The 144,179-nt window shown below is 40.0% G+C and overlaps 3 protein-coding genes and 1 long non-coding RNA gene across 6 annotated transcripts; 3 read left to right on the plus strand and 1 right to left on the minus strand.

The window, feature by feature from the left end:
• The first annotated feature begins 27,383 nt into the window (after positions 1 to 27,383).
• LOC145791543 (uncharacterized) lies at positions 27,384 to 48,673 on the plus strand. Its single transcript, XM_082871901.1, has 5 exons — positions 27,384 to 27,686; positions 27,858 to 27,990; positions 47,600 to 47,933; positions 48,022 to 48,121; positions 48,197 to 48,673. The coding sequence occupies exons 1-5, from the start codon at positions 27,384 to 27,386 to the stop codon at positions 48,671 to 48,673; spliced, it is 1,347 nt and encodes a 448-aa protein (XP_082728027.1).
• A 486-nt stretch (positions 48,674 to 49,159) lies between these two features.
• On the plus strand, positions 49,160 to 49,592 carry LOC145790155 (uncharacterized). The gene is made up of 3 exons (XR_014328801.1): positions 49,160 to 49,301; positions 49,399 to 49,428; positions 49,518 to 49,592. It is a non-coding gene; the product is annotated as an uncharacterized LOC145790155 (long non-coding RNA).
• A 263-nt stretch (positions 49,593 to 49,855) lies between these two features.
• Positions 49,856 to 51,031, plus strand: LOC145791544 (uncharacterized). Its single transcript, XM_082871902.1, has 5 exons — positions 49,856 to 50,051; positions 50,131 to 50,220; positions 50,318 to 50,404; positions 50,500 to 50,841; positions 50,942 to 51,031. The coding sequence occupies exons 1-5, from the start codon at positions 49,887 to 49,889 to the stop codon at positions 51,029 to 51,031; spliced, it is 774 nt and encodes a 257-aa protein (XP_082728028.1). The 5' UTR covers positions 49,856 to 49,886.
• A 7,569-nt stretch (positions 51,032 to 58,600) lies between these two features.
• Positions 58,601 to 72,857, minus strand: LOC114266298 (ASI1-immunoprecipitated protein 1). 3 transcript variants are annotated; one of them, XM_082869325.1, is made up of 4 exons: positions 72,640 to 72,731; positions 61,093 to 61,272; positions 59,198 to 59,667; positions 58,601 to 58,880 (listed from the first exon to the last, which is right to left on the minus strand). In XM_082869325.1, the coding sequence occupies exons 3-4, from the start codon at positions 59,639 to 59,641 to the stop codon at positions 58,728 to 58,730; spliced, it is 597 nt and encodes a 198-aa protein (XP_082725451.1). In that variant the 5' UTR covers positions 59,642 to 59,667; positions 61,093 to 61,272; positions 72,640 to 72,731; the 3' UTR covers positions 58,601 to 58,727. The 3 variants fall into 3 exon arrangements, with proteins under 3 accessions (XP_082725451.1, XP_028062996.1, XP_082725450.1); XM_028207195.2 differs by lacking the exon at positions 61,093 to 61,272 and having other exon boundaries at positions 72,640 to 72,857; XM_082869324.1 differs by lacking the exon at positions 61,093 to 61,272 and having other exon boundaries at positions 59,198 to 59,702; positions 72,640 to 72,778.
• Between the last annotated feature and the right edge of the window lie 71,322 nt (positions 72,858 to 144,179).

A 144,179-nucleotide genomic window follows, 5' to 3' on the forward strand; every position in this document is an offset into this window, starting at 1 on the left:
CTTGCTATAAGGTTCTAAAAATTCCAATTAGTCTAATCACGTACTCAATTTTGGTTTTCGGAGTGGAAATCACAACAAATTTTCCCACGATCAATAGATAGTTTCCAAATTAAATAGATATACTCAAATAAATCACATGGCACATATCACAATTAATAAATAACACATAATTAAATAATTATAATCATGATATACATGTTGGGGTCATTACAGAGACATACTAAAATCATATTTATAACTCCAAGAAACTCCCTCCCTCAAACTTAGAAAAGATGAGACAAGCCTAAAAAATCAACGGTGTCGAAATTTGATCTCCACTGCACACGTTGTACCCCTTGATGAGCTCTCCAAATTTGATAAAGACACAAAAGCCAAATCTCTAATGGATTTGAAGAGATCAAGAATTTAAAAGAGCGGGTAGGTGTATTCTAGAGAGAGATGAAAGAAAAGAGTATGGAGTGAAGTGTAGAGAGCGAGAAGAATGAAAAGTGAAAGGAAAAAGTTATTGCCTCAGATTTTTTAAGTGAGTGAAAAACTGACTTTAGACAGACCACTCCAGCAATGGATCATGTGTCCGAGCGGTGAATTCAAACTCCGAAAATCTCTCTCCTCTATAGACATACCGCTTCCGCGATAAAACCTTTGCTCGAGCAGTGAAATCACATTTCAGACTTCAAAACAAAGAACTAGATGGACAGATTTACTGCTCGAGTGACAAAATGACCATTCGAGCAGACTCAACTTTCAAGTGAGGCTAAAATCAGCCTTATAGAATTCCTAACGTTCCCGGACTCAATCCAACACCCAAAGACCCAAGTCAACATCTCATAATACACTTTTGGAAAATAATGAATAATAATAATAAGAAAAGTAGGTGACAACACATGACTCGTAGAGTTCAATAGCAATAAGGACTCCAAAAGGAATAGAAATTTTGAATTAATATACTCAAATTGTTTCTAAAAGGCACACGACATCACAAATGAATCTGAGGAAGGTAGTGACGATAGGGACAGATCTGCAGAAGATAGTGTTTGAGGAGATTTCTAGGACGTACCACCAGTGGTTCGAAACCCTAACCCGCCGCCCTGAGCTTCGCGGTGGTGCAAAACCCTAAACCTAAGGCGTTGATGGGAGACGACGAAAGAAAGAGAGCGACACAACATCTCCGCCGATTTCAAAACCGTAACCTGTCACTGCTGATAAGCTTTTGCGGTGGTACGAAACCCTAATCATAGGGCTTTAATGGGAATGATAGAGGATAGAGACGAAGAACGACATAGCCTCTCTGTCAATTCCAATCGTTCAATATATATATCTAGTCTCCCTTTTTTCCCTAAATACACGCCACCACAAAAGCATGAAAGAGGGGGTATACAATAGGTATATATGGGTAGTTTGGTCATTTGGCAAAAGCATGTCCTTATTGACATAATAGTTTAGCACGTGAGATTTTGGGCAAAAGAAATTCATCGTTGGACTTATGCACCGAGCGCCCTATAAAAGATAATTTAATTTTGAATTTACTAGAAAGAAATCACATCCATTGAAAATAAATTATTTTTCAATTCTCTTTTATTTATACATATTAGACACAATATTGTAGACACCCCATTTTTGGCCGTCCTCGAGACTTGGACGTCGTCGTTTTGAACACTCAATGATTTTGTATGCTCGAGTGCCCAAAGATCTTGGCCAAGCGCCTCGTTTTTTAGCCTTTGAACCTTATCTGTTTTGTGCTAGCCGAACGCCTCGTTTTTTAGCCTTCGAACCTTATCTGTTTTGTGCTAACCGAACGCCTCGTTTTTTAGCCTTCGAACCTTATCTGTTTTGTGCTGGCCGAGCGCCTCATTTTTGAGCCTTCGAACCTTGTTTGTTTTATGCTTGGTTGTGGACTAAGAGCTTGTTATTTCAAGTCTGGAGGAGAGGGTGGCATGTCGGCCAGCCCTACAGCCTATCGGCCATGGCTTGTGCCTACCGGCCATAAATCAGTGGTGGCCGGTCAGCCACATGTAGTGGTCGACGGCCATTTTTCTTCTTTTTCAGATATTTGTTTGCCACCTGTGCCAGCTGTTGTTCACTAAAGTGCATCTCCATACACGTGTATGGTAGGATGATTTCAAGCCTTAATCTTGTTTTTCTATATATAGGGGTTGCTCTCCCCCATTTGGAGGGGTTAGAAAATTTGGATCAAATTTTTCTCTCTCTCTCTCTCTCTCTTTCTTCTTGTTTTGTGCCTTAAACTCTAGTTTCTCTACACCTTTGCACATAGAGCCATAACCAAACTTGACCACCTCGGAGCTGAGGTCCCTTGGAGCCTAGTTTGAGCTTTGGAAGGAGGTTTGAGCCTGAAATTGTGGCTGTTTTGTGCTGTGCTTCAAAGGTAGAGAACTAACCTCATTTAAGCTTATTGTGCGCACTTGTTTTGCCATCCTTTTATACTATTTTTAAGCTGGTTTTCAACTAAAAAAAACCCTAGTTTTTTAGGCTTAACATGATGGTTTGAGACTATTTTGTGTTAAGGAGTGAGCCACCCTTCTTGTTGCTTGATTATGTGAGCTTTTGTGCCATCTTTCAAGGCTTTCAAGTCAAACTTTTTGGGCCTTTAAACCACTAAAATTCAGAGTTATTACAGTGGTAAAAACCTCATTTTGAAGTACAAAATTGGAGGGGGTAGCCTTCTCTCCTTGTGTCTTGTTTGCATGCCTAGATAGCTTAACACGTGAGCATGTTTTTCTAGCATTTTGTACCTTAATCTCAGTATGTTTTTGCTACTATTTTGACTTATTTCAGCTCTGTTTTGAGACGGTTTGGTCCCTTGAGGCTTGTATTATGTGGTTGTAATGTAAAGAGGCTTCACTAACTTAATGTTTTAGGCTTTTTAGCATGAATTGCATGAGTTGCTTGCATGTTTTAGTGTCATTTTGCACTCCACTTCAACACTGAAATCTTTGCAATCTCCTTCTATTCTTCACTCTTTCATTTATTTTGAAAGGGACTTTGAACCCCTTGTTGGCTTGAGTGTGAAATTAAGACACTCGTGCTTAATGGTTTCAATCCTCTTTTGAGGGTTTCTATTAACCAACGGCATGAGGTCTCTTTCATGCTCAAGGCACTTGTGGTTTAAGCCCTCTTTCCATTAGAGGACACTCACTTTTTGGACTAATCAATTAAAGAATGGATTGGTAAACTAAAATGAGTAAATAAAAATGAACAAAGTAAAAGAGGCAAGATTAAGCATCTTCGTGTTGCATTGCATGTGTTCGGATCAGACGCTAATTTGAACACGAGAAAAATGGGACGTTTCATACTCAAAGTGATGAAACGTGCCACTTTTCTTGGTCACCATCACCCTTGATCATGCATGATAGGGTAGTGGTTTTGTTGAGTCTTGTTTTGCACTCATTAAGCTTGTACAAGCTTGGTTCTTTGGCCATTATGCATGAAAATTGCTTGGTTGATAGGTTGAGAGCCAAGAGCTACACTTCTTTGAGCTTGTGTGATGATAAGGAAGGTAGCAGTACATACACTCCTTGAGAATATACTATTTTACCGTCTGTTTGCTCTCTGTTGCAGCAAAAAAAGAAGCTCAGGAAAGGGGTGGCCAAAAGTAGCTGACCGACCACCAATGGTAGCCGACAGCCACCATTGGTAGCCGAATGGCCATCCATGAAGGAAGTTGTTCAGAGTGCTCCTAAAGGGGATCAGAAGTGTTCTGGAAGTTGGTGCAATTTTCAGTGTTCAAACAAGTACAAACAGAGGTGTCCGATGGCAAGGCGGTGGATTTTCGGGAGGAAGCCAACCGAGCATGCATGCGTCCCTTGCCCTTGAGGCCATTTAATTGCTTTAATTAGTTAGCATAGCTAATTATTCAATTCAAGTGTTGTACTTAATTAGTTAGTGTAACTAGTTATTCAATTCCGATTTGTTGTAACTAATTAGCTTAGAATAAGTTAGTTAATTAGTTTCAATTGTGTTGTAATAGTTAGCTTAATTAGCATACCTAGTTAGCTTTGGCTTATTCATTCGGACCCTCCTTTGCGAGAGCATAAAGTTGTAATAAGTGTGCATGCTTGTGTGTATGTCTTCCAACCCCACCTCTTTCTCCCTTTTATTTAACTGCTTTTGATGGTTAGATTAGGGACATATTTCGATTAGCATACTTTATGCTTGCATATTTGCATCCATTCATTTGTTGTGCATGCACTGAGGCTCGGTGCATAATTTCTATACTTCCTTGAATACGTGTTTCAAAGCATGCTATCAAAGTGTTGCAAATACCATGATTAGGTAGCCAAGGCTATTTAGTTGCATTATTACGTGTGTTGCATTAAGCATCTTGTATAGTTAGGATCATGCATTTTTCTAACTAGTTTTTGTTTTGGCTTAGAGTACTCGGTAAGTTTTTATGCTTTAGCATACTTGCATGAGAGTGATTGCCATATTGCCATGTTTCACATGCTTGCCATGAGGCTACGTGCTTACTTGCTAAATTACATGAATGCCTGTGGATGAAGGCTTGTTGCTTGAATTGGAGCGATTCAACAATGTGCGTTTTAAGCCCACTTTATTGTGGCAAAATCATGTTTTAAGTCTACTTGAGGTGGCAAATCCGTATCTTTAAGCCCACTTGAGGGTGACAAATTTAAACCATTTTCGAAAGCAAACATGAGTTGAGTTATTCCAATTCTTGCGATTTAGTCTATATTTGCTAGTGCGCATCACATAGTAAGGTTAGATTAATATCCGGAATAAGGACACATAAGGTTTATAAAATGACATATTATGATTAGTAGAGACCAATCTTTGATCGGGCAAGCGGGGGTGCTCATTTCAGGACCTTCCCCTCTCATACCTAAGTTCCCGAGCCGAGGCAACTTTGGTGGTGACGGACACGTGGCCTTTGGCACGAGTCAAGGTTTTCTAAATTTCCCCAAAAAAAAAATATTTAGGTGGCGACTCTGTACCTAGCAAAACAGTCCAATTTTAGTATTATTTGATTTAAAATATGATTTTCCAAAAAGATTTGTCAGATTTGGACTCTTTGGTGTTTATCAGTTTCACATTGCACTTGTGATACTAGATTCAGAACCGTGAGAGTCCGAACTATGAGGCCTTTTTTTCAAACCCTTTCTAAAAGGCCGAGGCGCGAAAAAAGGCAAGCCCACAGTTTCTGGCGACTCTGTTAGGGATTTATAAAACTTGACTCGAACTCATGATATGTTGTTTTATCTACATTTATGTGTTTCTTTGCGTTGCATTTGCATCAGTGCGCCTAAGTCACAGTGTTTGCCATCTACTATTCCTGAGCGGTTTGCCAGAGGCTTTCTTGGAAAAGCGTGCCATAAGGCTGAGCAATTACGAGCTCTGCTACGATGGGAACACAAGCCTTAGATCTGGACTACCGCTTTACCATTTGATCCTCCTTTCACTTCTCGGTGTTAGGAGTGAAAAGTATATTAGGTGGTCTTGCTGAGGTACCCTTTTTGACCAATCGGCCTAGTTGCATATCGAAAGCCATAGAGACTGTTCCAAACTATGATAGGTTGTTCACCCGAATGTAGGAATTGTTTGAAACTGCTTGTTTGCGTAGTGAACCCCTAGCTCTTGACGAGATTAGGACAGGGTAACCCTACCCCATCATAGAGGTGTTTTGGCTCTTGCTTGCTTGATACGTGCTTTTAGAGTGAAACTCTGCAGGAATGTATGTATCAGTTGCAAGTCTGGGTATCAGTTTGAGGGTATCAATTCTGAGGCCGAAATTTGGGATAGAAATCAGTGTTTAAGTACAGTCGTCCGGCTTATGATTTCAACTGTGTGTTGTTTCTATCTTAGCCGAGGTTCTATACGTTTTCTGATTTTTGTTTCTTTTGCTTTATTTTTCTTTTTGCAGGGTAGTGTTTCACAATTGCTTCAGACGAGGCTGTTACCCCCCGAGCACTCTGGACCCGAGTTAGGAGGATTTACCGATCTAAGGATCTTATCGGAGGACAACCAGTGTTTGCTTCAGTACCCCCGGCTATAAGACGAAGGAGAGTCAGACATAGCTCACCGGTTCAGCAGTCGCCAATTCAACAGTTATTGACTACTTCACCTGTGCTTAGTCAAACCTAATTATCTGCTTCTACCTCAGAAAGGGAGTACACACCAGTTCTGATAGATCAGCATCTTGTGGTCAACATGGAGGATATGTTGCGTCAACTCCAACAAACTATTGAGGCAATGCAGCTAGACGCTGCTCGCCAAGTAGTGGTCACCGCCCGCCAAAGGGAAATTGCAACCCAGCAAGCCGAATTGATCGCTAGGCTTCAACAGCAACAACAACCACAATAAGCAGCAGCTTCTGCTTCGCATCCACCCCTAGTCAAGGTTCTAATACCCGGGGTTACAACTAATGTCCAGGAAAATGCGGACATTCTAGCAGAGCTAGTTCCACCCCAGACTTCCAAAACACCAGTTCACCCAACGGAGGCACCATTTAAGTTTGAGGTCGACTTTATAGCACTGAAAGTGAGCAAGCTTGAGAAGCTCTTTAAAAGAGCTCAAGGTGTCAATTCGATCCTGGATATAGAGGATGGCTATACCGATGCAATGGTGACCTTGCCGGATAGGTTTAAAATGCCGTTTATAGATTGCTTTAATGGCTCGGGTGATCCTATGGTCCACTTGCGACTATTTTTAGATATTCTGCGACCGATGGGCCTATATAGACTGTAAAAGTTATCCTTCTTCGGCCGGACCTTGTCTGGTATCACGGCCATTTGGTATGCTAAACTTGAAGATTCTGTAAAGAGGAGTTGTGAAAAGATGGATGAGGCCTTTATTGCTCAATACTCCTATAACACTCAAATCAAGGTCACAACTCGTGATCTCGAAGCAACTTGCCAAGAGCCGAATGAGGGCTTCTCCAATTTCGTCACTCGGTAGAGGGCCAAGGCCTCCATAATGACCACCCAGCCAGGTGAAAAAGACCAGATCAGGATGGTCGTCCATAATTTGCAACCGAGGCTGCTACAAAAGATGATAGTCTTACCTCTGCCTACATTTGCTAACCTCCATGAAATAGGGGTGCAGATAGAGGATGCAATGAAATAGGGTCTGATAGACCGTGAGAAAGAGCAGCCTAAGAGGACTTTTACATGCAGTTCCAATTTAGCTACGAGTAATAATGCAGCTGTAAGGACCTCTGATGTTGGTATGGTCACCACTACACTAAAAACTACCACCCCCTTTGCCAATACATCCGAAACCACCCCATAACCTACAAAGCACCAACCCCGAGGCCAGAGGATCTTCACCCTACTCTACATGTCTTTATCTGCGGTCTTGAGGGTCCTGATTAAGAAAGGGCATCTGAAGCCCCTAGAGTCGCGCCCATTGCCTAATTCCCTCCCTCCTACACACAACTCAGCCAAGTATTGCGCATTCCACCAACAACATAGTCATGACACCGACCTATGCTTCAGATTGCGTCATGAGATTCAGGATCTCATTGACAACAAAGTGATAGCGCCTCCTCAAAAGCCTAACGTCACTATAAATCCCCTCCCACCACAAAACCAAGCCCCTCCACCCCGACAAATAAACCTTATCCAAACAATGGCCGTCTCTTACGACCTCAGTATATACATCACCCCCTCACACCTACGTAAGCCGACGTTGTTCATCCCGAAAAGCACAGACTTGTGCATGATGATTACATCTATATCCCAACCTGAACCTGTGGTGGTAGCTGTGGTAGAAGAAGGTATGCTTGAGGGCTTCGTGAGCTTGACTGAAGAGGAATACAACCCGTGCCGCTACATTGTACCAACCAGTCAAGCCAGACCAGGGGTGGAATTGTCGACGAGAATGGAGGTTAATGTAGTCCGGGAGGACAGACCAAGCCAGGGACTGGATGACTTAGCCGATCTCGAGGAGGACATCAGTAACCTGCAGTTCTTCGATGAACAAGATTTGGGAAGTGTATAGATTGACTGGTTTGATATGAATAGATCAACGAATAATGCAGGGTGGCTCAGTGATGAACCAGATGTTGATGACGGGTCTCAACCAAAACAGGAACTGCTACAAGGATCGAAATGGTCGATGACAATGGAAAGTTGCCAGAGAGCACCGGTACCAAGAATTGTGCTCAGGAATTGAGTAGCACTAGTACAACTGATACAGTGCAGGAGGCTGTACTGAAGTGGTTTGAACACGAAAGTGATGAGAATGATCAGAAGGCAAGAAAGGCCAAAGGCCTTGTGAGGACTGACTGTGATGTGGATGCAAGAATGCTTACAATGGAATCGGACAGTTGCTTGTTAGTTGCTGGGGGAATGTAATGGAAAGATAATGATTTGAATCTTGCCCATATGGATAAAGATTGGGGACAGAATCTGCCAGATGATACATGGTATTCTGAGTAAGTCGATCACATGACTTGGAGCGGGCAGTATTTTAAGCCTCCACACTTAGACCAGGTAGAAGTATTTGGAAAAGATAAGGAGGCCGAAAAATAGAATAAGAAATTGTTAGAAGAAGAAGCTATACTGAAGCAGTTGAAAAAGATTCAAGTGGACATATCCATCTGGGGGTTACTCATGACTTCACAGGTACACATGCAAGCCGTCCTATCAGTAATGGATAAGGCTAAGCTCTCTATCGAGACAACTCCCGAGCAATTAGTGGGACTGGTTTTCCCAGGAGATGCTTCACTGACTTTGACCTTCACAGATAAGGAATTGCCGCCTGAGGGCTCTGAGCATAACAAACCACTATACATCTCTGTTGAGTGTAAAGAGAAGTGGGTACCGATTGTCTTGGTTCATATTGGGTCTGCAATTAATGTGTGCTAGTCACGCACAGCCTATGCTATTGGCTTGAAGCCAGCAGACTTTGTACCAACGGCCAGGTGATTCAAGCTTATGACAATACAAGTCAGGAAGTAATGGGGACAATTCGGATCAGAATGTAGGTTGGCCTAGCACAACAGGATGTTGAGTTTCACGTCCTGGATGTTCCAGCTACCTTTAACTTGTTACTTAGGCTACTGTGGCTGCACCAAGTAAAATTTGTTTCTTCTACCTTGCATCAGATGCTGAAGTATTCTTTTGGAAAAGGGGTGGCCACTATTTTTGGGAATTCTTCTATACATCCCCCGCCAGAGGTCACTACACCAGTACTGGAGATTGTACACAGGGACGAGGATGTTTTCCTTTCTGGATTTACTTTGGTTGAGGCCCGGATGATGCAAGATATTTTAGCTATTGATGAGGGGTTGTACGTTAGTGCTCAATCAATCTACCTTGTGAATAAGCTACAACATGTACTCGAAATGGGATTGGGAAGGAGTGGCCAGAAGAGCTTTGCAACATTGGCCGAAGTGCCACATAACCCTCATACCTTTGGTCTAGGTTACACGCCTACCAAAGAAGACTGGATAAGAAAAGGGAAGGAAATGGCAGGAAGAGTCAAAGCTAAGCAAAGTGGGAAGCACTATGAGCTGGTGCATAGATTCATTCAAGGAACCCTGAATGGCCGCTTTGTCTAGGAGGCGGAAGATTTCCCATTTTGTGGCTTTCTTGGGCCATGGTTGAACTCTGAGAAGCGGCGTTTTCCCGGCTTTGAGATTTTCTTTGATCTATAGCTGCAAGAGGATGAATCCATAGAGGAACAGACTGACCTACCAGCTGAGGCTGAACAAAGTACAGAGGATGAGTCCAATGGCAGTGAACTTGAGATAGGAGCAATGTTGGCTTGTCTCTTTTCGGATCCTCAGTTCAAACCGGAGAGCTTGGAGGATTACTTCACCATTTCCATGATCGAAGATCAATCAGGTGTGGACCCTCCTAGTGGTATTCTAGATGCATCTATTGCACCCTCCCTCATTCGGCAGGTCGAGGATGACTTTTTGTCCAGCAGTTCTAAATCAGGTAGTGATCCGGAATCTGATTCCATAGAGTCTGTGGAGTCAGAATCAGATTCTAATTCTTCTGAGTCGAAGTCCGGTATTCTTACGGTTGATAACCCAAATGTCGTTGTTTTGTCCAGGTAGTCTTTTTCCTTTTCTTTTGAGTCGGTTGTAACCAAGGAATTGGACGAGCTGAAAGCTTTGAATAAGAATGGTACCACTGTTGCTTCTGAGTACTTTTCTGTGCCACTTGTATATTGCATTGATCATAACTTTCAAAATTTTGATAAAAACAACGAGCAAGGAATTCCTCTGGTTTTGAAACATTTGATTGATGGATCGAGAGAAGGAAAGGTTTGTAAAACCCCTTGTTGATGAGATCATTGCAATTAATGTGGGTACTGAGAAGGATCCGTGTCTGGTCCAGATCGAGTCCATATTGTCCTCAGAGGAACGCGAGCGCTTAGTAGCTTTATTAAAAGATTTCAAAGATGTTTTCGCGTGGTCCTACGAAGACATGCCCTGAATCGATCCTGAGATTGTACAGCACTGGATCCCTCTTGACCTTGAGGCCTGACCCGTCAAGCAGAAGTTTTGGAGAATACGCCCAAATTGGGCTTTGAAAATCAAGGAAGAGGTCACCAAGCAGATAGATGCAGGGTTTTTGCTAGTATCTGAGTATTCTACTTGGTTGGCCAATATTGTTCTGGTGCCGAAGAAAGATGGCAGAATTTGGGTGTGTGTGGATTTCAGAGATTTGATCAAAGCTAGTCCGAAGGACGACTTTTCTCTACCGCACATCGACGAATCGGTGGACTTCACTGCAGGCCACGCGTTGCTATCCTTCATGGATAGGTTTTCTGGGTATAATCAGATCTTGATGGCACTCGAGGATAGGGAAAAGACTGCCTTCACCACGCCATGGGAAACCTACTGTTATAGGGTGATGCCGTTCGGTCTGAAAAATGCTGGGGCTACTTATCAACGGGCTACAACCACGATCTTGCATGATATGATCCCCAAAAAAGTTGAGATGTACGTGGACGACATGATTGTCAAGTCCAAGGAAAGAGAGGGCCATTACACCGCCTTGAAGAAATTCTTCCAACGAATCAGAGAATATCGGTTGAGGCTAAATCCACAGAAATGCACTTTTGGTGTCACAGTGGGGAAAATACTGGGTTTCTTGATCACACAGAGGGGCATTGAGGTTAATCCTTCTAAAATCAAGGCTATCCTAGAAATGCCACCACTAAGGACTGAAAAAGAGATTCAAGGCTTTCTATGTAAAGTGCAATTCATAAGACGGTTTATTGCAAAATTAATCTTGACTTGTGAACCACTATTTGGTCTCTTGTAGAAAGGAAAGAAATTCCAATGGGATGACCGATGCCAGGTTACTTTTGAGCAGATCAAACAGTACCTTCAGAACCCACCCGTTTTATCACCGCCAGACCTGGGAAAGCCGTTGATTTTGTACCCGTCAGTAACTGACATGATAATGGGCTGCATGCTTGCACAAGAATCTGAGGATAGAGTGGAGAAAGCCATCTATTACCTAAGCAAGAAGATACTGGAATATGAGACTTGTTACACTCCGCTGGAGAAGGCTTGCTTGGCCTTGGTATGTTCTACTAGGAAGTTGAGGCACTACCTGTTAGCTCACTCTGTAATTCTAGTTTCGAGATTAGATCCCATCAAATATCTCTTCGAGAAACCAGCGCTTATGAGTAGGCTAGCCCGTTGGTTGTTTTTTCTCTCCGAATTTGATTTGAAGTATATGACTCGCAAGTCTATCAAGAGAAGAGCGGTAGCTGAGTTCCTAGTTGATCACCTAGTATAGAGAGATGACGCAGTAGAGTATTTGTTCCTAGATGAGGCTATTCTGCAGGTCAAGGAAGAGATTTGGACCATGTAATTTGACAGAGCGTCTAACCAGTACGGTTATGGGATATAGGTGTTGTTGATAGCACTTGACAATTCCCACATACCTTTAGCTTTCAAACTCTGGTTTAAAGTATCTAACTACGAAGCAGAATACGAGGCATGTATTGCTGGATTGGAAGCCGCCCTGGAACTAAAATGGTTGGACGTCATTGGGGACTCGAACCTAGTTGTGTCTCAAGCAAAAGGAGACTGGAAGATTAAGGAAGAAATGATGAAAATCTATCACCAAACCCTGGATGTTTTGATTCCTAGGTTTCAGAAGCTAACCTTCATGCATCTATTCAGAGAGAACAACAGGTTTGCTGACGCTTTATCAACTCTATCTTCCATGATAGACATCCTTTTAGGAGTCCGGATGCATTCGATCATTATTGAACCAAGGTATTTGCCGGCCTACGAGTTAATCACCACAATAGAAGAAGTACAAGATCAAAACCCCTGATATCATGATATCTAGAACTTCTTGGAAAAGGAGGCTTATCCACTAGGGGCAAATGCCAAAGATAAAAGGGCGATACAGTGAATGGCTACTCAGTTTATCATTTGCAGGGTAAATTGTATAAAAGGGGCCATCTGGGAGTGCACAAGCTGTGTGTTGATACAGAAGAGTCGAAACGTCTAATAGAGGCCATCCATGGCGGAGAGTGTAGAGTATACATGAGCGGAGTAATGCTAGCTCGGAAGATTCTCAAGCACAGTTATTACTGGTCAACTATGAAGGAGGATTGTATTGGTTTTATTCGGCGATGCCATAAATGCCAAATTCGTGCAAATCGCATGAACATCCCGCCATCAATGCTGTATAACATGACTTCACCATGGGCATTTTCAGTCTAGGGAATTGATGCTATTGGGATAGTTAGGCCGAAGGGCTCGAACGGGCATGAGTATATCCTGGTGGCAATAGACTACTTTACAAAATGGGTTGAGGCCCAATCCTATGCAGTGCTAAAAACGTCGCACGTAGCCAAGTTCATCAGGAATAACATCATTTGTCGTTATGGGGTCCCGAATGAGATCATTTCAGACAATGGTTTCCATTTCAAGGGAGAAGTGATTGACTTGTAGGGAAACTACTACGTGGCTTTTCATAAGTCATCCACATACCGGCCGCAAACCAACGGAGCTGTTGAGGCCGCCACCAAGAACATCAAGCACATTCTACAGAAGATGGTGGAAAATTACAGGGACTGGCTAGACAAATTGTCATTTGCTCTTTGGGGCTACAGAACTTCAATTCGGACATCTACTGGGGCAACTTCGTATTCTCTAGTTTATGGGATGGAAGCTGTTCTGCCGATCGAAGTAGAGGTTCTGTTGCTGCGAGTTATGGCTGAGTGCCAGATAGCAGAAGTGGATTGGCAACAGATTAGGTTTGAGGAACTAATGTTGTTCGACGAGAGGAGGCTGAAAGCACTGCACCATGTCCAAGGATATCAACGCAAGATTGCCAGGGCTTTCAACAAGAAAGTTAAGTCCATGAATCTGAAAGAAGGGGATTTGGTGCTCAAAGATAACCGAGCTCCCATCCATGACCCTAGGGGCAAGTTCAGACCTAATTAGATTGGTCCTTACATTATCAAGTCAATTTGGTCTGGTGGAGCTATCATTCTTATGGACCTAGATGGCCTTGAATTCTCCCAACCAATCAACATGGACAAGTTGGAGAAATACTATCCTCGAGTGGCTCGCTAGGCCGAAAACCCAAAAGGGCGACCTAGGCAAAAGCTAGAGCACAAAAATTAGAAAAAAGAAAAACTGAGCTCGCAAGGTTGAAAACCCAGAAAGGGCGGCCTTGGCAAAAGTTAGAGCACAAAAGGAGAGTGTTAAGAGCATCTCCAAGGGGATAGTTAAACAAGGCTTGTTAGGCATTTTAACCAATGTAAGTCTAATTTTGAGCTCCAATGTGCTAGCTATTAGGCTAGCTACTTTACCATCCTATTTTTTTGGTGGCTAAAATTGAAGAGCCCCAGAGGCTCTCCAAACAATTATGTATGTATATATTTTAGATTTTTGTATATTTATGTCTTGGATTTGGGATTTTATATATTTTATATATGTGTGTGTGTGTGTGTGTGTATAGCAATTTTATATGTTCTTTCAATTCTATTTGATGAATTATGGAATAACTTATTTTGTATTTTGAATTTTTTTTTCTCCTCATTCTATAGGTTTTGTATGTTTGTATGGGAAAATTTATTATTATTGCAAATTTATATTAGTAAAATATCAACAATTATTATTTTTTTATTTTAAAAATTAATTAAGTTAGTTTAAATGATTAGCTAAAATAAAGAGCGTGGTTGGAGAACACAATAGTTAAAGTAATTAGGTAAAATAAAGAGTGTACTTTTTTTTGTACTGTAGCTAGTGAAAAGTAGAGAGTGTGGTTGAAGTTGCTCTAATACCTGAGTGAACCCAAATCGAACTACGTAAAGGCTTGATTCTCATCTTCGGGATGCGTAGGCAACTTCATTCTAAAGTCCAGCCATAAACACTTCCAAATCAACTGTGTCCATTAGATTGTTCTGTTCATCTTTGTCTTCTCTATATCCAAGAGTTCGGTTGTGATCTTCACTATGAGAGCTGGTTACAGTATAGTGCAGTGCTATATAGACAAGGGGCAACTTTTCATTTGTGGGATTCGGGGTTGTACATGTCGAGGATAGACTCCGGGTGTGTCCATTTGTGATCCTTATCGAAAATGCTTTTGGAAAGTTTTAATAAAAGTTGATTTTGTTCAAATTAATCTTTTTACAACTTAGACCATTTTTTGACCAAAAGGAAAAATTTTCAGTGCCCACAACTTCAAGTTCATTGATTTCAATACAAAATTCTCTAACCCTTGATTCAGATCAAAGTTGCTTTTATTACATTCAAAAAGAAAACTTGAAAGTATAGATCAAAGTAATAAACTTAGGGCATCGATGAGTCGGGTGTTCTAGCGTCCCCTCCTAGAGCTCGTGGAAGCTTCAGACGCCAAGGTAGGCTCGGTTTGCGCCTCATCTTCAAGACAAGCTATGCATTCTCCAGAAAGGGGCGCAACTAAAATTGGGAGTTTGAGCCAAAAGTTCTCTTGTCCTCCATAAAGTGGGATATCGAGCTAATTGTGAACCTCAGATTGGAAATGGAGCCGGGTACTCTACCCCCTCTCCTGGGCAAGTTTGGTCATGTCCGAACTGACGCTTAAATCGAAATGGAAAATAGAAGACATGGTGTGTCAAGCCAATCAACTGAATGCCAGGTTGTCGAGACATGTTGTAGCTCATCTCGGGCAGATCAAACCAAGGGCAATGCCAAGCAATGTCGACAGCAGACCTGTTGCACATCCAGTGGCACCACCACCCTTCGTTCAGGAAATCAACTAGCCGTTGGCGAAAGGAATAGCCTCATGCTGAATATCCAGGGCAAGAGTCCACTACTTTCAACTTGTCCATGAACCATATCTGGGGAGGGATGAAAAATAAGAGAGATTAAAGAATAGAGAGGTGTATGCAGAGAGAAAAAGTGAGAAAGGGTTTTGAGAGAAAAACAGAGCATGAGTGCCAAGTGATGTGAGAAACGCATTTGAGATAGGGTGGGAAACATTACCTACAAGAGTAGTGGACTCCCCGCCAATTTGGTTGTCTCTCACCGATGGAAAGCATCAAAGCATGTCAAAGTCTCGGCCAATGTCAAGCCAATGTAACTTTTGCCCTCGTTCAAGCCTTGGGCCACTTCGATTAGTCAAACGCTAGACCCTCCGAAACCAGGGGCAATTAGAAAATGAGCCAACATACCCAAGCAAAGGGCATGTTGCTGAAAACCTTGCCAATGATGGTTGCCACTGTCACCGGTGTCAGAAAATCGATGAATCAACCTGGGGATATCCAGCTCCCTGTTGTGAACCAAGGAGCAACCCTCATGTAAATTGAGCCCACACATCCTTCCTAAAGCTTGGATGTGAACAAAACGAGACTGAGGCAAGATTTCCTCGTCATGCCGGGATTCCATCAGAACTTGAAATTCTTCAATTGTAGGACATATCTCTTGCCCCCCGAAGCAGAAACCATGTGTAACCAGGTTCCAACATCTAGCCGCGGCATGGAGGAACGGAAAACACAGTGGGGTACGACTTAGCATGAATAGTGTATTTATCCCAAAACCCCAGAAATTCACTTTTTCTGATCCATCTAAAGTTGCAATCTAATTTGAGAGTTTTTTGGCGAAGAATGGCTCCATTTGTGGCAAAAACAGAGCTGGAATGAAGAAACTACGAAGTCCCAACTTTTGTAGAAGATAAGGTGTTTAGTGGAAGACAGGTGGCCGCAATCTGGAGGTCCCCTACATTGATGGCCGACCGGCCATCTTTTGTAGCCGACCGACCACTACTTGTGGCCGACAGCCACTTTTGGTGGCCGACAACCTCTGCCTGTAGGCGACATAATTCCTCTGGTCTTCCTGTGTGTTGAGAGTGCTAAGACTGTGTTTTGTTCTGCTCTTGGTACATTTTGCCCCCTTGTTTTAAGAGTTTTGTTGAGTCGCTTTTTATGTTGTTTCAGTTTGTTTATCGAGTTGTTTTGTTATTGCTTATCGAATTGTATTGATGTTGTTTTGCTTGTCGAGTTATTGTTTTGTTTATCGAGTTGTTATGATTAGTTGTTTATTGAGTTGTTTTACTCTGTTTGTTATGTGTTGGTCGGTTCATTACCTGATTAAGAAATTGCCAATACAAAGTACAATATTCAATTTCCATCAATCCCTTTTTTGTGTAAAATGATGTTATGCGATGCTCAGAATGCAAAATACAACACTTTTCATCAAAAAGTTGATTTTCATTCCAATCATGGTTTCTTTTTACAAAAGGGTACAAGTTTTTAAGAAATAAAACTTTCTAAAACTGTACAATGTGCTAACACTACTAGCTAAAAAAAGAAAAAAGCAAAAAGAAACTAAGCAAGAACATGTGAACCGGCGCCCAACTACCTCAGGATTGAGAGGCCCTCTTCGTCCTCTTCTTAGGCATGGACTTAGAACTATCTCCATCGGTGCCACTGTCAGTGCCCTCATGTCTGAGCTAGCTGTTGAACCTGCCTGAGCATCATCTATGCCCTCAGAATTTGAGTCATCATCGTCCTCTCCATCCTCAGATGACTCTAACTATGGACTCGCTACCTCTTCGTCCTCACTCGTCTCATCATCATCATCATCCGGAGAAGGGCCACTCTCGTCACGGGTGCCCCTAGCTCTGCCTTGCCTGCGAGCTGGAGCCTCCCGTCTCTCTCTCCCTACTGTCGGAGGAGGTACTGATGGTCCTGCTGCAGCTCCCGCTGGAGCATCCGATGTGGCTGGGATCTGAAAAGGACAGTTTGTCAAATACATCAGTCGCGGTGTATACCAGATGTAAAAAAAAAGAAGAATGAAAGCGATGTGCAGCATGCAGTGTTTGAATGTAGTGTTAGAATACAATGATTGAATGCAGTGTTGGAATGCAGTGAACGAATGCAATGTTTGAGTGCAGCGTATCAAATCAGTGCAGTGTGGAATGGATTGCAGTTGAGATGCTAATGTATCAGTAAAAAGTTTGATGGCATGAAGTGGGAACTAAAAGAAATTACCGAAATCTTGTAGAGGCTGAGCAGGTGCATGCTCCTCTGCACCATCTCCGTCAGGGAAGCCACTAGCTCGAGGGCCTGCCCGGTGTACTCTTTAGGTGCCTACAAGTGCGTTAAAAGAATCAGTGTTCTATAACGCATAACTGAAATGAATTGAACATGCAAAGTGTAAAGTGTGGTACATACTGGAGTCTGGCCTCAAACCCCGACAAGCTTATGCCCAGCTGGTGCAGGCTCGATGAGGATCTGGTAAGCCTCCCCGGTGTGTCGCCAGTAGGTGAGTATGGTAGGCAGCTCTGGCCACCCAGTCCTTTATCTCGTCCCAGAACTTCTCCTGCCATGGGTCCTGGTCGCCCTGACCCCTCTGTCTCTCTCTCTCGCAGCTGGAGCCCTCGCTCTCTCACCTCCACGGGTGCCAGTTAGAGGTGACATAAGGTATGTCTGGATAAAGGCTGTGTAATCACCCTCGACTCAGAAGAAGTTGGCATCCCAGCCTCTAGTGAAATCAATCATCTCCTGAAAAGTGTATTTTTCTGTGGCTTTGATATATATCGGAGGTGGCATAGGAACTACCGGCTCGAGCAAGCCGATGAGCTGGCGTAATAATAGCTCCCCTAAGAACCATACCTGACAAACTAGGCCCTCGAGTAGGAGCCAGAAGCGGGAAGCCTCTCGCGCCCCAACAAGCTGACCCCTGACTCCCTCAGGCATTGTCGCCCAAGGCTGCCAAGTGATCTGTAAATAAAGAATGTGCAGATTGTTAGTTGTCATCAGATATTGTAATATGAATTGAAATCAAAGGAAAATGGAAATAACAGAGAAGATTGAGTTACCTCAGCCGCGGTCACAGTGTCAAAGTATCGACAGAAAAATGGGAAGGACTCCTAGGACCTCCACTGGCATCTCCTGTCGTACCGGTGAGAGTATGGCACGACAGGCAGCATCTCCACCTTCGACTCTAGGGCAAGTCTCGAAAAGTAGACGTACACCCATAGCTGCAAAAAGTGAAAGGGCAACGGTGAGTATACAATAGATAAATACAGAGTATGTAAAGCAGAAGGCAGACTGTGTGTGTGCGAATATAGAGTAAGCAGAAGGCAAACTATGTGTGTACGGGATATAGAGTATATAAAGCAGAAAGCAGATCGTGTGTGCACAGTATACAGTGTGTGCAGTGTACAGAGAATGCTAAGTAGAAAGTACGATAGGAAATGAAAAACAGAAAAGTAAAGCAAACCTCCCAGGCCCTCCAGTAGCCTCCTATCAGATGCCTCCTCTTGCGGGAGGTTGAGCTCATGTAGCCGTATAATGTAGCCAAGCCAGCGCTGCCCCAATCGTAGAGTCAGACACGGGACAAGTCCACCAAGGCGCTCATGAGGTATAGCCCGACGGTGTTCGCCCGGTTGGCGAACAATGTAGTGCCAAACAAGAACATCAGGAAACCTCGGGCATACTACTCGGTTTCCTCTTGGGTCGTTGGTGCTGTCCCTCTAAAATGGTCAGCAAACCAAGTGTATCGGACCATCCCTAATCGGGAGATAAGCGGGTGTGCCCCCAGCAGATAAATCTGGGCAGCCTCCCACTCGCGCATATCCATGTCGTAAGGAATCGGATGACTCCCCACCTCTATACTGGTAAGCATAGAGAAATTGAAGGGCGTTATCATCATCTCCCCTACGGTAGAGAAGTGAAAGGAGTCGGTGGTATCCCACCACCTCTCTACCAGGGCACCCAGTAAAGGTTTACTCACTATGAGACGTGAGAGTCCCATGCAGAATGAGCCGAGGCCGGCCTCGTCAATGATATAGCGAACATCGTCAGGGAGCTCCATGTACCACTCTCTCGCCAATGTGGTCCCGTATCCTCTGATAGCGCATGAATCCCCCTGTGATCAAGATAAACAAATATAATGTAATGTAAGTAATACAGTACAAGAGTGTGGTTTATGTAAGCAATACAAGATACATTGGAAAAATGCAAGAATACAGTGTATACCTCGGAGGCGCCATGAGATAAATGAGACTCTAGCTCACATAGCAAGAGGTCCTTCGGTGCGCCTTGTGCAAACCCTCTGAACTGAAGAATGCCATCGAGCGATAGCATATGTATCTCAGGATGGTACGTCGCCGAGTCAAAAGGTCGAACGCTAAGTGGCAGTGGCTTAAGCTCTGGATCCACCCCCATCCCCGAAGATGCTCCATCATGTGGGATGTCATCCGCCATCTCAAGGGAAGATGAGAAAATGGTCAAAAATGGGAAAAATGGGTGAAGAATGCCAAGAGTCAACGAAAGTCAACGACAAGAGGGAAAAAATGGGAGAAAAGGATGAAGTCTGGGAAAAACACAGAATCCAAGAGAAACTTGGGGGAAACAAACCCCATGTGGTGAAAACCAAGAAGGAAATCCCGAAATCAACTTTCAATTGGTTCAAAACGGAGTAGACCAAGAGGGCAAAGAATGTGTTTATGGGGTGTTGGAAAACGTATTTGAGGCTTGGATCTAAAAAGGAGGAGGAGAGTGATTTTCGGACTTGTGGTTATGAAGAAATGAGGTTTGAGGGTGTAAATATAAAGACCTAGGGTGAAAAACCCATTCTGTCCCGAATCTGCCATCTGTGGCCGACAACCACCATTGGTGGCCGACCGGTCACCACTGGTGGCCAACAAGGCCAATTTGTGGCCGACAGTGCCTAAGGATGGCCGATGGGTGGCTGGCATCCCTCCCTAGTGGTCTATCAGTTCCCAATGCTCCTATTTTGGTGTTTTTCTTATTGTGTTGGTCCCTGTTCCTCAAGAGGTGCAAGGAAGAATTGCTGTCAAGCTCGAATCCTCTTTGCGGAGGCTTGAAACTATGTTCTCGGTGATCATTGTTTCCCTTTCATTGGACGAGGTGTATCCTTTTTGTGTATTACAACTCTTCTGAGAGCTAGATCGAAGAGTTTCTTTCGAACTTGTCGCATTGGAAGGCTTTTTCATCCTTGTGTAGCTACGTCTTCCTTTATTACATATGTGAGGTGTGTGTCATGCATTTGGTACTTTAACATAGAGCGTGTTTTTTTTTAATTATCATACATTCTGTACTCTAGTGTGGAACATGCTTTTGCATAAGTTATGTTGTCGTCACATTTGCATAAAAAATGTTCACATGGTGCATTGCATTGCGTTGTGCATGCTGTCGTCACATTTGCATAGAAAATGTTCACATAGTGCGTTCCATTGCATTGTGCATGCTGTCGTCACATTTGCATAGAAAATGTTCACATATTACATTGTATTGCATTGTGCATGCCTTCACGTGCTCTCGCGTTTACATTAAAAAATGTTTGTGTCTGTTGCATAGAACATGCGTTTGCCAGTATGGCATAAAATATGCATTTTGGTGTTACATGGAGCATGCCTCAATTTTTGTTGCATAAAATATGCTTCAGTTTTGTTCCTTGCATGTTGTGCATGAAACATCTCCCTAACATTGTGTTATGGTTATTCATCTCGCATAGAGTATGCGCCTTTATCATATTGTATCTGTTAAGTCTCTTTTTTATGTAGGCATGAGATTGTATGTGCGGTTCATTCAAAGCTAGTGCAACTAGACGATATTGTATGTATGGTTCATTCATAGGAGTTCCAGGTGAGACCGCTCCTATCCTTTGATCCCATTCCTTGTTGGTTAGAAACATTCGGGTACGCTCAGTGTTTACACCACTCCTTGTTGATTAGATGCATTCGGGTACGCCTGATGCTTACACCACCCCTTGCTGGTTAGAAACATTCGGGTACGCCCAGTGTTTACACCACTCCTTGTTGGTTAGAAGCATTCGGGTACACCCAATGTTTACACCACTCCTTGTTGGTTAGAAGCAATCAGGTACGCCTAGTGTTTACACCACTCCTTGCTTTGGTTAGAAGCATTTGGACGTGTTCCTGATGCTTGCACCACTCCTTGCTTTGGTTAGAAGCATTTGGACGTGTTCCCGATGCTTATACCATACCTTGCTTTGGTTAGAAGTATTTGGACGTGTTCCCGATGCTTATACCACACCTTGCTTTGGCTAGAAGCATTTGGATGTGTTCTCGATGCTTATACCACACTTTGCTTTGGTTAGAAGGATTTGGACGTGTTCCTGATGCTTATTCCCCCCCGCTTTAGTTAGAGGCATTTGGGTGCGTCTCGGTGTTCTCACTGATTCTTCTCCTCTCGCGTGTGATGTGTTGGGATGTTTAAGTTTAAAACTTTCAGGTGTGTCCCTGATTCACACCATCTTTCTCCTCATGTGCGCAACGTGTTGGAATCTTGTTTGATATCTCAGGTGTGCCTAATGGTTGTGTTATTCTTTGCCTTTCCTGCGTGATGCGCGGTTAAGATTGCATAATTTTCTTACATCCTTTCTACATGAAATGTGGTTTGGTTCTTGTTTGCTTATTTCTTTTCACATGCGAGATTGTTGTAGCATTTCTTTGCATAATATTGGCATCTAGATGTTTCATTACAGCCTCATTGCATGATCATAAGTTATGTTGTTGCATCGTGCATATCATTTTGCATCTTGTCCCAGAACTACGCTAGTTTGATTCCTTGTAAAGGGATACGTAGGCATCCCGTGAGCGCAACCATTTTTTGTTTTGCTTGTCTGTTTGACCAAGTCTTTACCTTGTCAAAAATGGGTCGTCTCTAGGCTTTGACATTCACTCCCGTCGTTTCATGACTTCCGAGTTCTGTCAAAAAGGGGCAACTGTAGACACCCTATTTTTTATCGTCCTTAAGACTTGGACATCGTCGTTTGAACACTCGATGATTTTGTATGCTCGAGTGCCCGAAGATCTTGGCTGAGCACCTCATTTTTTAGCCTTCGAACCTTATCTATTTTGTGCTGGCCGAGCGCCTCATTTTTTAGCCTTCGAACCTTATATGTTTTGTGCTGATCGAGCGCCTCATTTTTTAGCCTTCGAACCTTATTTGTTTTGTGCTAACCGAGGGCCTCATGTTTTAGCCTTCGAACCTTCTCTGTTTTGTGCTAGCCGAGCGCCTCATTTTTGAACCTTCGAACTTTGTTTGTTTTGTTCTTGGTTGTGAACCAAGAGCTTGTTGTTTCAAGTCTAGAGGAAAGGGTGGCCTGTCGGCCAGCCCCATAGCCTATAAGCCATGGCTTGTGCCTGCTAGCCATCAGTGGTGGACTGTCGGCCACATTGATGGCCGGTCGCCCACATGTGGTGGCCGATGACCATTTTTCTTATTTTTCAGATATTTGTTTGCCAGCTGTTGTTCACTAAAATGCATCTTCATACACGTGTATGGTAGGATGATTTCAAGCCTTAATCTTGTTTTTCTATGTAAAGGGGGTGCTCTCCCTCACTTGGAGGGGTTAGAAAATTTGGATCAAATTTCTCTCTCTCTCTCTAGCATTCTCTCTCTCTCTCTCTCTCTCTCTCTCTCTCTCTCTCTCTCTCTCTCTTTTTGTTTTGTGCCTTAAACTCTAGTTTCTCTACACCTTTGCACATAGAGCCTTAACCAAACTTGACCACCTTGGAGCTGAGGTCCCTTGGAGCCTAGTTTGAGCTTTGGAATGAGTTTTGATCCTGAAATTGTGGTTGTTTTGTGCTGTGCTTCAAAGGTAGAGAACTTACCTCATTTAAGCTTATTGTGCGCACTTATTTTGCCATCCTTTTATACTATTTTTAAGCTGGTTTTCAACTACAAAAAACCCTAGTTTTTTAGGCTTAACATGATGGTTTGAGACTATTTTGTGTTAAGGGGTGAGCCACCCTTCTTGTTTCTTGATTATGTGAGCTTTTGTGCCATCTTTCAAGGCTTTCAAGTAAAACTTTTTGGGCCTTTAAACCATTAGAATTCAGAGTTATTTCAGTGGTAAAAATCTCATTTTGAAGTCCAAAATTGGAAGGGGTAGCCTCTCCTTCTTGTGTCTTGTTTGTATGCCTAGATAGCTTAACATGTGAACATGTTTTTCTAGCATTTTGTACCTTAATCTCAGTATGTTTTGCTACTATTTTGACTTGTTTCAGCTCTGTTTTGAGCCGGTTTGGTCCCTTGAGGCTTGTATTATGTGGTTGTAGTGTAAAGAGGCTTCACTAACTTAATGTTTTAGGCTTTTTAGCATGAATTGCATGAGTTGCTTGCAAGTTTTAGTGTCATTTTACACTCCACTTCAACACTGAAATCTTTGCAATCTCCCTCTATTTTTCACTCTTTCATTTATTTTGAAAGGGGCTTTGAACCCCTTGTTGGCTTAAGTATGAAATTGAGACACTTGTGCTTAATGGTTTCAATCCTCTTTTGAGGGTTTCTGCTAATCAACGACATGAGGTCTCTTTCATGCTCAAGGCACTTGTGGTTTAAGCCCTCTTTCCATTAGAGGACACTTACCTTTTGGACTAATCAATTTAAGAATGGATTGGTAAGCTAAAATGAGTAAATAAAAATGAACAAAGTAAAAGAGTCAAGATTAAGCATCTTCGTGTTGCATTGCATGTGTTCGGATCAAACGTTAATTCAAACATGAGAAAAATGGGACGTTTCATACTCAAAGTGATGAAACGTGCCACTTTTATTGGTCACCATCACCCTTGATCATGCATGATAAGGTGGTGGTTTTGTTGAGTCTTGTTTTGCACTCATTAAGCTTGTACAAGCTTGGTTCTTTGGCCATCATGCATGAAAATTGCTTGGTTGATGGCTTGAGAGCCAAGAACTACACTCCTTTAAGCTTGCGTGATGATAAGGAGGGTAACAATACATACACTCCTTGAGAATATATTGTTTTGCCTCTGTTCGCTCTTTGTTACAGCAAAAAAAAAAAGGTTCAGGAAAGGGGTGGCCGACCGGCCACCAGAAGTAGCCGACCGACCACTATTGGTAGCCGACCGGCCCTCCATGAAGGAAGTTGTTCAGTGTGCTCCTAAAGGGGATCAGAAGTGTTCTGGAAGTTGTTGCAATTTTCAGTGTTCAAACAAGTAAAAACAGAGGTGTCCGGTAGCAAGGCGGTGAATTTTCGAGAGGAAGCCAACCGAGCATGAATGTTTCCCTTGCCCTCGAGGCCATTTAATTGCTTTAGTTAGCGTAGCTACTTATTCAATTCAAGTGTTGTACTTAATTAGTTAGTGTAACTAGTTATCCAATTTCGATTTGTTGTAATTAATTAGCTTAGAATAAGTTAGTTAATTAGTTTCAATTGTGTTGTAATAGTTAGCTTAATTAGCATACCTAGTTAGCTTTAGCTTATTCATTCGGACCCTCATTCGCGAGGGCATAATGTTGTAATAAGTGTGCGTGCGTATGTGTATGTCTTCCAACCCCACGTCTTTCTCCCTTTTATTTATCTACTTTTGATGGTTAGATTAGGGACATATTTCGATTAGCATACCTTATGCTTGCATGTTTGCACCCATTCATTTGTCTTGCATGCACCGAGGCTCGGCGCATAATTTCAATACTTCCTTGAATATGTGTTTCAAAGCATGCTATCAAAGTGTTACAAATACCATGATTGGGTAGCCGAGCTTATTTAGTTGCATTATTACGTGTGTTGCATTAGGCATCTTGTATAGTTAGGATCATGCATTTTTCTAACTAGTTTTTGTTTTGACTTGGAATACTCGGTAAGTTTTTATGCTTTAGCATACTTACATGAGTGTGATTGCCACATGCTTACCATGAGGCTATGTACTTACTTGCTAAACTGCATGAATGCTTGTGAATAAAGGTTGTTGCTTGAATTGGAGTGATTCAACAAATGTGCGTTTTAAGCCTACTTTGTTGTAGCAAAATCATGTTTTAAGCCCACTTGAGGGTGGCAAATTCAAACTATTTTCGAAAGCAAACATGAGTTGAGTTGTTCCAATTCTTGCGATTTAGTCTATATTTGCTAGTGCGCATCACATAGTAAGGTTAGATTAGTAACCGGAATAAGAACACACAAGGTTCATAAAATGACATATCATGATTAGTAGGGGCCGATCTTTGATCAGGCGAGCAGGGAAGCTCATTTCAAGACCTTCCCCTCTCGTACCTAAGTTCCCAAGCCAAGGCAACTTTGGTGATGACGGACATGTGGCCTTTGGCACGAGTCAAGGTTTCCTAGATTTTCCCAAAAACAAAATATTTAGATGGCGACTCTATATCTGGCAAAGCAATCTAATTTTGGCATTATTTGATTTAAAATATGATTTTCCAAAGAGATTTGTCGGATTTGGATTCTTTGGTGTTTATCAGTTTCGCATTGCACTTGTGAGACTAGATTCAGTACTGCGGGACTCCAAACTGTGAGGCCTTATTTTCAAACCCTTTCCGAAAGGCCGGGGCGCGGAAAAAGGCGAGCCCACAAATATGTTTCACTTTTTAAAAAAAAGTGTATTAGTACATAACAAGTAAACTTCACTCTACCCCCCTATGGTTTGGGCCGGGTGCGGATTACCCCCCTGATATTTGGAGATTACCACATAACCCCTATGTGGTTATTGGATTGAAGTGCACAGTTAATACCATTAACGGCAAACGTAAAAAGATTAATTTGCCCTTGTATAGATATAACCTTGCTTACCATTTCATTTCAAACAATCTTGAATTTGAGAAGAGGAAAGGTTGTGTGGAGAGAACTTCGAGTTTCAATTGAACAAATTAGGGTTTGGGTTGAACAAATTAGTGCTTAGATTTGACTAAGTAGGGCTTCAATTGTTCAATTCAACAAATTAGGGGTGCGAAGTTATTGATTTGGAGATTTATGAAGCAAACGAAGCCCAAAAGTTCACAAAGAACAAGTTAGAAGGTATTTTTTCGATCTTTTCTTTTTATTCTATATTCGATTCGCTTCAATTTGCACATATATATAATGTTAGTTGATGTAGTTTTTTTGCTGTATAGTGTGGTCCCCTATATTTTGTATATTAGGGTTTCTGTGACTCGACATAAATATAAAAAGTTACTTAATTTTTGTCGATGTTACCCCTTGTTTGTGCTATTTGTAGCTCACTTTTTGTGATGGACACTGTGTTCGATGATGTTGTTCATATGTTGTTGCTATTTGCTTTGTTGGTTGTTTGTTTATTTGTAGTGGATAACGACATTGATTTGTTTTGTTCTGTTTGTTTGTTGTCATTGTGTTTTATCTTGAAATGGGTATGCATTGAAAAGGTAAAAATTCCTTCTTTTATTATTCATTTGCTAATATTTAATCAATTATATAATCTTTGATATGTGTTGTAGCCCCAGTAGATACGTGAATTGGTTTTCTCATGATATATTGATAGGTATTCTATTACTTTATGCTTGTCATGTAATGTAGGCATAGCTATATGTTTGCTTATGATTTTATTTATTTATTTATTTGTTTGTTTGTTTGTTTATTTGTTTATTTTATATTCTCTTTTTGCTTTGTGTGATCTGTTTCAGGATTAGGGATTTTTCATTTATTATTTTACTTTATGTTGGTTACATGCATGAGTATTTGTTTGCTTAGGGTTTTGGGTGGTGGTCCCAAAATGTAATTATGGATGTATTTATAGAAGTCTTCCAAACTGTATTTATGGAAGTCTTTTTTTTTTTCTTTAGGAGTGAATGCTGAAATTCATTAATTCTTTGACTTTAAGTTGGTTGCATGCATAAGTATTTGTTTGTTTAGGGTTTTGGTCCCAATATGTATTTATGGAAGTATTTTTTTTTCTTTATGAGTGAATGTTGAAATTGTCAGACATTTTCATTCTTGTTGAAATGCACCATGAGGGCCATTTTGTGTTTCATCCACATGTTGTTTATAAGGGTGATAGGGTGAATGAAATAATTAATTGTGGCCCTAACAAAATGTCCATGTTTGAGTTAAGAGACCTTTATTATGATTTGGTTGATGGAAAAGGAGCAAACATAAATATATATTATAAATGGCCCGGTTATAGTTAGACGTTGGGTTGAAAACAATTTATAATGATGCTAATGTGATAAAAATGCTTCAAGCTTATAAGGGTTTGGCTTATGCAGTAGTTTATGTAGAGAATGGTGCATATCCTATTATGGTTTTGTCATCCAATGGTGAGTTATTGTCATATCCCAATGGTGCACAAGGACAGACTCAGGGTGTAGAAGAGAAAGGTCATAGTACACATGATAAGGCGTTGCAAATTGAGGGTGTAGAACAGGGTGGTACTGCCATAGGTGGTGCTGACACAAACAATATTGATATAAACTTGTCTGATATTGAGATCATAATTGATGATGACATTGGGAATGAGTCAGATAAGGGTGAGCATGTAGGTAAGGAATTTGAGGGTATGGAGAATTCAAGTTAGAATCAGGCTAAGGAGAGTCAAATAGCAAGTCAGCATGAGGGTAATGATACACAACATAAGGAGGGGTTGCGGCATATTACTTACACTTAGTCTGTAGAAGTTAATGAGGCTGATGAGGGTGACATTGCACAGAGTGAGAATGATTTTTTGGTTAATAAGAAGAGAACTTACAGTGGTGATTTTGAGGGCTTGGACTATATAGTTAGTGAAGAATATAATAGTACTAAAACTTCTGAAGATAGTGCAGAGGAAAGTGATGACCAAAGTTGGTTGTATGAGACCTAAAGGTGCCCAATGATGACATATTTGATGAAACCTCACACAGAAGAACAGAAGGACCACCACCAATTGTTAATCAAGCAAATGATGCTGGTTAGTATTCAGATCTTGATAATGATGATGAACTAATTAGTCTGAAAGGGTCATTAAATGAGGAAGATGACGGATACCTTGTGTGTGGGTGAAAATCTGACCACACTGCCCGTTTAGTGATCAGCTGGAGAGCACAGGCAGAATAGATGGCTTTAGTAACCTGTAACAGAAAGAAAAAGCTCCGACGGTGGTTCTTCCACCCGGGGGCACTCCGACGATCAAGTCAGTATATCTCTCAAAGATAATCAAGTGCAAAACTTAATACTCAAAACATAAATTGCATACCTTAGACCCATGGGGGTGCCTCTCTTTTATAATATACTCAATCCAAGTCCCAATAGAAGTATGACTTCTATGAACTTCATATCAATGTTTACTTTGGATTCTTTAAGAGATAAAGATAAACTCCCTAAGAGCTTTATCCTTATCTTGGTTAAGTCCCCTCTCCGTCTTAGGACTCTTGTCCCTTATCTCGGATTCCAATATCTTCGGAGATAACCTCGGCTTTTCCGAGATTATCTCGGCTTAACTACCAGGACACGTGGCACCTCGGCTGACACGTCGGCGTCACCATGCCACGTGTTGGTATTCAGAAAATACATCCCCACAACTGCCCCCTAGGTTCTATTACCTCGGCATTCTGAGGTGATGGAACCTATTCCGATATTTTGTCACTTCTTTTCTGAGTAATGGCTCAAAAACTGATTAGCCAAGATTATCCACTTTCAGCCGATATGTTCTCTTCGGAGAACAAGGATTCGATCGTACTCTCCCACGCGCATGAGCTGTCATGCATATCTAACCGTTCCTTTCACGTGTTTTGTCTTCATTGGAGCGTGTCGGTGACGTGCCTGGAAGCTGTTTGTTCGTTCGTCTGCGCCGTCTGACGCGTGCGTTGCTCTAGGCGTAATAATTGCCCTATTTTTGCCGCCGTTTCACGTTTTTGACAAAACTTTTCCTTTGCCTCTATTTCTCCTTCACTTTTTCATTCTGTCTTCTTGCTCTTTCTCTCTCTGAAAGCTCTTTCTTCTTCGTATCTGCCATTGCTTCGATCTCTCTTCTGGAACTGCTCTTAATCCCTCATTTTTGCGAAGCCTTCTTCGTTGTTGCAACCGGTTTCTGAGCTCGGCGAACATTGCCCCGGCTTCATTTGTTCCGGTAAGATTCATTCCCTTCAATGTTAATTTCTCTTTATGTGCTTTTGTCTGCCTGTTGCCATTATTGATCTTGTTCGAAGCCTTGGATTTATTTGTACCTTGAATTGTGGCTACACCTTGAACTTCTATACTTTTTCACCATTCTTCTTGCCACTGTTCTTGATTTTGTTTTTTTTTTACTTCTGTATCTCTATTGTTTCTGAGAGCTATACCTCTGTTCTTGAATCTGAAACTTCGTCTTTGTTTTCTGTTTTTCGGATCTGTCCCAGATCTGTGCCTTCGATCTTTATCTTCATAGCTCATAGATTTGGAATTTGTCTGTAGAACCTTTAATCTTTAGGGAAAACTAAAAAACGCCCATCTTCTGAAACACATTTCTCTTAGCTTAAGCCGACATAATGGGTATGTGGAGGCATAGGGTAAATACCCCAACAAAACTAGAATACTTTAGGCAGGAATTCTCTATCCCAGCCGATGTTCATCTTAAACTAGCTGGGGACAGTGATACCATCATGCCCACAGACCATACGATGCCCTTCCCTATAGTAGCTTTTACCGAATGTGGACTTCGGCTTCCACTTGATCCCCTTTTTCGTGAAGTTCTTCATTTCTACAGGCTGAACCCCATGCAACTTACTATCAACTCTTATAGGGTGATTAATGGTATTATAGCTTTAGCTAGGCAAGAGAACCTTAGAATTACCCTGGCCGACCTTCAATACTGCTATACCATGTGCCCTCTTGACCTGAAGGATAGGGGTTTCGTTTATTACCTTAAGCCGAGATCTACTCAGTACAAAATTGTAGCCGACCTCCCAGACTCCAACAAGGGGGCTGGAGATGATTTTGTCATTGCTTCTGGAAATTGGGAATTTGGCCCAGATGAAGATGTCCACCTCTACCCTCTTCCTCGAACAATTACAGAGGGCAAGAGTAAGAGCCCTGAGTCAACACTTAGTTGTTTTTATTTAAGTCTTTAATACTTTTTGTTTCTGACGTCTATTTCTTTGTTCTGCAGATCTTCATCAACCACCGAAAAACTTTCGTCAATCCTTCTTCCCAGGAACAGATCTGAAAAAACTCCTTGGCCTTCCAATCCATAAACGAAAAGCCCCACTATTACTAAACTTCATCCCTACATATAAATCCACTTTACCCGACATCCCAAAGAAAAGAAAGAAAAGCCTTTCCCCGCCTACTGCCACAACTCACACCGCTTCAACATCACGAACAGACCAAGAGTCTACATCTGACCCTGTCGATCTTCCATCGACTTCGGCCCCCTACTTAATACCAATCCCAGAACGCAAACGTCGACGAAGACTTGTAAAAACTGCCGAGATGGTTCGTTCAAGGCCCGTTGTTCAAGATCTTCTCGCCGACCTTCCAACTGACGCCGATGCTGTTCCTTCCCAATCAATGCTCCCACCAAAGCCAAAGAGAGTTAAAAAGGCTCAGCCTAAGGCCAAGGCTACAGATGCCGAGGCTGAGGATGTTTTGCCGATTTCTAAACTGGCAGAAAGCAAAAAATCAGCCTCTATTTCCACCAAGAGGTCTGCTGAGGGCCAACCCTCAGGGTCTACACAATCGAAGAAGGCGAGGTCATCGTCCGCGACGACCTCGGCTTCAAAGAAGCCCGACGTCCCCTGGGCCCCTGATCTATCCCTGGAGGATAGGCCCATTATGGCTAGTGAAAGTGCCGACGATATTAACGTTGGTGTCGCCCTCAGCACTGCTCTTCTCCTTCCGAATGACTTGGAGCGAAATGCTAAGCTTAGTGAGTATGAGAATTACGCTCTCATGCTCCAACACTCCGTTCAAGTAAGTATTTCTGTTTGTACTTGTGATTTTTTCTTCCGTTTTTTACTGAGAGTATTGTCTAACACTTCTGTTTTTCTGCAGGCCATTCAGCATGCCCATTCATTTTCAATGCAATCTTTTGAAAATCGTCAAAGGTTGGTTGATATGAAAAGGAAAGCATCTTCCATGAAGAGAGAGATAAAGTCCCTTGAAGCAAAAATGAAAAAACTGGAGGATCAAGCCGAGGCTGCAACTAAAGCTCAAACTTTAGCTCTTGAGAAGGCCGAATCTGCAGAGGCCGAGAAAAGAGAGGCCGAGGTTCAGAAGGCCCAAGCGGAGAAAGAACTCCAGCAAGCTCTGGCCACCAAAGAGGCCGAAGTCAAAGAGGCCGATGAAAAGGCCTACGCCCAAGGTATGGCCGACGTCGCAGAAGATTATAAGCTTCAAGTCAGGCAGGCATGCAACAGGGGATTTTCCCTAGGTTGGATGTCCCTGATAAAGAAGCTTGATCTCCCTGTTGACTCGCCCCTTCGGAATGCTGATGCCATCCCCTTGCCATTTCCTCCACCTCCACCTGAAGGCAAACCAGAATCTGATGCTGATGCCGAGGATGAAGATAAGGAGGTCAATGAAGAAGCCTTGGTGAGAAAACCCAAGGATGCCGTCGAAGCCAAGTCCCCTCCTCCTGCAGAGCAGGTTATGGACTTAACCTTGGATGAGGAGGGTGATGAGGCCGAGGAGGCAACCAAGGAAACTGCCACTGGGCAGCTATCGTCTAATCTTCTCTTGATAGAAAGAAGTGTTGAGGAATCATTAGCAGAGATTGATGCCGAGATACAAGCGGAAAAAGTGGCCGACGAGGTTCCACCAGAATCGTCCGAGGTCCCAGTCCCTGCAGTGGCTAACAGTGAAGAATCTTGAGAAAATTGTCTTTTGTACTTTTTCCTTCTTTTCCTGTACTTTGCACTTTTGTACTCTTTTAATTTTTGGACAATGCAAAACTTCTTCTTATGGCCGACGTGGTTTTTTCAATATGTAATTGCAACTGTTCTTTTCTATGGATGTTTTAATCTTGTGATGTTCCGTTGACTGCTTTCTGCATAGTCTTGTATTTAGAAGTTTTTTGCATGCTTCTTCATGTTGCTTCCTTTGTGCAATCTTCTCGGGGTTACATACCTCGGGTACAACAATAAAACTTTTACTTCGGCAAGATACTAACCTGCAAACTTTTCATAAATTTCAACAAGTATAGAACATATATTTCGGAATGTAAACTTTGCAAGCTTCTTCTCAAGTTTCAACAAGTATTAAATGATAATCTTAGTCTAACCTACTTGTAAATTGCTACAAATTTCAACAAGTAGTGAACAATATACTTAGCCTTTACTTTAACCTGTAACTTTCTGTATACCTCAGCGGGTGATCATATGTCGGCTTAACATAAACTTGTAAATTGCTAAAAATTTCAACAAGTGTTAAGCATCTTCCCTAGGGTTTAAGCAACCCACATATTGCTATGAGAACTTAAGCAATAACCTCGGCTTATCTTCAACTTGTAAATTGCTACAAATTTCAACAAGTGAAGATAAGGAATCAGCTTAATTCCAACTTGTAAATCGCTACAAATTTCAACAAGTGAATTAAGGAATAATCTCGGCTTAACTTCAACTTGTAAATTGCTACAAATTTCAACAAGTGAAGATAAGGAATCAGCTTAATTCCAACTTGTAAATTGCTACAAATTTCAACAAGTGAATTAAGGAATAATCTCGGCTTAACTTCAACTTGTAAATTGTTACAAATTTCAACAAGTGAAGATAAGGAATCAGCTTAATTCCAACTTGTAAATTGCTACAAATTTCAACAAGTGAATTAAGGAATAATCTCGGCTTAGATTTGCCTGAGTTTGACTTGGGTTCACATTAATTATGTCTTCAATAAGCATCAATACATAACTTTATCAATCATACATGTTTGAAAGGATTCTGAAAAGACTTTATTGATGATATCGGCCAAACAATGATGTATATCTAATGATAGAAAAATTTCAAATTACAAGTATTCCAAGGTCTGGGCAATGCTTTGCCCTTATTGTCCTCAAGCCGATAAGCTCCATTGCCTAATACTGAAGTAATTCTGTAGGGTCCTTCCCAGTTTGGGCCAAGCTTGCCTTCCCTGGGATCCTTCTTGTTCCCGACGACTTTTCTTAGGACTAGGTCGCCAACTTGAAAATCTCTTGGATTAACCTTCTTGTTGTAAGCTCTGGCAAGCTGTTGCTGGTATACTGCGAGCTGAATTGCAGCTTTCTCTCTTCATTCTTCCAATAAATCCAGGTCTCGGGCTAAGAGTATGTCATTGGTGCCATTCTCTACTCCCTGGGTTCTGATCCCTGGGATGCCGATCTCCAATGGGATGACTGCTTCTGTGCCATAGGCCATGGCAAAGGGGGATTCTCCTGTTGATCTTCTCGGCGTAGTCCGATATGCCCAAAGTACGTTGGGCAACTCGTCCACCCACTTTCCTTTTGCTGTCTGCAGCCTCTTCTTTATTCCATCCAGGATTACTTTGTTGGATGCCTCTGCTTGCCCATTGCTTTGAGGAAAGCTTGGTGTTGAGAAATAATTCTTGATCTTGAATTTTGCACAAAAGTTTTTGATAAGTTTGCTGTCAAACTGTGTTCCGTTGTCGGCAACTATTGCTCTTGGAATCCCAAATCTGGTGATAATGTTTCTCCATATAAAATTCTTGACGTTCACATCTCGGATTTTGGCAAGAGGTTCTGCCTCTATCCATTTTGTAAAGTAGTCTGTTGCTACCAGCAAGTATTTTCTCTGCCCAGTTGCCTGGGGAAGTTGTCCAACCAGATCCATGCCCCATTGGGCAAACGGCCAAGGGCTGGATACTGGGTTTAGGTCGGCAGCTGGCTGATGTATCAAAGGTGCAAACCTTTGACATTGTTCACACTTCTTTACATAGGCTTCGGCATCCTTTTGCATGTAGGGCCACCAATACCCCTGGGTAATGGCCCTGTGGGCTAACGACCTGCCCCCAGCATGGCTTCCACAAATTCCTTCATGAATCTCGTAAAGAAAATCTTCAACCTGCAAGGGGTGTACGCACCTTAAAAGTGGTCCAGTGAAGGACCTCCTGTAGAGATGGCCTTCTGCTGTTAGACTGAATCTGGCCGATTTCACTCTAATTTTATGTGCTTCTTTATGGTCTTCTGGCAGCTTCCCTTCTTTTAGGAATGCAATGATTGCATCCATCCAGCTTGGTCCCAAGCCCACGCACATTGCTTCCTGTTCGGTGCTCTGTTTATCTATGCTCGGGGCCGACATGTAGTCAATCATAATTGTCCTTATTTTTCCAATTTGAATTGAACTGGCCAGGTTGGCTAACGCGTCGGCGTGGGTGTTGTCATCTCGGCTAACTTGGAGTAATCTGCAGTTCTGGAATAGGGCTGCCAATCTGATGACTTCCTTTGCATATGCCGACATTCTTTCGTCCCTGGCTGTAAATTCTCCTGTTGACTGGTTAACAATGAGTTGTGAATCACAAAAAACAATTACCTCATCTGCTTCTGCTGCTGCTGCCAGTTTTAGCCCTGCAATTAATGCTTCGTATTCTGCTTCATTGTTTGAGGCTTTGAACCCCAAACGGATGGACTGTTCTACTATTTCTCCATCTGGAGATATCAGCAGTACTCCTGCCCCTGCTCTCTGGTGGTTTGAACTGCCATCGACGAATAGTCTGAATGAATCCCCGATGTAGATGTTACAGGGTCTGAGCTTCTCCTTCTCTTGCTTTTTTGGCTGGGATTCCTTTTGCTTATTGGGACAATGTTTATCTTGGCTCGGCGGAGCCTGATGTGCGATGGCTTCAGGTGTGAGTTCTGCGACGAAGTCGGCCAACACTTGGCCCTTTATGGCTGTTCTCGGCCTAAACTCTAGGTCAAATTGGCCCAGAGTTACTGCCCATTTTGCTATCCTTCCTGTTAAGTCTCCTTGTTGTAACAAGGACTTTAGTGGGTGCTCTGTTAGAACCACAATCTTGTGTGCCTGAAAGTAATGGCTCAACTTTTTTGAAGCCATTACTAAGGGCAGCATTAATTTTTCCAGTGGTAGGTATCTTGTTTCTGCGTTAGCCAAAGTCTTACTTACATAATAGACAGCCTTCTGCTCCCCTTTTTCCTCTCGGATTAGCACTGCACTGACTGCGTGTTCAGAGACTGCTAAGTACAAAAACAATTCCTCCCCTGGAACTGGGTTAGAAAGGACCGGGGTTGTGGTCAAGTACTTTTTTAGGTCGGCTAAGGCAGCTTCACATTCTTCTGTCCATAGGAAGTCTGTGGCTTTTTTCACCAGGTTAAAGTAGGGTCTGCACTTGTCTGAGCTTCTGCTGATGAATCTGTTTAGGGCTGCGGCCCTTCCAGTAAGCACTTGAACTTGCTTTGCCGATGTCGGACTCTGTAGTTCCAGGATGGCCTTGATTTGGTCTGGGCTGGCCTCAATGCCCTTTCTTGTTACCAGATAGCCTAGAAATTTACCTGACCCAACTCCGAAGGCACACTTCGAGGCGTTGAGTCGGAGCCGATATCTTTTGAGTATGTCAAAGACCATTTTTACGTCGGCAAGATGACCTTTTGATTCCTTGGTCTTTACGACCATGTCATCGATGTAAACTTCTACTGTTTTGCCAATTAGGTGTTTAAACATTTTTGTCACTAACCTCTGATAGGTTGCTCCTGCGTTTTTCAGCCCAAAAGGCATTACCTTGTAACAGTACAGGCCTTTTGGGGTAATGAACGCGGTCTTCTCCTCATCTGGAGGGTACATAGCAATCTGGTGGTACCCTCTGTATGCATCTAAAAAACTCATCCTTTCATGTCCCGAAGTGGCGTCTACCAGTTGGTCGATTTTGGGCAGAGGAAAGCTGTCTTTGGGGCAAGCTTTGTTGAGGCTGGTAAAGTCTACACAAACCCTCCACTTGCCATTCTTCTTTTTTACTACTACTGTGTTGGACAGCCATGTTGGGTACTGAACTTCTCGGATGGCCCTGGCTTCAAGGAGTCTGTCTACCTCTTCTTCTACTGCTTCGACGTGCATCAACGTTGGCCTTCTGGCTCGTTGAATCACAGGTTTTGCCGATCTGTCGACATTTAGACTGTGGCAAGTGACCTCGGGGTCAATGCCAGGCATTTCATAAGGTGTCCAGGCGAACGCCTCTATGTTTGCCCTTAAAAAATCTTCCAGTTCTTTCTCCTCTTCTCTAGCTAAGCCTGAGCCGAGAAGAAAAAATCGTTCTTCGTCGCCCTCCTGGACGAGGATTTTCTTTAGCGCCTCTTCGCTTTTCTCGGCTGGTTCTTTGCCGACATCTTCCAAGACTTCTATGGCTTCATCTTCGATTTCGACTTTCCCTGGTTCTCGTATGCTGCAGGTGGACTTCATTGCCGCCATGGAGCAATTTTTTGCCTGCAGTTGATCTCCTCTGATCTCTTCAATCCCATGCTCTGTTGGGAACCGAAGTAGTTGATGCAACGTTGAGGGAACTGCCCCCATTGCATGCAACCACGGCCTTCCCAAGTTGATGTTGTATGGTGAGGGTGTGTCAATTACCAGAAATTCCGTCTTGACCTTCTTAGTGCCGGCTTGTACTTCCAAGCTTGTTGCGCCTAGTGGCCACGTCGGCGTTCCATTAAAGCCGACCATCGGGCCGCTGGATTGTTCTAAGTCATCAGGGTGAAGGCCCAGCTCCTTGTAACATCTGACGTACATGATGTCACAAGAGCTGCCTTGATCTATTAAGATGTGTTTCACTTGGTATTCCCCAACCTGGAGGGATACTACCAAGGCATCATTATGCGGATGTTGGACCAATTCCAAGTCGGCTTCAGTAAAGGCTATGATCGGCCCTTGGCATTCTTCTGGCCGATGTCTTTTTTCCCCGACTTGGTAGACATGCCGTAAATGTCTTACCCTCTGGGTCTCCCCTCTGACTTCGTTTTCGTTGACCCTTGAGTGGATCACATTAACCACCCTCGGTCCTCCTACTTGTGGTAGTTGTGCTGGGGGTGGGGGTCTGCTGGTGCTTGTGGCAACCTTGCCTGTTCTTCCATTGTCCTGGCTTCATCGACCAGGTCCCTCAGAAGGCCTTGTCTTACCAGGTCCTCCAAGTGTGCTTTCAGGGCTCTGCATCCTTGAGTTGGGTGCCCTTCTTCATTGTGGTAGGCACAACGCCTACCAACGTTCCTTCCCATGAATTCCCCTGGTGCTCTTGCCGGAGCCCTGAAATATGGTTGGTTTCGAATCTGATCTAAGACTTTATGGATTGGGATTCGGAATACCGTTGTTACCGCCTGTTTACTCCTCAACTCTGTTTCTTGTTTGGTCGGTCCATTGTTGCCTCGGCCTCGCTTCGGCAAGCCTTTTCCCTTTTCTTGCTTTACCTCTTTGTTTCCCGATGTATCTTCTTCGGCCCTGGCGTATTTCTCAATTCTTGCCATGAGTTTTTCCATGCTTTTTGGCAATGTTTTTGCCAGAGACTTCCGTAATGGGCAGTCATCTTTCAGGCCGTTCTTAAAAGACGCGACTGCTACCTCCTGGTTGCATTCGGGTATTCGGTTGAACACCTCGTAGTACCTCTTCGCATAGGCCCTAAGGCCTTCTTCCTTGGTGATTCTTAGAGCCATCAAAGCATCAACCCTCAGGGGTTGCAGCTTGTTGGTCATGAACCTGGCTACAAACATCTCGGCCAGGCCCTCCCATGTCTTTATGCTTCCTTTTGGTAATTTATGGAACCAATCGGATGCAATTTCCCTAAAGGATGAGGGGAATACTTTGCAGAGCAACGGCTCGTTTCCGCTATATAATGCCATTGAATTTAGGTATAGCCCAACATGAAAGTTTGGATCTGACTTACCATCATAGGTTTGAAACCTCAGCATACTGAATCTCTTGGGTGGTTCGAATTTGTCCAGTTCCACCGAGAAGGCTGTCTTCGGTTTTACTGGGGAGTTTACCTCGGCTTCTGTATTCTGCTGCCTCCTCTTGAGGTAGTCCCTTAGGTCTTCTTTGCTCCTCCCTGGAGCTCGGCTGTCTTTAGATTTTAGTCTTTTTGGTACACTGCTTTCGGCCTCGTGGTGGGTCCGTTTGGATCTTTCTTCATGGGTTGTGTCAAAGTGGAGTACTTGCCCCTGAACATGTCGATGTTCTTTGGGGTCTGGATTCTTCATGTGGTGCGTCCTTCGGGACTCTTCTTGCCCCGGCTTTTCCCGTCCGACTTCCCTGGAAGGTCGGTGAGAATGCCTTCCGCTCCTGGTATGCTGAATGACATCGGGGATTGTTTTTCTTCCACCCTTCTGGGTGTTGGTCGCTGGCATCGGCGTATCTTGCAGCGAGTATGGTGGCTGCATAACATTATTCTGCATCATGAAGTTGACGACTGACTGAAGGTCCGCCAACTTGTTCGCCAGTTCTTTCACTTCCTCATCCCTCCGTAGGCACCTGTCCCTCCATACCTGGAGGTTATCTTCATTGTAGTACTTTCCTTGGTTTGTCTTTTTTGACGTGTCGCCTTCTGGGATGACGTCGTTCTCTCTGTGACCCTGGTCACGGGCTTCTGTATTGTGGTTGTCTCCTTCAATGTCAAGATCAATTGGTCTGCCACTCCCAGTGGGAGCGTCATCCCCAGTTTTTTCCTGTTGTCCATTACTGGCCATCTATTCTTCCTTCGTTCCCACAGACGGCGCCAAATTGTGTGGGTGAAAATCTGACCACACTGCCCGTTTAGTGATCAGCTGGAGAGCACAGGCAGAATAGATGGCTTTAGTAACCTGTAACAGAAAGAAAAAGCTCCGGCGGTGGTTCTTCCACCTGGGGGCACTCCGACGATCAAGTCAGTATATCTCTCAAAGATAATCAAGTGCAAAACTTAATACTCAAAACATAAATTGCATACCTTAGACCCATGGGGGTGCCTCTCTTTTATAATATACTCAATCCAAGTCCCAATAGAAGTATGACTTCTATGAACTTCATATCAATGTTTACTTTGGATTCTTTAAGAGATAAAGATAAACTCCCTAAGAGCTTTATCCTTATCTTGGTTAAGTCCCCTCTCCGTCTTAGGACTCTTGTCCCTTATCTCGGATTCCGATATCTTCGGAGATAACCTCGGCTTCTCCGAGATTATCTCGGCTTAACTACCAGGACACGTGGCACCTCGGCTGACACGTCGGCGTCACCATGCCATGTGTTGGTATTCAGAAAATACATCCCCACACCTTGAATACAAAGAAGTGATGATGAAAGATCCCAACCTTGTAGTTGGAATGAAGTTTCCTAGTCCCCAAGTTTTCAGTGAGTATTTAAGGGAGTTCAATGTGATCAATGGTTATGATATAAGGTACATCAAAAATGAAAGTTCTAGGATCACTACTGTTTGTAGGCATAACTATAGTTGGAGGGTACATGCCTTTCCATTTTGGGGAACCACAACCTTTTAGATCAAAACTCTAAAGGGGAAACATACATGTGGGAGGCATTATAACAACAAACAAGCCAACTTTAAGTATTTGGGAAAGAAATTTGTAGATAAGGTAAGAGATGATCTTGACATTAACATAGCTTCTTTCAAGAAAAAAAGTGAGGAAATAGATAATGGTGGATGCAAGTAGGTTTCAAATCTATAGGGCAAAGAGAAAGGCAAGGGTGGTCATTATAGGGGATTTGGCAGAGCAATATCACAGGATTAGAGATTATACAGCTACAGTTTTGAGGCAAAATCCAACAAGTCACATTTCAATAACAATTGATCTTGAAAAGACAGAGCCTACATTTCAAAGAATGTATTTCAGACTTGGTGCATAGAAAGATGGATTTTTAGCAAGGTGTAGACCAATAATAGAACTGGATTGTCATTTAAAAGGGATTTTTTGAGGGCAGCTACTCAGTGCTATTGGGATAGATGGAAATGACAACATGTACCCTATTGTTGTGGCTTTGGTCGAAATTGAATGTAAAGCCTCTTAGACTTGGTTTCTTGAGGAACTAATGAGTGACATTAGGAGCGTTGAAGAGATAGGGTGGACATTTATATTAAATAGACAAGAGGGGTTAGTTGAAACATTTTCAGAGTTATACCCCACTACAGATCACAAATACTGCCTAAGACATATGTAGAATAACTTCAAAGCAAAGTATAGTGGTTGTGTGTTGAAAGACTTGTTTTGGAAAGCTGCATCAACAAGAAATGTCAATGAATTCAATTACTAGATGAAGAAGATTGAAGAATCTGATCCTAAGATTGAAAACGGGAGAACAACTGTGGAGTGGTTGAGGGAGATTGACCCTGCCTTGTGGGCAAGGTCACATTTTTCCCTAAGGAGCAAGTGTGACATCCTTGTTAATAATTTAAGTGAGTCATTTGATTCTTACATTCTCGAGACTAGAGAGCTACCAATTACCTCCATGTTTGAATGGATCAAAAGGAAATTGATGCAAAGGATCCAAATTCAAAAAACTGGAATGGAGCAATACACTGGGCAAATCTGTCCCAATATTCATGACGAACTGGAGAAGTTGAAGGTGGAATCAAGGAACTGCTTTCTAATCTGGTGTAGACAACTAGAATTTGAGGTTGATCATTTTATGAGGAGGTACATAGTGAACCTAAGTACTAGGACATGTAGTTGCAAAAGATGAGATTTGTCTGGTTTGCCTTGTAGCCATGCCATCAATGCCATTCAAATCAATCATGAGCAGCTAGAAGACTATGTGCATGAGTATTACACCAAGTCTAGGTACCTAGATACTTATGCATTCATGATACACCCTATTCCAGACATGCTATTCTAGGCATGCATGAGTATGAGGAAGGTGGCCAAAAATTGAACCCATAAGAAACAAAAAAATTAGCAAGAAAACCAAAGAAGTTAAGAACAGGCAAGTTGATGAGCCAAGAAATCCACACAACACATCAAGGAAGAACATCAATGTGACATGTGTTAAGTGTTTGTAAAAGGGGCACAATTAGAGGTCATGCAAGAACAGGTTGCATCCTAAGGCCAAAATGGTGAAGGTCAGTGTATCCTTATGCATTCATTTATTGTACACATGTTGTTATGTTTATTTGTGCTTCTAACTTAATTTGTCTGTTGCAGCAAAGATATACTAGGGGCAATCATAGGGTTTAGCTTTTATATTTGACTTGTAACTTCAATATAGGGTTTACTTCAATTGAAGCCTAATTTGAAGTTGAATTAATTTGTATTAATTTGTAACAGAGGTCTACTAGGGTGTCCACCAGGGGCCAATCATATTGTTCCCAACCACCTATGACAACCAATCAAGTAACTTTTTTTAGTTTATTGTTAAATAGCATTGTTATTGCAAAATTGTTCTTCATTATTTGTGTTCCATTGGTTGGAATGCATTGATTTGGAATTAATTGTTTGTTTTGCAATTAAACTCTGCAGGGTTACCTATGTTGGAATAATTTTGATTGCATTTTCATGTTGCTTATATTTTTTTGCATTGGAATGCAGTAAAAAAAAAAATAGAATTAATTGTTTGTTTTGGAATTAAACTCGGCAAGGTTGCATGTGTTGGGGATAATTTTGAATGTTATTTCATGTTGCTTGTATTTTTTTGCATTGGAATGCAGTAAAAAAATAAAAAATAAAAAAAATTCAAAAACCACTAATTTCATAAACATAATTTCATTGATTTCAAACATATATCAAGTGCATAATGCACCTTACAAATGTATTTCTTATTGAACGTTAACATGGTGCTAATGAAACACACAACCAAAACCACCATAGATGCCTTCATCATCATGTTAAATGCCTCCATCTTCATTTCCAGTTTCGTGAGTCTTCCATTAAAGTGCACACTTTCCTCAACTCTTGGTTTCTCATCAATCTTATATCTTTCATAGGTGGGAGCAAATCCAATTGGATTGCACCAAGCCCAGAAATCACTAACTCCTAAAATCCGCATGTTCACACATATAGTACGACTTATCTTTTGAAGGTTTCTCTGACTCTACCACTCTAATGGCTGTTTACTTCCCATAACGACATTTCTTGCTAATGAACCTTAACATTTGTTCTTCCCCACTGCCCATATTACTTGAAGAGAACATCTTTGTTGGGTGGAGTTGCCTGCAACTGGGCAGAGAGGAAAGAGTAAAAAAGCAATCTTCTTGGGTAAGCTTTTTTTTCTAACTCTAGGGGCATTTGGGTTATTTAATTGGGAAGGAAAATCATTAGTTCTTGCCCAATTGCACATTACTCGTGCCCATTTGCACATTACTCGCATGTACTGCACGAGCTGTTAGATTAGATGGAAATGCTAACTATACACTTCAATCCAATAACCACATGAGGGTTATGTAGTGATTTCCAAATGTCAGAAGGGTAATCTGCACCCGGTCCAAACCACGAAGGAGGGGTAAAGTGAAGTTTGTCCTATTATTTTTTTTTTTTGTCCCAAACAAATCTCGAGGTTTTTTTTTTTTTTTTTTTAGAACAAGTCAAACATGATTTATATTTAAAAAGAAAAAAAGAAACAGAGGAAGAGCAGAGAGTTACATCAATCCACAACTTACAGACATAAAAAAACCCCTCAAAATCTAAAACAGTAGGAAAAATAAGACTAAAGGCCAAGATCACAACTAGCAATCATAGCTTACCCAAGAATCGCACGCAAAATCAACAAACCCTGCAAGGACAGCAAACACAAAACTAGAGTAGAAAAGGTTAGATCAATTTGAGATGTTTGATCAAAAAGCCTGACGCCAAGGTGGTCCAAAAAGGCTTGGGTTGTTGATGCTATCTTCAATCCACAACCCTCGCTTGCGTTTGCCATGAACCAGGGCATGGGGCAGGCATTCAACAGTATTAGACAATTCATTTTGCATCTGAAAAGCATTGTCTAGAAGCTTGAGCTCGCTTATGTCTAGGAGCTGGAAGTCACGTAGAGCCTTCTGCACAAAAATGTATGATTTGATTAAAGTTAAATACTTGCAATTGCTCCTCCAGGAAATTCTATGATGGCAATTGCTCTTTAGGAGCATGAGACACTGGGAATGACGACGGTGGATGTGTATCTTCACAAGAAATGGGTGTGCTAGGCTGAACTTCAATATTTGGAACATCCAATATATCAACTTGCATATCTGTCTCAAAGGGCCTTTTTGTTGAACCTTAACAATTGACAAGCTATGTGGGTGTATGAACTAAAACGCACCAACAACTTTATGATTGGTATTAGCACAAGTGTACAACTTTTAATACCCTCAAAAAAGACTCCCAAAATCTTAAATTTTTGCATTCCCTTTTACTTTAACTATTGTTTCACTTCACCTTTTGCAATCAATAAACCATCTAATTGTCTCAAATTTCTAAAACCATTATCATCAGGTCTGTGTTGATTGGAGTCACTACAAGAAAACATAGCAAAAAAAACGGAGTTTTAGCGACGCCGCGCCCCCCGTCGCAAAAAACGGTTTTTTGCGACGGTAACTGCACCTGTCGCAAATAATACCCTTTAGCGACGGTACTGACCCGTCGGTAATGAAACCAAGCGGAGGGGTCGGAAATGCGGAAGTATTAGCGACGGTAAATAAAACCGTCGCAAAAAATCTTTTTTTGGAGACGGCATATATCATTTGCGACGGAAATTTGCCGTCGCAAAAAAGGATTAATTCAAACGGCGCCGTTTTGCCTTCTATTTGCGACGGTTTTTCGCTCGATCCTCCTCCCCAAATCCCTAACTTCACCCCGAAATTCCCCAAACGGCCTACGAGGAAGACATCGGTGGTGCGGCGGCGACGGCTCCAGCGACAAGAGTGGTGCTCCGGCGACGACTCTCTCTCCCTCTGCGTATGCTCTCTCTCTCTCTCTCTCTCTCTCTCGGTCTGTGTATATATATATAAATCTGTGTATATATATATATGCAATGTATATAAATCTATATATATATATAAATCTGTTTATCCGAAATCTATATATATAAATCTGTCTATATATATATATATATAAATCTGTTTATTAATAACATACTTTAATTAAGAACATACTTTAATTAATAAATCTGTCTATATATATGTATATAAATCTGAAATCTGTCTATATATAACAGATTTGTCTCATGGTTATTAATAAATCTGTCTATATATATGTATATATATATATATATATATATAAATCTGTTTATTTTTTAATTATTATCAACATTTATCAATTATTATCAATTAGTGTTTTTAATTTTTTTAATTATTTTTATGGTTGTTTTCATTTATATCTCTTCAACTATTATCATTTTTTTTTTTCTATTTCATCCATAAATTATCAATTTTACCATTCAATCCTTCAAGTTTTTTATTTTTTTATTTTTTCCAAATCATATGCTCTAATTAGAAATAGTTTGTCAAAATCAGTAACAGTAGCAACCTAACATAATGTGAAAAATTTTAATCTTATAATTTAGACAACCACATCATCCGGCCAAACAACTATTTTCTTATTCATATTATATTAGAGCATCTCTATCAAAATAGTTATTTTTATTTTTTTAATTAAAACAGTGATTAAATCACTAAATTTCAACTCCATTGAACTAATAACTATCAAGTTAGCTATTTTAGTTTTCGTAGTTTTGGCTCAGTAAATGCAGTTAGTAGTTTCAGCTAGTCAAACATTAAAAATATATTATTTTTGGTATTTTTTAGTTACTTGTGTTGAGTTTACGAACTTAAGAACGAAATAAATTAAACTAATACTTTAATTGTTTAAATCGTCTCAAATTATATTGGTGTTTAAGAAGATTCAATTACAAATAACCATGAGACAAACTCAATTATAAAGTTTTAATAATAATATAAACTCAATTATAAAGTCATGAAGTTTTATCTTTAACTAATGGGGGTGTTTTTAACCACGGAAAGTCAGTGGAGGTCTGAAAAAACTTTACTAACGAAATAAAATTTTGACAATGGGGGTTTGATATCATACACATGTAATGGTTCGATTACAAATTTAAATTGCAAATGTTTAAATAAGTCATAAAAATATTTAAGAGAAAATAAAAAAAATACAAAAAAAAAAACAGGATTTTAACCCTTATAATAAAATAAATCTTAAATTTTTAATTTAATTAATTTAAACCTTAAATAGGAATTTTAGACATTTCGTTAATTTGCCAAATAGGATGTCGAGTGAATATTTATGTGTAGGTATTATATTTAGAGTTACTTTGGTGAGATATTCTTGTGGATGTGTACAGATGATGGATAAGAGTTGGATTGATTTGCCAAATAGGATGTCGAGTGAATACATTAATGGGATTGATGAATTCCTTGTGTTTGCCTACACCAATAGGATTGAAGGTTCGATGATCAGTTGTCCGTGTAGGAAGTGTAAGAATCGATACTATTTTGTACGAGATGGTGTACGGGAGCATCTGATTTTGAATGGTTTTTTTAAAAAATACAAACATTGGATTAATCATGGGGAATCTTACATATCTCTGCATAGTAATCGAGAGAATGAAACATTAGCTAATTTAGACATTGGAGATGATATGATTGGAATGATACAAGGGGCTATGGGAAATCCACATGCCGGTACAAGTGTTGAGGGTGATGAACCACAGGGGCCTAATCCCCGTGCATCTGAACCCCAGCTCGGTCCAAATGCAGAGACTGCAAAGTATTTCAAACTTCTTCAAGATGCACAAAGTGAATTGTATCCGGGTTGTCAGAAGTTCACATCTTTGTCATTCATTGTTCGACTTCTACATTTGAAGGTGCTTAATCAGTGGACGGACAAGTCTGTTGACATGTTGCTTGAGTTATTGAATGAGGCGTTTTCGTTGGGTGTGAAACTCCCGGACTCATATTATAAAGCTCAAAAGGTCACAACAGATTTGGGCTTCACGTATGAGACGTGGGATGCATGTCCCAACAGTTGCATGTTGTTTCGAAACGAGGACGCCAATCTTGATAAATGTGTCATATGCAACAGTTCTAGATGGAAATCAAATGGTGATGGTGGTTCAAATGGTCCTAACACAGGTGGCAAACAAGTAGCTGCAAAACAGATGAGGTATTTTCCTTTAAAGTCAAGGTTGCAGAGGTTGTTTATGTCATCCAAGACGGCCAAGTTAATGAGATGGCATGCAGAGGAACGAACTGATGATGGTGTCTTCAGGCATCCTGCTGACTCCCTTGCATGGAAAGATTTTGACCGTCGGAATATTGACTTTAGTAATGATTGCCGAAGTGTAAGGCTTGGCTTACCATCTGATGGTTTTAACCCATTCAGGACGATGAACATAGTTCATAGCACTTGGCCTGTTGTGCTCATTCCATACAACTTGCCGCCATGGATGTGCATGAAGCAACCATTTCTAATTTTATCTGTGCTTATTGACGGCCCGAAAGGACCTGGTGACAAGATTGATGTTTATATGCAACCGTTGATTGAGGAGTTGAAAGAACTATGGAATGAGGGTGTGTCAACATTTGATGCATCAACAAATCAAATGTTTCAAATGCATGCAGCTTTACTGTGGACAATTAGTGATTTTCCTGCATACGCAAACTTGTCAGGATGGAGCACTAAAGGAGAATATGCATGTCCTTGTTGCAATAAGGAAACTACATCGTGTTGGTTGAAGCATAGTAGGAAACAATCATACTTGGGTCATCGCAGATTTTTACCTACTGGCCATAAATTCCGGAAGGATAAAGTATCATTTGATGGTAGTCGGGAAGTCAGACTCAAACCAAAATTGTTGTCTGGAACTGAGATGTTGCTACAATTAGAATCTGAGGGTATTTTAACCCAATACAATAGGGATGACCTTAAGGAGAGGCATAGGAGACAGGTAGAGAAGGAGAAAGCTGGACATCGCACCCATAGTTGGAAGAAAAAGAGTATCTTTTATGAATTGCCATATTGGGAGCACAATCTAATAAGACACAACCTCGATGTAATGCATATAGAGAAGAATGTTTGTGACAATGTGTTGTGGACAATATTAGGGGTTGCAGGAAAATCGAAGGATGGTGTTAATGCTCGGCGTGATTTACAAGATATGAATATTAGAAAACCCCTACATTTGCAGTTAAGAGGGTCGAATAAAGCCTATTTACCACCAGCACAATTCACGATGACCAAGAATGAGAAAGATTTGTTCTTGAAAGTGTTGAAGGAAGTAAGAGTTCCCGACGGGTATTCATCCAATATATCACGTCGTGTGCGCTTACATGATAGAAGCATTGGGGGTCTTAAGAGCCACGATAGTCATATTCTGATGCAACAACTTATTCCATTGGCTATTCGCAGATCGTTACCGAAGAATGTAATTGAACCCTTGATTGAATTGAGCAATTTCTTTAGACAATTGTGTTCGAAAGTGAATCGTGCGACGGATTTGCAATATATTAAAGATCGTATCGCTGTAACACTTTGTCATCTAGAGAAAATATTTCCTCCGAGTTTTTTTGATATAATGGAGCACTTGCCTATACATCTAGCTGATGAAGCGTTATTGGGTGGAGCGATTCAATTTCGATGGATGTATCCAATTGAGAGGTATCTTCTTACTTTGAAGCAATACGTGCGTAATAGAGCTCGTCCTGAAGGATCAATTGCTAAAGGATATCTTATGGAAGAATGCATGAATTTTTGTGCACAATATCTCAGTGATGTGGAAACCAAATCTAGTCGACCCGTGAGGAACTATAGTGGTGCTGATAATTTGGGTCATGCTACTGGTGAAAACACAAGCTTTTATCTTGATAATACTTCTTGGGTACAAGCTCATCGGTACATCTTATGCAATACAAGCGCGGTTCAACCATTCATAAAGTAGGTTAAGTCACTCACTCAATATTTTATTATGTTTATTGAATTTTCAACTAAAATTTTTGTATGGCTAAAATTTCAATCTACACAGCAAACACCTTGAAGTACTTAAGCTCAAAATGCCTCGTGTCGACGATCATCAACTTCGGCGTGAACATTTTGAAACTTTTCACATTTGGTTCAAGGAACATGTATGTATTTAACTCTATAGATTCTAGTTACTTAAGTCGATCTACATTTTAAATTTTACATTTCGTGTTAAATAGGTCCAAACTTTGCGAAGGACTACTGATGTCATACTTTCTGAAGAGCTTATTCTATTGGCAAATGGTCCTCATAACCTGGCAAGGAGGTTCAACGGGTATATACTGAATGGGTTTCGGTATCGAGTAAAGGCCATGGATGATCGTCGAGCCACACAAAATTGTGGTGTAGCTTTGAAGGCAGATACCATAAGTTATGCTAGTCGAAAAGACAAGAATCCTCGTCTGGGGTCTGTGTACTATTATGGACAATTGACAGATATTGTTGAGATTCGATATTCCAATGAGAAGAAACATGTGTTGTTTAAGTGTGATTGGATTGACAACATTCACGGAAAGAAAGAAGATGTCTTCAATTTCACGTTGGTGAACTTCAATCATTTGTTGTACCGAGATGATCGAATTACCAATGAACCTTTCATCTTGGCGTCCCAAGCAGAGCAAGTTTGGTATGTTGCAGACCCGTTACAACCAGACTAGCAAGTCGTGGTGAAGATGTCTCAAAGAGGTTTATTTGATATGAGTTCAACTGATCCACAAATCGAGCCATACATGAGCCAACAACTGGAAGAAAATATAATGCTTCGTGATGAAGAAGTTGGTTGGGTGAGGGAAGCCGCAGAAGGGGAAACAGTTGATGTTCAAATAGGCTGATATGTAATCAACATTAGTAATTCAATTAAGGTCAAGGTTGTAGTTAATCATCAATTTCTTAATTTACTTTGTCTTTGTAATTGTATTAGTTCAAACCATGTCATATTATAGTTGATGACAAACCATTGTCTATGTTTCTAATGTCAATTAATGTTATATTGCTTGAAGATTATTATGGGAAGGAAGAGGAAGCCTGATCATTCCCGGCGCATGATGTCTGATGTGCTACATAACAAGACATCAGTAGCACCACCATTAGAGGAGGCATCACATCGGCCAGCATCGGAGGGGCCATTAGTGCCACTAGCATCTGAGGGGCCATTACCACCGTATCGACCACCATCAGTGGCACCACAGCAGCTACCATGTACTCGGCCTCCACGCCTACCATCGGTGCGTCCACCATCAATGGCACCACAGCAGCTATCATCATCAGCTTATGAGCCATCCGCAGGTATTTAAATTTGCTTTGAGTTGCATGAAAATTATTTACACATACATTTATTTATGCTCATTATATATAACTTGTTTATTCTCATTGTATTTTGCAGACCCTTCGACTTCTTCACAGCCCACATCAGGTTTATTTGATATGATTTGTATTCACATTATTTAAATTTGCATTTGGTTGTTACCATTGCATATTGTTTATTATTATTGTATATCGCAGGTCATGTTAGTTCTTCATCGACCTCGACTAGGCGTGGTAGAGGATGTGCCAAGGGCATTAAAGAGTGGGGTACTGATAAAAAGCTGCACATACAATTTGATGGAAATTACTGCCCAATAGGGGATAACGTGGCCAAGTTAACTACTCAACTTGGCATTATTGTCCAGAATGGTAACATTGTTCCTCTTACTTTTGTTGACTGGAACAGTGTGCCTGATGATATTGTTGATGCTATTTGGAAGGATGTGAAGGTAAAAGTATATTTTTGTCCACAAATTCGAATTCCAAATTTGTGTTATACTTAGCCTTAAACTTTGTGTTTTATAGGACAATTTGAATATATGTCCAGAGGAGTACAAGCCAATCTGCATGAAAAACTGCAACAGCATATGGAAGGATCACAAGAACAAGCTTAAGGCTAAGTATTTCAAGCCTAGAAGCTCTGATCCTAATCTGAAGGATGATGTTCCTATGAACGTTGTGCCAAGCCAGTGGGAACAACTTGTAGAGTATTGGCGTACTTCCGATGCTGAGGTATACAATTACGTTATATTTATGATATGTAAACATACAAATCATATTTACATACTTACATTTGTTGAACTTGTTATAGAAAATTGCAAGTAGGAACGCTAAAAATCGGCGAGCTCACGGCATAGCTCATACCACAGGGCGTACTACTTTCTCTCAGATACGGCATGAGGTTTACATTTTATTGTTTTATTTTTCTATATAAATAAACATTGTATATTTGCAAATTATTTGGATTCTAATTTTCATATTTCTAAAAAAAAACTTAGATGACCAGTAAGGGGGAGTCTACTGATAAGATGAATGTTTGGCTTATGACACGTAGAGTAGATGACCCAGAGGTTATCCAGACCTTGGTAGTTTCCAAACACCTTTGATTGTATTTAAAGTTTATTTTTTGTGTGTCAACCATCTTAATTTCGCGTATACTTGTGTGTCTTATTCAATACAGGATGAGTTTAATCGTCAACTCTCTATGCTACCTGAGGATGGTCGGACTTTGGAGGCTAGGAATGCCATTTTCCATGAGTTGATAGGTCATGACAGACATGGATATTGTCGCACATACGGGAGAATCGTGCCTCGGAGAGTGGTGTATAAGGATGGTGCTGGGCCATCACAGTCAACACCCCATCCATCGACTATTGATCAGATCACGCAGCAGGTTCGTGCTGAGCTAAGGGATGAGTTGAGGGAGGAGCTGCGAGCAGAGTTCTCTACACATTTGCAGCAGATGAGAGCTGAGATGATGGCCCTTGTGTCACAGGGGGCGAGTGTGGATCCCAACAGACAGGTTCCATATAAACATCACAATTGTTTGATAGTTCAATTTTCACTCAACATTATGTATGAAATTCGAATATGATTAACACATTATGCACTGACTAACATAGGTTCCTGATGCATCGAGTGGCCACCGGGCATTTAGGGAATCTGCAGAAGACGAGAATCCATATACACCACCACCAGAAGATCAGGTATAAAATTTATCTTTGCATTCTAAGCTAAAATACATCTTTGCGTTCTTTACTTGAATTCGAGGCGTTAACGCCCCAAAATCAGCAAACGGCGTCGGTTTAGGACAAAACTTGCCACACACGACCGCCTAGGCACGAGAGACTTGTGGGAGAAGACGGGGCTCGAATCGAGTTCCCGGTTTGGGAGTTAGAGTCGGATTTCACTTTAGGCAAACAACTTCCTTAAGAAACTTGAATTTGAGGAGTTAACGCCCCAAAATCACCAAACGGCGTCGGTTTAGCACGAAACTTGGCACACACGACCGCCTAGGCACGAGAGACTTGTGGGAGAAGACGGGGCTCGAATCGGGTTCCCGGTTTGGGAGTTACAGCCGGATTTCACTTTAGGCAAACTACTTCTTTAAGAAACTTGAATTCGAGGCGTTAACGCCCCAAAATCAGCAAACGGCGTCGGTTTAGCACGAAACTTGGCACACACGACCGCCTAGGCACGAGAGACTTGTGGGAGAAGACGGGGCTCGAATCGGGTTCTCGGTTTGGGAGTTAGAGTCGGATTTCACTTTAGGCAAACAACTTCCTTAAGAAACTTGAATTTGAGGAGTTAACGCCCCAAAATCACCAAACGGCGTCGGTTTAGCACGAAACTTGGCACACACGACCGCCTAGGCACGAGAGACTTGTGGGAGAAGACGGGGCTCGAATCGGGTTCCCGGTTTGGGAGTTACAGTCGGATTTCACTTTAGGCAAACTACTTCTTTAAGAAACTTGAATTCGAGGCGTTAACGCCCCAAAATCAGCAAACGGCGTCGGTTTAGCACGAAACTTGGCACACACGACCGCCTAGGCACGAGAGACTTGTGGGAGAAGACGGGGCTCGAATCGGGTTCTCGGTTTGGGAGTTAGAGTCGGATTTCACTTTAGGCAAACAACTTCCTTAAGAAACTTGAATTTGAGGAGTTAACGCCCCAAAATCACCAAACGGCGTCGGTTTAGCACGAAACTTGGCACACACGACCGCCTAGGCACGAGAGACTTGTGGGAGAAGACGGGGCTCGAATCGGGTTCCCGGTTTGGGAGTTACAGCCGGATTTCACTTTAGGCAAACTACTTCTTTAAGAAACTTGAATTCGAGGCGTTAACGCCCCAAAATCAGCAAACGGCGTCGGTTTAGCACGAAACTTGGCACACACGACCGCCTAGGCACGAGAGACTTGTGGGAGAAGACGGGGCTCGAATCGGGTTCTCGGTTTGGGAGTTAGAGTCGGATTTCACTTTAGGCAAACAACTTCCTTAAGAAACTTGAATTTGAGGAGTTAACGCCCCAAAATCACCAAACGGCGTCGGTTTAGCACGAAACTTGGCACACACGACCGCCTAGGCACGAGAGACTTGTGGGAGAAGACGGGGCTCGAATCGGGTTCCCGGTTTGGGAGTTAGAGTCGGATTTCACTTTAGGCAAACTACTTCTTTAAGAAATTTGAATTCGAGGCGTTAACGCCCCAAAATCACCAAACGGCGTCGGTTTAGCACGAAACTTGGCACACACGACCGCCTAGGCACGAGAGACTTGTGCGAGAAGACGGGGCTCGAATCGGGTTCCCGGTTTGGGAGTTAGAGTCGGATTTCACTTTAGGCAAACTACTTCTTTAAGAAACTTGAATTCGAGGCGTTAACGCCCCAAAATCACCAAACGGGGTCGGTTTAGCACGAAACTTGGCACACACGACTGCCTAGGCACGAGAGACTTGTGGGAGAAGACGGGGCTCGAATCGGGTTCCCGGTTTGAGAGTTAGAGTCGGATTTCACTTTAGGCAAACAACTTCTTTAAGAAACTTCTTTTCGAGGCGTTAACGCCCCTAAATCAGCAAACGGCGTCGGTTTAGGACAAAACTTGGCACACACGACCGCCTAGGCACGAGAGACTTGTGGGAGAAGACGGGGCTCGAATCGAGTTCCCGGTTTGGGAGTTAGAGTCGGATTTCACTTTAGGCAAACAACTTCCTTAAGAAACTTGAATTTGAGGAGTTAACGTCCCAAAATCACCAAACGGCGTTGGTTTAGCACGAAACTTGGCACACACGACCGCCTAGGCACGAGAGACTTGTGGGAGAAGACGGGGCTCGAATCGGGTTCCCGGTTTGGGAGTTAGAGTCGGATTTCACTTTAGGCAAACAACTTCTTTAAGAAACTTGAATTCGAGGCGTTAATGCCCCAAAATCACCAAACGGCGTCGGTTTAGCACGAAACTTGGCACACACGACCGCCTAGGCACGAGAGACTTGTGGGAGAAGACGGGGCTCGAATCGGGTTCCCGGTTTGGGAGTTAGAGTCGGATTTCACTTTAGGCAAACTACTTCTTTAAGAAACTTGAATTCGAGGCGTTAACGCCCTAAAATCACCAAACGGCGTCAGTTTAGCACGAAACTTGGCACACACGACCGCCTAGGCACGAGAGACTTGTGGGAGAAGACGGGGCTCGAATCGGGTTCCCGGTTTGGGAGTTAGAGTCGGATTTCACTTTAGGCAAACTACTTCTTTAAGAAACTTGAATTCGAGGCGTTAACGCCCCAAAATCACCAAACGGCGTCAGTTTAGCACGAAACTTGGCACACACGACCGCCTAGACACGAGAGACTTGTGGGAGAAGACGGGGCTCGAATCGGGTTCCCGGTTTGGGAGTTAGAGCCGGATTTCACTTTAGGCAAATTACTTCCTTAAGAAACTTGAATTTGAGGAGTTAACGCCCCAAAATCAGCAAACGGCGTCGGTTTAGCACGAAACTTGGCACACACGACCGCCTAGGCACGAGAGACTTGTGGGAGAAGACGGGGCTCGAATCGGGTTCCCGGTTTGGGAGTTAGAGTCAGATTTCACTTTAGGCAAACTACTTCTTTAAGAAACTTGAATTCGAGGCGTTAACGCCCCAAAATCACCAAACGGCGTCGGTTTAGCACGAAACTTGGCACACACGACCGCTTAGGCACGAGAGACTTGTGGGAGAAGACGGGGCTCGAATCGGGTTCCCGGTTTGGGAGTTAGAGCCGGATTTCACTTTAGGCAAATTACTTCCTTAAGAAACTTGAATTTGAGGAGTTAATGCCCCAAAATCACCAAACGGCATCGGTTTAGCACGAAACTTGGCACACACGACCGCCTAGGCACGAGAGACTTGTGGGAGAAGACGGGGCTCGAATCGGGTTCCCGGTTTGGGAGTTAGAGTCGGATTTCACTTTAGGCAAACTACTTCTTTAAGAAACTTGAATTCGAGGCGTTAACGCCCCAAAATCACCAAACGGCGTCAGTTTAGCACGAAACTTGGCACACACGACCGCCTAGGCACGAGAGACTTGTGGGAGAAGACGGGGCTCGAATCGGGTTCCCGGTTTGGGAGTTAGAGTCGGATTTCACTTTAGGCAAACTACTTCTTTAAGAAACTTGAATTCGAGGCGTTAACGCCCCAAAATCACCAAACGGCGTCGGTTTAGCACGAAACTTGGCACACACGACCGCCTAGACACGAGAGACTTGTGGGAGAAGACGGTGCTCGAATCGGGTTCCCGGTTTGGGAGTTAGAGCCGGATTTCACTTTAGGCAAATTACTTCCTTAAGAAACTTGAATTTGAGGAGTTAACGCCCCAAAATCACCAAACGGCGTCGGTTTAGCACGAAACTTGGCACACACGACCGCCTAGGCACGAGAGACTTGTGGGAGAAGACGGGGCTTGAATCGGGTTCCCGGTTTGGGAGTTAGAGTCGGATTTCACTTTAGGCAAACTACTTCTTTAAGAAACTTGAATTCGAGGCGTTAACGCCCCAAAATCACCAAACAGCGTCGGTTTAGCACGAAACTTGGCACACACGACCGCCTAGGCACGAGAGACTTGTAGGAGAAGACGGGGCTCGAATCGGGTTCCCGGTTTGGGAGTTAGAGCCGGATTTCACTTTAGGCAAATTACTTCCTTAAGAAACTTGAATTTGAGGAGTTAATGCCCCAAAATCACCAAACGGCGTCGGTTTAGCACGAAACTTGGCACACACGACCGCCTAGGCACGAGAGACTTGTGGGAGAAGACGGGGCTTGAATCGGGTTCCCGGTTTGGGAGTTAGAGCCGGATTTCACTTTAGGCAAATTACTTCCTTAAGAAACTTGAATTTGAGGAGTTAACGCCCCAAAATCAGCAAACGGCGTCGGTTTAGCACGAAACTTGGCACACACGACCGCCTAGGCACGAGAGACTTGTGGGAGAAGACGGGGCTCGAATCGGGTTCCCGGTTTGGGAGTTAGAGTCGGATTTCACTTTAGGCAAACTACTTCTTTAAGAAACTTGAATTCGAGGCGTTAACGCCCCAAAATCACCAAACGGCGTCGGTTTAGCACGAAACTTGGCACACACGACCGCCTAGGCACGAGAGACTTGTGGGAGAAGACGGGGCTCGAATCGGGTTCCCGGTTTGGGAGTTAGAGCCGGATTTCACTTTAGGCAAATTACTTCCTTAAGAAACTTGAATTTGAGGAGTTAATGCCCCAAAATCACCAAACGGCATCGGTTTAGCACGAAACTTGGCACACACGACCGCCTAGGCACGAGAGACTTGTGGGAGAAGACGGGGCTCGAATCGGGTTCCCGGTTTGGGAGTTAGAGTCGGATTTCACTTTAGGCAAACTACTTCTTTAAGAAACTTGAATTCGAGGCGTTAACGCCCCAAAATCACCAAACGGCGTCAGTTTAGCACGAAACTTGGCACACACGACCGCCTAGGCACGAGAGACTTGTGGGAGAAGACGGGGCTCGAATCGGGTTCCCGGTTTGGGAGTTAGAGTCGGATTTCACTTTAGGCAAACTACTTCTTTAAGAAACTTGAATTCGAGGCGTTAACGCCCCAAAATCACCAAACGGCGTCGGTTTAGCACGAAACTTGGCACACACGTCCGCCTAGGCACGAGAGACTTGTGGGAGAAGACGGGGCTCGAATCGGGTTCCCGGTTTGGGAGTTAGAGCCGGATTTCGGTCCAGTCAAAATTATTTACTAAACTATCTTTCTAATTATATAGTAGTCAATTTTTTTTTTATATTTTTCTATAATTAAAATGTTAACACATTATATGGTTTTTAATTATTTTTATCTTGTTTTTTTCAGATATTTCCTGAGTAGCAGTTGGCTTTTTCTGGAATGCGGGCGTATCAAGATCATAGTTGTCAAATCGGGATTCGTATCGTGAATCGAAATGGTCTCGTACCGAATCGCGAATCGAATCGAATCGTGAATCGTAAAGATTCGATCACTTCTTCTAAATTATTTAAAAACATATATTTACACATTTAGATGTTAAATATATCTTATGAATATAAAATATTTAGACTTAAATTAATGATAATGTTATTTTGAATGATAAACACGTAGTTTAATAAGTAAGAAGTTAACAAACGTTCCTATGTAAGATCACCATTTTACCTTTTTTCTTTTTAGATATTTCTTATCAACTATTCTTAATAAAAATAATAACCAAATAGACAAACTATCAATTTCTAAAATAACAATAATTAATAACGATATTGATATTTGGACAATAAGCATACATACTTTTCTAAGTAACAGTGAACAAATAATAAAAAAGAATCATTTAGAATCTTTTTTTTTAAAGCCTAAAATATTTTAAAAAGTATAACTAATCTCATACATGTAATATTTAATTTAATAAAATAGTAATAGATAATTCATAGTGCAATTTTAATCTTAAACATCTTTAGAAGATATATTACAATTTTTTGAAGGAAAAAAAAAAGGAAAAGAAATGTTAAAAATATGTTGGGTCTGACTAAATCTAATTGGATCCTATTAAAAACTTCATGATCACTAAAATAACAACAAATCATGTATATATGTTGGTTATTTTGGTATTAAACGCTATTAGAAGTTGTATTATGTCATTTTTACTAAAAAGTTGGAGGAAAAATAGAGTCGAAAATATGTCGGACACAATAATTTTAAAAATTGCATGAATCGTAAAAAGTGAATCGAATCGTGAATCGATTGTGAATCGTGCGATTCACTAGAGATTCACTTTCAAAATAGATTCACCCTTAGATTCGTATCGATTTTGTAAAAATTGCGAATCGAATCGGGAATCGAATCGTGAATCGTAAGATTCTGATAACAGAGATCAAGATTATGACTAATTTTTGTTTTTGTAAGCCACGAACGAATGAAGACGAAAACTTTTGATTTTGATTTTGATTTTGATTTATGTTATTTAAATTTGGGAGCAACATTATGTATGTATTATGCGACGTTATGTAGTGGCATAATTTTTATTGTTTTGAATTTTTATTTATGTATTGCTATGAATTGAACAATATTATTAATTTTCATTATTTGTCAATTTTTGTTTATGTACGTATTTATATTATTCTGTAATTTTTCAATTTTTTATACTTATTTTTTATCTAATACAGGTTATTTTAATTTTTTTAATAATTTATCAGCAGGGTTTTTTTTTATTTTTTATTTTTTGAGACGGGAGAAGAACCCGTCGCAAAAACCATTAATAGGCTTTTGTGACGGTACCAACACAGTCGCAAAAGCTGTCTTATTGAATGTACAGGACACCTTTAGCGACGGTAAACCGTGCCGTCGCCAATACTTATAAGATGCCAGAGCCTTTAACGATGGTAATGTTCCCGTCTCAAAAACTCACTTTTAGCGACGAGAATTACGTGCCGTCGCGAAAAGTGATTTTTCCCCCATTATTTGCGACGGGAAAAATGCCGTCGCAAAAAACTTGGCTTACCGTCGCAGAAACTAATGGCGACGGTACTTACCGTCGCGAAAGGTCTTTTGCAACCCCGTCTGTCGCGACCCCCCCTTACCGTCGCAAAAAGCCACATTACCGTCGCAAAAGACATTAGCGACGGCTTTCGGGAGCATTTGCGACGGCCGTTTACCGTCGCAAAAAACAAATTTTTTTGTAGTGAGTATTTGATAAAAGAAATAAAAAAAAAAAGAAAAAAAAGAAATACAATCTCACTTAAATGGAAAACACGAGAGAAAAGAAATGAGGAGTAAATTCAATCCAACATTTTGTCATTTCGGTTCATTTAAGCTTTTTTCTTTCTCCATTTTTTGACTCAACCAAATATAGCTTAGAATTCAAATTCTATCAATTCTTTCTCATTTTCTTTCTATATTCCCTTTCCTTTCCATTTTTCTCATCAAATCCTCCAACCAAACACAGTGTAAATGAAATGCTTAACATTTTGGATCACCAGTCCTGCTTTGAGAGTTCTTAATTAACACCCAAAAAACAAAACAAAACAAAACAAAACAAAACAAATGGCAAAAACTGCATAATTAGCCTGCTGTCTGAATTTTGTTTTCCTGTTTGCCGAGTGATAATTATGGCTACTCGAATAGAAAAATCTAAGCAAAATTTGAGAAGCTTGCATATGATGCATAGATTCAATTCAATTTAGCCTGAAACATTATATTTAGTAAGCCCTAAACCTTGACAAGTGAAATGGTTCTTTTGCCTTCCAAAAACTTCAATCTGCTCTTATGCAATATCTACGAATCTAGTAATACCAAATGTACATATATTAATATCTATGAATAATGTTATCTGGGAATAAGTTATCTATGAGAAACTACATTAATGATAAAAACTAGTAATAACCAAACGATAAAAAATTGATCATGACACCTATCAAGAATTCAGTGCTTTCATGTTATAACGGCGTGCCAAGCGATCAGCAGATCCATCATTTAGGACACCCTCTATCAGCTCAAACTTCTTATGACATGCCTTCAGGGTCACTGATTGTTGTTCTGCAAGCTTCTCTTCGTCTGCCAATTGTTGCTGAGAGAAAAACATAAACAAAACAAAAAAAAAAAAATTAAATTAAATTAAATTACAATTTACTTGAACTCCGGAGAAGGGTTCACAGAAAATACTCCCTCTTTCTCAAATTGTTTGTTCATTTTCACTATTCCAAACGTCTCAAAAAAACGAAAAAAAAAAAAAAAAAAGAAAAAAAAAAGTTTATATATTTTTTAATTTATTAATGATTTTGAGGACTTTATCCAATTAAAGGGCATGAATGCAGAAAATGAAGCAACAAATTTGGGACGTAGGAAATAAGTTGCAGTGGATATTGAAGGTCCTCTAGAATTTACCTCGAGAGCGAATAAAGCTTCTGCTTCATGTTGCCTCGTGACCTCCTTCAGTTCCTTTGCTACCTTAAAATCAGGGTGCTGTGGGTCCAACCAACGGAAGTTTATACTTCTACCAGGCTTTCTTGGGCGGTCATCAAACATCTCCATCTCAGCAGCACGGGCCCGCACGGGCCTTGGCATCCCTGACATCATGAATGGGAAATTACCCATCTCCGACACAATCTGTTTTGCCTGCTTTGAGTTTTCCATCTCCACCAAAGCAACGTGAGGTAAGCTATTCAGCTGTGTGTAATTTGGAATGAACTGGACTTTATCAACGTTCCCGAATTGATTGAGTGCTGTTTTCAATACAGCTTCGGTGACCTGAGGTGAGAGGTTGTCGATGTAAACAGTTCGCCTCACTTTCTCCTCAAAGGCAGCATACTCTGCTTCTGCTGAATCCATGATGAAGTAACAAGTTGAAATATCTCCTATACAAGTTAGAAACAAGCCTCAGTACATCCAACTGCACAGGTTAACCAATTTACATTATTATCCATATCCAACAAGACATAAAATATATTATCCATTCAGTGAAACCCAACATAAACCGTCATGCTCACTACTGAAAACTTCTCATTTTGCAAATTTATCATTGCTATTATGAATCCTAATAGACAAATATAAGCATGAGAAATGCATATTGTCAAAAGGTAATAGAATCTCCACCATGTCATCAACCAAAAATTAAAAGAATTTATGAACATGGAGGCAGAGAGTAAAGCTGAACTATGCCTGGTTGGGGTTTATAGTTTAAACATAAACCAGAATCAACTTGTTTCTATGATAGGCTCCTGGCAAAAAATCAGAAATCTTTCATCCATATAGAGGTCTATGCAATGCACAAGCTACCTACACTTCAGAATCGTAGCACTCTGAAGTTTTATATACCAACTTAACTATCGATGTGTGACCAAAAGTTTACTTGCATTTGATGCTGCAGTTAATTATGCAAAAGGAAGAATAGGGCGACCCACCCATCATACCTGAACATCTCCTACACGATTTTGAAAAGTTTATAGATGGCACTCTGCCTCCTAAATGATAGTGGAAATAATAAATTTTTGTTTAAGCTAAAATGTGCTTCATATATTAGAAGTTGAAGTTGAAGTTGAAGTTGAAGTCATACTATTGAATGAATTCACAAGCAGAAAATAGTGTGTGAACTACAGATATATAACTAAATTTACTTTAATCATGGTAGTTAAGAGCAATGACATTCTTACTTCACCTTTGACCTCTCACACTACCCTTGTGAGAGGCTAAAAGAAAAAAAAGGGAGTGCAAGAGGCATTGGGGTGTGAACATCATCCTCATATGTGAAGCATATATGCTTTAGTCTTTAGGGACATCATCAATATGGTTCTTAACCAACTAAATGCAAGCACAAAGAAAGGAGCTAGAAAGCCACAAAGGGACAGATTGCGTAATTTCCCCTCCATAGCTCAAGAAGAAACAAGAAGCTCATCAACTCAACAAAGGTTTTCTCTCTTTAACACAATTCTTCATCTAGTCTGCATCACCTGCATACTAAATGACAAACATTTGCCTAGTCTGGACCTCCTACTCTGGATTGCAATGGAATATCCTTTCAGCATACTCCGCACGCATAATCAAAGTCTATGCACAAAACCTACTGAAATCTAAGACTAGTACACAACCAGATAAAGATGACTAAAAATTTCTATTCAAATTTTTTTTTTTTTTGTTTTGATAAATAAAAATTTCTACTCAACTTTGTGAGCAAAACAATATCTCTTTTTCATTGTGCATCTACCTCACGTAAAATCAATCACCAAATTTCATATAAAACCATTTTGTTTTACAAGTGAGAGGTCAACTCAAATGGATTTCACCTTAACGAGTTCAATTTTTTAACTCCTAATGGACATTGTCAAATGCTGATTACTATCAATCATCGGATAGAGACGTAACTTTTGCATGGTTTGAATAAAGTGGCTGCACTCATGCTCAATCAGTGTTCTATCCCAAGCATTTACCTTTCCACCAAACCATATCCCCAACCTTTAAATCCCCTGCAAAAACATGCAGCCCCACAATGTCGAATAACTTGTAAAGATAATGCAGCTACTGGAGATGTAGGGTGCTTGAGATACCAAGGGCCACATTTAATGAATTTCATATCAATTTATACAATTATCATCCGTATGAGAAAAATCATAACCTATGTTGCTTGGAATGTGAATCATTCTAGTATATGTTACAACAACATGAATATGGTATGCTGCATGCTTTAAAATGTGATATGATAGGGGTAGACTTGAATAGATTATACTAAGAGAATTTAAGGTATTTCTAGAGTAATTTTCTTTTAACAATTAGATATTCAGTAGAATGTAGGTTACTGTTTTCAAATTAATCATAACAACATTTTTGTATGAGCATTATAACCAATTTGTTACATTTGATTTTCCAAATTTCCATTATTCTTCGATTTTAGTTCATTATATTTGATTTTCTTCCCTCCCAAGGAAATATATATATATTTAAAAATTTAAGATCGCCTTTGGATCACTAAATTCACTATTTTGGAACCCAAGTGTAACACGTTACATGGCAGGTAACGTGCTGCAAAACATAACCTCTAGGGTATAAGTGTTTTTTGTAACACTAATCGTAACATGAGACTATTACAACTAGTGGCTTTATGGTGTTCCTGCATGCCTCAACTAGATGGAGCCCATATAGTTAATGCCCACAAACCTTAGTCTTGCCCTGGTGATTATTACCTCTACTCGCTTGTCATTCAGAAGTAATCAATTGGACCTTAACCACCTTTGAAACATAGATTAATATTCAAAAAAATACCAATCTAAGTTCATATGGCAAACATACAACCTTCATGTTTATCACCTAAAGATAAAACATCGTAATCAAATGTTCGAAAAAAAACTGACATTGGCACTAAACAAACCTTGAATGCTAGCCTACAATAGGTATCAAAATGAAAGATTTTCTCGGTTATCTTATGATTTTTATAACTAAAAGTTACTGAATTATTCCTCAAGCATAATCCTATTGCCACATAAAAATATGGAAATTCCAAATTTTTTTTTTTTTTTAGATTGACACCAAGATGTCTGAATCATAGCCTGACTAATCCCTAGGGGTGCACAGGCCCTCGGCAAGGAGTTTTTCGCAAGTGTAACATAGTTAATTCAAGGGTTTTCCCCTAATTCGATGGCCTCAAGTAATTGTTAACACCTAAGAGGTTTCGATCCCCGAACCTTGGAAGGAACACACCCCAAGACCCAAGACCTTACCACCAGGCCAATCCCTTGGGGTTATACGGAAGTTCCAATTTTACCTCATAATATAATGCATTGATTCAAAAATTAGTTCAAATTCCTCGAGCAATATTCACCCCTTTGTTAAATGTCAACCAACCTTATCTTACCCAGGAATTTAGTCATACCATTAATCAATCCCACAAAGCTATCATGTTCAAATATCCATTGAAGTTGTTTTTTTGGGTACAAGAAAAATAAGTCCTGATCAATATATACTATTACAAAAAGCACATAGCTATTTGAAGCTTTGTCACTGTTTTTTGTATACCTAAAATACCCCTGATCAAATATCTATTATGTACTGTTGTAAGTGGGATAGTGGCAGAAAAATAGGGTATAAATAATTTCTTAGATTCTAACTGCTTGAAACTTAAGTAACTGCGACACACGTATTGTGCCCATACCTTTAGTATACTAAAACTGGGAGACAAATACAACTATAGAAGCAATCCTTTGCTAGGAGTTCAACCCAAAAATGACTGGTAATCTAGGATCAAATGAACTCCACTTAATCCTTGCAATCTAAATTAGGTGTGTGCACGGGTCAGATAGAGTTGGGTTTACCCCTAGACCGTCAGCCTAACCGAACACATCAAGCTAGAAATTTGTTAATCCATTGTCCACCAACTAGCTAATCGAAATTGATCATATCAAGTGGTTCGGTTTGACAGTCAGTTGGAAAAAAAAAAGAAAAGAAAAGAAAGAAGATAAATTTCAAATTTGAGATATATACAACCAATAAACAGAAGTTTGGGAAGATCCAAAAAAGCCAAAAAGTCAAAAAGTTACTCAAAAAGTTAAAAAGTTAACACTATTCACCAAAAGTCAACAATTACGGCTGCACAACTCTCAATTCAAATTTTTCCCTACAAATCAATTTTTACAATTTTTTATTACACATTTTTCAATAAAAAGTCAAAAAGTTAACCCAAACATTCATATTTTCAACCTCAATTTTTTAGTCCAAAAAGACAAAAAGTGCACTTTTTTAGTCTTCCCAAACTTGGCCTTACACAGCTCATATGACAAATAGCATAGAAAAGAGAAAAATGGCAGAGAGAGGAGTTCAATGAGGGGAGATTTTCAATCCTCCAGTACCATAGCTCTTCACCACCATCAAAGACAAAAAAAGGTTTCAATGGGATGCAAATCGCTGGTACCCCATCACCACCATCGAAGAACGAGAGAGAAATAGAAGAGAGAGAACACCGAATTCGAGAAAAATAGAAGAGAGAGAGAGAGAGAGAGAGAGTTGGGAGGACAAACATTGAATAAAGAGAAAAATAAAAGAGAGAGCCCTGATGATATATCATTACTGTTAGGGAGAGAGAGAGAGTGTGTGATGGGTGGATAAACATTGAATGAAGAGAGAGTGTTGAAATTAGAATATGCCAGCCAGTGATCTGCCAGAAAAGGAATTCCTAGGAAATAAATTACAACCTTTATTCTTCTAATAATAAAAGGATAAGGTGTAATCATTAAGTATCCAATTAAAAAATGGCACATATGCAGTCAGTTAGGGTTAACTAATTTATTTTTAAGAGAATTGACAACCAACCATATATTCAAAAAAATCTCACCTTTCAACCCATGGCTGACCGCTTGTTTTGACAAAGCCGACTATTTGTGGTCGGTTCAAATCAAAGTGGGGCGAGGTGGATTCGACGGGTAAGGCAATTTCATGAACAACCCTAATCTAAATATACACTCTCCAAAAAAAAAAAAAAATCCCGCGAGTCCAAAGCACGAACACTTTTGGGAAAGTAGTGTCTTTGTTTGACGTGTGTAGGTGTTCAACACATTTCAAACACTAGCACTCGTTAGACACTTCTCATACATTTCTTAAGTGTCACACACATCCAAATATGTCCAATTATTATTTTTTTTAAATATTTTTTAGACTCAGACAAGCTTCAAACATTTGGAGGCAATACAAGTCCAATGCTTAGGACACACATGAAAACACATTACAAGTTCGAAAAAAATAACTTAGGATTTAATGATAAAAGATAAACAAAGTAGATTTATATATATAATAAACACATGAATATATCCTCCTTCAAATTTTAAAAATTCGTATTATATTATATTTCTTTAACTTTGAATGAAATAGTCATATATATGACACATAAATAATAATAAATATATATAGCCAAATATTTTGCATGTGTTTCCCATGTATCTTGATTCTTGTCCAACATCTTTGAAAATTGTTGGCATGTCTGTATCATGTCATGTGTCCAAGTGTGTATCTATTCTTCTTAGATTTTGAAGCTTCTTTTCTTTATCTTTCCCCATCCCCAACAAAAAAGGAAAAAAAGAAAAAGAAAACACAAAAAGAAAGTCATTTTCTTTTTGTTAAGACCATTTGATCTTGAAATATAGTTCATTAATCATGATTGAAGATCTGGGGGGAAAAAAAAAGTTTGTCTTCTCCCCTCTAGTCCTTGTGTTACAAAGTTGTTCATCTAAGATCAAAAGCTTTGATTCGAAGTGATCTAGTTATCTTAGGTCTACTTGTTTTCATGAAAAGCATTTTTGATAGGATATTAACTTTCCAACTTGGAAGAAATCAAAATCCCATCAGTAAATTTCTAAATTGTGTAATATTGTTGGTAAATTTTTAGATTGTGTAATATCCTTCCTATTAGTGGACTAATTCTCTTGAACAAATGAGGCAAAAATCCATTTCCACCATTTTGGCAGAAAAAACATAATGAGGTACACCAACAGAGCTTAATTCAAATAGTTGTTTATCCCATGAACTCAACACATGGGGTAAAGGAACCCAATCTATAAAATGATACCAAATAATTATGTATCCTAACAATTGCATTTATGGTGCAACAGAAAACACAAGGTACAATAATGTGTCCCAAGAATCAATTACTAAATTATGAATCTTTTGTTATCACTAGCCATGGTAACAAATTGATCCACATGTTTTAGGAATAGTTTGCTATGTTACAATGGTTATGGAAATTTTATTGATGGTATGCTACATAATAGTTTTAAAATCGATGTTGGAAGAAATGATTTTGGAAATGGTTTTCCAATCAAGTTTTTTTTGTTTCAATTTCTGTCTCTTCTGTACTATTTTTAAGAACAGAAAATATATTTTAAAAACCGTACCAAGTATGCTCTTAGTTTCTTAATAAAAAAATAAGTGATGCAAGCGAGACAGATATAAAGTCCAAAAAGCATCGACAACAATCCTGAAAATAAGGCTTTAATGAAAGAGTAATCAATGAGCTTCCTAGAATGCTAGTACTTTAAGTTAGCTTTGCTTCTTGGCTCTTGTTGTCCAATAACACCACATTCTCCTTTCATTTTTATTTCAAGTCTTCATTGCTCTTGCTTGAATTTCTTTCAATCATACAAATATTTCTTTTTCATCTTTCCTTCTTTTTATTTTCTTCATATTTCATAATGGATGAATCTGAAAGACACATTTGAGTTGAGGGTAAAATGGTGTTAAAATTTATCACACCTACTTCACCCACTTAAACCTACTCCACTAAACCTAACCCACTACACCCACTTAAACCTACTCCACTAAACCTAACCCACTACACCACTACCACCTCACCTACTCCACTAAACCTAACCCACTACACTACTACCACCTCCACTTCACCTACTTCTTACCTACTACACACACACCCTCTTCTATATATAAGAATCATGAATCATTGTAATTATAACATCAATATATCAATCAATAATAATACATACAATTTATTCTCTCTCTTTCTCTATACATTATTTCTTACATGGTATCAGAGCTGGTTTAAAACCTAGTATTTTCGCTTCCCCGGCGGGCGGCAACCTCACCTTAGCCGCCCGCCGGACCTCAACCTATTCCGCTGATAAAATCAACAAAGATTTGTGCAACTGTAGTCATGTGTGAGGCTGATGGAGACGAATTCTTCACCTCATATGACGAGACAGTCTGGAACTGGAAACACTACAACATTCTGCTCTGGAATTCTGCAGCAGCTAGATTATAGCTTGGTTGAGTGCCAAGCTTTGGTTCTTCCACCCACTCTTGAACTTGCCCAGCAAAGTGTGAAGGTTCATGCTTGTGTTGGAGGGACTAGTGTGCGCGAAGATCAGCGCATTCTCTCCAGTGGGGTTCATGTTGTTGTTGGTACTCCTGGTCGTGTGTTTGACATGTTGCGGAGACAATCACTTCGCCCTGTTTGCATCAAAATGTTTGTCTTGGATGAAGCTGATGAAATGCTGTCACGAGGTTTTTAAAAATCAGATCTATGATATTTTCCAGTTGCTGCCACCCAAAATCCAGGTTGGGGTGTTCTCAGTTGCTGCCACCCAAAATCCAGGTTGGGGTGTTCTCTGCCACAATGCCACCAGAGGCTCTTGAAATCACCAGGAAATTCATGAATAAGCCTGGAAAGAGAAAAAGCTCATGCTAGGATTTGCGAAGTGATTCGCTGCAGGAATTTTGGCTTTGGATGAAACCCTTACCATACTCCACTCATTCTCTCCAACTGTTCTAACTTTTTATTTTTATTATTATTATTATTATATCAAATAATCAATGCACTCATGTTCCCCACTAACAGTGTCCACTTTTGACCCAAACCATTTTCAATCCATCATTTCTCCTTCACCTTTTGCACCCCACTCACCGACTCTCTCTCCACTTTATCACATGGGTTTGTCCCTCTCTCTCCTCCATTTGATTTCAAAAATCACTTATTTTTATTTATTTTTTCCAAATCACTTTTCCTCTTTTTTAAATACCCCACTTTATTTTGAAACAATCGCACTGATGTTTTTCATATAATCCATCTATAAATATTTTTTATCTATTTTCTTTCTCCCTTGTTTTCTTTCATTTTATTTTTATTTTTTCAACAAAACACTCCCAAAACAAAAACAAAAAAAAAAAAAACAAAAAAAAAAAAACAACATTTTACAAACTTGTCATTTCTTCATGCCGGGGATCAACCCCGATCAGCATTTTACACCATAAAAAATAAAAAAAAATAAAAAATAAAAAAAAAACACAAAACAAAAAAAAACACAACCAACACAAATCGGAACAGTGGGATTTTTCTTCTCGCCTATTCTGCCGGTCTTTTCTTCTTGCCACCGTCTTGGGCGGCCCTTGCCGGTGTTGCCTCCGTGTTTCCTTGTCCACCGAGCACGTTCACTCCCCCATACTCCTCCACTGCAGCATATGGAGGACCTCCAAATCGGAACATCACGGTGGCCTTCCGCTTCAGCTCCTTGTTTTCTGCCTTTAGCACACTAATCTCTGCTCGCGCATCCTTATACATGCGTTGGAGCAGAGCCAGCTGGGAGTTTAACTGTTGCACCTCATTTGTCCTACTCTGCAGCCGGTGCGACAAGTTTGTGACCGCCGTCATGGTCTCCACACATGACTTCAAAGTATACTGATTGGCCTCAATATCTGTTTGCACTGCCATTTTTTGCTCCACCGACCGCATAGGGAAGTTCAACGGCGCAAAACCAGAGGCGCTTGGTTGAGGTTCACTGGCCACCGCACCAGTTATCTCTCTTGTTGACTCGTTGAGGTCGGGCAAGAGAGTGAGCAGACCACGGGACGAAGAGGCCATATTCTGGGTAGCTGAACGGGAAGACGAGGCCATGTTATGGGTTGCTGAGTGTTTCAGAGAAGGGTTGGTTATAGAATGGCAACAGAGTGTTCCAGAATCTCTTTCTCAGAAACGGAAGAGTTTTTTCAAAGGATTTTCGGCGGTTTCAGACTGGTTTGCACAGCCTCCGCCTCAACCTTGGTTAAATAGCCGGGCAGACACGCGCATCATGCGCCTCTCTGCGCTCGCCGACAACATGGGCGCTCCTTTTGATAGACACGCCTTTTGATGGCACGCCTTTTTATGGATTGGGCACGCCTTTTGATGGCACGCCTTTTTTGACAGATTGGGCACACCTTTTGAGGGTGCGACTTTTTAGGGGTCCGACAAGACTCTGTAAACTGTCCCGACATTGATTCCGGTTAGCTCCTTCATGGGTCCGACAAGACTCAGTAAACTGTCCCGACATTGATTCCGGTTAGCTCCTTCATGGGTCCGACAAGACTCTGTAAACTGTCCCGACATTGATTCCGGTTAGCTCCTTTATGGGTCCGACAAGACTCTGTAAACTGTCCCGACATAGATTCCGGTTAGTTTCTACAAGGGTCCGACAAGACTCTGTAAACTGTCCCGACATTGATTCCGGTTAGTTTCTACAACGGTCCGACATGACCCCATAAACTGTCTTCTACAACGGTCCGACATGACCCCATAAACTGTCTTCTACAAACGGTCCGACATGACCCCATAAACTGTCTTCTACAACGGTCCGACATGACCCCGTAAACTGTCTTCTACAACGGTCCGACATGACCCCATAAACTGTCTTCTACAGCGGTCTGACACCGCCATCCAGTGTCCTCTACATCATTATGACACCACCATACAGTGTCCTCTACAACGTTATGACACCACCATCCAGTGTCTTCACCAATGGTCTGACACGACCATACAGTGTCACCTATCCTCTTTTATTTTTATGTATTTTTCTTGTTTTGTTACTCTCTCCAAACTCAAGTTGGCTAGTTCCTATCCCCCTTGAGTTTGCGGGGGGCTGTTAAAATTTATCACACCTACTTCACCCACTTAAACCTACTCCACTAAACCTAACCCACTACACCCACTTAAACCTACTCCACTAAACCTAACCCACTACACCACTACCACCTCACCTACTCCACTAAACCTAACCCACTACACCACTACCACCTCCACTTCACCTACTTCTTACCTACTACACACACACCCTCTTCTATATATAGGAATCATGAATCATTGTAATTATAACATCAATATATCAATCAATAATAATACATACAATTTATTCTCTCTCTTTCTCTATACATTATTTCTTACAAATGGCTTAGGTTCTATATGTTTCTTCAGCAACACCACTACCATACATGGATTGCTGTTCTAGTCTCAGTCTTAGTCTGTGCTGGTTTTGTAGGTTGTGGATTCTTACCTATCCTCTCACAACTTCAGTTTTTATTTATCTTCTATTGTATGAGAACTACAGCTTAAAAGTGAGATTATCACACAATAGATCAACGGAGCCCAAGAAGCTGAAGTGGATCCGGTTCATGGCTACATGGTGAGATCATTGGATTCATCTTCACAGAGCAAATGATTGATCACTCATCTACAACTGATCAAGATTCCGAACTGTGTATAGTGCAATGAATTGCGAAGTTTTTGCTCTTTCATTGAGCTTGCCCTTGTACAACACTGAATAATCTTTAAAGTACAGTTGTCCATCAAACTGCCTTTCCCAACAAATCCGACCGACCCGATTAGAACCGACCACAAACAGTCAGCAGTCGACCAGAGGCAGAAAGGTAAGATTTTTTTTGAATATCCGGTCGATTGTCAATTCTCTTACAAAATAATTTGGTTAAACCCGAACCGACCGCATTTGTGTCAGATAAGGTGCAAGCTTCAAGTATCCAATCTTAAAGATTACACCTTATCTTTTTATTATTGAAAGACTAAAGGTTATAGGTTATTTCCTAGGAATTCTTTTTTTGGCAGATCACATGATGGCGTGTTATAATTTTCAAGACTTTCTTTTCATTCAATGTTTATCCACCCAACATGCACTCTCTTTCTCTCTCTAACAATAACAATATATCATCAGCTCTCTCTCTCTTCTATTTCATTTTCAAGGCTCTCTCTTTATTCAATGCTCTCTCTCTCTCTCTCTGTGTAGTAATATCTCATCAGTTCTTTCACGCTTCTATTTCTCTCGCATTTGGTGTTCTCTCTTCTATTTCTCTCTTGTTCTTTGATGGTGGCAATGGGGTACCGACAATCTGCATCCAATGGAAACCCACCCTTCTTGTCTTTGATGGTGGTGAAAAGTGACTATATCGGAGGATTGAAAATCTCTCCCCTCATCGAACTCCTCTCTCTTTCACTTTTATCTTTTCTATGCTATTTCTCAAATGAGTTGTGTAAGTATCTGTTTGTTGGTTGCATATATCTCATAATTGAGATTTGCCTTCTTCCTTTTTTTTTTTTTTTTTTCAATTGTTACACAGGTTTTATTTTATTTATTTTTATTTTTTCCGGTCATGACTGAACCGACCGTCAAATCGAACCACTTGATACAATCAAGTTTGATTAGCTAGATAGTCAACAATGGATTAACAAATTTCTAACCCGATGTGTTTGGTTCGGCTAACGGGCTAGAGGGAAACCCAACTCGATCTGACCCATATGGACCTATGGACCTTTATTTTCTCTTAATGCATATTAAAGTACTAAAAGTCTAAAGATCATGGCCAAATACATGGAATTCTACTTGCATTTCCTTACCACTTATCCTTTTGTTGTCCATGCGGCATCATTTACTATTTCAGACTTGATATTAATTCGCCACAGAATTCAACAACAAACTGAAAGGAAGATAATGAAAGTGGAGCATTCTATGAAATTGAAACAAAATGTGCATGTAAATGTTGGTAGTTTTATAATATCTATCAGCATAGTAAGCAATATAAAATACAGAGAATTACATTGACCTTGCCTGAGGTTTGGAAAAAGTGCAACAAGTCTCACAATTTCGGCATTATTACACTGACCTCCCTTTTGGTAAGGCTAAAGGGATGGGAACTAATGCAGATGGTGTGAAGTCAAAAAGATAAACAAAATAAAATATACATTTTAGTACAAAACAAATGACAGCATCATTTTTCCATCCATATAACTAACAAATTATTGATGAAATAGGGCTAAATGTTATGTGAATTAAAACCGTAAGAGAGTCCAATGCAATCATGCCAAACTTATGGGGCTTACTCTATTTTTTTCAAATCTCAAGGGAAGTCAATTTAATTTACCCTAAAAGGTGGAAAAGGATTGAGACCTCTTAAAAAGACCCCCCTAATTTTATCCATGGTAGGCTACATGTCAATTTTTTATTTGTCATCAACTCAGTCATGTAGAGCCTAACTCCCCCATGCCATTCATTGTGAGTCTCTAACATTCCTCCCAAAATATAATTGCATAAACCCATTTCAGCTAAAAACACTATGAAAGTTACAATGTACTTGTTCATAATAATTCAAACACAAAATGAAAAAAAAAAAAAAAAAAAAAAAAAACTTGTAGTACTAACTTCAATGCAGGAATGCACATTCCAATATGAAACCAAATCAACTACCAAATAATTCACATACAAAATGAAATAAATAAACAAATATACTTGATCTCTCAACACTAAGTTAGCATTTGGTTTAATTTTCAAAACTCAATTCTATTTCAAATCATGATTTGAATCAAAATTTATAACCAAACAATTTTCAAAACTACAATTCAAAATTACTTTCAAAACTCCCTTCTTCTTATTTATTTATTTATTTATTATTATTAATCAATCAATCAATTACTTTTTCTCTCTCATATCTCCTCTCCCCTCTCACATTCTATACATCAATCAATAAATAAATAAAAAGTACAAATCATCTCAAAACTATTTTTAAAATTCATTATCAGACAAATTTTCTCTTTTTAAATCATGATTCAAAAACTCAAAACTCAAAACACAATTCCATACTCAAATCATAATTCTAAAACTAAACCAAACAGACCCTAAAATTTCCCTAAAAATTATATATCAAAAACCATAAAATTCTAATATTGTACAAACAGAATTAGCCCATTACTTCAATTAGAGAATTATACACACAGGATGAAAACCCAGAAAGAAATCAACAAAATACATAATCAAAAAGACTCAATCAAATGTTCAATTGCACCCAAACCACAGAGATCATGTTAACAATATCAAAAAAATTTTGATTTATTAACCACTATTTTTCTTTATCTACAGGGTTTCCACTTGTGTATTAAAGCTAGACCAAATTCACAAAATTGAAGCTCCGAAAAACAAAAACACAAAAATTCCCTCAATACAAAATCAACAAGAAAAAATTACAAAAAAAAAAGTGTGTGAAACAGTGTATCTAAGCGAGAGAGAGAGAGAGAGAGAGAGAGAGAGGCTGACCTTTTGGTAATGGTGGTGTAGACAAGCGGAAGCTATCGACGGTGGGTGGAGCCGGACCACTGGATGGAAAGAATGCGAGGGAGAGGGACCATAATTGGGCTGGAGGAGGAGAGAGGGATGTATATAAGGTAATCCAAGCTACAAACGACATCGTTTGTTATAACTTATCTAAGAAAATGGTAAAAGGATCTAAGAAGTAGGAGTTTACACACGTCTTTCCTGTTAATTGGGTTGTCTTACCATAATCTATATTTACTTTTTCTGTTCCAAAAAAAAAAAAAAGGAATGTTCGTGGCCCACATTGGTCTGATTTTAGAGTAAATCAGTAAGTAAACTGGTTCTTATGGATCCTTAATTGGAATAATAATCAAACTGTTAAATTTGTATAATTGGATCATACCGAACCATAAAAACCGGTTTAATTCAATTCAATTTTACTGTTTTAAAATTTTTCATATAACAATAATTGGGATATATATTTTATGTTAGTTAGCATACTTACAATAATTAGTTTAGCTAAGTTGGTTATAATTAATCAATTTCATAATAAAAATTAGTGTTTGAATCTTATAAGAAATTTTATATTTTTATTTTTACATATAAAAATATAAATAAATATGTGACTGTCCGATTTGGTTCGGAATGATAAACAAAGTCTTGGAACAAATAATAAGAACGATTTAAATTGTTTCACCATTTTCAAAATTAAAATCATAATTGAAACTAATAAAAATCAAATCCCTAGACCGGATTGAATCAATTTACTTAGTTTCACTATTTTTTTTTTTTTTTTTTGGACAACCCTAATAAAAAACTAATTATTTTAGTTCGCGCTACTTCTTCGTCTACACATCTACACAAATTTGAGTTTCGATTTTTTTTCCCCCCTCAATTCACGCCATCTAATACTTGTGACAATTTACACAAGTATACATGATTGTATGGTTTAGATTAGTCAAAGGACGAATTATAAACGTATCTGTAATTCAAAATTTGTCACTTTAATTCTAGACTTTTTAGTTGTAATATATTTGATCCTAAATTTTAAATTTTATTTCAAATAAAGACAATCAAAGATATTTTTTTTAAAAACCGGTTCATTTCAAGGATTAATTCCCCATACAACTTATTTTGTGTTGGTTAATCTATATGTTGTTTGAAATGTAATGGCCTTTTTTTAAATAAATAATGCTAGAACTTTTTTATTATAAAATCCTATTTGATTTGGTTTTCAAAGTTTATTTTCAATTTTTTTTAAGAAATTAAAATTAAATTGGTAAAAAAAATAAATTAAAAACACATCATTCTTATATAATTTTATCTTTTGGGAGGGTAAAAATTATTTTTTAAAATAATTTTTTTATATTTATTTTCATTAAATAGTTTCTAGTTTTTCAAAAGTCAAACATTGCAACAACTTTGATGTCATTATTAAACTAATTTATTAAATCAAAAATTCCAAAACTAAAAATATTTCATATATTAAATATATCGATTACACATCAAAATCGTAATAACAATCCATTACATAATAACCATATAAAAATATCTATTAACAATAAATAACTATATGAATAATAAAAAATAAATAAATAAATAACAACTCATTACATAATTATCATCCAAACAAATACTAAAAATTAATTTAGTAAAAAAATATTTAAAAAATTTAAAAGATTTATTATTTTTATATAATTTTATATTTGATAAGTAGAAATAATTTTTAAAAATTCAAAAATAATCTTTTCACATTTATTTTTCTCAATCTAGCATATATTTTATTAAATTAAAAAATTTGTTATTAAAATAGAGCAATAGTGCTTTTAATTTTTCTTATTTAAAAGTTGATGTGAAATATATCATAATTAAACCGTCAAGAATTACACTATTACAAATTTTAAACTATAAAAACTAATTCGTCCTTAGTCAAAAAGAATAAGACATGACTATTCATGATGAAAAGGTGCATTAAACAGCACAAAACTAATCGCAGCAAAATTATTTATTTTCAAAAAAATAATAACAATAATTAATATTATATAATTTTCCATAAGTAAACCAATCCATACAAGTATCCACACATACGGAACCCAATTCGACGATGCAACTAGAGACGGCCCAAGTACGAGACCATTAAAGCCATTCCTTTAGGCATCAACTGATTGAGATCCCCAATTTATTATTTAGAACCTAGCGGCTCGTTTAGAATTATAATATGAAATTCACACTAAATTTTTTAATACTGCATATATAAATTACATGTATAACTATATGTAATGTAACATTTGATATTAAGATATTTGATAAATAAAATATATATAGGTTAACATTTGTTCAATTTTTTTTTAAAGAAAATATAATATTTACTAATCTTAACTAAAGAAAACTCTACAACAAAAATTCATATAAAATCTCAATTTGGTAAGATAAGACGGAACATCTTACAAATCTTGCAAAAAATATATAAGATACATGTAAAAATTAATTTACAAACAATATACATTGATTAAATTAGAATTTTACGTTGTTAAAGTGAGCCACAATTGTACACATGCATACTTTGACTAATAGAGTACAATAATAATTTTGGTTTTCTAATTGGCTTATTATATATAAAGGCACAAAATGTAAATATTATTAAAGTTTTTTATAAATGAAACTAAAAAATTTAAAAAATACATTTTGACATAGATTAACATAGTCCAAATCAAATGGAAAAAAAATCCTAAACTTTTTAAGTCCAAGCCTAAATAATTACACACAGCTTTAAACTTTTTAAATATATTTTTTTATCCTTTTAAATTTAAAAACCGCACACAGCTTTAAACTTTTCTATTTTCTGAAAAATTGGGAATTTTTTTATTTTTTATTTTATTTATTTTTCATATTGGACAAAATCAAATCCTTGAAGTTCCAGACACGTTCGTCCACGCTCTTAACATTCGTATATTATTACAAACGGTTAAAACGCTGATTATATTAACAAACAAATCAAAACAATAATTTTTTTTCTATAATTTTTTTTTGTAGAAAGTATGATTACACAAAAAAAATACAAAAAAAAAAAATATAAAAATCCAAAACACTCATTTTATATATATTTTTTTAAGAGCACTGAATTTTATTTTAAATAACAAACACACAAAATTAAGTAAACAAACAAATCAAATTTTAAAATATTGAATTTATACACCCAAAAAAAAAAAAAAAAGCTTAAAAAAGTGAAATGGGAAAATATCCCAAACTGTCTAAGGACATTGAATTATTTAAGAACATTGAATTTTTTAAACACACACCAAAAATTTAAAAAAACTTTTTTTTTTAAACACAGAAAATGATGACATCAAAAAAATAAACACTGATTTTTTAAGCAGACACAGAAAATTTAAGAACATTGGTTTTAATTTTTAAACACACAGAAAATGAAGACAACAAACAAATAAATCAAATCAATAAATTTTAAAACATTTAGAGGTAAAGATATTTGATATACACTTTAAATTTATAAACGCTGATTATATTAACAAATAAATCAAACCAATATTTAAAAAAAAATATTATGAACATTGATTGTATTAACAAATAAATCAAACTAATAAAAAAAAATTCTATAATTTTTTTTTATAGAAAGTATGATTGCAAAAAAAAAATAAATTCCAAGACACTCATTATATATATATATATTTTTAAGAGTACTGAATTTATTTTAAATAACAAATACACAAAATTAAGTAAACAAACAAATCAAATTTTAAAATACTGAATTTATACACAAAAAAACAAACAAAAGCTTAACAATAGTACACTTACAATGTTAGATGATTAGTCCATAAGATTGAATGTAGTTGATTAGTCTTTCTCCACCAAATAAAAACAAAAGGAAAAAGTTGTTTGAATAGTTTAATAGTGTTTTCCAAAAGAGACGAAAAAGTTGGTGAATAGAGAGGGAACTGAGAAAATGGCTAGCAGCAGCAGTTGTTTCATAAACGTGGAACTGCAGCATTTTGTAAAACGTGAGTAGTGGAGGTTATTCAGTTTGTGAATTAGTAATTTATCATGTTACCCTTAATTAGAAACTGATATAAGTGTAAAAATAGTATAATTATTTACAAAATTAAAATCATTCTAGGAAAAATGAAAAAAAAATTTCTAAGACAATGGCCTCAAGACTCTAAGAAAGCTGTTCTCTTTTATAATAGAATAGATAAGGGAGTTATTCATTCAATTAAAATTAAGAGACTAGTTCAAAGGCCTCTCCAATCCCATTATTCTTTTAGGAGCATTAATTGTTCTTTTAAAAAATAAAAAATTCATTACTATTCCAATTTTTTATTTTTTTATTTTTTTATAATTGGTGCAAACATTGTGAGAATCAAAGCATCAAAACTTCTTTCCATATATGAAACCATTTTGAGAACAGGTTTGAGCAATATTAAAAATATGAAGTCATTTAATTTTGTATTTAATTTTGAAAAGTTAAAATTACTAGACAATAGTGAAAATCTTAAAAACCCCAAAATAGTAATTTACAATTAGGATCTAATTTTAACAATAAATAACAATCCCCAATAAAATACAAGTAGATCTAATTCAATTAAATAAGAATCGAATTATATTTCCCAAACAAATAACAACAAATCAACACAATGATATAACGTGAAAAAAAACATAATTGGAGCACATCCAATTGTGATTAAAAAAATCACGTGACAAAACCACAAAACAATTTACTAAGAAGATAAATGAATTAGACATGAGAATCCTCAATTACCTAACGAATCCACGCCCAAATTGAATTGAACCCGATGTGCCTATTCTACCACTATCTTCACCTCGGAATTGCTTTGCCCAATGTTGAATCTACAATGCTGATGTCGAATCCACGACAACGAGTCACTTTAGAATCCACTAAAGATTCAATCTCGAATTCTCTAAAATCCACCGATGAACATCACTCAATGAATTTGAATTAAACGAAAGAAAACCCTTGATGATTGTCAATATGAAATCTGTTGATCCATGAATCACCCTCAATTCATCAAGGAAACAAATATATAAATATCTTCCAATATAGAATACTGTAGCTCTCATTCTCTCTTAGAATTCTGGATGAGTTAAATCCTAAAATGCACAACCGTGACACTTTATAGTGAATATGGACGCGAAGACCGCTCGAGCGGTGAGACTAGTATAGGCGGTGCAAACCAATTTCTACCTATCAATTCGCTCAAGTGCAAGACTTACCACTCGAGCGGTAAAAAAAAAAACTCTCAGTATCTCTTAAAACAGACTGAAATACTGGACAATCCAAATTAGCGCTCAAGAGCATACTTGACCGCTCGAGCGTTCCAAGAAGTTTGACAAGCTCAATGACTCCCCTACTCAAGCACACATTTTCTTCAGCACAAACTCTTCTACTTAGGCACAAATTGGGTTAGATTCGCATCTAAACTATCACAAACTCATCGATACAAAAGAGCGAATGCAATTACATTTGAATAGAGTTTTGTCAAACGAGATTGTTAATTACAAAAAACCCAACAACATTGCTCTTTGGCAATTCCGTGAGAAAACACACCTAACAATAAAGTCCTAATCACCCCAACTCAAAACAAACAACAAAAAGCAAAAATCTTAAGCTCACAATCTGCAAAACAACTATTAGTGCCACAAGAGTATATGATAGCATAAAGCATATGACACTATGAAAATTTTAAAAGAACATCATGCCATCATGCAACAGCTTTAAAAGAGCATCATGCTATCATGCAACACCACCTCAATAATCTCTTCCTTTTTGTCATGAATTGACAAAGGGAACTCAAACAACAAAAGAACGTATACTAACCATAAAGGCGAGGACAGAGACAACAAAAGCAAGAGATAAGAGACTATAAAAGCGAATAATATGCAATAAACAAGCAGTATAGAGCAATATGCAAAATCAACACGCACCAAACTCCCTCACAACACCAATCAAAATAAGTCCATACTCAACATACTCTTCCAAAATGAATACACCAAACCCACCAAAGCAACAACAAGCATCAAAAAACAAGAATAAAATTGAAATAAAAATGCAATATGGTGGAGCAAGCAATGAATTTCATATTAGCACCTCAATACACAAAAGAACATCCAAGAAACACAATTACTTGAAAACACAATGTGCACAATCTCTAGAAGATTTCTCAGGAATAAAAGTGATGCAACATGTGAAAAACATAAATCTCAAGAGAAAATTGTGTGTCTCTTGGAGTTTAACTTGGTAGTGATCTGATGGCTGGACCTCTGGCAAGAGAATCTGCGAATAACTAAGAAAAGTAAAACCTCTAGTGAGTATTTGTTGAGTAAATGTGAATGTTCCCTCTCAAACAATGAATACAATTTTCTTCCGCACTCACCGGTGTCTTTCACGCTCAAGAGTATAGAAGCTGAGCGAGAAAAGGATAGAAATAATAGATAGATGTTTGGTTGGTGACTTTGAGGTAGCCTTTTCCTCATATCATAAAAAGACAAAAACAAAGGGAAAGCAATAGAGATGCAAAAAATTGGTAGGGTAAGAGACTCAACACCACTCAAGATATGCTAACATTGGTCAATTGCTCAAGAAATCTACAAGAAACACTGCTAGATGTCCTATAACACTTCATACTCCTTGGACTAGTTGGATTGCTTTTGACCCTCTTATTATTGTAATAAGAACCTCTTTAGTAAATTTTAGAATGTTGTTTGGTGTGGCATTGTAGCAGTAAAGTAAGATTGGACCAAAAACTTTGATTTAGATAGTCGTTCCATGAGCAGTCTTCATTATTTTACCTTTTTTTCTCTCCACACTTTGAATCTGGATGTAAGGCTAGAACCATTGGCAAGTTTGTTTCCAGGGCTTCAATTTAGACATGACCCAAAACAGAGTTCGAACGAGAGGGTTATGCTTGTTCGAAGTTTGCATACCTGAGTTGTGGGCATAATTTGCTCGAACGCAAGACTTACCGTGTAACGCGCTGAAAGAATTAACATTGAACCTAACTCATAACAGTTATACAATTGATCAATAATCTTATATCTTCTATTCATTTTATCTGTGATCATTACAAAAGGTGACATATGCAATATCTATTCACAAATCCTAGATTCTGAATCTATAGCATATGACATGGATATAAGAGTAGAAAGGAAATTAAATCAAATAAGGAAATGCCCTATGGTTAAGCTCGAGACTTGAACAAAATATTTACATCAAAAAAAAAAAAAAAAAAAAGAAAGAAGCCTTAAGCTCTGAGTCCTTCCAAGCTATGTTCCTAGTAGAAATACTCTAACACAGTATATAAATCTTAGCAAAATTGTATGGTGAATGCACATGCATGTCACTTCCAAACATTCTTCATTTTCCATCTTAAAAACCATGCAATGGTATATCATATGTCAATTCATGAAAACAATCCTTTTATACAGAAAATAGGACAGTGGATACAAAATACCAGGAATCTTTAGGTATGTGTCTACCAGTAGGCTATACAAGCACTACCCACGCCATTTTACCAATACTAACTAGAAGGATTGGCACCTAATTGTGCGGGTTTCTAAACTTTCACCAAAGACACATAGGCCAATATAACAAAACCATAACCTCACCCGCTAACCAAATTCACCAAGGTATTTACCCATTTTTCTCAAAATCAAGACATTTAAAATGTTCAATATGAAATGATGCTCAATGCACAATGTATGAAAAATTAGTTTCAATTCGACCTAATCCTCATACAATATCTACAACAATCAAGACTATCCTCTACTGATAGCCCAAAATAGATATTTTCATTCCATAGATAAACTCAATTCAAAATATACAATTTCATCAATTACAATGGGAGTGATAATACATATCCAACTCCACCATCATCATCAACATTAACCTTGTTCCAATTTCATAATATCCAACAATATTTTCCATTTTCTTTCACATTCTCCAAATATCCAAAATTAGGGTAAAACTCCATTTTCTAACAAAATCAATTTTAAGAAATGATTTCTATCATCTCAACCCAAATCACCAATAACCATTTTCCCCCAACCATTTTCAAGAATCAATTTGGAAAACTCCTCTTTTGATTTCAAACCAAAACCTAGGTTTTAACAAAAGTCCCCAAATAACTAACCCATTTTCAAAGAGCAGATAACTAAGTTAAAAATCATATAAAGAGTCAAATGAATCCCTACCTCAAAGAAGAAGATATGAAGGAAAGATGGGTAGAACATAATGGTGTCAAAAACACTAGATGCTCTAATCAAAATAAAGCTCTCAACGTGCTCCATGTTTTTCTCCAAGGACTAGGGTGAGGAAGCTCATGGATTGAAAGTATTTGGAGCTGAAGATCAAAAACTAGAGAGAGGGTAGTTCTAGGGTTTTGGAATGTTTAGAGAGAGAGAGAGATGAAAAAGTGATCCAAAAAGGTACTCCTTTCGGACTGATATACGCAAACACCACTCGAGTGCAGGAATGGTCACTCAAGCGACAGATACAATAAGTGACACCGCTTGAGCGACCAAAATCACTGCTCGAGCATGCAATGACCCCCTCCCAATAGTTCATACCTGTAAAAGTTCGCTCGAGCAAAGATTTCAAACTCCTAGTAGTTTTACAGACTGTAAAAGACCTCTCGAGCGCAAGAAAGATCGCTCGAGCAAACAAGAAAAATTCTGGACAACAACACTTTGAAAAAAAAAATAACATCCCAACCTGTTTCAAACACAACCGAAGCTCCCAATAACCAAACTCAACAAACAATAAGATGGAAACGAGCTGAACAACAACCAAACACATAGGGTTCTTGGATCCAAAAGCAATAAATGGGTAGGGTCTAAACCAGAATCATTATAATCTCCTCCGTTAAGGAATTTCGTCTCTGAAATTTAAAATCAACTAACTTTTAAAGAAAAAGAAACAATTCTCATATGTAGACACCCCATTTTTTACTGTCCTCAAGACTTGGATGTTCTTACAGGTACATCCGATGATGAGTTTGATTGCTCGTCGAGCGCTCGAAGTCCGCGGCAGAACGCAACAGGTTTGAGTTTTCTAAACCCTGCATCCATTCTGTCTCACCTTTGGACCATGTTTAGGTCCTTTCAACATGATGTTGTTGATGGCCTGTTGGCCATCCTTGGGCACTGCAAACCATGGCTCTTGGCCTGCTGGCCATCAATGAAGGCCTGCCAGCCATCACTGATGGTCGACCGGCCACCACTGTATCAATAGATATTTTTTGATATTTTGGGCCAGCTGTTTGCACAGATTGAAGCATCTTTCAACACGTGTGTGGCTGGATCTTTATGAGGGGATTTTGCATTGTCTATATATAGAAGCCCTCTTTTGCATGTGGAGGGGTTAGAAAATTTTAAAGACAAAAAAATTCTCTCTCTCTTGATATTTTGTGCCTTATAGCCTATATTCTCCACACTCTTGCATATGAACCCTTGATCAAACTTGATCACCATTGTGTTGAGGTTACTTGAGGCCCTCTTTGAGCTTTAGAAGAGGATTTTGGCTTGGTTTAGCTTGGTTTTGGTGCCTAAATTGCATCTCGTCTTCAAGAGGTAGAACACTTGTATTTTGAGCTTTATTTAAATACTTGTTTTGTCATATTTACATACTATTTTAAGGCTGGTTTTGACCTTTTAAAATCTCTATTTTTACGGTTTAAAAATGGTGGTTTGAGGTTCCTTTTGAGTTAGGGGTGGTTCACCCTTTTGTTTCTTGCTTTGTTAAAGCTTTTGTGCTATCTTCCAACACTTTCAACTCAACTTTTTTGGCCCTTTTTAACCACTGAATTTTAGAGGATTTTCAGTGGCAAAAATCATGTTTTGAAGTCCAAAATAGGAGGGGTTAGCCTCCCCTCCTTATGTCTTGTTTGCATACCCAGATAGCTTTGTGTGTTAGCATATTTTTCTAGCCTAACTTAGCTTTTGTTCAGCATGTTTTTGCCACTATTTTGACCTATTTTGGCTCTGTTTTGGGCTGGTTAATTCATTTGAGGCTTGTATTGCATAGTTGTAGGGTTAATTCCTTCACTAGCTTGGTGTTTTAAAGCTTTGAGCATCATTATTTTGAGTTGAAAGCATGTTGTAGTGTCATTTTGCATGTAATTTCAGCATATATAGCTCTGTCATGTTCCCATTTGTTTCACTCTTTAATTGCTTTTGAGAGTCGTTTCAAGTTTGGGATCTTTTAAGCTTGAGATAGAGTTTGTGCTTAATGGTTTTAATCCTCTTTTAAGGGTTTCTACTAACCAACGACATGAACTCTCTCTTGCCTTACATCATCCCTTGGTTGAAACTTCTTTCTCTCTAGAGGACTCTCACCAATGGACTAAATCAATTAAAGAATGAGTTGGTAACTTAAAACGAGTAAACAAAAGTGATAAGTAAAACTTGAGCAAGATAAGCATGCTGTGTTACATTGCATGTGTTCAATCGGACGTTATGTAGAACACAAGGAAGATTGGAGCATTTCATACTCAAAGTGATGAAATGAGCCAATCTCCTTGGTCTCCATTGCCTTTGATCACACATGATATGGTGGTGGTCGTGAGTCTTGTTTTTTTTTTTTTTTTTTTTTTTTTTTTGCACACAATGAAATTGTACTCCTTGGTTCTTTGAACATCATGCATCGAAGATGCTTGGTTGGTGGTTTTGGATCCAAGTGAGCCACTCCTTTGAGAATTTGAGATGATAAGGAGAGGCACAGTACAAATAAATCCCTGGAAAAACCCTAATTTTTCTCTATTTGTGCTCTGTTGCAGTGTGGTGACTCAGAGCACCAGTGGCCGGCAGTGCCTCGTTCTTGGCTGGCAAGGCACACTTTTGGCCGGCAGATGGCCAGCAGCAACCTCCCATGGCCAGCAGGCCACTGGTGCAATCCTCAGCAAGTTCTTCGTAAGGTGGAGCAGAAAGATTCTGAAGTGTGTTCAACCCTGCAAACAGAGCCTTTTGAGAGCAAAACAAAGGTCTTTTTGGGACAAAAACTGAGTGCATGCATCCTCCACCTCCCGAGGCGAAGCAGTGGCAGCATAGTTTAATATCTCGCATGTTCAGTTAGTGCGCATTTGTCTTAACTAACTAGTTTGCTAATTAGTTAAAGTGTTGTAATAATTAGTAATTAGTTTGCTAGTTATTCGATTGATTTGTAATAATTAGTCTAATTAGTTTAATTAGATTAATTTGATTAGCTTAGCTCAGAGTAGCTTAGCTCTTATTCATTCGGACCCCCATTCGCGACGGCACAATATTGTAATAAGTGTGCCTGCGTGTGTGCATGTCCTTCAACCCCGCGTCTTGCTCCCTTTTATTTATCCGCTTTTGATGGTTAGATTAGGGACATGTTTCAATTAGCATACCTTATGCTTAAATGTTTGCATCATTCATTCGTATTGCATGCACCGAGGCTCGGCGCATTATTCAAACTGCATTGTTATTTCAATACTTCTTTGAATACGTGTTTGAAAGCATGCTATCAAAGTGTTTCAAATACCATGATTAGGTAGCCAAGCCTATTTTATTGCATGTGTTGCATTAGGCATCTTGTATAGTTAGGATCATGCATTATTTCTAACTAGCTTTTGTTTTGGCTTGGAGTACTCGCTAAGCTTTTATGCTTTAGCATACTTGCATGAGTGTGATTGCCATAATGCCACGTTTCGCATGCTCGCCATGAGGCTATGTGCTTATTTTCTTAACTGCATGAATGTCTGTGAATGAAGGCTTGATTGTTTGAATTGGGACAATTCAACGAATGTGAGTTTTAAGCCCACTTTGCGAAGTGACAAATCATGTTTTAAGCCCACTTGAGGTGGCAAATCTGCACTTTTAAGCCCACTTGAGAGTGGCAAATTCAAACTATTTTTGAAAACAAACATGAGTTGAGTTGTTCCAATTCTTGCGATTTTAGTCTATACTTGCTTGTGTACGTCACATGGTAAAGTTAGCTAATAACCAGAATAAGAACATATGAGGTTTATAAAACAACATATCATGATTAGTAGAGGTCGATCTTTTGATTGGGCAAATGGGGGTGCTCATTTAATGACCTTCCCCCCCTCGTGCCCAAGTTCTCAAGCCGAGGCAACTTTGGTAATGACGAACGCGTGGCCTTTGACAGGAGTCAGGGTTTCCTAAATTTCTTAAAAACAAAATATTTTGGTGGCGACTCTATAATCTGGCAAAGCAGTCCAGTTTTGGCATTATTTGATTCAAAATCGATTTTTCAAAATGATTTGCCGGATTGGACTCTTTGGTGATTATCAGTTTCACATTGCACTTGTGAGACTAGATTCAGAACCGCAGGTAGGGTCCAAACTGTGAGGGCCTTTCTTTTCAAACCCTTTTCCAAAAGGTGCGGGGGTGTGGAAAAAGGCGAGCCTACAGTTTTTGGCGACTCTGCTAGGGATTTAGAGAACTTGACTCGAACTCATGATATGTTGTTTTATCTACATTTATGTGTCTCTTTGCATTGCATTTGCATCGGTGTGCCTAAGTCACAGTGTTTGCCATCTACTATTGCTGAACGGTTTGTCAGAGGCTCGCTTAGAAAAGTGTGCCATAAGGTTGACCGGTTGCGGGCTCGGCCACGATGGGAACACAAGCCTTCGATTTGGACTACCGTTGTACCGTTTGATCCTCCTCTCACTTCTCAGTGTTAGGTGTGAGATGTATATTAGGTAGTCTTGCTGAGGTACCCTTTTTGACCAATCGGCCTAGTTGCATATCGAAAGCCATAGAGACTGTTCCAAACTAGGACAGGTTGCTCACTCACATGCAGGATTGTATGAAACCGCTTGTTTGCGGAGTGAACCCCTAGCTCCTGACGAGATTAGGACAGGGAAACCCTACCCCATCATAGGGGTGTTTTGGCTCTCACTTGCTTGATACGTGCTTTTAGAGTGTAACTTTGCAAGAATGTATGTATCAGTTACAAGTTTGGGTATCAGTTTGAGGGTATCAGTTTTGAGGCAGAAAATTTAGGGCAGAAATCAGTATCTGAGTACAATCGTCCAGCTTATGATTTCAACTATGTGTTGTTTCCGTCTGAGCCGAGGTGCTGTGCATTTTTTGATTTTTGGTTTCTTTTGCTTTATTTTTCTTTTTGCAAGGTAGTGTTTCACAATTGCGTCAGACGAGGCAGTTAACCCCCCAAGCACTCTGGACTCGAGTAAGGCGACTTTACCGATCTGGGGATCTTGTAAAAGGACAACCAGTGTTTGCTTCGCTACCCTCGGTTACAAGACAGAGGAGAGTCAGGCATAACTCACCGGTTCGACAGTTACCTTCCTTCAACGAGGTCCAATTTTCTGCTTCCACTTCGGAAAGAAAGTACACACCAGTTCTGATAGATCAGCACCCCCTAGACAACATGGAGGATATGATGTGCCAGCTTCAATAGACTATCGAGAATATGAAGTTGGATGCTACCTACCAAGCGAAAATTGTAGCCCAGCAGGCTGAGTTGATTGCTAGGCTACAGCAACAACAGCCGCAACAGGGAACAGCTTCTGCATCCCATCCACCTCCTGCAAACATTCCATTACCCAGAGCTCCTGCTCCCATAGCCAATGTCCAGGAAAATGCGGACATCCTAGTAGATCTGATTCCATCCCAGACTTCCAAAGCACCGGTTTACCCAACGGAGGCACCATTTGAGTTTGAGGTTGACTCTACTGCACTGAAAGTGAGCAAGCTTGAGAAGCTTTTCAAACGAGCTCAGGGTGTCAATTCGATCCCAGACATAGAGGATGGCTATACCGATGCAGCGGTGACCTTGCCAGATAGGTTTAAAATGCCGTATATAGACCGCTTTGACGGTTCGGGTGATCTCATTGTCCACTTGCGGCTATTTTCAGACATTTTGTGGCCAATGGGCCTAACTAGACTGCATAAGTTATCCCTCTTCGACTAGACCTTGTCGGGTATCGCGACCATTTGGTATGCTAAACTTGAGGATTCTATAAAGAGGAATTGGGAAGAGATGGCCGAGGCCATTATTGCTCAATACTCCTATAACACTTAAATCGAGGTCACAACTCATGATCTCGAAACAACTCGCCAAGAGCCGAAGAAGGGCTTCTCCGATTTTGTCATTCGATGGAGGGCTAAGGCCTCTATGATGACCACCCGTCCAGTTAAAAAGGATTAGATCAGAATGGTCGTTCGTAATCTGCAACCGAGGCTACTACAGAAGATGATAGTCTTACCTTTGCCTACATTTGCTGACCTCCATGAAATAGGGGTGTAGATAGAGGATGCAATGAAATAGAGTCTGATAGACCACGGGAAAGAACAGCCCAATGGAGCTTTTACACGCAGTTCTAATGCGGCTACGAGTAATAATGCATCTGCAAGGACTTTTGAAGTTGGTATGGTCACCACCACACCGAAAACAACCACCCTTTTTGCTGGTACATTTGCTGAAACCACCTCATAAAATGCAAAACACCAATCCCGTGGTCAGAGGGTTTTCACCCCACTCTACATGTCTCTATCTGCGGCCTTGAGGGTCCTGATAAAAAAAAGGCATCTAAAGCCTCTAGAGCCGCGCTCATTGCCTAATCCCCTCCCTCCTACACACAACTTGGCCAAATACTGCGCCTTTCACCAACAACATGGTCACAACACGAACCTATGCTTTAAATTACGTCATGAGATTCGGGATCTCATTGACAACAAAGTGATAGCGCCTCCTCAAAAGCCTAACGTCACAACAAATCCTCTCCCACCATATAACCAAACCCCTCTACCTCGGCAAATAAACCTCATCCACACACTGGTCGTCCTGTATGACCCCAGTATATACATCACCCCCTTTCACCTACCTAAGTCGGCGTTGTTCATCCCAAAAAGAACAGACTTGCGCATGATGAGCGTGTCCATATCCCAACCCGAACCTATGATGGTGGCTATGGTAAAAGAAGGCATGCTTGAGGGCTCCATGAGCTTAACTAAAGAGGAATACAACTCGTGTCGCTACATTGTGCCAACTAGTCAGGCCAGACCAAGGGTGGAATTGCCGATGGGAATAGAGGTTAATATAGTCCAGGAGGACAGACCAAGCCAGGGACTGGATGACTTAGCCGAGCTCGAGGAGGACATTAGTAATCTGCAGTTCTTCGATGAACAAAATCTGGGGAGTGTACAGATTGAATGGTTTGATATGAACGGATCAACGGATAATACGGGGTGGCTTAGTGATGAACCGGATGTTGATGAGGGGTCTCAATCAAAGCAGGAATATTTGGAAACAAGAATTACTGTAACGGCCAGAACGGTCGACGACAAGGGAAAGTTGTCGAAGAGCACCGGTACTAAGAATTTTGCTCAAGAATTGAGTAGCGTTAGTACAGCCGATACAGAACAGGAGGCCGCGCTGAAGTGGTTTGAGCATGAAAGAATTGAGAATGATCAAAAGGCTAGAAAAGCCAAAGGCCCTACGAGGATTGACTGTGATGCGGATGTGGGAATATTTACAACGGAACTGGACAGTTGCTTGTCAGTTGCCGGAGGAATGTGGTGGGAAGATGATGATTTGCATCCTGCCCACATGGATGAAGATTGGGGACAGAATCTGCCAGACGATATTTGGTATTTCGAAGAAGTGGATCACATGACCAGGAGCGGGCGGTACTTTAAGCCCCCACACCTGGACCAACTAGAAGCATCAGGGAAAGATAAGGAGGCAGAAAAGAAGAAGGAGAAACTACTAGAAAAAGAAGCTGTACTAAAGCAGCTAAAGAAGATTCAAGCAGACATATCCATTTGGGGATTGCTCATGGCTTCACGGGTGCACAAACAAGCCGTCCTATTAGCAATGGATAAGGCTAAGATCTCTATCGACACAACCCCCGAGTAGTTAGTGGGATTGGTCTTCCCGGGAGGGGCTTCGCTGACTTTGACCTTCACAGATAAGGAATTGCCGCCTGAGGGCTCTGTGCATAACAAACCACTATACATCTCTGTCGAATGTAAAGAGAAATGGATACCAGTCGTCGTGGTTGATACCAGGTCTGCAATTAATGTGTGTCCGTCGCGTACGGCCTATGCTATTGGCTTGAAGCCAGCAGACTTTGTACCAACGGCCCAGGTGATTCGGGCTTATGACAATACAAGTCGGGACGTAATGGGGATAGTTTGAATCAGAATGCAGGTTGGCCCGGCACAACAGGATATTGAGTTTCACGTCTTGGATGTTCCGGCCACTTTTAACTTACTCCTTGGATAGCCGTGGCTGCACTAAGTGGAAGCTGTCTCTTCCACTCTGCATCAGATGTTGAAGTACCCCCACGGGAAGGGGGTAGCCATTATTTTTGGGAATTCTTCTATACATCCTCCACCGGAAGTCACTACACCGGTACTAGAAATTATACACGGCGATGAGGATGTTTTCATGTCTGGGTTCACCTTGGCTGAGGCTCGGGTGGTGCAAGATATCCTGGCTATTGATAAGGGGTTGTACATCAGTGCCCAACCAGTGTACCTCATGAATAAGCTACAGCATGTACCCGGAATGGGATTGGGAAGGAGCGGCCGGAAGGGCGTTGCTGCATTGGCTGAAGTGCCACAAAACCCTCATACCTTTGGTCTAGGTTATACGCCTACCAGAGAGGACTGGGTGAGAAAAGGGAAGGAAATGGCAGGAAAAGCCAAAGCTAAGCAAGGTAGGACGCACTATGAGTTAGTGCATAGACCCATTCAAGGAACCTGAACGGTCGCTTTGTCCGGGAGTGGGAAGATGTCCCATTTTGCGGCTTTCCTGAGCCATGGTTGAACTCTGAGAAGCGGGGTTTTCCCGGCTTTGAGATTTTCTTCGACCTACAGTTGCAAGGGGATAAAGTTGTAGAAGAATAGACTGACCTAGCAACTGAGGCTGAACAGGGTACAGACGATGAGTCCAATGGCAGTGAATTTGAGATAGGAGCAGTGCTGGCTTGTCTCCGTTCGGATCCTCAGATCAAACTGGAGAGCTTGGGTGATGACTTCACCATTTCCATGATCGGAGATCAATCAGCTGTGGACCCTTCTGGTGGTATTCTAAATGCATCTATCGCACCCTCTCTCATTTGGCAGTTCGAGGAGGGCTTTTTGTCTAGCAGTTTTGAATCAGGTAGTGAACCGGAATCTGATTCCACAGAGTTTGGGGACTCAGAATCAGATTCCAGTTCTTCTGAGTTGGAGTCCGGTATTCTTGGGATTGATAACCCGGATGCCGTTGTTTTGTCCAGGTCATCTTTTTCCTTTTGTTTTGAGTTGGTTGTAACCGAGGAATTGGATGAGTTGGAAGCTTTGAATGAGAATGGTACCATTGCTGTTTCTAAGTACTTTTCTGTGCCACTTGTATATTGCATTGATCATGACTTTCAAAATTTTGATAAAAACGACGATGAAGGAATTCCTTTGGTTTTGAAACATTTGATTGATCGAGAGAATGTGAGGTTTGTAAAACCCCTGGTCGATGAAATCATTTCAATTAATGTGGGTACTGAGAAGGATCCGTGTCTGGTCTAGATTGGGTCCACGTTATCTTCAGAGGAACGCGAGCGCCTAGTCATTTTACTAAAAGATTTCAAAGATGTTTTCGCGTGGTCCTATGAAATACATGCCTGGAATCGATCCTGAAATTATACAGCACCGAATCCCTCTTGACCTTGAGACCCGACCCGTCAAGCAGAAGCTTCGGAGAATACACTCGGATTGGGCTTTGAAAATCAAGGAACAGGTCACCAAGCAGATAGATGCAGGGTTTTAGCTAGTATCTGAGTTTGGTTGGCCAACATTGTTCTGGTGCCAAAGAAAGATGGCAGAATTTGGGTGTGTGCGGATTTCAGAGATCTGAACAAAGCTAGTCTGAAAGACGACATTCTTCTACCGCACATTGATGAATTGGTGGACTTGACCGCAGGCCATGCGTTGCTCTCCTTTATGGATGGATTTTCCGGGCACAACCAGATCTTGATGGCACCCAAAGATAGAGAAAAGACTGCATTCACCACGCCGTAGGAAACCTACTGCTACAGGGTGATGTCGTTCGGTCTGAAAAATGTTGGGGCTACTTATCAACGGGCTGCAACCACGATCTTGCATGATATGATCCACAAAGAGGTTGAGGTGTATGTGGAAGACATGATTGTTAAGTCCAAGGAAAGAGAAGGCCACTACACCGCCTTGAAGAAAATTTTTCAACAGATCAGAGAATATCGGTTGCGATCATCCATAGAAGTGCACTTTTGGTGTCAAAGCAGGGAAGATGCTGGGGTTCTTGATTACACAAAGGGGCATTGAGGTTGATCCTTCCAAAATCAAAGCCATCCTGGAAATGCCACCACCAAAGACTGAAAATGAGGTGTGAGGCTTTCTAGGTAAAGTGCAATTCATAAGACGATTTATTGCAAAATTAACCTTGACTTATGAACCACTATTTGGTCTCCTGAAGAAAGGAAAGAAATTCCAATGGGATGACTGATGCCAGGTTGCTATTTAGAAGATCAAGCAGTATCTACAGAACCCACCCGTGTTGTTACCGCCGGAGCCGGGAAAGCCGTTGATTTTGTATCTGTCAATAACTGACACGACTATGGGCTGCATGCTTACGCAGGAATCTGAGAATAGAGTGGAGAAAGCCATCTATTACCTGAGCAAGAAGATGACTGGAATATGAGACCCGTTACACCCCACTGGAGAAGGCTTGCTTGGCCTTGGTATGGGCTACCAGGAAGTTGAGGCACTACCTGTTAGCTCACTCCGTAATTCTAGTTTCGAGATTAGATCCCATCAAATATCTCTTCGAGAAACCAGTGCTTATGAGTAGGCTAGCCTGTTGGCTTCTTCTTCTTTCCAAATTTGATTTGAAGTATATGACTCGCAAGTCTGACAAGGGGAGAGCCGTAGCGGAGTTCCTAGCTGATCACCCAGTGGAGGGGGATGAAACAGTAGAGTATTTGTTCCCAGATGAGGCCATTCTGTAGGTCGAGGAAGAGATTTGGACCATGTACTTTGACGGAGCATCTAATCAGTATGGTTATGGGATAGGGGTGTTACTGATAGCACCCGACAATTCCCACATACCTTTAGCTTTCAAACTCTGGTTTAAGGTATCGAACAACGAAGCAGAATATGAGGCATGTATCGTTGGCTTGGAAGCCGCCCTAGAACTAGGGGCAAAACGGTTGGACGTCATTGGGGACTCGAACCTAGTTGTGTCTCAAGCAAAAGGAAACTGGAAGGTTAAGGAAGAAAGGATTAAAATCTATCACCAAACCCTGGACGTTTTGATTCCCAAGTTTAAGAAGCTAACCTTCAAGCATCTGTTAAGAGAGAACAACAGGTTCGCTAATGCTTTATCAACTCTATCTTCCATTATAGACATCCCTTTGGGAGTCTCGATAAGTCCGATCATTATTGAACAGAGGTATGTGTCGGCCTATGAGCTGATCGCCACAATAGAAGAAGTATAAGATCAGAACCCCTGGTATCATGACATATGGAACTTCTTGGAAAAGGAGGCTTATCCACTAGGGGCAAATGCCAAAGATAAAAGGGCAATACAGCGAATGGTTGCTCAATTTATCATCTGCGGGGGTAAATTTTACAAATGAGGCCATCTGGGAATGCATAAACCGTGCGTCGATGCAGAAGAATCAAAGCGCTTAATGGAGGCCATCTATGGAGGAGAGTGTGGATCACACATGAGCGGAGTAATGCTAGCTCGGAAGATTCTCGGGCAGGGTTATTACTGGTCAACCATGGAGGAGGATTGCATTAGTTTTGTTCGACGATGCCACAAATGCCAAATTCGTGCAAATCGCATGAATATCTCGCCGTCGAAGCTGTACAACATGACTTCACCATGGCCATTTTCAGTTTGGGGAATTGATGTTATTGGGGCAATTACTCCGAAGGGGTCAAATGGGCATGAGTATATCCTGGTGGCAATAGACTATTTTACAAAGTGGGTCGAAGCCTAATCCTATCCAGTGCTAAAAGCATCGCACGTAGCCAAGTTCATCAGGAATAATATCATCTGTCATTATAGAGTCCCGAATGAGATCATTTCAGACAATGGTTCCCACTTCAAGAAAGAAATGATCGACTTGTTAGAGAAATACAATGTGGCTTTTCATAAGTCATTCACATATCGGCCGCAAACCAACGGAGCTGTTGAGGCCGCCAACAAGAACATCAAGCACATTCTACAGAAGATGGTGGAAACCTATAGGGACTGGCTAGACAAGTTTCCATTTGCTCCTTGGGGCTACAGGACTTCAATTCGAACATCTACTGGGGCAACTCTGTATTCTCTGGTTTATGGATGAAAGTTGTTCTGCCGATTGAAGTTGAGGTTCCATCGCTGCGGGTTATGGCTGTGTGCCAGATAGCAGAAGCGGACTGGCAACAGAACAGGTTCGAGGAACTTATGCTGTTCGACGAGAGGAGGCTGAAAGCATTGTACTATGTCCAAGGTTATCAACGCAGGATTGCCAGGGCTTTCAACAAGAATGTTAAGTCCAGGAATCTGAAAGAAGGGGATTTGGTGCTCAAAGACAACCGAGCTCCCATCCATGACCTTAGGGGGAAGTTCAGGCCTAACTGCACTGGTCCTTACATCATCAAATCTATCTGGTCGGGTGGAGCTGTCATTCTTATGGACCTAGATGGCCTCGAATTCTCCTAACCAATCAATATGGACAAGTTGAAGAAATACAACCCTTGAGAGGCTCGCTAGGCCGAAAACCGGAAAGGGCGACCTAGGCAAAAGTTAGAGTACAAAAAAATTTGAAATAAGAAAAACTGAGCTCGGTTGAAAAACCAGAAAGGGCTGCCTTGGTAAAAGTTAGACCGCAAAAGGAGAGTGTTAATACCCAAGTGAACCTGAACCGAACTACGTAAGGCTTGATTCCCATCTTCGGGATACGTAGGCAACTTCATTCTGAAGTCCAGCCTAAACACTTCCAAATCAACTGTGTCCATGAGATTGTTTTGGTCATCTTTGACTTTTCTGCATCCAAGAGTTCGGTTATGGTCTTCACTAGAAGAGCTAGTTACAGTACAGTGCAGTGCTATTCAGACAAAGGGCAACCTTCCCTTCCTTGGATCCGGGGTTGTACATCTCAAGGATAGATTCCGGGTGTGTCCAGTTGTGATCCTCATCGAAAATGGTTTTGAAAAGTTTTAATAAAAGTTGATTTTGTTTAAATTAATCTTTTTACAATTTAAACCATTTTTGGACCAAAAGGAAAGTTTTTAGTGCCCACAACCTTCAATTTCATTGATTTCAATACAAAGTTCTCTACCTCTTGATACAAATTAAAATTTTTTTTTGTTACATTTAAAAGGAAAACCTGAAAGTATAGATCAAAGCCATAAACTTGGGGCACAGATGAGTCACGTGTTCCTGCGTCCCCTCCCAGGGCTTGTGGAAGCTTCCAATGCGAAAGTAGGCCCGGTTTGTGCCTCATCCTTAAGGCAAGTTATGCATTCGCCAGAAAGAGCACAACTGAAATTGGGAGCGGGAGCCAGAAGTTCTCTTGTCCTCCATGCAGTGGGATATCAAGCTAGTTGTGACCTCGAATCGAAAATGAAGCCGGGTATTCTACCCCCTCTTCTGGGTAAGTCTAGTCGTGTCCGAACTGACGCCTGAACTGGAATGAAAAATAGAAGACATAGTGTGTTAAGCCAATCAACTGAATGCCAGGTTGTCAAGATATGCTGTAGCTCATCTCGGGCATATCAAACCAGGGGCAATGCCAAGCAATGTCAATGGAAGACTTGTTGCACATCCAATGGCACCACCACCCCTCGTTTGGGAAATCAACTAGCCGTTGGCGAAAAAAATAGCCACGCACTGAATATGCGAGGCAAGAGTCCACTACTTTCAACCTGTCTATGAGCTATATCTTGGGAGGGATGAAAAATAAGAGAGATTAAAGAATAAAGAGGTATATGTGGAGAGAAAAAGTGAGAAAGGGTTTTGGAGAAAAAACAGAGCCTGAGGGCCAAGTGATGTGAGAAACACATGTGAGATAGGGTGGGAAACATTACCTGCAAGAGTAGTGGACTTCTTGCGAATTTGGTTGTTTCTCGCCGGTGGAAGGCATCTAAGCCTATCAAAGTCTCGGCAAATGCAGCTCTTGCCCTCTTTCAAGCCTTGGGCTATTTCGATCAAGCGAATGCTAGACCCTCCGAAACCCGGGGCAAGCAGAAAATGAGCCAACATACACAAACAGAGGGCATGCTGGAGAAAACTTTGCCAAAGACGGTCGCTGCGGTCGCCAGCGTCAGAAAAACGATGAATCAAACTGGGAATATCCAGCTCTCCATTGCGAACCAAAGTTCAGGCATTGTGTAAAGTGAGACCACACATCCTTCCTAAAGCCTTGATGTGACTAAAACAGATTGGGGCAAGATTTCCTCGTCACGCCTGAATTCCATCAAAACTTGGAACTCTTTAATTGTCGGACATATCTCTTGTCCTCCACAGCTGAAAACATGTGTAATCGGATTCCAACATCTAGTCACGGCATGGAGGAACGGAAAACACAGCGGAGTATGACTCAGCGGGAATAGTGCATTTATCTTGAAACATCGAAAATTCAGCTTTTCCAAGCCATCTAAAGTTGGAATCCAATTTAAGAGTTTTTCGACAAAGAATGGCTCAATTTGTGGCAAAAACAGAGCTAGAATAAGGAAACCACGAAGCTGGAGCTTTTGTAGAAAATAAGGCAGTAAGTGGAGGCCAAGTGTCAACATTTTGGAGGTTCTGTACATCGATGGCCGACGAGGCTCATTGATGGCCGACAGGGGCACATTGATGGCCGGCAGAGGGAATAGATTGCCGGCAGGCCATCCTTCATGGCCGGCAGCCTCCCTTTTATGCCCACTGTCCTCCTTTGTGAAGATTCAGTTGCATGCAACAGTTATATTCTGTTATTCACGTCTTTTGAGGTCTTGTTTTCAATCCCTTTGGGCTTTAGCATGTTTATTTGAGTTATATTTGTCTTGTTTTTCTTATTGAGTTGTATTTGTGTTGGTTATCAAGTTTTGTTTTGCTTATCGAGTTGTATTTACTTTAATTAGCCTGTCGAGTTGTTGTGTTGTTTTGCTCTGTTTGTCATTTCAATTGTTGGTCGGTTCATTACCTGATTAAGAAAATTCCAATACAATGTGCAATTTTCAATCAAGATCAATTTCATTTTTAACGCTGTGCGATGTTATGCGATGCTCAGAATGCAAAATATAACATTTTTTCATCAGAAGCTGTTCTCATTCCGATCATGGTCACTTTTTGCAAAAGAGTACAAGTTTTTAAAGAAATAAAACTCGTCTGAGCTGTACAAAGTGCCAACACTACTAGCAAAAAGAAACTAAGTCAAAATATAGATAGATCAGTGCCAGCTATCTCAGGCTCGAGAGGCCCTCTTCGTTCTATTCCTCGACGGAGCGGGCTTTGTAACACTGTCTCCATCGATGCCACTGTCCGAATCTGAATCAGAGTTGGAATCGGAGCCTTCCTCAGCCTTCACAGCCTCACCACTAGCAGAATCTAAGCCAGCGTCGTCGTCTTCGTCCTTCGATGACTCTAACTATAGACTCACTGACTCCTCATCCTCGCTCGTCTCATCATCACCATTATCATCTAGGATGGGCTCTGAAGGGCCACTCTCGTCACGGATGCCCCTAGCTCTGCCTTGGCCGTGTGATGGAGTTTGTCTCCCTCTCCTCCCTGCTGCTAGAGGAGGTACTGAAGGTCCTACTACGGTTGTCTCCCTCTCCTCCTTGTATCAGATGCAAGCGTGGTGTGCAAAACAGTGTAGGGTGAAGAAGTGTTCAGTTGAAATGCCAGTTTCAGTATATTAGCATAGAATTGATGACCGAAATGCAAGAAAACTGAAAAATTTTACCTCAATGCCGTGGAAACCGAATATTGCCTCCCTCCTCAAGATCATGCCCCCGAATGAGGCTAGCATCTCAAGTAACCCCTCAACGTACTCTGTGGAGGCCTACAAATGCAATTTGGAACGATCAGTGTCTGAAATGAATAAATGTCTGAGTATCTAAGCAAGAATGAAAAATGAAATGAAAACTGAAGTGCATACTGGAGGTGCATCAGGCGCCCTGACGTATCTGTGATCAGCCAACGGAGGCTCGATCAAAATCTGATAAGCCTCTCCAGAGTACCGCCAACCTGTCAGCTCAGTCGGAAGCTCTGGCCAACCAGCCCTCTACTCTGCCTGGGGAGTCCCTCTGTCACGAGCTGTGCTCGTCCGACTTGCTCTACGTATCACCCTCACGGCAGGAGCTCTCACTCCCTCGCCCCCACGAGCGCCGGTCAGAGGTGGCATCAGGTGTGTCTGGATGAAGGTCGCGTAATCGCCCTCTATACCGAAATACTCTGCCTCCAGCCCTACCATGAACTGGATCACCTCATCGGCAGATAGACAATGTGTTGCTTTCATAGACGCTGGAGGTACCATCTGTATGAATGGGGCAGACAGGCCCAAAGTGTGGTGCGCGAAGCGCTCGCCCAAGAATTAGGCGCGGAAAATCGGGCCCTCGAGAAGAATGTGATGGCGGGTGATGACCCGAGCTATATCATATTGGGCTCGGAGCCCTGACGGTATCATGGCTTAAGGCCGCCAAGGGATCTGAAATAGAAAGTAAACAGAGTATTAGTCGCTGTCAGTTGTTTTTATGTGGATTAAAGTAGATGAAAAGTAAGATGACTTTGTCTTGGGTTACCTCATGCGCCGCAACCATTTCAAAATACTGGCAGAAAAACATGAAGTTTTCTTGGGTCCTACGGCGGAGCTGGCTGTCGCATACCCGAGAAAAGGGGACTGTCACTGGACCTCCTCCACAGGCTCTGGAGCGAGAGCCGGGAAGTACGCATACATCCATAGCTGCAGGGAAAGTGCAACGATATGTGATCAATACATTGCATGAATAGATACAGAAAATGCGAAGCAGAAAGCATACAGTGCATAAACAGATACAGAAAATAAGAAGCAAAAAGCATACGGTGCATGAGTAGATACAGAAAATGCTTAGCAGAAAGTACATGTATTGAACAAGTGTAAAGCAAGAAATGCCAAGCAGAAAATGTAAAGTGAAAAAGGGAGGGACGAAGCTATGTACCTCCCAAGCCCGCCAGTAGCCTCCAATCAAGCTCCTACTCCTGCGAGAAGTCGAGCTCATATATCCATACAATGTGGTGAGGGCCGTCTCCACCCCAATCATAGAATTGAACTCGATGGAGCACTACTAAGGCGCTCAGCAAAAATAGGCCCACGGTATTCCACCTGTTCAAAAACAAGGTGGTACCAAAAATGAACATGAGGAAGCCTCTAGCATACTGCTCTGTCTCCTCGACCGTCTCGGTATTTGGTTGTCTCTCGCCGATGAAAGGTGTCTAAATCCATCAAAGTCTCAGCTAGTACCAAGCCCATGCAGCTCTTGTCCTCTTTCAAACCTTGGGCTACTTCTATCAATCGAATGCTAGACCCGCCAAAACTAGGGGCAAGGAGAAAATGCGCCAACATGCACAAACAAAGGGCGTGTTGCCGAAAACCCCGCCAGAAAAGATTACCTCGATCACCGGCATCAGAAAATCGATGAATCAAGCTAGGGATGTCCAGCTCCCCATTGCGAACCAAGGATAGAGCCTCATGCAAAGTGAGCCCACACATTCTTCCCAAAGCTTGAATGTGACGAAAATGAAGATGAGACAGAATTTCCTCGTCGCGTCGAAATTCCATTGGCGCTTGAAATTCTTCGACTGTCAGGCAAATCTCTTGTCCCCCGAAGTTAAAGACGTGCGTGATCGGGTTCCAACATCTAGTTGTGGCATGAAGGAACAGAAAATAAAGTGGAGAACGACTCAGCGAGAATAATGCGTTTATGCTGAAACCCTAGAAATTCACCTTTTTCAAGCCATCCAAAGTTGCAATCTAATCGGAGAGTTTTTCGGCAAAGAATGGCTCCATTTGTGAAGAATTTGTAGCTGAAATAAAGAAATCACGAAGCTCAGCCTTTTATAGAAAATAAGGCAGTGAGTGGAAGCCAGGTGTCAACAACATGGAGGTCTTACTCACTGATAGCCGGCAAGGCATCATTGATGGGCGGCAAGGGGTATAGATGGCTGGCAGGCCATCCCTCATGGCCGGTATATGGCCGGTATTCACCACTTATGGCTGGCAGCCTTCCTCTCATGCCTGTTGTCCTCCTTTGTGAAGAATAATGCTGGATGCATGTGTTTTGCTTTGCTATTTGTGTGTGTTGAGGTCTTGTGTTGAGTCCTTTTTATTTCTTTGTTTTAACAAGTTTATCAAGTTATATTTTTTATTTATTGAGTTGTTTTGCTTATCGAGTTGTATAATGCTTTGTTTGTATGTCAATTGTTGGTCGGTTCATTACCTGATTCAGACTGTTGTGACAATACAAGTATTCGGTTTTCGTTATCAAATTCAATCTTACTTTTCATGCAATGCGATGTTCATTATGAAAAATACAACACTCTTTCAAAAAAAAAAAACTTGGTTTTCATTCCGATCATGGTTGTTTTTACAAAAGGTGCAGTACAAGTTTTTAAAGAAAATAAAACCTGTTTGAAGCTGTACAATGTGCTAACACTACTAACCAAAAAAAACTAAGCAAAAATACAAAAATCAGCGCCATCCATTTCCGGATCTAGAGGCCCTTTTCGTCCTCTTTCTCGAAGGAGAGGACTCTGTAGAACTATCTCCATCAACGCCACTGTCTGAATCTGGATCGGAGTCTGAACCGGAGCTATCTCCACCCTCCGCCTCGGAGCCCTCCTCAGCATCAGCATCAGCATTACCACTCTCAGAACATGAGCCAGCGTCATCTCTCGAATGACTCAGCATGCTGACTCACTGCCTCCTCAGCCTCGCTAGTCTCAGTGTTGTCATTCTCTAGAATAGGCTCTGAAGGGCCACTCTCAACTTGGGTGCCCCTAGCTCGACCTCGGTCGCGTGTTGGAGGCTGCCTCTTTCTCCCTACCATCGGAGGAGGCACTGCTGGTCCTAGTGCTGCTCCTGCTGGCACACCCGATATGGGTGGGACCTGAAAGACAATTGTCATATATCAACCACAATATGTGTATCAACTGCAAGTATGGGGCAGAATGAGTATATGTTGAAGTCAGGAACAAAGTATGAATACAGTATGGAAGTGCAATATTTCAGATGTAGTGTATCAGTGTAGTGTGGGGAAGTTCTCATGTCAGTTTCAGTGTATCAGTGAAAATTTGATGACTGGAATTTAGGAAAACTTAATAAATTACCTGAATGCCATGGAAGCCAAGCAGTGCCTCCCTCCTCAATATCATGCCCTCAAATGAGGCTAGTAGCACAAGCATATCCTTGGTATATCCTAGAGGTGCCTGTAAATGGATTGGGAATGATTAATTTCCAGAACAAACAAATATCAGAAAGATATGGGAAAACTAAAAATGTGGTACATACCGGGGGTGCATCTTGGGCTCTAGTGTATTTATGGCCAGCTGCTGCGGGTTCAATCGGGATCTGATAGGCCTCCTCAGTATATCGCCAACATGTGAGTGCAGTAGGCAGCTCTGGCCACCCAGTCCCCTGCCTCGCCTGGGAAGCCCTATAGTGATCCCGGTTTCGATCCTTCTTTCATGTTTTGCCACTTCCACTGGGTAGGTCGGGGATCGCGCTTCCCGGTCAGCTCGCTGAGGTCCAGGGGGTAGTGCCCCTTGGTGGGTCCGAGGGCAATGCCCTGGCAGGGTTGAGGGGCAGTGCCCCCGAAGCAAAAATACAAAATGCATTCGAAGTTGCTTGAGCCGCACATGCGGAAAACAGGGAAGGGCTTGTTTGGCTACTGCAATAAATGCAGGTGCAGGAGTGCAAGTGCGGGAGAAGCGCAGCATGTGCGGTGGTAATTGAGTCCGAAATTTTAGTCTTTTTTTCTCTTTAGGCTGAGTGTATCTCACTCTTGTTAGGTTTCTCTCTCTCTAAAAACCCTTTCCTCTCACTTCTCTCTACATTTCCCTACGCCAAATTGGATCAAAACGTTGATTTCTCAAGATCCATTAGAGTTCTACCATAGTTTCCTCATCAAAGTTGGTTAACTTCTCGAGGGCTTCGTTGTGTGCGGTGAAGATTGAGTTTCAACACCGTTGATTTTGGGGGTTTCATCTCATTTCTTCTTCAAAACTTGAGGTAGGGATTTTCTTAGAGTTATATATATGTTTTTGCAAGACCTATATGATTTTTGAAATCATCTTTCAATAGCTTTGAAAATTGGTTGTTGATTCAAGAAGTTGAGCGATTTTGAAAGTGGGTTTGTCTCTTGTTCTTTTAAAATGATCTTATGGGTTTTCATCTTCGTTGATTGAAGAAAAGATCATTTTGAAAAGTTTTCTTTCAAAAGATTTGAATTGTATAGTTTTGGTGAGAAAACCTAGAATTTGGAAAAAAAAATTAAGAGACTGAAAATCCATGAATGATATTGTTATATTTATTTTGTTTTTCAAAAGAAATGGATGTTTGGAAAATTTCTTATTTATATTTATATAAATGATGAATTTCAGGGAATATGAGAATTATTGTTCATTTTCGAAATTATTATTCAAAACGTTGAAATAGTCTTAAAATAACTAATTGTTGAGGATACTTGAGAAGAGGGAATTGTGTTATTCCTTGGATGATGAATTGAAATAAAAGTATTTATATTCATCTTGTGTTATTGGCATATCAATTCATTCGATTACATTAGACTTTGAAAGTTGATTTGAAAACTTGCATTGAGAAAAGAATGTTGAGAAACAAGTTTTCATGGAATGGTTTTGGGGTAAATACGTTGGTAAGTCTTGATAGGTGGTGAAAGACCGAAAACCCGTGCGGATAGGTGTCGAGCCTTTTGGTTAATACCGGTAAAAATGACAAATTGGTAGTACTTGTATAGTCTACTTGTAGACACCGACCTAGGGATTACCAGAGTCGTATTTACCGCTCTTGAAATGAATTGTTAAGTGTTGAAGAATTGAAATTGCATGACATCATTGAGCATAAGGGTTTTCAAAGATGAAGATGTGATTTTTTTTCAAAAGAGCATAGCATGGCATGTGCATTTCATCTCTTGAGACTTGTATAAGATGTATATACTTTGTTAAAGATTTCTTACTGGGCTTTATGCTCACCTTACAGGATTTTTGTGCAGGAAAAGATGTGGTGATGCCGCCTAACTAAAGGAAAGGAAATGTGTGTTGAGAGTACGTGTCACGCCCCAAACTCGCCCCTAAAAGTTTGGGCATGACCAATTCGGAAACGGGCATAAAGTTCGGTTGGCATAATACATGGGGCCTGAACGGAAGCAATTAACAACATAAACAGTATCCATTGAGCTATCACTAATATGCCAGGATCATAGACATTGCATCAGATAAGCGACCATACAGTGAACGTGCATGTGAGACAGTTATGCGCATACATATATACATATATATACAGACCCGGCCCCAAAGTTGGGCGTGTAGCAAAAGCATAGGTAGAAGAAGGTTATACACATTTTATGACATTAGACAGGAGACTTAGTGCACAAAGCTAAAAGCTTAGCAAAAACTCCACAAAAATGAAGGAGCTTCATCTAAGTGCTTGGACGCATCAAAGTTGACAAAAGAGAAGCGGACTTGTTGGACTAGGACTGACCTCCAGGGTGTTCACCTACAGAGACAGACAAAACACAGAGTGAGCAAGGCTCAGTGAATAATAGTACTTAAACAATTCAATGATTAAACTTGAATTATAGTGTATATAGGCGCAGAGGCTATGTGATTAAGCTTATTCTGTAAATATGTTCAGAATAGCCTCGAGACCAAACTTTATTCAGAGCGGCTACAAGCCCAGTAATATACAGAACGGCCTTAGGCCTAACAGATTTTACAGATTATCCTCTGGCCCGACAGATTTTACAGATTGGCCTCTGGCCCAGATACTTTCGGAGCAGAATACTTTCAGAGTTGTACAGACGTACACAGATTTCCATTCGTTCAAATAGGTTGGCATAATTAATTTGCGGATAACAGAATATTAATAATGATTATTACTGATAAGCAAAGGTACAACTACAGTACTATTACTCACTGTGCTGTAGTGGAGCGATATTTCCTCCTGGATTGTGACCTACACACATGCACAATTCACAAATTAGTTCCTTTTCCTTTTTAAATCATTTTTTGATTCGTTTCGCTTCAAATGAATTTACAAACATTTTAAAGGCATCAAATACAGATTTCAATAATATTAGAGGATCAAACACATAAAATGGAGCAGACAGGATTTTCCAGCATGGGCCGCACGTGCGGCTGTGAGCCTCGCACGTGCGGCGAAGGATCCCGCACGTGCGGCTGTGAGACCCCGCACATGCTTTTATTCCATTAGCTTCAGTCCCAAATCCCCTGTTTTCCACACGTGCGCTTGTGAGCCCCGCACGTGCGGCGATTCTGCCATGTTTTGTAGTCCGAACCAAGGCACAATTGCAACAAAGCCAATCTCTTCTAGAGGGGAAATATAGAGAAATTAATGAAATTTTAGGATCTAAAATCACCGAAAACATGGTTCATAAACTCAATTAGATCTTTAAAAACTTTAACTCATAAACACAATTTAAGCACTTTAAATTCCTACTATATAGTTCCCTAATATATATGTAATCGTCCAAACACATAATTGAGTTCTAACACATCTTCTCAATTCCAGTAGCTTCAGTCCCAAATCCCCTGTTTTCCACACGTGCGCCTATGAGCCCCGTACGTGCGACTGTGAGCCCCGCACGTGCGGCGATTCTGCCATGTTTTGCAGTCCGAACCAAGGCACAATTACAACAAAGCCAATCTCTTCTAGAGGGGAAATATAGAGAAATTAATGAAATTTTAGGATCTAAAATCACCGTAAACATGGTTCATAAACTCAATTAGATCTTTAAAAACTTTAACTCATAAACACAATTTAAGCACTTTAAATTCCTACTAGATAGTTCCCTAATATATTTGTAATCATCCAAACACATAATTGAGTTCAAACATGTAAGGATAAAAAAATGGAATGAAATTCTTCTCCATACAACTCAACTTAATTCCAAGATAACCCAATGATAAAAACATCTTCTCAATCCAACCATCAACACAAACACAACTCCAATACACACCCTAATTTGCATGAATATCAAAGAAAATCTTACTCATATTCAAGGAGGAATTAATTCAAGTAAGATACACATACCTTGAGCTTTAAACCCTACAATCCTTCTCAATTTCCCAATCTTCTTCCCTTTCTCTCTTCTCCTGCTCCTAGTTCTTTCTCTCAACGTCTCTACATTCTTTCATAAGATATTTTTGACTCATAAGATAGACTTGCCAAGTTAAAGTTTGAAGGAGTTCAAATAAGGGTTAACACAAAAGGACGAAATTTAATCATTTTAATCATTCCGAATCAGATTTTCACAAAAATGCATATTATAAACTAAAAATCATGCTGATCACATGTATAAAGTCAATTTCAGCTAATCAAGCTTCTAAGGCCTTCAATTTCTGATCTAAACATGTCAATTGTAACAGATTTTTCCCCTAGGTAACAGATATAGTTCCATAACCATATTTTTCACACAATTAAGTTTAAGCTCACACGGGATTCCACATTAGCTAGATAAATACACAATATAAGAGACAGAAAGTATACCAGAAAGCATATAGAGGATTGGTTATTACACTCTCCCCCCCTAAATAAGTTTGGTCCCTCAAACTTGTTTTACCTTAGGGTAGGAACAGATGCGGGTACTGGTATTGCATTTCCTTTTCTTTTTCCCAAGTAGCTTCGGTTCCGTAATGTTCCTGCCATTCGATATTCACCATCGAAATCTCTCGGTTCCGTAGTTGTTTCACTTGCCGATCCAGAATTCCAATTGGCTTTTCTTCATAGGTGAATTTGTCATCAAGTGTAATGATATGATAATCTATGATATGAGACGGATCCGGAAGCTAGCTACGGAGCATAGATATGTGGAGCACATTATGCACTTGACTCATACTTAGAGGAAGAGCAACTCGGTAAGCCACAGAACCTATTTTCTCCAAAATCTGGAATGGACCAATGTATCGAGGTGTCAACTTACCCCTCTTTCTGAATCTTAGGTGCCCCTTCATTGGAGTGACTTTCACAAAAACATGATTGCCTACCTCAAATTCCAAATCCCTCCATCGGTTATCCGCCTAACTTTTCTGTCTGCTTTGAGCAATTTTTAATCTTTCTCGTATAGTTTTAATCTTTTCAGTTGTCAACTGAACAATTTCGGGCCCTAACAATGACCTATCTCCAACTTCGGCCCAACACAAGGGGGAACGACATGGTCTTCCATACAGAGCCTTATAGGGCGCCATCCCAATACTCGAATGGTAGCTGTTATTATATGCGAACTCTACTAACGATAGATGAGTTTCCCAACTTTCCTGAAAATCCAAAACACACATTCGGAGCATATTCTCTAATGTCTGTATCATTCTCTCGGATTGTCCGTCTGTCTGAGGGTGGAAAGCTGTACTAAACTTTAATTATGTACCCATTGCTCCCTGTAGAATCTACCATAATCTAGATACAAACTTCGGATCCCTATATGATACTATTGAAACTGGAACACCATGGAGTCTCACAATTTCATTTACATAAATTACAGCAAGTTTATCCGCATTGTACTGAGTTTTCACAGGTAGAAAATGGGCTGACTTAATTAATCAGTCTACAATGTCCCATACAGAATTCATACCCGAGGAGTCCGTGGTAACCCCACAACAAAATCCATGGTCAAATGTTCCTATTTCCGTTCCGGGATTGGAAGGGGTTGCAATAACCCTGCCGGTCTTTGATGCTCTGCTTTTACTTGCTGACATTGTAAACATTTAGAGACGAAGTCGGCGATTTCTTTTTTCATACTTGGCCACCAAAAATTTTGTTTTAAATCTCGATACATCTTAGTACTCCCGGGATGCATTGAAAATCTCGAGGCATACGCTTCTTCCATCAATTTCTATTTAAGTTCTGACACGTTGGGAACACATATTCGGCTTTGAAATTTGAGCACTGAGTTTACCAAAGCGAACCCGGGTTTCGGTTTTGATTCTATCTCATCACAAATTTTCTTCAAGAAGTCATCTTCTATCTGCCGTTGTTTAATTTCATCAATCAATGCTGGTTGGACTATCATTGCCGTTACCATAACATTTTGTTCATGTGTCACAAGATCTACATTCATTCTTTCCAATTCAAATAATAACTCCTTTTGCCCCATAAACAAATTTGCCAAATTTCTTATACTTTTCCGACTAAGCGCGTCTGCAACCGTATTGGCTGTACCAGGATGGTAATGGATCTGAAAATCATAGTCTTTAATAAGTTCCAACCACCGTCGCTGTCGCATATTCAACTCCTTTTGAGTGAAAAGGTACTTGAGACTTTTCTGATCGGTATAGATTTCACAAGCAGTGCCATACAGATAATGTCGCCATATCTTCAAAGCAAAGACTATCGCGGCTAGCTCAAGGTCAGGCGTGGGATAATTCTTTTCATGGGGTTTAAGCTGACGTGAACCATAAGCGATAACCCTTCCATTTTGCATAAGCACGCAACCTAATCCCTTATGGGAAGCATCACTGTAGATCACAAATCCTTCAGTACCAAACGGTAAGGTAAGAACTGGAGCTGTAGTTAACTTCATTTTTAATTCCTGGAAGGCAGATTCCCGCTGTTCTGACCATTCAAATACAACTCCCTTTTGGGTCAGTTAAGTAAGAGGTACAGCGATTTTGGAGAAATTTTGAACAAACCTCCTGTAGTACCCAACTAATCCCATGAAACTACGCACCTCAGTCACATTGGTAGGAGTTGGCTAATTAACGATTGCCTCAATTTTGTGTGGATCAACAGAAATTCCTTCATTTGTTATCACATGCCCCAAAAATGCTGCTTCATGTAGCCAGAATTCACATTTCTTTAGCTTTGCACAAAATTTCTTTTCTCGGAGTGTTTGAAGAATTAAGCGAAGATGATTCTCATGAGCTTCTGCATTCTTCGAGTAAATGAGGATGTCATCGATGAATACTACAACAAACTTATCCAGATAGGACTTGAAGACATGATTCATCAAATCCAAAAACGCTGCTGGTGCGTTAGTAACTCCAAAGGGCATCACCAGAAATTCGTAATGACCGTATCGGGTTTGAAAAGCTGTCTTCTCCGCATCATCAGCTTTGACCTTCAGTTGGTGGTATCCGGACCGTAAATCAATTTTCGAAAAGACTTGTGCCCCTTGTAGCTGGTCAAATAAGTCATCGATCTGAGGTAATGGGTATTTATTCTTGATCGTTATGTTATTAAGTTCCCTGTAATCTATACATAGTCGGAGTGTTCCATCTTTCTTTTTCACAAATAGAACTGGTGCACCCCATGGGGAGACACTCGGGTGAATGAATCCCCTATCAAGTAAATCTTGCAACTGAACCTTTAATTCCTTCATTTCAACCAGCGACATTCTATACGGAGTTTTAGAAATGGGTTGAGTTCCCGGCACTACTTCAATTGTAAACTCAATTTCACGGTCTACTAACTCCCCCAGTAATTCTTCCCGAAAAACATCCAGAAATTCACAGACAACTGGAATCTTATCGGTACTCCCATGTATCGCTTGCCCCTCCAAAACATTGCATAAATAACCCTGACACCCTTTCTGAATTAATTTACAGGCCTTCATTGCAGAAATCAAATAAGGTGGAGAAATCACTCCATGTCCCTGGAAGGTAAATTCTGATTGTCTCGGAGGGTGGAAATTGAGTTGCTTAGTCAAACAGTCAATAGTCACATGGTATTCACTCAACCAGTCCATGCCCAGAATAATATCAAAGTGAGTCATATCAAGAGGCAATAAGTTGGCATAGACCCGGATATCCCCAATTAGGAGTTCACAAGCAAAATATACAGAGGTACAGACCATAGAATCCCCCAAAGGTGAGGACACACATAGCACATAAGATAATACTTCCTCAGATTTATCTAAATTTTGGGCAAATAGTTTTGACACAAAGGAATGGGTAGAACCAGAATCAAACAATACATGAGCAGAATGACCGTGGACAATAAATGTACCTGACAGCACTGTTGCAGCATTTTGCACATCTCCTGGAACCAATGCAAACACCCTGCCTTGTCTTGCGGTGTCTTTATTGTTAATCGGCTTTGCGACTGACTTGGTGTTGGAAGCTGGTGTAGATCCTGCTGAGCTTGTAGCAGTCCTATTCCCATTTTGTTGATTCCTTTGAGGACAATCCTTTACCAGATGACCCGTTTTGCCACACCTAAAACATGCTCCAGACAACCGATAGCAAGTCCCACGGTGCTTCTTTCCACATTCTAAACAAACAGGAGTTGAATCCGGAGTAAGGGTGGAAGTACTAGAAGTCCCTGATTTTTGTTTCTTGTTTGGTGGAGTGGCTGACCCCTTTGATAATTGAGTGTTCTGCCTCTTTCCTTTCTACTCGGAAATCCGGTTCTGAGCAGCAATGTTTCCCTCTGCTATAACAGCCCTCTCCAATACATCAACATAGGTGGGTAACTTCAGCATATTAACTCGGTCAAGGATGGCATTCCATAATCTCCTTTCAAATTTCTGTGCCTTCTTATAATCCGTATCCACCATATGAGGCGCCAACCAGGCTAGTTCTGCAAATTGAGCTTCATACTCTGCAACGGTCTTGTTTCCTTGTCTGAGAGTTTCAAATTCTGTCACCTTCTTGTCTCGCATACTTTGGGGAAAGTACTTGTCATAAAAAGTTCCAAAAATCTGTCCCACATTAATTCTTGGTGTACAGTTCTCGTAAGCATCCACCACCTTCGTGCTTCATCTTCAAGAGTGAAGGTAGCAAGTTGTACTTTTTGGGTTTTGGTACAAGGAAAAACTTCGAACAGCTTTTCTATCCCCAACACCCACGCTTCAGCTTTCATTGGTTCTATTCCCCCTTTGAATGATGGCGGCTTCATCTTTTTAAATTCCCTCGTGAGTGTAATAGTCTGGTCCTCAGCATGGAAATCTTGTGCCACAGGTGGAGGTACCGGTGGCGGTGGTGGTTGTGGTTGTTGCTGTTGCTTCCATAAAGTCTCCGCCATTTCGATAATCATTCTTTCTATTCTGTCTAACCGTGCAGAAGTGGCATCTTTCGGGTCTTCCGTTCTTGTTCTCACCATATTCTACATAATAACCAATTACAATAGACACAAAAGATATACAATGGACATGGATCATAATCATTGGAGTTAGCAGATAGTGCATATACAATTAACGTTGCCATCAATCTTTTTATATGCTTTCAGAATGTTGTGCATGATGCCTAAGTCTTTTCTAGACATCCTAAAGCTCAATAGATTCGTGTGTGAGATAGCAACTCGTGCTCTGATACCACTTGTCACGCCCTAAGCTCGCCCCTAAAAGTTTGGGCATGACCAATTCGGAAACGGGCATAAAGTTCGGTTGGCATAATATATGGGGCCTGAACGGAAGCAATTAATAACATATACAATATCCATTGAGCTATCATTAATATGCCAGGATCATAGACATTGCATCAAATAAGCAACCACACAGTGAACGTGCATGTGAGATAGTTATGCGCATATATATATACATATATATACAGACCCGCCCCCAAAGTTGGGCGTGTAGCAAAAGCATAAGTAGAAGAAGGTTATACACATTTTATGACATTAGACAGGAGACTTAGTGCACAAAGCTAAAAGCTTAGCAAAAACTCCACAAAAATGAAGGAGCTTCATCTAAGTGCTTAGACGCATCAAAGTTCACAAAAGAGAAGCGGACTTGTTGGACTAGAACTGACCTCCAGGGTGTTCACCTACAGAGACAGACACAACACAGAGTGAGCAAGGCTCAGTGAATAATAGTACTTAAACAATTCAATGATTAAACTTGAATTATAGTGTATATAGGTGCAGAGGCTGTGTGATTAAGCTTATTCTGTAAATATGTTCAGAACGGCCTCGAGCCCAAACTTTATTCAGAGCGGCTACAAGCCCAGTAATATACAGAACGACCTTAGGCCTAACAGATTTTACAGATTGGCCTTAGGCCCGACAGATTTTACAGATTGGCCTCTGGCCCCACAAATTTTACAAATTGGCCTCTGGCCCAGATACTTTCAAAGCAGAATACTTTCAGAGTTGTACAGACGTACACAGATTTCCATTCGTTCAAATAGGTTGGCACAATTAATTTGTGGATAACAGAACGTTAATAATGATTATTACCGATAAGAAAAGGTACAACTACAGTATTATTACTCACTGTGTTGTAGTGGAGCGATAGTTCCTCCTGGATTGTGACCTACACACATGCACAATTCACAAATTAGTTCCTTTTCCTTTTTAAATCATTTTTTGATTCGTTTTGCTTCAAATGAATTCACAAACATTTTAAAGGCATCAAATACATATTTCAATACTATTAGAGGGTCAAACACGTAAAACGGAGCAGACAGGATTTTCCAGCATGGGTCGCACGTGCGGCTGTGAGACCCCGTACGTGCTTTTATTCCAGTAGCTTCAGTCCCAAATCCCCTGTTTTCCACACGTGCGCCTATGAGCCCCGTACGTGCGGCTGTGAGCCCCGCACGTGCGGCGATTCTGCCATGTTTTGCAGTCCGAACCAAGGCACAATTACAACAAAGCCAATCTCTTCTAGAGGGGAAATATAGAGAAATTAATGAAATTTTAGGATCTAAAATCACCGTAAACATGGTTCATAAACTCAATTCGATCTTTAAAAACTTTAACTCATAAACACAATTTAAGCACTTTAAATTCCTACTATATAGTTCCCTAATATATATGTAATCATCCAAACACATAATTGAGTTCAAACATGTAAGGATAAAAAAATGGAATGAAATTCTTCTCCATACAACTCAACTTAATTCCAAGATAACCCAATGATAAAAACATCTTCTCAATCCAACCATCAACACAAACACAACTCCAATACACACCCTAATTTGCATGAATATCAAAGAAAATCTTACTCATATTCAAGGAGGAATTAATTCAAGTAAGATACACATACCTTGAGCTTTAAACCCTACAATCCTTCTCAATTTCCCAATCTTCTTCCCTTTCTCTCTTCTCCTGCTCCTAGTTCTTTCTCTCAACGTCTCTACATTCTCTCATAAGATATTTTTGACTCATAAGATAGACTTGCCAAGTTAAAGTTTGAAGGAGTTCAAATAAGGGTTAACACAAAAGGACGAAATTTAATCATTTTAATCATTCCGAATCAGATTTTCACAAAAATGCATATTATAAACTAAAAATCATGCTGATCACATGTATAAAGTCAATTTCAGCTAATCAAGCTTCTAAGGCCTTCAATTTCTGATCTAAACATCTCAATTGTAACAGATTTTTCCCCTAGGTAACAGATATAGTTCCATAACCATATTTTTCACACAATTAAGTTTAAGCTCACACGGGATTCCACATTAGCCAGATAAATACACAATATAAGAGACATAAAGTATACCAGAAAGCATATAGAGGGTCGAGTTATTACAATACGAGACTCTCATTTTGCTGTGACTCTGTGTGTAAGCCAAGGGTTGTATGTGTGTGGGTTCGAACAACCGTTTTGTGTAACCAGGCTCAAGCCTTGGAAACTTGTAAACCCTTGGGGGTATTTATTTGTTTATTTACTTGTTGTCAGATTAATGTATTGTTGCATGAAGAACTATTGTATCATGTAATGTAAGTTTGGAGATTTATATTCGGTTTTCCTTGAAAGATCCATGATTGTTATATTATCAGTTAGGCTAGAAATTTGGAGCGTTACAAGCCCCTCTGCCACGAGCTCTGCTCACCCGAGTCGCTCTGCGCCTCACTCTTGCGACATGAGCTCTCACTCCCTCACCCCCGCGAACACTGGTCAGAGGCGGCATCAAGTGTGTCTGGATAAAGGATGCATAGTCGCCCTCTACACGGAAATACTTTGGCTCCAAGCCTACCATGAACTGGATCACCTTTTCGGCAGATAGCTTGTCTGTCGCTCTCATGGACACTGGTAGTGCCATCGATATAAACAGAGAAAGCAGGCCCATGGTCTGGCGCACGAAGCGCTCGCCTAGGAACCAAGCTCGACAAATTGGGCCCTCAAGTAGAATATGATAACGAGAAATGCCCCAAGCCACATGGTACTGGGCTCAAAGCTCTGTCAGTATCGTGGCCTAGGGCTGCCATGTGATCTGAAATGGAAAGTGAACAGGTTATTAGTCGCTGTCAGTTGCTAATCTATGAATCAAAACAGCTGTAAAGTAAAAATGACTATGTTTTGAGTTACCTCGTGCGCCGCTACCGTGTCGAAGTACTAGCGAAAAAACATGAAGGGCTCGCGAGTCCTACGGCAAAGCTGGCCATCGTATACTCGAGAAAAGGGCACTGTCAATGGAATCTCATCTACAGGCTCTGGGGCAAGAGTCAAGAAATATGCATACACCCATAACTGCAGAAAGTGCAAAGCAGAAAGCTTACAGTATGAACAGATGCAGAAAGTGCAAAGCAGAAAGCACATGTGTTGAACTGATGTAAAGCAAGAAATACTGAGCAGAAGATGTAAAGTGTAAAGAAGGGACTGAGATGTGTACCTCCCAGGCTCGCCAGTAGCCTTCGACCAAGTTTCCTCTCAGACGAGAGGAAGAGCTCATATATCCGTATAATGTGGTAAGGCCGGTTCCACCCCAATCATAAAAGTGAACTCGATGAAAAGTCACCAAGGCACTCAGCAAATACAGGCCTACGATGTTCCACATGTTTGAAAACAGGGTGGTACTGAAGATGAACATGAGGAAGCCCTTGGCATACTGCTCTATCTCCTCTATCATCTCGGGCTCAGTCCCCCTATACTACTCCTTGAACCAAGTATATCGCACCATGCCTGCCCGGTATATCGATGGATGTGTCCCAAGCAACTCGAGCCAGGCTGCCTCCCACCCCTCCATATTTGGGTCAAGAGGGATCGGATCACCTCCTACGCTTAAGCCGGTGATCATGCTAAAGTCATAAGAAGTCATCGTCATCTCCTCTGTGGTGGAAAAGTGAAAGGAGTTGGTGATGTCCCACCATCTCTCCACCAGTGCTCCTAAGAGAGGACGACTCGCGGTAACCTAAGTCAAGCTGGAGCAGAAGAGGCCGAAGCTTGCCTCGTCAAAAATGTCACGAACTCCAGCTGGGAGGTCGTTATACTAATCTCGAGCAGTCGTCGCACCCTAGCCCCTGAAGGCGCAAGACTCACCCTATGGCAGTGCATGAGATGTAATCAGATCACGGCAGTGCATGAGATGCAATCAGATCACGGCAGTGTAAGAGACACAATCAGATGAAAGCAATGCAAGAAATGCAAACAATCAAGGGCAGAAATGCATAGAAATAGAGTTTGTACCTCAATGGCAATGGCAAATAAATGAGACTCTGGCTCCCTTAACAGGAGGTCCTCTAGCACGTCGTTAGCGAAATCAGTAAAACATCTAATGCCTTCGATAGTAGGTAATATGTGTGTCTGAGGATGATACCTCGCTAGATCAAAAGGTCGTACACTCAGCGGTAACGGCTCTGGCTCGGCCTCGAAGTTTGCCTCGACGACTATTGAGGAAAGCTCGAGAGAAGCCCCATCATGAGGAACCTCATCCGCCATCTAAAAATAGGTGCGAGATGGGTGAAAAGTGACGAAAAAGAGAAACTTGGAAAAAGTCAACCCTAAGAAAGAGAAAATGAAGGAAAAAGTCAAAGCCAGAAAAAGTGCACAGAACTCGAAAGAAGCTCGAGGGGAATGAACCTAGAATGGTGGAAATGAGGAAAGAAGCGTTAAAATCAAATTCTAATCAGTTCAAAACGAAGAGAACTAGAAGGATTTAGTGAATAAAGTTTGTGTGGGGCATTGGGAAACGCGTAAAAGGCTCAGATCTAGAGAGGGAAAGCACCTAGAGAGAAAAATAGACTTTTTTTGGTCAAGAGGGTAAGAGGAAATAATCCATAGTGGCTTGTATTTAAAGGCCCATGCTTGAAAAGTCATTTTTGCTCCGAACTGCCATCGATCGCCAGGAAGGCACCATCGATGGCTAGCAAGGCACACCAATGGCCAACGGCCCTCTTTTGTGATCGGCGGGTTTCCAAGGGTCTCCCCTGTGCCCCTGGTTCTGTTTTGTGTCCTTGGAGTTCAAAATTGAAGGGATTGTTCATTATTGAGTTCAGAATGCCTCTATGGAAGCTTAGAACTGCATTTCTAGTGCGCGATGTTCGTCACTCATTAACATAAGCAAGGTGTATCCTTTTTAACATATTGCAACTTTTCTGAGAGGTAAATCGAAAGTTGTTCTTGAATTGGTTTTGACGCATATGCTTTTGTTGTTGCATAGAATATGTATTTTTTTTGTTATTGCATGGAACGTGCATTCCATTTATACTGTCGCATAGAACATGCTCTTACTTTAGCTATATAGAATGTGCTTCTGCTCTTGCATTATGCATAGAACATGCTTATTGTTTTCACTCTTGAATCATGCATGGAATATATGCATTTGCCTTTGAATCATGCATAGAATATGTTGTCGTTACCAATCATGCATAGGATATGGTCTCATAGAATATGCATTTTCTATTCGTTACACATGCATAGAATATGCGTTTCTCCATTACTGCATGGAATATGCACTTCTCTATTGTTTCATAGAATATGCTTTCATTCTTGTTTCATGCATAGATCTCAAATTGTTTGGTTCGCATAGAACATGCCATTATATCTCAGTTGTTGTCTTGCATAGAATATGCGTTTCCTATTTGTTACACATGTATAGAATATGTGCTTCTTCATTATTGCATGGAATATGCACTTCTCTATTGTTGCATAGAATAAGCTTTCATTCTTGTTTCATGCATAGAAAATGCACTGTCGTTACATAGCACGCTTTTGTACACAAACACGATATTGTATGTACAGTTCATTAAGCGGAGCTAGCACAGACAAACGATATTGTATGTACAGTCCATTCAGAGGAGTTCAGGTAAAATCATTTGTGCCCTTCGAATCATATGCTTTTACTTTTCTTTCTCTCGCGTGCAACACATTAAGATAAAACCCTTCAATTATCGTCCTTCGGTTAAAAACATTTGAGTGCGCCCTGATGTTCATACCACCCTTTGGTTACCGTCCTTCGATTAAAAACATTTGAGTGCGCCCTGATGTTCATACCACCCTTCGGTTACTGTCCTTCGGTTAAAAATATTTGAGTGCATCCTGATGTTCATACCACCCTTCAGTTACCGTCCTTCGATTAAAAACATTTGAGTGCGTCCTGATGTTCATACCACCCTTTGGTTACCGTCCTTCGGTTAAAAACATTTCAGTGTGTCCTGATGTTCATACCACCCTTCGGTTACCATCCTATGGTTAAAAACATTTGAGTGTGTCCTGATGTTCATACCACCCTTCGATTACCGTCCTTCAGTTAAAAACATTTCAGTGTGTCCTGATGTTCATACCACCCTTCGGTTACCGTCCTTCGATTAAAAACATTTGAGTGCATCTTGATGTTCATACCACCCTTCGGTTACCGTCCTTCGGTTAAAAACATTTGAGTGCGTCATGATGTTCATACCACCCTTCGGTTACCGCCCTTCAGTTAAAAACATTCGGGTGCGTCCCGGTGTTCACACCATCCTCGTTTTCTTCCGCGTGCAACGCGTTAGGATCTTGTTTGACATCTCGGGTATGCCGATGATTTTGTTGCTCTTCGCCTTTCCTGCGCGTCGCGTAGTTAAGCTTGCATAATTTTCTTATATCCTTTCTGCATGAAATGTGGTTTGGCTCGTAATTCCCACGCGTGGCGTGTTGTTTACTCCTTCTTATGATTGAGATTGTTGTGCCCTATTTTGGTCTGTTTAAAGGTGGCATTTTCATTGCATTGCATTGGCATTTAAATGTTTCATTACACAGTCTCATTGCATGATCATAAGTTATGTTCTTGCATCATGCATATCATTTACATCTTGCCCCAGAACTAGGCTGGTTTGATTCCTTGCAAAGGGATACGTAGGCAGCCTACGAGCGTAACCATTTGTTTCCTATCTTTATTGTTTGTCCAAGTCTTACGGCCTTGTCAAAATGGGTCGTCTCCAGGCTTTGACATTCACTCGCGTCATTACATGATTCCAACTTTTTCCAAAGAGGGGCAATTGTAGACACCCTATTTTTGACAGCTCTTTAAGACTTAGATGTTCTTGCAGGTACATCCGATAATGAGTCTAATTGCTCATCAAGCGCTCAAAGTCCTCAGCAGAATGCCACAAGTTTGAGTTTTCCAAACCCTGCATCCTTTTTGTCTCCTTTTTGGACCATGTCTTGGCCTCTCTCTCCTACAGTCTTTGGTGGTCTGCCAGCCATCTATGAGGGCTGCCGGCCTGCCAGCCATCACTGATGGACGACCGGCCACCAGTTTTTCCTGCAGATATTTTGTGATATTTTTGTGCTAGTTGTTTGCACAGATTCATGCATCTTCCTACACGTGTGTGGCTAGATCTTTGTGAGGGAAATTTGTGTTTTCTATATATAGGACCCCTCTCTCTCATGTGTGGAGGTTAGAAAAATTTGAGAAATTTTTTTTTCTCTCTCTCTAGATTTCTCTCTCTCTCTCTCTCTCTCTCTCTCTCTTGCAAAATTATGTGTATTTTCCTAGTTTCTCTACACTTTTGCCTACTTCTCCTAAACCAAATCCTCTCACCTTTGAGCTGAGGTTCCTTGGGGCCTTCTTGGAGCTCTTGAAGGTGGTTTTGGCTTGAACTTGTGCCTAAAAGTGTTCTTTGCTTCAAAAGGTAGAATACTAGTCTTGTTATCTTGTTTTCAATACTTGTTTTTCTATCTTTTTCAATTGCTTTTGGGGTTGGTTTTGAACTGTAAAAAAGCTCTGTTTTATGGCTTAAAAATGGTAGTTTGAGCCTTTTTGTAGTTAGGGGGTGGTTCACCCTTCTTGTTTCTTAGTTTGTAAAGCTTTTGTGCCTTTATTCATCACTTTCAAACCAACTTTTTTGGGCCTTTTAATCATTGAATTTCAGAGGTTTTCAGTGGTAAAAAAAACTTATTTTGAAGTCCAAAATTAGAGGGGTTAGCCTCCCCTCATTATGTCTTGTTTGCATGCTTAGTTAGCTTCACATGTTAGCATGTTTTAGCCTCTGAAATGGCCTACTTTAGCTCTGTTTTAGGCTGTTTGGTTCATTTGAGCTTTGTTTTGCATGGTTGTAGTGTTAATTCCTTTACTAGCTTAGTGTTTTAAGGCTTTAACTATCATTGGTTTGAGTTGGTTGCATGTTTTAGTGCTTTTAGTACTCATTTTCAGCACCTAATCATATCTGCAACCTCCTCCCTTTCTTGATTTTATTTTTGTTTGAAAGTGGTTTAAACCATTTGCTTGTTTAAAGCATGAAATTGAGATGTTAGTGATTAATGGTTTAATCCCTTTGGGGTTCATTACCAACGACATGAGGTCTCTTTCATGCCTAAAACAACCTCTGGTTTGAGCTTTGTTTCTATTTAGAGGACACTCACCAATGGACTGAGTGATTAAGGAATGTCTTGGTAATTAAAATGTGTAAATAAAATTGACAAGTAAAAGTGACAAGATAAGCATGTCTTTGTGTTACATTGCATGTGTTCAAACCGGATGTTAGTTTGAACAGAAGGAAAATAGAGCATTTCATACTCAAAAGTGATGAAATGTGCCATTTTCCTTGGTCTCCATTGCCCATGATCATGCATGATAGGGTGGTGGTCATTCGAGTCTTATTTGTGCATTTATCGAAATTGTACAACTTGGATCTTTGGCCATCATGCAATGAAATTGCTTGATTAGTGGTTTTGGATCCAAGTGTGTCACTCCTTTGAGATTTTGAGATGATAAAAAGGGATATAGTACAAACAAATCCTTGGGGAAAAAACCCCCCCATTTTGCTCTATTTGTGCTCTGTTATAGTATGGTGATCCAATGCACCAGTGGCCGACAATGCACCACCAGTGGCCGGCAGTGCATCATTTCTAGCCAGCAGTACATCTTTTTGGCCGGCAGAGGGCCGACAGGTCATTGATGTAAACCTCAGCAAAGATTTGGTAAGGTGGAGCAGAAAGGTTCTAGAAATGTTTAACCCTGCAAACAGAGACTTTCAAGAGCAAAACGGAGGTCTTTTCGGGGCGAAAACCGAGCATGTGCATCCTCTACTTCCTGAGGCAGAGCAGTGGCAACATAGTTTATTGTCTTACATGTTTACCTTGTGTGCATTTGTTTTGTAAATTAATTAATTAGTTTATTAGTTAGTTAAAGTGTTGTAATAATTAGTAATTAGCTTAGCTAGTTATTCATTTGATTTGTAATAATTAGTCTAATTAGCTTAATTAGATTAGCTTAGCTCTTATTCATTCGGACCCTCTTTCGCGAGGGCATAATGCTGTAATAAGTGTGCGTACATGTGTGTATGTCTTCCAACCTCACGTCTTTCTCCCTTTTATTGAATCACTTTTGATGGTTTGATTAGGGATCATATTTCAATTAGCATATCGCATGCTTGCATCCATTCATTCGTATTGCTTGCACCGAGGCTCGGCACATCATTCAAACTGCATTGTTGTTTCAAAATAATTCCTTGAGTGTGTTTAACCACATGTTATCAAATTGTTTCAAATGCCATATTAGAAGCCGAGCCTATTAATTGCATATTGCATGTGTTACATTAGACATCTTGTATAGTTAGAATCATGCATCTTTCTAACTAGTTTCTACTTTAGCTTGGAGTACTAGGTGAGTTTTTACGCTTTAGCATACTTGTATAAGTGTGATTGTTGCCGTGATTAGCATGCTTGCAATGAGGCTATGTGCTTAAATGATTAACTGCATGAATGCCTGTGGACGAAGGCTTGTTGTTTGAATTGGAACGATTCGAAAAACGTGCATTTTAAGCCCACTTTGTTGAGTGGCAAATCATGTTTTAAGCCCACTATGTTTGGTGGAAAAACCGTAACTTTAAGCCCACTTGAGGTGGCAAATTCAAACCATTTTCGAAAAACAAACATGAGTTAACTTATTCCAAATTGAGCAAACTAGTCTATACTTGCTTGTGTGCGTCACATAGTAAAGCTAGTTTAATAACCAAAATAAGAATGCATAATGTTTATAAAACATCATATCATGATTAGTAGAGGCCAATCTTCGATCGAGCGAGCAGGGGGTGCTCAATTCATGACCTTCCCCCTTCGTACCTAAGTTCCCGAGTCAAGGCAACTTTGGTGATGACGGACACGTCACCTTCGACATGAGTTAGGGTTTCCTAAATTTCCCCAAAACAAGAAATATTTAGGTGGCGACTCTGTATCTGGCAAAGCAGTCCAATTTTGGCACTTTTTGATTCAAAATCAATTTTCCAAAACGATTTGTCGGATTTGGACTCTTTGGTGATTATCAGTTTCACATTGCAGTTATGAGATTAGATTCAGAACCACAAGAGTCCGAACTATGAGGCCTTTCTTTCCAAACCTTCCGAAAGGCGGGGCGCGGAAAAAGGCGAGTCCACAGTTACATTACCAAAAAAAAAAAAAAAAACCTCAATTAGTTGACTGTTAAGTCCACTAACAAATTTTGCTTATGTCATCATTTAAATTTCTTACAATTCCATATTTACCCTTGTCAAATTCTTCTCACTAACACAATATTTATATGTCTTACAATCATTTCTTTAAACAGTTGATATGCACAGACATGCCATCACCAAAACCACCTTTATAGTGTAACCCAAAAAGAAGATACCACTTATAGAGCACTTCCCACACCAATAGCGGACAACAACCACTCAATATCATACACTCCTAAACAATGAAACAAACATTTCTAAACTTCTATTGCCCCAGCACTTCCGTCTCATAGCCAATTTTACATGTCTTTCCCCAAATGCCACTATAGCACTCCACAAAAGCCACCACAGCCAACATTCATGCCAATCATTCCCATGAATGTCGAATAGTTGTACCTTACCCCACCCACATAGTTCCTACCTAGCCACTTCTTACTTCTAATCACTACCTTCAGACTTTTCTCTCTCAGTCTACTACCTTTCATCCCTCACTCACTTGAAATTGGGATACAAAAATTAATAATAATTTGAAATGGTCATTTAGTCATTTGATCAAACAGTTGATATGCACATGCCTCCTCCACATCCTATTGCAATCGTCATAACTCGCCACTATTATACCACCAATCTTAATCATTTCCACCTTTGTATTCACCCATCAACTAACAAATCATAATTTTTGCGACAAAGAGAAAGGGGTAGAATATATATCTATATAATAAGGCAAGAAGGTTTTTGAAAATGTATAAAATGTATGAGAGATACAATTGATTTTAATGGTCAAGATGAATCCTAAGTACATATACATTTAAATCAATGGTCTATATACATTTAGTTCCCGCCCGTTTGAGAAATACTAAAAAACGAAAAAATGAGCAGTGGAAGTCGAGTGTTCTGTAAATCCTTCTTGGTACCTTCACTCGCTTCGACTGAACTCATTCAATTCAAGTTTTTCAGAGCTCGAACTTCCTCATCCAACCCTTCTAGGGTTTTTCGAATGGCCACCGAGCCTCCTTCTTCATCCTCATCATCACCACCACACTCTGCTTCAGCTTCCTCTAATGGCGATTCATCCTCGGTCCCCACTTCTTCTGCCATCGATTCTCTCTCTCTCTGTCACCGTCTCAAGGTATTTTTGTATATATGTATGATTCATTTGAGTGTTGATTGTTTTGGACTCGAATATCATTGCCTAAATTTATGATTTTGTTTTTTGGGTTTGGGGGTTTTTTGGGGTTTGATCAGACGATGAAGAGAACGGGATGGGTGCAAAGGGATGTTGAGAATCCAGAGTCCATAGCCGATCATATGTATCGAATGGGGTTGATGGCTCTCATTGTTTCTGACATTCCTAGAGTCGATCTAGACAAGTTAGGGTTTCTGTTACTTTTAGTTTTTTTGTGTTCCATCTGCGTTATTTGTTACTGTTGCATTTTCTAAAGATTTTAACATTTTTTGCTTTTTTCCCCCCCCAAATGTCAGGTGTATAAAAATGGCAATTGTCTATGATATTGCAGAAGGTAATAGCTTTGCATTTAAATTTTTATTTATCTATTAGGTTCTCATATGTATCCTTTGGCTGATAAAGTATGCTTGATAAAAGAAAAAGGGTTAATTACACTTTTATCTCCTTCACTATCACCATTTTTTTTAGTTTGTTCGTAAACTATAATGATTTGAGCTCATGTAGTCCAATTGAAGATGATTGTAAAAATTAGTAATGGTAAAATTCTAACCTCATGAGAAAAAAGTCATTTCTACATTTTAAATAATCTAAACCAAACCAAACATCCATCTTCTTACTTACATTATATTGGACAATCTACTCCCTGCAACCAAACAACCATCTTCTTTCCCACCCCCCTCCCCCACTATTTTTCTCTCCTGCTCTCCTCCCTCACCTGATAACCTCCCCTACCACCACTATTGAACCCCTGCCCATAACCCATCATCGAATAGGAAGACACTTTTTTTTCTCCGAGCAAATTTCTTTGCACTTTCAACATTTTTTACTTTAACAACCAATTAAATTAATGGTAAAATTCTGTTGTATGTGTATTTTTTATTTTTATTTATTTATTTATTTTTGTTCTAATTCTCAACCTTAGAACTTTCTTTTGTTCTAATTTATTTATTTAATTCCGATCGTACGAACTTTACTCTCTCGAATTGGATGTACTTACATTTGTTATATATTATTGCTGCGTGGTTTACCTTATGGATTACCTACTGGATCTGTTTGAATGATTTTGATCGATTTTGGTGTTTAACTGACTACCTTTGATTGAGTCCCGTATGAATAGGATTTGTTTAACGGTGGTCTATGATAAAAAATTTAAAACAAATTTTTCTTTTTTTTTTTGATTGACTATTTTCCGTCTGTTGCAATTCGGGTTTGAACTATGTATAATATTTTGTTTTGCCTCTAATTTGGAGATATTATCTGCTTAATTTTATGGTTTCTTTGTGTATGTGGACTATGTATGTATGTATTTAATTCATTTGTGAGGATGTGGAGGATTGCAAGGCAAAAACTTGGAGCTTGAGGATTTCCTGTTCCAGTAGGTCTTTCAATCGTATGTTTTGATTTTGAAAAAGGAAGATTTTTTTGCATCTAATAGATAGTATTTGATTTCAAATTTTAGAACAATCCTTGCAGAGGATACAACAGCCTGCAGTATCCGCGTTAAGATGTTATTCATCTGCTACCAAAGAGGTAGTTGTGGATTATGTTCATTGTGTTGTTGTTCAATTTTTTCATTTTTCTTTCATGCTTATTTGGTTGTTTAGATATGTTAGAATTAATTTTATTTCATGAGCTGATTTTTCCTATTTTGAAAATCATGAAAACATCAATTAGGTTATTGAAAACTTAACTTCTCACTTTATTTTTTATTTTTTAAATTTATTTATTTATTTAGTTATTTATTTATTGTCATATACCATGACCTGATTCTAACATATCCCTTTTTGGTAATGTTTATTGAGATGTTGGTAATGTTTATTTATTGAGATGTTGGTAATTTTTTTTTTTCCAGTTAAATTCTCAACCTTAAAACTTTCTTTGTTTTTTTGATTCTGTTGTATGTGTATTTTTTATTTTTATTTATTTTTTTATTTTTGTTCTAATTCTCAATCTTAGAACTTTCTTTTGTTCTAATTTATTTATTTAATTCCGATCGTACGAACTTTACTCTCTCGAATTGGATGTACTTACATTTGTTATATATTATTGCTGTGTGGTTTACTTTATGGATTACCTACTGGATCTGCTTGAATGATTTTGATCGATTTTGGTGTTTAACTGAGTATCTTTGATTGAGTCCTGTATGAATAGGATTGCTTTAACGGTGGTCTATAATAAAAAATTTAAAACAATTTTTTTTTATTGACTATTTTCCGTCTGTTGCAATTCGGGTTTGAACTATGTATAATATTTTGTTTTGCCTCTGATTTGGAGATATTATCTGCTTAATTTTGTAATTTCTTTGTGTATGTGGACTACGTATGTATGTATTTAGTTCATTTGTGAGGATGTGGAGGATTGCAAGGCAAAAACTTGGGGCTGGAGGATTTCCTGTTCCGGTAGGTCTTTCAATCGTATGTTTTGATTTTGAAAAAGGAAGATTTTTTTGCATCTAATGGATAGTATTTAATTTCAGATTTTAGAACAATCCTTGCAGAGGATACAGCAGCCTGCAGTATCCGCGTTAAGATGTTATTCATCTTCTACCAAAGAGGTAGTTGTGGATTATGTTCATTGTGTTGTTCAATTTTTTCGTTTTTCTTTCATGCTTATTTGGTTGTTTAGATATGTTAGAATTAATTTTATTTCATGAGCTGATTTTTCCTATTTTGAAAATCATGAAAACATCAATTAGGTTATTGAAAACTTAACTTCTCACTTTATTTTTTAAATTTATTTATTTAGTTATTTATTTATTGTCAAATACCATGACCTGATTCTAACATATCCCTTTTTGGTAATGTTTATTGAGATGTTGGTAATGTTTTTTTTTTTTTTTTTCCAGTTAAATTCTCAACCTTAGAACTTTCTTTGTTTTTTTAATTCTGTTGTATGTGTATATTTTTTTTTTTTTTTGGTTCTAATTCTCAACCTTAGAACTTTCTTTTGTTCTAATTTATTTATTTAATTCCGATCATACGAACTTTACTCTCTCGAATTGGATGTACTTACATTTGTTATATATTATTGCTACGTGGTTTACTTTATGGATTACCTACTGGATCTGTTTGAATGATTTTGATCGATTTTGGTGTCTAACTGACTATCTTTGATTGAGTCCCGTATGAATAGGATTCCTTTAACGGTGGTCTATGATAAAAAATTTAAAACAATTTGTTTTTTAATTGACTATTTTCCGTCTGTTGCAATTCGGGTTTGAACTATGTATAATATTTTGTTTTGCCTCTGATTTGGAGATATTATCTGCTTAATTCTATGATTTCTTTGTGTATGTGGACTATGTATGTATGTATTTAGTTTATTTGTGAGGATGTGGAGGACTGCAAGGCAAAAACTTGGAGCTGGAGGATTTCCTGTTCCGGTAGGTCTTTCAATTGTATGTTTTGATTTTGAAAAAGGAAGATTTTTTTGCATCTAATAGATAGCATTTAATTTCAGATTTTAGAACAATCCTTGCAGAGAATACAGCAGCCCGCAGTATCCGCGTTGAGATGTTATTCATCTGCTACCAAAGAGGTAGTTGTGGATTATGTTCATTGTGTTGTTGTTCAATTTTTTCGTTTTTCTTTGATGCTTATTTAGTTGTTTAGATATGTTAGAATTAATTTTATTTCATGAGCTGATTTTTCCTATTTTGAAAATCATGAAAAAATCAATTAGGTTATTGAAAACTTAACTTCTCACTTTATTTTTTGTTTTTTAAATTTATTTATTTATTTAGTTATTTATTTATTGTCAAATACCATGACCTGATTCTAACATATCCCTTTTTGGTAATGTTTATTGAGATGTTGGTAATGTTTATTTATTGAGAAGTTGGTAATGTTTTTTTTTTTTCCAGTTAAATTCTCAACCTTAGAACTTTCTTTGTTTTTTTAATTCTGTTGTATGTGTATTTTTTATTTTTATTCATTTATTTATTTTTGTTCTAATTTTGTTTCCACATTATGTCATTTAGTTTTCACTACTCATGGATTGCAATGTGCGACATGAAAATTGCTCTCATTGTTGTTATTATTATTGTTTTATTTCGTTTCAGGTGTCGTCTTTCAATCGCAATCTGAATTCTACAAAGTTTCAATCAAGCGTTTTTGGTACTGTTGTTCCTGGCTAGCCACCTTCCTTACAGTTGAGTAATCCACTGTTTCCTCTTTGTGCAGTTGAGTAGCGTTTGCTTATATTGTGATGAACACAAAATGATTTCGTCCAAACCATACAGAAAATGTATTGCTAGGAGTATGCAGCCTATCAAAGCAACTGCAATGCCTCCTACAGTTGTTCTTCAACCAACATCCCGTATTATTCTTTGTTTCAGTTTTTTATTGACTATGTATGTAATCTATTTTCCTTCGATAAAAATTTGACATCATCTTTGGGATTCTTTGTGCTATATAGTAGAAATCTGGTGATCAGCATTTGGTAAATAAATATTATATACCCCTACTTTTGTTTAGGGTATGTCCAGTGAAAGTTACCTGTTAACTTCTGTTTCATCTTTAGATTTTTTTTGGTAAGTATATCATCTTTAGATTGGATGTTCCTTATGTTTTTCGCTCTTTTTGTTCAATTCCCCCACTGGTATTTGCCAGATGAAGAAGATCACTGTGCTGAGGTCCACAATAACCAATCTTTAGCCTAAGGTAGGGTCCATACTTCTTTCTAACTCTTTTTAGTGTGTTGAATTTCTTTTGTGGTGTGTAGTGTGGCTATGTAATGATCAGCTGTTGCTACTGCTGCTTTTGATAGATCTTAGTTGGATTAACACTTGAAAATTTCTCTGTAACCATATATATTCTATATCAGGGATTCAAATGTGGGTCTGACAAACGTAACCCATTGTCCCTGTGATTGATTTGAATAGAAGTAGCTAAATCAGTTGCACAATATTATCTTGAACAGTATGATTACCCAATTCTAGAAACAGTTCTACATTTAGGATATTTTTGATCACTCATTAATCTCAGTTGTTTTGGGGTGGTCCATTTACCATATTTATTGTGCCTTATATTTTTTGTAGGCAATCATTTTTGTTTTATTTGTATTTCTTTTAAATAATGTATTGTTAACGTTAGACAAAAGAAAACACCTAAACTGATATGGAATATGATAGTGAAAAAATTGTCAATTTTTCTCTCGACTATACAGTTAAATAATGTATTGTTCCTCTTGCTATTAGGCTCCATTTTCAAGTTATCCCTATACAGTTAGGTTCTATCATCTGAGGAGGCATCTTATATGTCATGCATATGTGTATTTTAATGCATGAAAGGTGTCTACTAATGCACTAATTCTGTGATTACATGTCAAAATGATATATAAATTTGGTGTAAAAATTGGTAATCACACAACAATACTCTACAAAAAGTAGGCATCTTGCATTTGGAGATGAAAACAATTTTGTTCAATGATAGAATAGATGTGTGTGCATTATATTTTCTAAATTTTGTGGTTACCAAATGTCATAGGATGAATTTTGTTGTGAAGCAACATACCATCTATAGATTTGATTGGCAGCAGTAGCAATAACTGGTTTGCATTTTAATTTTAATTTCTTTTAAATTGTAGAGCACTGGCTAATGTGCATTATTTGATATTTAATTTTATTTTTATATTTGATTTGTTTGGAATTATAGAGTACAGTAACTGGTGTGCATTTTAATTTTAATTTCTTTTAAATTGCAGAGCACTGGCTGGTGTGCATTATTTGATATTTAATTTTTTTTTATATTTAATTTGTTTCGAATTGTAGAATACAATCTGTTAAATATATTTTTATAACTGCATTTTAATCTTAATATTATTTACACCGTGCCTTTTGGCACGGGCATATGCTAGTATATATATATATATATAGAGAGAGAGAGAGAGAGAGAGAGAGAGAATTAAGCATCTCATATGCATTCCTCTCTACTTTGCACACTATTTCCAAAACTAAAAATCCCACCACACTCTAGTTTTTTTCGTTATATATCCTTGGTGCAATTGCTGAGAAATATAATTGCATCTTAGAAAGTGAAGATGCGGAGGTCGTAACTAAGAGTGGTGGGTTGGGTTGGGTTAGGTTGCTAGAGGTCACAATTGGGGAATGTGGGTTGGCCCGTTAGAGTCATGGGATGGGGATTGGGATAGTAGGGTCACTGGAAGTTGCAGTTAGAAAGATGAGGTCAACAAGAAGATAATGGATGTGATGGTAGAGGTAGGGTAGCCAATGATGGTTGTGGGCATAGGTGATGATAGAGGTGCGGTAACCAACTGTAGCTATGGAGAGGATGATGCATCTTTCATGTTTGATAAAAATGCCTTAAAGTGGACAAAAGTGAGGAGGAGGAGGAGGAGAAGCTCAACCAAAAGATAAAAATAAAAATGAGAGGAATGATAAAAGGGCCATTTTAGTTTTTCTATTAAGAGTGTCAACTGATAAACTCTAAGAGGAAGAGCAATGTAATTTCCAGAACCTGAAGGAGGTATTTGTATTAAAGACATACTTTAAGGGGTGTGGCTATAATTTACCCTAATATATATATAATATATATATGTATTAACTATAGTGGAGCGGAGTAGTTTTGAAGGCTGATTATAAATTTTAAAGTTTAAACTACGATTAGTGAATAGAGCAATGCGAATCGGTGCAGTTTTAGCGGATTTGGCAGTATTTTGCAAAGCCCTAATCCTAAGTTAGCCTAGTTGTGTTCTCCACCCCAGTTCTGCCTTCGCGATCGAAACAAGAAAATTTAATACCGAAAATAGTTTAGGACAACCACACAAGAAAATTACAAAGTGTGGTAGACTAACACAACCGATGAGGCCTTGGATTGAATCAAAATTTCTATAAATAAGAAATTAAACTTGAAAATAAAGGAAGTGGAGTGGGTTATAAACCTAGGACATCACAATCACTAATCAAACAAGATCTCGCAACTATAGCTCTGAAAAAACAAAGATTGAGCGATCTGCTCTGATACCAATTGAAAATATTAAAAACCCCAGGATCGTGATTTGTAATTAGGATTCAATTTTAACAATGAATAATAATCCACCATCAAACACAAGTAGATCTAATTCAATTAAACAAGAATCGAATTATATCTACCAAACAAGCAACGACAAATCAACACAACAATATAACATGGGAAAAACCACAATTGGAGCAGCTTCACTTATGCTAAAATTCACGGGTCAAAGCCACAAAACAATCCACTAAGAAGACAAAGGAATTACACACAAGAAACCTCAATTACCTAGTGAATCCATGCCTAAAATAAGCTGAAGCTGGTGTGCCTCTTCCACCACCGTCTTCACCTCAGAATTGCTTTGCCCAATGTTGAATCCATAACGCCGATGTCGAATCCACGACAATGAGCCACTCTAGAATCCACCAAAACTTTAGGCTCAAGTTCCCTAGAATCCACCGATAAATATCTCTCAATGAATTTGAATTAAACAAAAGAAAACTGTAGACACCCCATTTTTGACCGACCTTAAGACTTAGACGTCACCTATTGAGCACTCGGTGATGTTGCATATTGTGCTCGTTCAGAAGTTTTAGAGTCTCGGCTGCAAGCCTTGCCTCCGAACTTCCGAACTCTTTCATGCTTTGCCTCGGTTTGTGAACCAGGCACTGTTTTCTCTTTTTTATCTTCTCGAAGGGAGGGAGAGGTCTCGTAGATCATCTCTCAGTGGCCGTAGGCTACGTTTCGTGGTCGTAGGCCATTTTGCCCGTTTGGAGCCCGGTTTCCGGTTTTTCGGAGCCGTTGGCCGTGTGCCTCGGTTTGGGACCGCTTAACCATCTCCGTTTGCTCCGGTTTCTGGCATGCATCTCATTTACACCCTTTCGAGGGACACTGTGGTCCGAGAGACCAACTTCGTGGTTGAACACCACTTCCAGTGCCTAATAGTCAGTTTTCGGGGCCCGAGGCTGCGCGTTTCGGCCCCCGAACCTTCATTTTGCATCGGTTTGAGCTCATTTTTGGCAGGGAGCTCTGTTTCATTGCTAGGAAGGCCGTAGAAGGGTGGGAGGCCAGTAATTGTTCTGTCAGCCAACTTTATCCCTTCATCGCCCTCCGTCGCCCGTTTTTCCTCACTTCAAAGCCAATGTTGACCACCCTTGGGCCATTTTCCTGCACCCTAAACCCCATATTTGTGATGTACACATCTGGGAGGCCACCAATATTTGGTGGCCGGCCAGTAATTGCTTTTGAACCTTTTGAACCCCTTTGAAAAGTGGGTTGTTCTCTCTCCTGGTTCACTTTCTCCAGTTTTTGACCACAGGGCTGTGTTGTGCACACATGGGAGGCCCTCTTTCTGTGGTGGCCGGCCATTAATTCTCATTGAACCTTTTGACCCTTGGTCGGTCGGCCATGGGAGGTAGCCGGCCAGCCACCTAAACCCTAGATGACCAGCTGGCCAGAATCCTTGCAACAGGTACAGTGTAGATACAGCCTCTTTTTCCCCCCAGATTCTGTATCTGGGGGGCTGCATTTTGGAGGAAAACTTGGTTGGTTTTCCTTCCCTTTTTCCCCCCATTTTTGCCTATATAACAGGAGCTCCAGCTCTGTTATTAGGGTTGGAAAATTTTGCCTCAAGCCCTTTGCATTATATCTCTCTCCCTCTCTATTCCAAGCTCAAAACCTTTCAAGTCCTATACCCCTTTCCACACCACCACCAAGCCCCACCCTTCCATCCTCCATTCCAGCAGCTAGAGGTTGTTCTTCAAGGCCTAGGAACCACCAAACTCAAGCCAAGAGTTGCCAAAAGATTGGTCTTCAAGGGTAAGTTCTATTTCCCTCATTTTGGTCCATATTTTGCATGCTATCTAGCTCCTTGTGCTTGCTGTTTTGGGCTCCGACCCTAACTGGAACTAGGCTTATTTTGAGCTCCTTTTCACTTTTGTTTAAGGGCCTCTCACTTTTTGAGGCCTCCTTGTTGCACTTGCTTCATTTTCTCCCTTGTATGCCACTTTCTTGTGTAGTATTTTTGGCCTATGTATAAACTGTTTTGAGGCATGTCATAAACTGTAAAAGGGCTTATTTTGAGCCCTTCTTCAACATTGTTGAAGGGCTCATTTCTGTTTGAGGCTTCTATATTCCACTTGCCTTTATATCCATTTTTTGGCTCCATTTTTGCATGATTCATTAGCCTCTTGTGCTTCTGTTTTTGGACTCTGGTCCGAACTGAAAATAGTATTATTTTTACCCCATATTCATGTTTCATTAAGGGTCATTTATTTTTTGAGGCATCCTTTTTGTACTTTGTGTTATAGTTCTCTTTTTGGCCTTGTTTTGCATGGTATTTTGAGCATGCTTGTGTACTGTTTTTGGCCCGGTCATAAACTGTAGAATATCATATTTTGGGCCCCTCTTCAACATTGTTGAAGGGCCCTCATCTGTTTGAGGCCAGAAACTATGACTTGCTTCTTTATCTCACATTTAGGGCCATTTTTGTGCATCGGTTTAGCCCTATTTGTGTTTTCTGTTTGGCCTTGCTTAAAACTGTAAACATGCTGTTTTTGGGGCTGCCTTGAATCTTTCTTCATACCTCATGTACAAATAATGCATGCTTGATGTAGCTACAAGTCATTTCATGTGCTTAATCTTGCATTTCGGGACCATTTCATGCATCAGGTGCCATGCTTCCATGTTTCGGGGCTGTTTTGGGTCATATTTTAGCGCTGAAATTTTCATGCTTGTATGCCATATTCCATGCCTTGCCATGTCTTGTTAGAGTGGCATTTTGTGCCTTAGGATCGGTCCTCGGTTTGCGTGCATGTGTGCACGCATCTCGAGTTGTCTCTTTTTTTTTCATCTAATGGCCTCCTATGTGAGTGTGGCTGAGGTCCACTCATGTTGGTGTAAGCTCATTATGCATTGTGTATGCCATTTCATTTCATAGCATTGCGTATGCTAGATTGTATGTTAGCGCATTGTGTAAGCCATGTTATCTCGTGCATCGTGTATGCCATTTCATAGCATTGTGCATGCTAGGTTGCATCTTAGTTGCATTTCATGCATATCATGCATATTGCATCGTGCTTGGGATAGGAGTTAGCCCGAGCACGGGAAACGAGGGACGTTTCGTACTTCGAGTGACGGAATGTGTCTCAATTCCCAGTCCCCGACACTCCGGATTATCCATGATGGAGTCTAGGTTTTGTTGTGTTTTCATGTGCATTCAGTCCATATTGAGTTGTGCAATTCGACTCCTCGGCCATCATGCATCGAGATGCATGATTGGTGGCACGAGGATCGAGGCATGCATACATTTGTGAAAATACATTGCCATGTCCTTTTCCTGCTCTCTGTTGTAGCAAATCAAGAATCAGCAGTCTTCCGGGGCTTGGCGCGCTTTCCAAGAAATTATTGCAAAATAGAGGCTAATTGGGGCATCGCAGTGGATTTTCGTGCCAAGCAACCCGAGCATGCATCATTCATCATCCGGAGCGGAGTCGAGGCAGTCCCTAGCTTGCATGCTAGTTTACAACTTTCTTAGTTAAATTTGTAAATTTAATTAGGATTTTGTAATTATTTGGACTGTAATATTTATTCGGGATTGTATTATTTATTCGGACCCTCTGCGCGAGGGCGTAATTGTAATAAGTGTGCGTGCGTGTGATGTATGTCTTCCGACCCCACGTCTTTCTCCCTTTTATTTACCAGCTTATGATGGTTAGATTAGGCCATGTTTCAATTAGCATACAATATGACAGCATGTTTGCATCATTCATCTATTTTGAATGCACCGGGCTCGGCGCATCATACTAACTGCATTTGTATTTCAATTTCAAAGTTGAATACTTGTTAGCTGTTGCATCTCATATGCCATGTTTAGAATAGCCGAGCCTGCTATAGTTGCATTTTTGCATGTGTTGCATTAGGCATTTCTGTATAATTAGGATCATGCATGGATTTCTAATTAGCTTTTGTTTTGGCTTGGAGTACTCGGTAAGTTTTATGCTTTAACATCCTTGCATGTGTGTGAGTGACTGCCATGATAGCAAGCTTACCATGAGGCTAATTGCTTATGTGATATAACTGGCTGAATGCCTGTGGGTGAAGGTTGGGTTATTTGGATTCGAACAATTCATCAAATGTGTGTTTTAAGCCCACTAGATAGTGGCAAAATCATGTTTTCCAAGCCTACCTGAGGGTGGCAAATCCACGTCTTAGCCTACTTGTGGGTAGCACCATCAAACCATTTTCAAACAAACAAACATGAAATGTTTTGTTCCAATTCAGGCGATCCAGTCTATACTTGTATGCTGTGCGCATCACATAGTAAATCTAGGCTAATAACCGAAATAAGAACACACAATGTTCTCAAAACTTGATATCATGGTTAGTAAAGGCCGATCTTTGATCGGGCGAGCAGGGGTGCTCACGAAGTGACCTTCCCCAATCGTACCCAAGTTCTTGAGCCGAGGCAACTTTGGTGATGACGGACACGTGGCCTTAGGCAAACGAGTCAGGGTTTCCTAAATTTCTCCAAAATAAAATATTTAGATGGCGACTCTGTATCTGGCAAAGCAGTCCATGTTTGACACTTCTTTCAAAAATCTGTTTTCTCAAAACGATTTGCCGGATTTTGGACTCTTTGGTTCAGATTTAGAACCGTGACAATTTGAGAGTCCTGAGCTGTAGTGACCCCAAATGAACAGAACGGGACTCACCCTCCCGGGGCGTTCGGGGACGCCTACAAAAACCCATGATGATTTTCAATATGAAGTTCGTTTATATAGCAATCACCCTCAATTCATGAAGGAAACCAATATATAAACACACTCCAATACAAAACATTGTAGCTCTCCTCCTCTCTAAGAATTCTAGATGAGTTAAACCCTAAAATGCGCAACAACGACAATTTATAGTGAACAAAGACATGAAGACTGCTCGAGCGGTGAGACTAGTAAAGGCAGTGCAAATCAATTTTCACCTGTCACTTTGCTTGAGCACAAGACTTACAGCTTAAGCGGTAAAACAAAACTCTCAGTATCGTTGAAAATAGACTGAAATACTGGACGATCTAAATCAGCGCTCAAGCGAACACTTGACCGCTCGAGCGGTGCAAAAAGTTTGACAAGTTCAATGACTCCTCTATTCAAGCACAGTTTTTCTTCAGCACAAACTTCTCAACTCAGATGCAAATTGGATTGGATTCTCATCTAAGCTCTCACAAACTCATTAATACAAAAAAGCGAATGCAATTACATTTAAATAGAGTTTTGTCAAACGAGATTACCAATTATAAAAAACCTAATAAATAGTAATTTTAAAAAATATTGTGTTAATCTTAAAAAATGATTGAAATATAAAAATTTTAAAGATTTTATTATTTATTTATTTTTCTTAATTACAAGTTCTAAAACAATTTATACGAAAGAGAAAAAGAAAATACAATAATTGACTTAATAAATTATCTTAAAATATTAGATTTTTTTTCTAATATAAAATATTATTAATGATATTTATAGTTTTTTTTTTCTTTTCTTTTTAGATTGGGATATATGTAGTAGTTGGTTCTACAAAAATAAAAAAATACAAAAAAATTAATTTAAATTTATAAAATCATATCTAATATCGACTAAGTAACAATAAATATTAAGTGCATTAGCTATTTTATCAATTGAAAAAGACACATTAGAAAAGAAAAAAAAAACTTTAATTAGTACTTTTGCATTACAAAAAATAAAAAAATAATAATTTCAAATGAAAATTATAATTAATATTTAAATAACACAATGCCTCACTTCAAAATTCTATCTTGGGCTCAGTTGCCCCTGACTACAATGCATGTGGTCTAGTTTACTTTCGCTAGATCCTCCCCAACCACAAACTTAGGTGCCCCTTAGAATCTAAACCAAAGTTCAAGGATGGATTATATAGCCACCACATTCCCCTAAAATTTCAATGATCATATTGCACCTTCTCAGCCATTTGAAATACAGTTTCATCATCTAGACTTTAAATTGAATAGGAAGGACTTAAAATCATATTTCTTTTAGTAGAATAAAAATATATCATATTATCAAATTTCTCTATGATCTTTTAGTTAGCTTAATTATTGATGGTCCATCCACTCACTCTGTCTGCCTGAGAGTTAGTTTGAAAAGGGAAGGTGGATGGAGAGAGGAGGAGCGAAAGGTGCACAAGGAGGTTGGATACCAGTTCTTCGGCGGAGGCCACAACGAAACGGGGAGGCTCAAGGAATTTTCAGTGTTTGTGGACAATATACTAGAATCTATGGACCCAAATGGTATGTTTGTTTTGTTCTCCAAATTTAGGGTGGTCAAAGACGCCTTTATTCCAAATAAGAGAAGACAAGTAACGCATTATAGGTTCGGGTTTGTGAGATTCGATTACTCGGTGGCAGCTGATATGGCGATCCAAAAAGCAAATGGGTTATGGGTTGATAATAGGAACTTGAAAGTGAAAATGGCAGAGTTTGGTAGGGTGGATCAACCAAGTGGGGGTCAACCAGTTTTTCAAGGGCAGGGAAAGAGGGCAGTGAATAATACTAGAATCAACAGTAAGACAAGGATAGAGTCACGATCTTATGCTGACATTGTTGAAGGGAATGAAGATAAGGGAGGCAAGAATCTTATTGTAAGAACAGAGGAGGCTAGCAATGGTTGGTTGTACGAGAGTCTAATTGTTAAGTTGAAACCGTATTGCATATTGCCAGGGTTCAAATAGGAATGTGAGAAACGAGGAGTGAAAGATCTTGTTTTTCATGAGGGTGGAGGAAAATTTGTGGTAATTACGTTCAACTCAAAAGAGGAGATGCAATCTGAATTTAGTAGGATGAAGGAGTGGATTTATGTATGGTGTGACTTTGTATTGGAGTGGAAGAAGGATATGGTTATTGAACAGGAGAGAGCAGTGTGGTTAAGTTGCTACGGTGTATCATTTAATTTGTGGAGTTCAATCACCTTCAGAAACATTGGAAAGTTATGGGGCTAGGTAATCGGTATTGACAATGATACTCTGCAAATGACATCGTTACAGTGTGGTAAAGTAAAAATAGCTACTAAGGTGATGGAGTCTATTAATACCGTGATTTTGTTGGAATGTAAGGATAAGTCTTATCCTATTCGAATTTGTGAGGAACAAGTTATCACAGTTAGTTTTGTTAGTCGAGAGGATCCACTAATGGAAGAAGGGTCATCGTATTGCAATGGTGTGAAAACCTCTTGTGATGAAAATGGTGGGTGCTGCAGTAACTCTAAGGATGGCAAGGAGGAGGATGATGAGGTGGAGGTTGACCTGGCAGGTGTGGTGGACAATGAAGTTGTGCTAGCACCACATGGAAAGGGGTGTAACAGTAATGAGGTAGAGGGGAAGGCAAAGGATTTTAATGCCACAACTGTCTCCAAAGTAATTGAACCAGTTTGTGGCCTGGGGATCGGTGGTGTGGGTGGCGCATGCATGGAGACGAAGAGGCATGTGTCTGATATTCAAATTTAGTCTGATAATGATGGAAGTCGACAAGTAGTTAGGCATGATGATAACGTGGGCTACTTGAGAATTTTGAGTAGGTTCGAGTTGGAGTGGCCCAATATTAATCTTGAAGTTGTCATTGGACTAGCCCATGATAATGGGGTTTTAAATAATGTGTGTGGTGATCAAGATGGTGATCCAAAATTCATTGGGCTGGGCCTGGAGGTGGATAACATGATTTCAAAGGCTAATAGAGCAGGTCAATTGTTCATTCAATCTAGGCAATCACGGGTGGACGGGTCAGAGATGGAGGTGAATTCTTTACGAAGGAATGATGTTCAGAACAAAGGGAAAAGGAAAGTAATGATGGCTCAGCATACAGCATAGTGTAAAGCTAAGTTCACAAAGAAAATCAGTAGGAAAGGTGTAGTTTCTGGAAGTAAGATTGATAAAGGTGCGATCATTCAAGCAGCAATGGTTGCTATTTCCTACTCTAAATCGCAAGGAAGTAGCTCAAGTAAGGCTGGGTATCTTTTGAATGAAGCCCAAGAAACCATGCAAATTGGGAAATTATTGGGAATTGACTTCAAAGAAAAAGAAAATAAGGTCATTGACAAATTAATGAAACTTGAAGAGAAGGATTTGGAGAGAGCAGAGGCTATGGAGGGGGCGGCTAAGCAGCCCTAAGAAGTGTGATTAGGAGATTTTGGTGTATTGTTTTGGATTGTAATGAAGATTTTAACTTGGAATGTTAAGGGTTTGGGTAAGTCTTGTAAGAGAAAGAAGATAAAAGAATTAGTCAGAGAAAGGGGTGTGGATATGGTATTGTTACAAGAAACAAAGCGAACAAAGATGTCTGATCATTTTGTTAAATCTATGTGGCCATGGGATCAGTGTAAATGCTTGTCTGTGGATGTAGAAGGGAGTGCTGGGGGTCTTATTTGCATTTGGAAACCTATGGTGTTTGTCGTGGTTGATTGTTGCTGCAACAGAAGTTTCATTCTGCTATCAAGTATTTTCTGTAGCTCTTTTAATTGCATGGTTGTCAATGTATATGGGCTGAATGACGTAGCCAAGAGAAGGTTTCTATGGGATATGATAAGCAACCTTAGGGACTCTTTCCATTACCTATGGTGCTTAGGGGGGATTTCAATGAGATTAGATCCATTGGTGAGAGAAAACGGTGTTTACGAAGAGATATGGGAATACGGGATTTTGGGGAGTTTATTGAAAAAATGGAAGTTACTGATATTCCGATGTTGGGAAGAAAGTATACGTGGAGTAATTCCATTGATGGTGATAGGTGGAGTAGGATTGATAGATTTCTTCTTAATCCTGAGCGGGTTGAGCTATTTGATCTTAAAGTCTGGGGTCTACCTAGAATCTTATCTGATCATTGTCCATTGTTACTTATGGAGAACCAAAGAGATTGGGGTCCAAAGCCCTTTAAAATTTTCAACTCTTGGTTTTTGCATCCTGGCTTCTTACCTTTGGTTAAAAAAACTTGGGTGGAGTCACAGGTATTTGGGTGGGCAGGTTTTGTTGTTAAGGGCAAATTTATCATCCTCAAATCAAAGCTGAAGGAGTGGAATATTGAGGTTTTTGGTAATGTTGATTTTAAATTAAAAGTTGCTAAAGCAGAGCTTCATTCTCTAGATTTGAAGGCTAAGGGTAAAGGTTTGAATGATCAGGAAGTTAGTAAAAGAAGAAATCTAATTGGAGACGTATGGAGGCTGAGAAAAATGGGGGAGTGGGTATGGCTTCAAAAATCTAGATTGAACTGGGCACATAAGGGTGATAAGAACATCGTATTTTTTAATGTAATGGCAAAATCTAGACAATCGCAGCCCAATAAAGTGAAACAGGAGGTAGTAAGGCATTTTAAGTGTTTGTTTCGTGAGAGTTGGGTGCATAGGCCCAAGCTGGTTGGTTTGTTAAAATCTAATAACACTGATTCAGCTGCTAATTTGGAGGTGGAATTCACTGAATCTGAAGTGTGGGTTGCTCTTAAAAGTTGTGATGGGAACAAGGCCCCAGGTCCTAATGGGTTTAATTTATCTTGCGTACAGAAATGTTGGAGTGTAATGAAGCATGATGTAGACGTCCCCGAACGCCCTGGGAGGATGAGTCCTGTTCTGTTCGTTTGGGCTCACTACAGTTCAGGACTCGATGTCACGGTCCTGTATCTAATCTCGCAGAGTGCAACGCAAGACTGATGAAATCATCAGAGAGTCCAAATCCGGCAAATCGTTTTTTAAAATAAATTTTTTGAAAGAAGTGCCAAACATGGACTGCTTTGCCAGATACAGAGTCGCCACCTAAATATTTTATTTTGGAAAATCTAGGAAACCCTGACTCGTTGCCTAAGGCCACCTGTCCGTCATCACCAAAGTTGCCTCGGCTCGGGAACTTGGGTACGATTGGGGAAGGTCACTTCGTGAGCACCCCCGCTCGCCCGATCAAAGATCGGCCTCTACTAACCATGATATCTAGTTTTGAAAACATTATGCATTCTTATTCCGGTTATTAGCCTAGATTTTACTATGTGATGCGCACAGCATACAAGTATAGACTGGATCGCCTGAATTGGAACGAAACATCTCATGTTTGTTTTGAAAACAATTTGCTACTCGCAAGTAGGCTAAAGTGCGGATTTGCCACCCTCAGGTGGGCTTTAGAAAACATGGTTTTGCCACTCTCAAGTGGGCTTAAAACTCGCATTTAATGAATTGTTCCAATCCAGATAACCCAACCTTCACCCACAGGCATTCAGGCAGTTATATTACATAAGCAATTAGCCTCATGGTAAGCACGCTATCATGGCAGTCACTCACACACATGCAAGGATGCTAAAGCATAAACACTTACTGAGTACTCCAAGACAAAACAGAAGCTATGTTAGAAATCCATGCATGATCCTAACTATACAGAAATGCCTAATGCAACACATGCAAAATGCAACTACAATAGGCTCGGCTATTCTAAAATGACATATGAAATGCTACAGCTAACACGTATTCAACTCGGAATTGTAATACAAATGCAGTTAGTATGATGCGCCGAGCCCGGTGCATGTAATACAGATGAATGGATGTAGACATGCTATCATACTGTATGCTAATTGAAACATGCCCTAATCTAACCATCATAAGCTGGTAAATAAAAGGGAGAAAGACGTGGGGTTGGAAGACTTACATCACACTCACGCACACTTATTACAGTATTTCCCTCGCTCGGAGGGTCCAAAAAAATAATACAGTCCGAATAAATAATTACAATCCGGAATGAATAATTAAATATTACAAAACCCTAATTAATTAACAAATTAACTAGGAAAGCGATAAACTAGCATGTAAGCCTATGGACTGCCTCAGCTCTGTTCCGAATGGTGGAATGATGCATGCTTGAATTGCCTGGCGCGGAAATCCATTGCGATGCCCCGATTCGCCTCTGTTTGCAATTGTTTTCGGAATATTGCGCAATGCTCCAGAAGGCCGCTGATTTCTGATTTGCTGCAACAGAGAGCAACAAAGGGGCATGGCAAAGTATTTCATATATGTATGCATGACTACTCTTCAGGGAGTGTAGTCCTCGATCCTCGTGCCACCAATTACGCATCTCGATGCATGATGGCCGAGGAGTCGAATTGCACGACTCGATGTGAAATGAATGCACATGAAAACACAACAAGACCTAAACTCCATCATGGGTAATCCGGAGTGTCGGCGACCAGGAATTGAGACACGTTCCGTCACTCGGAGTACGAAACGTTCCTCGTTTCCCGTGCTTGGGCTAACTCCTATCCCAAACACAATGCAAATGAGATGGCATACACAATGCGACTAACGTACAACCTAGCATACGCAATGCTATGAAATGGCATACACAATGCTCGATGTAACATGGCATACACAATGCTCTAACATACGACCTAGCATACGCAATGCTATAAACTGAAATGGCATACACAATGCATGATGGACTTACACCAACATGAGTGGACCTCAGCCACACACACATCAGTGGCCATTAGATGAAAATGAGACAACCGAAATGCGTGCACACATGCACGTATACCGAGGACCAAACCTAAGGCATCAAATGCCACTCTACCAAAGCATGGCAAGGGAGGAAAGATGGCATACAAACATGTAATTTCTAGTGCTGAAACATGATGCTAAGTGGTCCCAAAACATGGAAATATGGCACCCGATGCATGGAATAAGCCTCGAAACTCAAAACTAAGCATATGTATTGAACTACAAGTATGCAAAGCAAGAATTATTTGATCATGAAGTCAAAAGACAGAGCTAAGGCAGTCCCAAAACATGCACATTTCTAGTTTAGAACATGGCCAAAAAATGCTAACATGATGGACTAAAATAGCATGCAACATTGGCTAGCGAGCATGGTTTACATGGCATGTATATGAAGAAAATGAGAACTCATCAAACCAGCCAAAAATAGTGAATAAAACATGCCAAAATATGCCCAAATAATCACTGAAATACAGCCAATGCATGCAAAAATGAGGGGCTTCTTTGGAAGGCCATTCAAGGGGTTGTTAAGTACATATAAGATAGACACTTAGCATGACCAAACCAACTCTGGAAATGAGTTATGAAAGCCCTAAAACTCACAAAATTGGCCCTGAAATTAGTCTAGGAAACATGAAAAGAAAGGCTCCTTTGAAGAGCCTTGGATGGGATTGCTCTACACATGCATTGTAGACATAAAATATGATCAAAAGGGCCCCAGACAGACTTAAGGAAGACCTTAAAACCCACAAAATTGGGCCCAAAAAGTGACTCCAATGCATACAAAATAGAGCCCCTTTGGAAAGCCAATGATGCTAGTAAAGAAAATGAGGGGTGAGAGGGTCACCCCTCTATGATTTCAAAGCTCAAAACCTCATCAAAGCTACTGAAAATTCCCTGGATTTCAATGGCTAAGAGGCCAAAACAAGTCCAATGCAAATGCTCTAATGCATAGCCCTAATCATGAAGAGATGAAGCATGCAAGGAAGGAGATGACTCCAAACAGAAAAGTGACCTCAAGAAAAATTAAAGACAAGGTCAAAACAAGGCTTTTTCCAGTTTATAACAAATCTCGAAAATGTTCACAAGTAAGGCTAAAGTATGATGCAAAAACAACCCTAAAAGAGAGATAGAAGGTAAGGGGAAGTAGATGACCTCAAACAGCAAAGTTCCCTTAAACAAAGTTGAAGAGGAGCTCAAAATATGACACTTTCTAGTTTATCACAAAGCCCAGAAATAACTTGCAAGTGAAGCTAAGTAATGAAGCAAAAAAATGCAAGTTTAAGGGAAATAGACACTTACCCTTGAAGAGCCGACCTCCAGCAGCTTTTGGACCAAGTTGGTGAGCTTTCAACCTCTGCAAATGACTTCCAAGGTGCTGGAATGGATGGTGGAGGTGGTAGGCTAGGAGTTGTAGTGTAAAATGGCCAAGAACAAGGGTGTTTGGAGGCTTGAAGTGGGAAGATGGAGGTTTGTGTGTATATATCTCAGCCCAAAGCTTCTAACCTTTGCAAATGGAGGTGGAGTGTGTGTTATATAGAGGGAGAAGGGTGAGGCTTCTTGGAGAAGCCAAGAGAGGGGTTCAAAGCTTCTAAAGGAAGCCTAACCAAAGGGTCAAGCTTCTTGAAGAAGCCAGACCAAAAAGGGTCAAGCTTCCTCAAGAAGCTTGACCAAAGGGGCCAAACCATCTTCCTCTCTAAGCAAAGGGGTCAAAATCTCCTTTTAAGGACCAAAACAGGAACAAAACCCTCAAACAGTGGGTCAAGTGCAAAACAGCTAGCACAGTTGTGTTGCACTTGAGAAGAGCAAAAAGCAGGAAGTTGGCCGACTAGCTAAGGTGGCCGGCCGGCCACTCCCCCTGGTCAGCCGACCAGGGGTCAAAAGGGTCAACAAGAAATTCTGGCCGGCCACCCCAAAAAGGTGGCCTCCCAGATGAGTGCAACACAGCTGTGTAGAGAAAAACCCGAAAATGTGACCCAGGAGAGAGAAAAGCTAGCTTTTAGAGGGGGTTCAAAAGGTTCAAGATGAATTTCTGGCCAACCTACCCATATTGGTGGCCTCCCAGATGAGCACAACACAATGGTGGTATGAAAAAGCCAGAAAATGTGGCTCAAAAGTGAGAAAAACCAGCTTTCTGTCAAAAAAACCGACTTTTGGAGAGAGAAAATGAGAAAACTGGGTTTTCAGGGGAAAAGGTGGCCGCCACCACACTACCCCCTCTCTAATAGTGAAAATAGGGTCCCCACCAAAAACGGGCCAAAACGAATGCAAAACGAAGGTTCGGGGCCAAAACGCGCGGTTCGGGGCCCCGAAAACAGGCTGTTAGGCACCAGAAGTGGCGTATGACCACGAAGGTGGTCTCCCGGGCCACAGTGTCCTTCTTAAGGGAGGAAATAAGGTGTGTGCCAAAAACCGGAGCAAACGGAGGTAGTTAAGCGGTCCCGAACCGAGGCACATGGCCGACGGCTCCGAAAATTGGAAACTGGGCTCCAAACGAGAAAAATGGCCTACGACCACGAAACCTAGCCTACGGCCACTGAGAGATGGTCTACGAGACCTCTCCCTCCCTTTGGGAAGAGAAAACGGAGAAAACAGGACCCGATTCGCAAACCGAGGCAAGGCATAAAAAGAGCCCCGAAGTCCGGAGGCAAGGCTCGCAACCGAGACTCTAAAACCTCAGAACGAGCACAATATGCAACATCACCGAGTGCTCAACTGGTGACGTCTGAGTCTTAAGGTCGGTCAAAAATGGGGTGTCTACACATGATTTTATGAATTTCATGAAGGAGTTTCATAAGAATGGTAGGTTGGTCCGAGGTTTAAAATGCTCTTTCTTTACTCTTGTCCCAAAGAAGCTCAACCCATTAAGTCTTTCGGATTATTGTCCTATTTGTCTTATTGGTGTAGTTTACAAAATTTTGGCTAAGGTATTATCATTTAGAATGAAGAAGGTGTTACCTGAGGTGATTAGTGAGAATCAATCTGCATTTTTAGGGGGTAGAAATATAATGGATGGGGTCCTCATTGCAAATGAGATTGTGGATTGGTGGAAGAAAACAAAAACCAAGGGTGTTCTTCTCAAGTTGGATTTTGAGAAGGCCTATGATACTGTGAATTGGGAATATTTGTTAGATATGCTTCAAAAATTTGGATTTGGTTATCGATGGATAGGGTGGATTAAAGCCTGTGTAACTTCTCATAGTATCTCGGTGTTGGTAAATGGCTCTCCTACAGTTGAGTTTCATCCTCAGAAAGGGTTAAGGCAAGGTGATCCACTTTCACCTTTTTTATTTAATGTCATAGTAGAGGGTTTGAATGTTTTGCTTTTTAGAGCTAAGGAGTTGGGCCTAATTAGAGGTGCTACCATTGGTCCCAATGGTTTAGTTGTTTCTCATCTGCAATTTGCAAATGATACTATCTTGTTTTGTGAAGCTGATTGGAGTGAACTTATTATTCTCAAGAGGATCCTCAGATGCTTTGAAATCATTTCAGGGTTGAAGATTAATTTTCAAAAAAGTGTTGTTTGTGGAGTTAGAACTCCTGCTTGGCTAGTCAAGGATTTTGCTGATAGGCTAAATTGTTCTCATTAGACCCTTCCTTGGTTTACCTTTGGGTGCAAATCCTCAAAGGAAATCAACTTGGAAGCCTATCTTGGATAAGATCAAAGCAAGGCTTGCAGGTTGAAAGAGGAGATTGATGTCTTTTGCTGGTAGAGTTACCATGATCAAGTCAGTCTTGTCAAGTCTTCCAGTTTACTACCTATCTTTGTTTAAGATGCCTGAGTGTGTGGCTAACATGGTGGACAAATTGCAAGCCTCTTTTCTATGGGGTGGGTCAGATAATCATCAGAAGGTTCATTTGGTACGTTGAGGGAGGTGACAAAGGCTTTACATCATAGAGGTTTAGGGATCAGAAATATTAGAATGGTAAATATCTGCTTGTTAATTAAGTGGTGGTAGAGGTTTGGGTTTGAAAAGATGGCTCCATGGAGATAGTTGATTAGTAGTAATTATAATCATTTGAATAGATCATTTTTACCTTTTTCTGATGCTTTGACCTATGAATCCAGGATTTGGAGAGATGTAATGTCTGTGGCTGCTCTAATGCCAAATGTAGTTACATATTTCTTGGGTAATATCAATCTTGTTATTGGAGATGGTAGTAAGATTTTATTTTGGTGTGATAAGTGGATTGGTCAATCAAGCTTGGAGAATCAATTTCCTAGGCTTTTTGGTTTATCCATTAAGCCTCTTGGATCTTTAAAGTGGTATGTTGATGAAAAGGTTGCCAATGGTTGGTGGATTTTGAATTTCAGAAGACCCCTTCATGCTTGTGAAAATGAGGAATTGTTTAGAACGACATAGATTCTAGGTGAGGGTCCTGAACTGAGGGTAAACAATGAGGATCAGATTAGATGGTTGGCTTCTTCTTCTGGGATTTTTCAAGTCAAATCTCTATATGGGTGGCTTCAAGCTAATGAAGGTTATTTTGTGGAGTTATCAAAATTTATTTGGAATAATATTGCTTCTCCAAAAGCCAAATTTCTATTTTGGCTGGTGTGGAGAGGTAGACTTAAGACTGCTGATTTCCTCTATAGAATTGGTGTGCTGAGAGGTAATTCTATTTCCTTGTGTTTGTTTTGTAATTCTACCCTTGAAAATATTAATCATATTTTGTTGCTCGGCCCTTTTGATGTTATTGCTTGGTGGGGAACTCAATGGGTTTCTCCTGGTTCTATAATTGAGTTGCTTTATTGGTGGTTTGGGTTCAAGTTCAGGAAGAAGGAACTTAGGATCTGGAATGCCATTCCTATTACTGTGGTGTGGTCTTTATGGAAGCTTAGGAATGAGTGTTTATTTAGGGGAGCTCAACCAAATTTGGAGGCTATATCTGAATTAATCAAAGTTAGAGTGGCTTATTGGGTTAAGAATCATCATATTGGCAGCATATATTCATTTCATGATTTCATCTCCAATTTGGGTCTGATCCGTAGTTGCCTCTGAGGTTGTGGTGCTGTTTACAGCTGATGGTTTGTGTTGTTATGGCCTGTTGCTGGTAGTGGTTCCCTTTATTGTTGGTTTTGGTTGGT

Source organism: Camellia sinensis, chromosome 5 (genome assembly GCF_055761805.1).
Source record: "Camellia sinensis isolate YWXY chromosome 5, ASM5576180v1, whole genome shotgun sequence".
Lineage (NCBI taxonomy): Eukaryota > Viridiplantae > Streptophyta > Magnoliopsida > Ericales > Theaceae > Camellia > Camellia sinensis.

Coding starts and splice junctions, on each gene's coding strand:
- LOC114266298 (XM_028207195.2), bottom strand. CDS start 72,790: ATGTCGTTTGTAGCTTGGATTACCTTATATACATCCCTCTCTCCTCCT. Junction 59,668..72,639: donor TACACCACCATTACCAAAAG/GTCAGCCTCTCT, acceptor TAACTTGTATAG/GAGATATTTCAACTTGTTAC. Junction 58,881..59,197: donor AAGCTTTATTCGCTCTCGAG/GTAAATTCTAGA, acceptor TTTTTCTCTCAG/CAACAATTGGCAGACGAAGA.
- LOC145791544 (XM_082871902.1), top strand. CDS start 49,887: ATGAAAAACTGCAACAGCATATGGAAGGATCACAAGAACAAGCTTAAG. Junction 50,221..50,317: donor TCTCTCAGATACGGCATGAG/GTTTACATTTTA, acceptor AAAAAAACTTAG/ATGACCAGTAAGGGGGAGTC. Junction 50,842..50,941: donor GTGTGGATCCCAACAGACAG/GTTCCATATAAA, acceptor TGACTAACATAG/GTTCCTGATGCATCGAGTGG.
- LOC145791543 (XM_082871901.1), top strand. CDS start 27,384: ATGCTTCAAGCTTATAAGGGTTTGGCTTATGCAGTAGTTTATGTAGAG. Junction 27,991..47,599: donor AGAGGAAAGTGATGACCAAA/GTTGGTTGTATG, acceptor CTATACATCTAG/CTGATGAAGCGTTATTGGGT. Junction 47,934..48,021: donor GCGGTTCAACCATTCATAAA/GTAGGTTAAGTC, acceptor CAATCTACACAG/CAAACACCTTGAAGTACTTA.